The 144,179-nt window shown below is 37.4% G+C and overlaps 2 protein-coding genes across 2 annotated transcripts; one reads left to right on the top strand and one right to left on the bottom strand.

Moving 5' to 3' along the window:
- Positions 1-15,281: 15,281 nt before the first annotated feature.
- On the bottom strand, positions 15,282-21,953 carry yipf5 (Yip1 domain family, member 5). Its single transcript, XM_065287257.1, has 6 exons — positions 21,870-21,953; positions 20,683-20,802; positions 20,213-20,388; positions 16,807-16,952; positions 16,458-16,639; positions 15,282-15,501 (listed from the first exon to the last, which is right to left on the bottom strand). Exons 2-6 carry the CDS (start codon positions 20,790-20,792, stop codon positions 15,339-15,341), a joined length of 777 nt encoding a protein of 258 aa, XP_065143329.1. The 5' UTR covers positions 20,793-20,802; positions 21,870-21,953; the 3' UTR covers positions 15,282-15,338.
- Positions 21,954-43,475: 21,522 nt separating this feature from the next.
- Positions 43,476-127,727, top strand: kctd16b (potassium channel tetramerization domain containing 16b). The gene is made up of 2 exons (XM_065287258.1): positions 43,476-45,097; positions 121,690-127,727. The coding sequence occupies exons 1-2, from the start codon at positions 44,257-44,259 to the stop codon at positions 122,148-122,150; spliced, it is 1,302 nt and encodes a 433-aa protein (XP_065143330.1). The 5' UTR covers positions 43,476-44,256; the 3' UTR covers positions 122,151-127,727.
- The last annotated feature ends 16,452 nt before the right edge of the window (positions 127,728-144,179 follow it).

Genomic DNA, 144,179 nt, shown 5'->3' with positions numbered 1-144,179 from the left:
AACTTGTGGGGTGATATCAAAAATGCTGTTTCTGAAGCAAAAGCAAGAAATGTGAATGAATTGTTAAAGAATCATGGAGTGGAATAACAGCTGAGAGGTGCCACAAGTTGGTTGACTCCATGCCACACAGATGTCAAGCAGTTTAAAAAAAAACTGTGGTCATACAACTAAATATTAGTTTAGTGATTCACAGGATTGCTAAATCCCAGAAAAAAATTTTTTTGTACAAAATAGTTTTGAGTTTGTACAGTCAAAGGTAGACACTGCTATTTTTTTGAACACACCCCTTTCAACTAACTGCCCAATTGCACAGCCTTAAGAGCTTGCATATCATGAATGCTGGGTCTTGTTTGTTTTCTGAGAATCTACTGAACCTACTGGTAACTTGTTTGCCACGTAGCAATAAAAAATATACTAAAAACCTTGATTATTCTGGTTAGTCACATTGTACTGCTATTATTTTGAACAAGACTGTATATCGTGCAACTGTTGATGTGATGATCAAATATGCTTGGAAGCATGCTTAACTCTTTCCCCATCAGCAGTTTTTTTTTTGTTGCCACCCAGTTTTAGTTTAATGCCTTACGAAAAATGATATTATTTAAATAAACATAAAATATCAAATGAAAGAACAGACCATCCGCTTTCAAACAACAACAACAAAAAGCGGAGATAATTCAATTTTTGTGAATAACTTTTGTAAGAGATCAGATTCAGATCCTGATCAAAACACTGTGTTTTAGTGTTGAGTGAATGCATCAGTGTTTAATCTGGGTAAGATCCCCACCCAGTGGATAGCGGAAATATGAATTTGAGGTAGAAACTCCTTAGGGAACATTTTCTATTTATTGACGAGATGACTCAACAATATTTATTGATATTTATCTGGATTTCGCCATTAATTGTGCAATTGTAGACAAATTAAAAATATGATTAAAGATCGTGTTTATTTTTATAAATCAGTACACAGCAACAGTGGCGCAGTGATACTTCTGTAATGCGGTCTGAACTGTGGGTTTACCGGGGTATTTTATCACGGCTTAGAACGCGTTTTAACCAGAACCAGAACTGCCCGTTTTTAAATTGCTATTTCATGTCAGAGGTCGCACACCTCTGGAGCAACTAGGGGTTAAGTGTCTTGCTCAGGGACACAATGGTGTCACAGTGATTTCGAACCCCGGTCTCTCACACCAAAGGCGAGTGTCTTATCCACTGCACCATCACATGATTTCTGAAAAAGGCCGAAAATCAAAAAACACACTTGTAGCCAATCAGCAGTAAGGTGCATGTTTACTAAACGACATCGTTGCCTGTGTTGCGTTTGAGGGGGCGGGTCTATCAAAAGAAGGTCCAGATTCTTTTGGGGTAGGGCCATGTTTGTTTAGGTGATTTTTAATGTTAACATTGGCTTTCAGAGATCATGGACCCTGCCTTTAAACTACATAGGTTTTATAGAATTAAGTTATTTTGATATTTGGACACAAAAATATGCATGTCATGTCATTGACCCACATGCAAAAAGACTGAACTGTAGTGTATTAACGTTCATGTTGCATGAATGCATTTTAACATGTGCCAAGGGTCCCCCTGCATTCCTGTGCATTTTTTCATCCCTCCATCTGTCTCATCGGGGATCATGTTGGCACCGTGTTAAGTTCTCGCCTGGGCGGTCAGGGCAGCCATGTGTGACGGTGGGCCACTCATTAAATAATGTAGAGCTTTGAGTTCATGTGAGGTGCTGTCACAGCTTGTTACACAGCTGAGCGCTTCGTATGTTATACTGCGTCCCACAATGCCAACAGAGCACCAATTACTTCCAGCCATGTTAAGGAGGATAAAGACGTCAGAAAAACTTTGCATATGCTACTGTTAATAGATATATGAAATATATAAGAGACTTTATTTTGCCTAAAGACATGAAGTTTATTTTAGGACCTCATCTGTTTAGTTTTTAGCCTACCATACTGTATGCTGTTAATTTTTTGGAATATTGTGGTCTTTCTTACAAATGACTTATCCGTGAGCTTCATTGTTTTTTTTTAATGTATGTGCCCTCACAATATTTTATCAAAAACGCAACTCTCTTCCTCTCCTCGAAACAATCTCTCTTTACATCTGGTCAGTTGGTAATACAGGTGGGTGGGGTCGCAGCAAATAGCAATGTGACCCAATTTCCAGCGATCAAATAAATTCTCGATTGACAAATTCCAGCCCTACCTTTTATAATTTCAGAAGTTGTTTTACTTGGATATACGTCACCACGGGGAAACTTTAAATTAAGTACAGTGTTGTTACAATGTTAAAAACATAGTTTTAACTGCTCAGTTAGCGCTATATGCTAGTTTTGCAGGTACATACTGAAAAAACACAAACTTACCACTCAGAAACATCCATTTCTAATCTCTAAACAATTGGGTGTTCCTCAAAATCTGTATTTTAATCTAATCCAGGCTTAAATAAGGTCATCTAATAAGGTCTGTTTACTTAATGTGAGCTACTGACATGAGCCTTATGAGCCTCGCTGTGAAACATCCAATCAGACCAGAGCTGAACATTATTATTCATGACCCTTGCAAATAAGGTAATAAAAGCCAATTTCATTCAAGAGGGAAATCCTGGGGTTGTAAAAGTACATCGTCGCTGTCCGATGAAAACCACGTATGTCCATTTTGCAGATAATGAGTTTTTTCGACGGATTGAATGTCCAGGTTCATTTCCGTATACAGTATGCTTCACATATCTAAATGGCCAATGAAAAGTTGTGAAATCATGTCATCTGATTTTCACGTATATCCATTTGGTGTCAAAGCTGTCAATCACGCCACGTATCTCCCGCCCTGTGGAAGCATCTCGCCGGTCTAGTGAAGTTTCACTGAAGCTCAGCACTGGATAGCCGAATAAACATAGCCTGGTGAGACAAAGACTTTCCTTCTTCGAGGTAAACGTTTCCCCCCTGACGCCAGACGTACATCTAGGAGTGACAAAATTACGGTAGGACTGTGCAAACAAAGTATCTGTCTAGCATTACCATGTCAGTGTATCGATTCATTGTCCCTTCATAGTTTGCAAGATACATTTAATAAATGTATAATTAATATTAAATAAACTAAACGTATTTAATAAACTAAGACGTAGGCTATTTAATAAACTGATCGTATTCATCTGTCAATATGAAACGCGACTTGGCCATTCGAATTAATGATCGGAAGAATGCGTATCGACCACCGTTACTGTAAAATATGCACGTATGTCCATTTAAACTCAATTTTGGTCAAATGTGGATTATATAATTAAACTGGCAAGAATATGGTTACATGTAAAGATGCCGTACCAAGTATGACAACGCTACATTCAACTACTTTAACTCTTTCCCCGCCATTGACGAGATATCTCGTCAATTAAGAGAAAACGCTTCCCCGCCAATGACGAGATTTTCCGTCTTTCCGCAATACCGCTATTATCCACCAGGTGGCGCCCTTCCGCAACTTTTTAAAACCGGAAGTATTGCCCTATGGCAAGCTGCTGCATGTCCGTGTCTGTTTTAAAGATCGCTCTGAATGGGATCTCTATGAAAAGTCCGTCACAAATATGGAATTATTTTTGCTTTTTGCTCAAAATATGGTGTTTTTGCAAAAACCTACCCATATTCAAAAGCTGATTGCAAAAGAACCACTAAAGGTAGGATGAAACGGTTTTTTTTGTTTGAAAGCAGAGGGTCTGTTCTTTCATTTGGTATATTGTATGTTTATTTATTTAAAGAAGAACATTTTCTGGAAGGCATTAAACTTTGGTGAAAATCATGAAAAACGCTGGCGCTGGCTGGCAACTTTTTTTAAAAACGCTGGCGGTGAAAGAGTTAATAATACAATGTTTTTTACCTCCTGAAAAGTAACCGTTTTGGACATACGCGAGTTTCATCGGGCAGCGACGACATGTAAAATCGTTTCTGGGAATGTTTTGCACTTAATAAACTCCTAATACCTTCTATGTCAGAGAACAATTTAACATGTTGTATTAATGTATTCTTTAGTACAGGTTTGTCCTACCGACATAATATGGATGGCATCAAAATACGTAGAAAGCAATTCGAAAACATACGGAGCAGACTCCTGAATCGCTCTCGCGGGATGTCATGTGCTTGCCGGTTCTAGTGACACCTCTTCTGTCTTGTCCTACAATCAAACAAACAGCACCATATTTAAAGAATGATCATGTGAATTTTACGCATGTCAGGTGACCTGTTTTCTTTGCAGTTTTGTGATATATCCCTTTTTCGAATTGCCTGAAAAAACACCTTACCCGAGTGCAAAAATTATATATATGGGAGTTCATGCGAAATTGCTGTGTTTCCATAGGTCGCATTTTCGCTATTTAAATGCACAATTTGATTAGGTCAAATATGGCCAAACCCAACTGCTGGTTTAAATGAACCTTAGCTTGGTTGTTTTACCCAATGGTTGGATACAGTATGAACCCAATATTTGAAACAACCCAGCACATGTTAATTTAAACCAGCGGTTGAGCGGTTAACTAATTTGGACTGAAGATTTTTTTAAGTAGCTTTGTACTAACCAGCAAATTACTTGTAATGTTTCTTATCAAATATGTGTGTAAAATTTTGACTATGTTAAGATTCAGTGTGAATGAGATGAGAAATGAGAAGATGGCTTTCTTGTCATGGTTTTCATGTTTCTAGTGAAATCCCTCGTTGGTGTTGTTTTAATAATGTTAAACGCTCAGCATTTAATGATAATGATCCTGTGATTAATGTGGGGGTTGGTTGCTCTATATCTTACTCATTATAGGCTGAAAAGAGATCATTATCTATCCGCTCTGTTCTGTTACAGGGTTAAAAGTGACTTTACACAAGTTCTCACATGTCTTTGTAACGGCAGATTTGATCTCATCGCTAATGAGATATTCTCGTTACTGAGGAAGAAACTCACAGATTAAACCAATGCATATAAAACGGACCTTTTAGTTTTACATGTTGATAAAAAAAAATTAGAAAGTTAACTTGGTTACACTTTATTCTAAAGTCCCAATGTGGGGAAAATCTATTTTTTATTGGTGTTTATATGTCTATGTGGCATCTATGTTTTAAGACAAGCCATGGGCAAATTCATCATTCAACACCATTGCTGAGTATTTTCTCCATAAAATTGTTTAAAATGGTCTTGGTTTCCAATGTCACAAACATGTAACCATTCACATCAGCACAGTTCCCTTACGAAAAGTAATGTTTTTTTTTGTCGTAAAAGTGTAGTAGCCATGTTTTTTTGGTGTAAAACTATGGTTTTACTTAGGGCTGCACGATTTGGGTAATTTTTTCCATTGCGGTTATTGATGCTAACATTGCGATGTGCGATTGCGATTATAATAAATGGTATCATGAGTCAGCTTGATGGGTTTTAAGGAAAATCCACACACAGTTTAGGGATAATGCTAAAATGTGTATTTGTAAAACTAGAAATGTTTTCGTATTGCCACGTGATGTAGCAACTGCTCAGTGTCAGTAATCCTAAATCCAAAATACCGCCATACAACAGACGTAGGTTTTTTTTCAGCTACCAGATCATTGTCAATCTCCTCTGCATCCATCTTCGCTTTGGTATTTCTGCGCTGCGCACACACAAGTGACAACGCACGCCACACACGTTCATGCCACATGTGCACTGCCTTTTTTGTTTGTTTTTCTTTCTTTTTTTAAACAACAAGAAAAATCATCAAACTGTTATCAGAAGGTTTGTGTTAACAAGTCCACACATTTATTTATTTAATATAATTGCAACATTTTGCTGTCATATAATCGCACAGGCTGACATCGCGATTGCGATGCGATTAATTGTGCAGCACTAGTTTTACTACAGTAACCATGGTTTAACTACTTTTGAAAACCATGATTTTCAAAAATATGGTCATTTTGTGGTAACCATGGTTTTACTACAGTAACCCTGGTTTTTTGGTTTTAACTTTTGTAAAACCATGGTTAATTTGTTTAAGGGTTGAACATGTGGATCAGTAGTTCGAGTCATTTTGTATAGATGCTGCACTCTTTGTGCTGAAACGAATACATCACTGCTGCTTTTGTGCTGCTCACACGTGCAGGGTCAGTGCTGTAACCTGTAAATATCAGCACTTAAAGGGACACTCCACTTTTTTTGCTCATTATCCAGGTCCCCTAGAGTTAAACATTTCGTTCTTACCGTTTTGGAACCCATTCAGCTGATCTCCGGGTCTGGCACTAGCACTTTTAGCATAGCTTAGCATAATCCATTGAATCTGATTAGACCATTAGCATTGGGCAAAAAAATAACCAAAAAGATTCAATATTTTCCTTATTTAAAACTTGACTCTTCTGTAGTTACATCGTGTACTAAGACCGACGGTAAATAAAAAGTTGCGATTTTCTAGGCAGATATGCTAGGAACTATACTCTCATTTTGGCGTAATAATCAAGGACTTTGCTGATGTAACATGGCTGCAGCAGGCGTAGTGATATTACACACTGCCCGAAAATAGTCCCCTGACATTGAAAGTAACCAAGGGGACTATTGCTTTCGATGTAAAACGTAGAGCTCAACGTTATTGAAAGTAATAGTTGATACAAAAATAAAAATCTGTCACATTTACACACACTCATGTTGTTCAAACCTGTATGAGTTTCTTAATTCTGTTATTTTTTGAAGAATGACAGTAACCATTTTGTGTTTAACAGAATAAAGAAACTCATACTGTATAAGAGTAAATAAATAATTACATAATTTTTTTATTTTTGTATGGACTGAATGATGCTGAAAATCACAGGATTGAGTAAATGAACATGGCAGAAGTTGCACATAAACATCACATACATTTCATTAAAAGTATAATGTTTCTTATTTACAAGCTTAATTTTTTATTTACAGCCTTTTAAAGTCCAGATTAACAACACGTTGCCAATTAGAAATGGATTTTGTGAGTTACTTTTCTAAACTATTTAATTGGTGACTTACTTAAAACAATAATTCAATTCTCTACCAGAATTTTTTTTAAGAAACCTGTCCCAATATTTCAGTTGTGTTTCATTTTTATTGTTAAAATGTTATTATATTAGGGGGTACAGTTTAAATAGATCGGTTTATGTTAATGAATAAAGTTTGTGTGCTACAGCCAAATGTACTGTAAGATGATTAAAAATAATAATAATAATAACCTGTAATCGACTTTGTCTTAGAGGACTGTAAAATTATTCTGGTTTGAAAGCTGTGAAAGAAGAAACTTCAATGTATTAGGAATTCCTAAGAAGGACACTACGAAAAGGTAATTTATGCTATTTATAGAGCTATTTAAGTTTAGACCATCATGTGCAGCCTTGTGTTAATAAGTCTCATTATCAAAACGCAGATTAACAGAAACTGAACGGTGCATTTTGTCTCAATCAGTATTCAGGTTAATCAATTAAAGAGAACGCAGAGATCTGACACACGCAAGAGCTGGTGAAAACAATAAATAAACACGATCAGGATAAATCACTACGAGTTAAACTCAATTACAAACAAATGCTCATCATACTGTTTAAACAATTCGTTTTCCTTAAGTTTGGCAAATAGGATGCTTTGATGTTAAAGTGTAAACTGCTTTAGCTTCTCACCTTCCAACACACCTTTGTTGTTGATGATTGATTTCACATTAAAATGTATTTACTGTTGTTACGCAAGGCTACGGGTTTAGTGCATCACTGTAAAAAATATTTTTCCACTTAAATGTTTAAGTTTAATCAACTTGCTATAACTTATAAAATAAAGTTGACACAACCAAAGCAAATTCAACTTGATTTATTGAGTTACAGCAAATCATCACTGGTCAAGATTTTTGAAATGACTTCCTAGTTGATTAAACTTAAAAATGAAAATGCAAAAATATGTTTTGGCAGTAGTAGCATAAAAATAGCAAAAGGATTCAAACAAGGATGTTTCAGTACTCAGCTTGCATTGATCAAATCTGCCATAAAAATCCATTATATATAAAGCTTGCACAAATAAAAATAATTCATACAATAAAATTAAAATTAAAATGTGCAATTTTTTTCCCACACAAGCAATCAATTTTTCTGTAGCTCGATTGGTGTTAGCAGTGGTTTGATTTTCAGGAAAGTCATATAAACAAACATACTATAGTCTGAACATACTCTAAGTCACTTTCCATAAAAGCCTCTGCCAAATGCTTAAATGCAATTGTTTTATTCTCTCAACACTTTAGCTGGCAAAGCGGTAGCTCATTGATTTCCGAATCGACTTAAGAATTGAGGCAACAAGTGCGGCAATTAGCTTAATGAAGATTGGATGCATTAGGAAGTCACACTCAGTGCTCAAGTAACAGTGGCGACTTGAATATTCATGACTCGCAGATTCATAATGCATCGCTCTGCTGAATACCAATGCCCACATTTCCCACCAAACGCGATCTCACCCTGTGCACGCACACACTCTGATCGCGCTTATTGAGTTCATTACTTTCGGACTACTGTGCTTAAAGACAGACAGAAGCGAACCTGTTTCTAAAACTACTCACACACAGCAACATTTATCTTTACTGACATACACACTATGTCTTATTGGCGTTTCACACGGTATGTGGCAAGCGCGCTTCTACAGCTTTTCTAGTGTAGAGGAAGTGTTTTGCGCAGCATTTAGGGCAAATATGTTTTTCTTTGATGGCGCCTGCAAAAGGAACAGGATTTGGGGGCACGAGCAAGGCGTGTGGACAAACTCCGCTTCACCTCTGTAACCAACCCCGTTTTCTCGCTTTCCGCACAGATTATATCTTAAGACACTTGCTTACCTAGTAAGTGTATTTATATGGGGAGTCAATATTACTAGCTGAATTAAACGTTGGGTCGGGCACGTTTGAGGTGAATTGTGAGTGTTCGCTGCAACAGCACCGCCCAATTCACAATTCACGACTACTCGTGCGAATTTGCGTTTGGTGTGTACACCCCATAAGTCTTGTTTACAGAAATAAATTATGAAAATCAAGAGGTTTCTATTTAAAACAAGTAAAAATATCTGCCAATGGGGTAAGAAAAATAAACTTATAATTTGAAACTGGACTTAAGTTTATTTTTCTTACCTCATTGACAAATATTTTTACTTTTTTTAAGCACAAAAAAACTCTAAAATTTTATAATTTATTTCAGTAAATAAAATACTTAAAACTTAAAATCGTAAACCACTTTGCAAATTAAGTAAATGTTTCTCAATTTAAGAATTATTAGATATTTATACTGGAAAACTAGACAAAAATACTAAGACATTGATTTTTTTGCAGTGCAGAAGAACATTTCATTGCTACTTTCTACCTTCTTCTTATGTATCAACATTGTCTCAGTGGCTTTTCCAGAAATTCTTATCGGAGATTATAAATAGAAACAAATTTAAGAGTACTGACCTATATAAAATGTGAAAAACATATCTCAGATAATTAATTTGACCTTGTTTTTTTTTTTGAGATCACAGATCTGTACTGCCCTACAAAGGCAAAAGGCAGTAACTTCGTTTTTGGTCGAAAATTAGTTATTGATATTTTTGGGACATTCAAGACCTCCTTTACCATGTGGATAAGTATCTTGAATCAATTTTGTTGTTTTTTCGAGAAAATAAAAATCAAGAAAATAACTGACATCTAAAGTCACTGAAAAGTCTAAACTTTAAAGTCATTTTTCTCAGTTGTACACTCTAGCGAGTTAAGGTGTTTTGCCTTTGTAGGGCAGTGTACCTAATGGGCAGTTGTGGTCTCTCGCTGTGCAACCATCATTTATAAATGTCTCTAAAGTTTATATAATGCCAGGCAAACTGTTAATCGCATGCAAAATAAAATTGAGTTTTTGCATAATACACTCACCTAAAGGATTATTAGGAACACCTGTTTAATTTCTCATTAATGCAATTATCTAATCAACCAATCACATGGTAGTTGCTTCAATGCATTTAGGGGTTTGGTCCTGGTCAAGACAATCTCCTGAACTCCAAACTGAATGTCCAAACTGGAAAGAAAGGTGATTTAAGCAATTTTGAGTTTGGCATGGGTGTTGGTGCCAGACGGGCCGGTCTGAGTATTTCACAATCTGCTCAGTTACTGGGATTTTCAGCACAGCCATCTCGTTACAACCAAAGTATGCAGCAAAGCATTTGTGAAGCCACAACACGCACAACCTAGAGGGGGATGGGCTACAACAGAAGAGAACCCTACCGGTACCACTCATCTCCACTACAAATAAGAAAAAGAGGCTAGAATTTGCACAAGCTCACCAAAATTGGACAGTTGAAGACTGGAAAAATGTTGCCTGGTCTGATGAGTCTCGATCTGTTGAGACATTCAGATGGTAGATTCAGAATTTGGCATAAAAAGAATGAGAACATGGATCCATCATGCCTTGTTTCCACTGTGCAGGCGGCTGGTAATGCTGGTAATGGTGTGGGGGATGTTTTCTTGGCACACTTTAGGCCCCTCAGTGCCAATTGGGCATTGTTTAAATGCCACGGCCTACCTGAGCATTGTTTCTGACCATGTCCATCCCTTTATGACCACCATGTACCCACTTCCAGCAGGATAATGCACTATGTCACGGAGCTCGAATCATTTTAAATTGGTTTCTTGAACATGACAATGAGTTCACTGTACTAAAACGGCCCCCACAGTCACCAGATCTCAACCCAATAGAGCATCTTTTGGATGTGGTGGAACGGGAGCTTCGTGCCCTGGATGTGCATCCCACAAATCTCCATCAACTGCAAGATGCTATCCTATCAATATGGGCCAACATTTCTAAAGAATGCTTTCAGCACCTTGTTGAATTAATGCCAAGTAGAATTAAGGCAGTTCTGAAGGCGAAAGGAGGTCAAACACAGTATAAGTATGGTGTTCCTATCAATCCTTTATGTGAGTGTATATGCATATCTATATACTTTAAAAAATGCAACATTTATTTGATCTTAATTAAGCATATTGTCACCGATGTACAGTTTTCTTCTTTGGTCAGATGACTTTGTGTTTCCAGGCAGACCGTTAAAGATGGTGATATGCACATCTCCCAGAAATCCTGTGTAATTCAACCAATCAGAGTGTTTCCAGAAAAGTGTTTCCAGAAAAGCGTGCCATCAGACGTTCAGCCAGCGGTCCGTTGGCGTGATGTCCGAGGCAGCGACTAAGGAGACTTGTATAAATCTAATACGATGATAAATACGTGCAAACGCCACGTATAATGTAGGTGATTATATAATACTGGACATCTTGCTTCAGAGATTGTATTCAGATCTGTTTACATCAATGCTGAATGACTAAGAGCTGTGAAGTTGTTCAGCATATCACTTAATGTGGTTATTCAAAACAGTAAAAAGCACAGTGGGTGGTGAGACCTAACGGTTAAACTGTGGGCTGCTAACTGAAAGGTTTTAGGTTCAAACCTCACAAGGGTTAAGTTATTAACTGTCACCAATGAGTCAGCTCCAAATCTGAAATTACTCATTTTAATAAGTAATGTGTTTGAAGTAAATTGCTTTATGTTCATTCAAAATGAAACAGAAACTATGTACAATGCTACAGCAATACTCTGGGAAACCTCCTGAAGAGATTTGTATGGCACCAGCTGGGTTCACCTTATCTAACCTCTGCTGGAGACGCAAGCGACTGGAACCACCTAGATCTTGCCAATAAACAGATGACTTACTCAACACTACCATCTGCTGTCATAAAAATGAACTAGACTGGTTTTATAAGAGGAAATGGTTGACATCAGCTGGAATTTCCTTCAGTGAGATCACATCTGAATGCTTGCAACTGGTGGTGACCCAACAGCCATTCGATCTATCATAGACTAAATTATGAGTCTTTCTTTGGATGAATAAAATATAGTGATATTTTTGTTTAGACTCATCCCGGCTGTGATTTCTTACTGTGCTTATAGCAGTCAGGTCATATTTCTTCCTCAGATCAGATCAACTTTATGTCGTGCTATGAGGAACCAAGGTGAGAATGTGTTTAGATTTAGACCAGATGCTTTGTACTTTTGGCATTTGCACGCTGGACGTATCTTGCGAATCACATGATAAGCTGTGTCTCATGAAAGGATGCAATGTGACTGTGGTTTGCAAAAAAGCTGGCATGATCGGACTTGTGGTTATGATGGTAAATCCCAACTTTGCAAACCGTCTTTTTTGTCAAAGCTTGTTTATGCTGGAAGAAGCAAGTAATCTGTGTTAAACACATGTAGCCTTGGACTACTTTGGTGGAGTCTGTTCTGGTACGAGAAGATCCACCATCAGTCTTCATGTCTGAAAGATGTTGCATTCTGGGATGCCTCATGCACACATTTTATTGTAAGGAAACAAGGGATTGTACATTTTAACAATAACTGCGGGTTGGTTCTTGATTTTATCACTCCGTTTTGTTAGGCCAGGCCTGAGCGTGCAATGGATTATGTATAACATCTGATCTGGTTAATGATGACCATTATAAAGCAGTTAGTTCCAGGTCTTGAATGTGATTGGTCAATAGCTATATTTTATTAATGATAAAACACAGCTATGGCCGCTGCACCTGACGATTCTGTGTATCAGTATCTGTATTAGTAGTCCTGTGCTTGAAGTGGGCCGATACGCAGTACCAGAATTGTGCCTCTCTAAGTAAAACGTCAGTGAATGGGTGATTAATAGTAATGACATCACACAGGAAGGGGCACTATCTGATTGATCCATCCTCTCGACAAATTATGCGAATAAAAGCATGTCAGAGATTTTCTTTTTTTATTGAATTGAATTTGAATACTCAGTGATTATAACTATTAGCCTAGCGTGAGGAGGGGACCTAAAGATTATTTGAGTTTTCACCCGTAAAATGAAACCGGTCTGTGAGCAAACCTGCACTGCACCTGCGGTTATACAGGCAGTAGTGCAGCACAAGCACCTGCGTCAGAAGTTACCGCTGATCTCGTCAGCAGCTGTTTCATGAGGTAAACATGTTTTGATTTAATAAAATTAGAATAAGAACTTAGATTTTTTTTCATCCTCTGTCTTTTGGTAATGTGTATGTTTCAGTGTAATAGATTTACCATTAAATGTGATAAATTGTATCCAGCACGTGCGTGGGCACCAGCAAAATCTGAGGTGCATAAGAAAGTACCCCCACACCTACTTCAAGCACTGCCTAGTTTTATCTAGTAACTACTTTGTTGCCTTAGTTCGCGAAAACCAGGTAAAAAAAAGGTAACGTGATATAAAATGTAATGATTAATCCCGCGTTTAAGTGAGGTTACCTGTAATGAAGTGGTCACTGTAAACACGAGCGTATATTGATGGCTGCCACTGTTTGCCCTTACTAGGGACAGAGGCATACGTTTAACTCACAAATTGTTTTTCTTCTCTGGCGGCATTTTGTAGAAGAATGGCCTAGGCTTGTATCCTCGTCGGTTAATGCATTTTATTGCACAACAACTATTCAGTTTTCAGGCTAAACGAAATTACTCACTTCTTAAACTGCCAGGTTAAACCTGCAGACAACGGCACATTGTGCTCGCGTGCCCTCCAGCGGGGCGTTCCCCTAAGTACGTGACGTCACATGAAAACAATCTTTCTTGGTTGCGTTACTTTAGTGTACTTATACTGACACCTAGTGGCGTAAATGTTGCATTTACTACTTTTAGTTATCCGTATTATTGTAGAAAGAGTGCATTAGCAGCTATCAAAGTCCCTATTAATATCTGTAGTGCCTTATCACCAGGTATTAATTTTGTAAGAATTCAATGAATAGGAATTAGCAACGTATCACGTGATCACAACATCTCTGCACTCACGAGGCGCACTGCTCTATATTAAATAAAAATATGCTTTTATTAGGCTACCGAATATTTAAAAAAATTCTAATATTTAATTACTAATATAAAACTGCTTTGTAACAATGAAAATTGCGAGAAAAACGAATAAAACGATATTTTAATTATTAATGGTAGCTTTATCTCACTACACTATATATTTTTAAAGGTCCCTCGTGTACTTCTGTGAAAAATATTTTTAATGAAGAGAAAGTACAGAACACCTCTAAATAATTGTTTTGGTTATTGGTAAACATTGAATAAACAGCGTGTCCTATGTTGACGTAAACCAAAAGGAAAGTTTATCCAGAGGGAAATTATTTTCATAAAAGCTAATGTAAAACTTTTAATAATGAACTGATGAATCATGCATTTAATAATACCAGTGATGAGTATTAAATAAACAGGGCTAATTAAATTTCATGTCAACTTGAACCGTTACAGACATTGCATTCTTATATTCAAACAAAATGCATTTTTATTTCATTAAGATGGCCCGTGAAACAGCACGACTGTAACACCCCACCAGTTGGTCATGGATTTTCCTCAAGACAGAGTTGATATAAACATTTGTTCTCTTATGGATATACAAAACCAGTTTTATGCTATATAAATATTGTATAGTGGACTGTCTGTGACTGGCTCTTGGACATTTTTAAAGAGAGACAATGCATAAGATTGGTCAAAGATTTGCAAAGAGATTTAAATTTTACCTCTAACATGCCAAAGATAAACAATTGCATGTGAAGAAACTAAACACTGAGGAACATTCAGCCAGGATAGGTAAAGAAGAAGAACCTGTTGGTATGAGATGATACTCATGGTGGTAATGTTGGTGTATTTTAAAACAAATCTGTCATTCAGTACTACAGTTTAACAGCATTGTTATCATCACAATGCACATAAGGAAAGAAAAACAATTTCCTTTCCTCTATATTTTAATTACACATAAGAATTGGAATCATGCGACAAGACGCAAAATCTTCACCACGTAGGCACTCTTTAGTGACCCAAGACAGGCCAAATAATAAACAACTATTCAGGAATGTGAAGAATAAAACCATTGCTAGTTTATCTAGCAAAATATGTACTGGAGTGAGACATCTGCATTGATCTTGTTGTGTAGGAGGAAAGCTGTGCCCTTCACATCGATTACACATACTTTTCTTTTGACACATGCAGGCTTCATTTAACGTTTTCTGACTTTGTCAAAGCTGAGAACAACAGAATACAGAAAACACATAAACCCACATCAAAAGCTGAGTGCTAACCTGAATTACACAACAATAATTCTCAGAGTAGGTGAGAGAGAAAAAAACTAAAAGGAAATAATAATGAAAGCCACACACTCTCAGATCTTAAAGAGCGCACTTATTCAGAGTTGTGTGGTGGGTGTTTAACAAAAGCAGTTCTTGAATAAGCGGTTGGTTGTTTGTGTGTGTGTGTGTGTTGTATATAGGTGGTCAATTTGTCCCTTAATAGAGTTCAAAGTTCAAAACACAGAGATGAGAGCGAAGACCCCGTAAAGCAGGGCGCAGGGGTACGCAACCAAAAGCTGCTGTCCGTCCATGGCCAAGGCCGAGATGAAAATCTTAGAGGCAGAGAAACTGCACCAGCCAATGATGGCAGCCGTTAAAATAATACCCATCATACCCCTGAGAAGAAGAAAGAGAGACTGTTAGAGTCTGTTAGAAATGCTTATACATTAACTTAACAGCCCATAGTTCATACATTTTGTTACAATTAATTAATAATTTATAAACCATTTTATATAATTATATAAACCATAAAAGGGGCCATGGCAGTGCACAATACTTTAAGATGTCAAATAACTCTTTGGTGTCCCCAGAGCACATATGTGAAGTTTTAGCTCAAAATACCATATAAATAATTTATTATAGCATGTTAAAATTGCCACTTTGTAGGTGTGTGCAAAAATGTGCCCTTTTGTGTGTGACCCTTAAAATGCAAATGATCGAATGAAGCACTAAATGGCAGTGCTGTGGTTGGACAGTGCAGATTAAGGGGTGGTATTATTATAATAAGAGCTCCTTATGACATCATAAGGAGAGCCAAATTTCAACTACCTATTTTTTCATGTGCTTGTAGAGAATGGTTTACCAAAACTAAGTTACTGGGTTGATCTTTTTCACATTTTCTAGGTTGATAGAAGCACTGGGGACCCAGTTATAGCACTTAAACATGGAAAAAGTCAGATTTTCATGCCATGGCCCCTTTAATAAAATAAAAAAAATAAAACATTACATTAAAGGTGCAATGTGTAACTTTTAGGAGGATCTCTTGACAGAAATGCATAGCCAACCAGAGCACAAGGAAAAAGCGGAAATGCACAAGAACGCTCATCTCTTGAATATTTAAAAAAGATATAGCTCATAAGACATTACAAATATATCACACATCCACTTGTGGTGAGTGAGATTTATGTAAAACTGGTCAGCGATAGCTCTTCCAGTTTCCCTATTTTGAGAAATGAATACCAACTACAGCCACATGCTGGTACAGAAAGTCATCCGATCACATGCTGGGTGCAAAACTGACGTTCCACCTTAGATTTAGTGTGTCCCTACCCTTATTGTGATGGCTGACTTACTGTAAAGACAAGATGACCCCAAAACTGGACAGGATGATCATTGGCAGCAGGCAGTAACCGAGAACACTCGCCACACACCCGAATGAGACACCCGTCATACTCATGAGGTTAAGCAGGCAGTACATGGCAAGACACCCGATGGCACTGATGCCGTACACATACCCAAACTGGATCTTACCCGTCTGTAATTATATTCAGGAGAAAGACCACTTTTAGCATTTAAATGTTCATGTTAACAATTTTAAGATGACAAGAATATAAATTAATAAAGAGAGGAGTTCAACAAAACAAAAGTTTGAGACATTTCTAACAAGATCTTATTTAAAAGTGAAACAGACACATCTTTTACCAAAAGCAGCGTTGCTCCAAAAGCCAGACAGAAGACCATGGGACCAGCCAGGTCTGTTTCATTCATTATACTGCCATCTGCTGCTTTCAATGGGTGCAGAACGGTCAGTGTCTTCTGCCAGATGTGATCGAAGTTGATTCCCAGCTCTAGAATGAGAAACGCAGAGTTCGCTTATGTAAAACGAACTGTGGTGATGATGGGTGATCAATTATCAGTATATTCTGGGCACTTGCTTTCTGGCCAAAAGTGGTCACCTCTAGATATGAGCATGTTTACCCTGAAACCAGATCTAGTATGATTTCAAATCCAATCTTTGGCACTGCCTGCACTCATATTGTAAAATCAAATTGGGTATTTGCTTAGATAATGTAAAATCTGATGTCAAACAAATATTACAATGGCTGCGTTTCGATTACCCTTTGAATTGTACAAACGGAAACTGCAAATTAAAAATAAGCCCAATGGAAAAACGTTAATTTTGCAAGAACTCCCATATATAACAAAAATGCTATTTTTTTAGGCAGTTTTTACAGGTTTTACGATTTACCACGATACAATGTCCTGACGATTAGTATTATCGTTTAAATGTAAATAATCATTACAACTGTGTTTGATTACCGTGATTTTGAAAACTCACAGTAAATCCTATCCAGCCAGAATCAGTTGACGCAGGCGCGCACATGCAACATTTTTTTTTGCACAAGAAGGCATTTAAGAGATAATGTATTGTATTCATTCACGGTAAACTTATTAGACAGATTTATTGTTTTTTTTTACCACAGAAATAATTTCCTTGGACATGAAATATTAAATTGTTATTTTCAAAAATAAAACTTTTTTATGTTTTCAGTGTGTGTATCAGCTCTTTTTGAACATTTCCATCTCATTTTAACAAAACCTTGATAATATTGATAAACGTGATAACTTTGGTCACTATAATCATGATATGAAATTTTCATACCGTCCCATCCCTAGACACATGATGTGCGTAAGTCACATGATCATTTTTTTAAACTATGGCGTCGCAAGAACCTACAAGCGCATCCGCATGAAATCAAAATAAATTTAAATCTTTAAATCGCCCACATGTTGGTCTGCGAGGTGCCGTATGAAGCCGAAAACATTTTTCGTAATTGTTTTTGATGTGACTTATATCAAAATTATGTAAGGCCTTATAAATTCCGTTTTATTTATCATCAAATTCCGTTTTTTTTTTTTTTTTCGAGAGTTCGAGCGACCATCTTGGTATCCCCAACCGGCAGAGGGCGTGATTGACTTCCATTCAAAATCATGATCAAAATTTACCCCCTTTACAGCGTATCAGTTACACAATGTTAATTTTTAGGATATGTGTACGTAAATTATTTGTTAATTCTGGTGTTATTTGCAATGTTTATGTTTTAATCAGGCAGGATAATGGATTTATAAAAAAACGTTAAGGTGAGTGTGTCTGCCGCATTTGTTAATGACACGGGTATAAATAAAGTTTTTTTTGACATTCAGCTACACAGTAACGGTCAGCGTTATTTCTCTAAATAAGTTTGGGTAACTTGTAAGTTTAGATAACAATTACAAAACTAGCAAATTATTGCATGCACATACGGTACAAAGCATGATTATTTATTTAGATTCCAGAATGAGCACGTTTATTGTCATTAATACTAAATATGCTGCGGTATGACTGCTGATCTGATACTGTAATAAAGATGAATATATAATAACTGATTAAAACACAAAATGTACAACTTTCAGTAAATAACTATTTACATGCTTTGGACGTTTGTGTTGTAATAATGTACAGGGTAACTTCACATATAAAAACGAAGACGAGTAAAGTGATGTTTTATCATTAAAATCTGATAACGTCCATTGATTTAATAGAACGTTTGGGTATACCAACATGGCGGCGCGGTAGCTTCACAAGTGTGACGTCATGCGCAATCCAGTCATTTATATAGATCAGTGACTACAACCATGCTATTGAAAGCAACTACCTTTCTTTACATCCAAAATTACATAAAAGAAAAATGTTTCCATGCATTTCTGTCATTTTATTTGCAGACTTACGAAACCATGTAAAAAACCCAGCATTTGAAAATGAGTTATAATAGGTTTTAAAAATGACCAAATCCTAAATTTGCCAAATTCCGTGACATTCCGAGTTGTACAGTAAATTCCACTATTATTCTTGGATTCCGTCCGTGTTTTCCACATCGCGGAAATCATAGGGCCTTAATTATTATTGAGTCGCATAACATTGCTTAATAGAAACGCTGTCATTTCCCATATCCTTTTCATTGACATTTAAAAAATACTGCTAGTTTTGCGCAAATCTTTAATGGAAAGGCAGCTAGTGTCTACGTAACTTTACATTTATGCATAGGGCAAATACTTTAATGCAAAGCGACAAACAGTACACTCAAGTAGGGTTGCACGATTATTACAGAAATCATAATTGAAGATTATTCACCTTGATATTGTAATTGCGATTATTCTTGCTAATAAAATGTGAATAACAAACAATTATTGGAGTTATGTTGGCTAAAGGGCACTGTATTCGGGCCCAAACATACTACCGAAATGCACAAAAATGAGCACAAATGGACAGCTGTAATTGAGGCTTTTGGCGATTATGTAATTGTTTTACCGGTAATGGCCATTCCGATTCAATTTTTTAGATTAATTGTGCAGCACTACACTTTACCAGTATGCATGTTCGGTGAAAATCATATTCATGGCCTGTATCAGTATGTTTGTGATTCATCCATTTAATACAATCCTTAACCCTGACTACCAGCAATAGCAAAAGTGGTGTTTTCCTTAGCAATGTACAATATTATAAAAACAGGAGAGAACTGAACTTTTTTTGCACTGCTTGATAAATGAACTGCTGATTCTGGATGACAACGACTGGTGTTAGTAATGATTTAAGCAACTTTCTTCAACATCTCTTTGACTGATGACTCCTCGTCCATTTTAAGCACAGCTCTGTATAACTGGGGCAAGCTACCTTCACAAAGACTATACTTAACTTCAGCACGCAAGGACATGGGCACGGTTTATACTGAACATTAAAATTGAAAGTGCTGCCTGTGGGTAAAGCAATTACTTTTATTATGAAAGTTTTAGGATATCAAATATAATGCATTATTTATTTCTCAAAAAAAATGGGGTTACTGCGAATACCAAATTTAAAAGGCACATATTATGCCCATTTTTACAAGATGTTATACAAGTCCCAGGTGTGCCTAAATGTGTCTGTGTTTAAGCTCAAAATACCCCACATATCATTTGTTAAAGCATTTTCAAGAAGAATACATTTGAAATAAAACTCATCCTGGACGTGTAAGGACAACCTATACAGCGATGTCTTCCCAACCTAAATCAATACAAGTCTCTCTCTTACCCTCCAGTAAAGGGGGCTCATCCTCAAAACCGCTGCTGTACATGGACTGTGAGGAGGTGGGTGTGAATGCTGGGGTGGGCTGGTAGATCTGACCCATGTAAGGCTGCTGGGGTTGCATCATTCCTGGAGCCGGCGAGTAGCCCATCGGCTGCGAGTAATCAGACTGACCATACGGCCTGCAGGACATGATACAGACTTCAATGAATAAAGGTGCTTTGTGTATTCCCTGTCAACTTGTAGGGCATATAAAAGCATGAACTGACATGAGTCTTTATCTCATGTGAGACTACATTATTCTTAATGTACATATTGCACAAGCAAACCAAGGTTGTAGGATCGACTCCACAAAAAATAGCAAACATTTTTGTGCCCTAACTGTGCTAATTAACACAGTTTGTATGATTTAAAGTAGATTGATATCAGAACTTTGTACAGGCTTTAAAATTCCAGAAGTTAGGAAGAATACACACCTGCCGTATGGGTCATCTGGGTTAGGATAGCCATAACCTCCTTGACTTTGGTCATCTACACTGTAGCTAGACTTGTAAAAGTCTGCGTTGAAACTGTCAAACCCTGACATGGCAAGCAGCCTGAAAAACAGAAGCACTAGTGGTAAACATTACAAAACACTATATTATAAATATCACGGATGCATCGATACAATATTTGTGTTCGGATACGATTTGACTGACATCTACCAATACTGATAGATACAGATAGTTTCGCTTTTTACTTCTTGTTTCAAATAATGATGATCTCATAAAAAGTCAAGAAGTACAAAGTGCAATTCTGTTGTCATTGTCACCCAATTCAAAATGATCACACACACCATGAGTTCTGATGCTTTCTGTGTACTATGGATAGATACTATAGATCCACTCCTTTTGATTGACAAGATAATCTGCCATGATCATATGCTGTTTTTAAACAATCGGCTGATGTGGGAACAATTATTTTATCTGTCGATACCAATTAAAGGCTGATATATTTAGCATTTCTATAATTGTTCATAAATGCATGCACTCAGAAGAAAAAAAATCCCCGCTTCCTGTTCATTGGGCTTTATCTAATAGTCTGAAGTACATTTCATAACATGTTTTCTGGATGTTTACATAAACTATGGTATTACTACAGTACAGTGAGCCCAAGGCCAAAACATAACATTGCAATGGTACATGCTCAAACATCATGATATTACCATTACAGTAAAAAAACAGGACTGTCCCAGTACATACAGGCACAAAGTCTTACCATGGTTCATTCCCACTCCCAAAACGACATGCTAAAATTCAACAAACATGATTTACCATAGAAAAGATCGTAAAACACTGTATTACAAAATCATGCTATGGTTAAAAAGAGCATATTAGCTACATGGAACATTCCTAAAAAATAAAATGACACTTTTTATCAGTGAAACGAGATAACTGATATTTATGTTTTCATCATCGGAGACGTGCTAAAGAGACACAATCAATGTGTAAGTAAACGTTGCATTTCTTGGGTTATAGTTCGCTTAGCCCAGATTCATCAGAAATTAAGTAACACATTCGTTCACTATCAGCAAAAGTGTAACACGATCATATAGAGCTGACGTATAGTTTAATATAACGTGAACATGAAGATGAAGTAGTATAAATATTGCAGTTTTACTCACGCTGGTAAACACCCGAGACTCAGCCAACACCGCTCACTACGTGTCAAGAAATAACAGCAGCACTTCCGGGTCAGGCCGAGGATGGCGGTTCTGGTTAGAGAGGATAAAGTTACGGCTAGCTCTCGCGAGATGATGGTTTTAGAGTTAGTTTGGGGTAGATTAGGATTATGATGAAAAACATCGGCTTTGGGTAGATAGGATACAACAATTCAGTGAAATGTTGGGTTTAGGGTTAGGTTTGGTAGGGTGTTTTGTAGGATGTTTGATTAGGATGTAAACAGTTCTTTTCCGGTGAGATTTTGGCCGTAGCTGTATCCCTTCTAGCCACAACCTAGGATGACGTCACGTTCGGCTGCACTCGGGCTGACTCGTACCTTCTAAAGGGCGATGCACTTTTACATCAACAAACATTTCTATTTATGTTTATTTTTCATTCTTGAGGATATAAAAAAAACACACACAGCTTGTCATCCATTAATTTCAAATAATACAACTTAAACCAATTAATTAAACCAATAATTCAATTAAAATCAATAATTAAAATAAACAATTATTGCTGTAACGATTTCCTAATAATAAAAACGCTAATTGGGTAATTTAGATGAAGTAGCCTATATTGTAATATCTTTTTCATATCTTTTGTTATTTATCAAACAAAGTAGTTTTTAAAAATAATTAAAAATGTACATGAATACACTTAACATTCAGGGGCAGTTTACCGGACAGGGTTTAGATTAAGTCAGGACAAGGCCTTAGTAATATTAGTACATTTATTTAGTTTTTACAAACAAACCTTAAAAAATAAATAAAAAAAAAACATTACAGGTGTGCGTCTTGAAACAAAACAATAGCACGGATATAGGCTATTAGATATAAGACAACTCACATGCATTTTAGTACGGGACTAGACCTAAACCTTATGTTTGCTACATTAAACATGTAAGAACAACAAGTCTACATATTTCATACTGTAAAAACACATGGTAAGTATCACTAATAATATAATACTTATTCATACAATCCAAATTTTAACTTGTATGTGTTGTGGTTTGTTGTCATGTCTTTTATTTGGAGTTATTATTATCTTGTAATCTTGTCCATGTTCTTTTGTAGTTTCCGCAATGTGGCCCTGTCCTAATTGTTTCCAGTAAACTTGTTGGTATCATGTTTCTACATTCATGTGTTTTCTTCTTCCTCGTTCACTCAATGCACTTTTCATGTTATTAATATAATATAATATAATATAATATAATATAATATAATATAATATAATATAATATAATATAATATAATATAATATAATACCTTTTATTATCATTGCACATGAAATTTAAGCTCTTAGAAGTATACTCATATGCACATATAAAAATATAATATCAACAATTTGTAAACAAAATAAATGCGTGCAATGTATCATATATGTACATATAGGGCAAGTGCCTATGTATGCCAGCACAATACAAAGTATTTAGAAAGAAAAATATAGAAAGATTACAGAATTTGAATATTAAACACGCATAGAGGTCAACCTTGTTTATTTGTTTTTGGACCAAATGTAACACCGAAATTATTTAATGCTTTATAAAAAATTAAGTACTGCAAAGTGTCACGATTTCCACAATGGCTCCATCTGTTCAGATTCTTTTCTCCCAGAGTCTCAGGAATACATTTCCCACAATTCCTTGCACTAAGGCTCATTATTGTTTAATTGCCCTCACCTGTCTCTCCTTATCTGTGTCACCCATGCCTATTTAATTTCATTCAGTCATTCTTTGCTAAGTCTTATGTAACACTGCTATTTTGAGCATGCTCCTGGATTATCGTTTACCTGAGCTTTTTGCCTGTTTTCTGTGCTGCTACACAGAGATTGTCATGAAACTTTGATTTATATATTTTCATATTTAACTACATAGTGGTCTGCATGAGCCATATGTTTGTTAATGACTTTTTAATGAAAATGTACCAGTAAAAGAATATCAAGTGCTCTAATACCTCTGTTCCCTGCTTCCTTTTTTGTCTGTAAAACAGTAATGCATGCATGTTCTAATGCGCGTTGCGAGTATGAATCATTAATCATCTTCTCCAGCATATGATGGCAGGAACCCAAACTAGACACTGATGTTTTGGTGTCAAGAGGCACTAAAAATAAATCTCAGTTGGGAAATCATTCTTATTATTCAGCGAAGATATTTAATGGAGGTTGTATGTATGTGAGGGGTGCCAGTTTTGGTTCACTGAGAGAGATTGAAAAAGGCTTCATTTATTTGAATGTTCAACAGCAAACACATCATAATGGTGCGGGTGGAGCAGTAAACTGAATGGAGAGATAATGTGGTTGTTCACAGGTCCCATCATGGCTATGTGCGAGTCATTACTGTTGCATTGTGCCCTCAGTCCCAAGTTACTCCAGGGAGACAAAGCACATGCTAAAACGTCAAGTAAGCATAAAACAGATAGGAATAGAAAGCAGCAAATTCAGCACATTCCTATTTGGATATTTATATGTTTTCTGACTGAAATATTAAAACAGTATACCAGCATGATGCAGGTCCATGACCCAAAATAAAACTACTGTCATCATTTACTAACCTTATGTTATTTCAAACCTGTATAAATTTCTTTGTTTTGATGAAAACAAAAGAAGATATTTTAAGCAACATTTGTAGCCAAATCATTTTTGAGGACCTTAGAGTTTTATAGTATTTTTATTTCCTGATGGCAGAATATTTATTTTTGCATGAACTATCCCTTTAATAACAATCGTTTTTTTTACATGTCCAGTTCCACAACATGACTCTTTCCTTTATGTTACCTTACACAATGCTAAATAGCATCAAAACCCATACGGAAATGTAATATATGACATATATGTCCCTATATCAAAACCGATCTTGGCATATATGTTACATATATATGCAATATATTAATATCACATATATAGATCCTCTGGATATATGAATATATAGGTTTAAAACATATATGAAATACTCATATTAAAATGTATATAAATACATATATTAATATCACATATATAGATACTCTTGATATATGAAGATATATGTTTTAAACCTATATGAAATACTCATATTAAAATGTATATAAATACATATATGAATATCACATATATAAATAATCTTGATATATGAGATATATTTTTTAAACCTATATGAAATACTCATATTAAAATGTATATAAATACATATATTAATATCACATATATAGATACTCTTGATATATGAAGATATATGTTTTAAACCTATATGATATTAAAATGTATATAAATACATATATTAATATCACATATATAGATACTCTTGATATATGAAGATATATGTTTTAAACCTATATGGAATACTCAAATTAAAATGTATTTAAATACATATATTTAAAATATGTATATGTATGAATTCTTATATGGGTTTGTATTTTACAACCATATAAGATGGATTTTTACATGATACTGTATGCTTCAACCATATGATATCAATATGTTTTATGTCTAGATTTCTAAAACAACATAGCCTATATAGGTCTGTAAATATATTGTTTAAAAATTATTAGGGTCATAACATTATAACCCTGCCTAGTTTCAAACTGCATGCATTTGGCACAATACTATACTTTTATTATGGAGTTATACTCCATGGGGGCGGTTTCCCGGACAGGGATTAGACTAGTCCTAGACTAAAACATTTTTAAGAGCTGTCCAAACTGAAAACAACTTGCACTGACATATCTTAAAATACATCAGGGCCCTTTGTTTTGCCTCAAAATGCATACAGGTAATGTTTTTAGTAAGGCATGTTTGTTAAAACTAATTATATTTCCTAATTAAACTAAGGCCTAGTCCTGGATTAAGATAATCCCTGTCCGGGAAACCGCCCCCATATTACTCAATGTACAAGCTAGAAATTAAGCTCTGCACAGCACAGGTCTACTAAAGGGTTAATGGTGCCACATGGTGATCAACAGTAAAAATGACAAATTTGACCTTTTTGCAAAAGGAAAAACCACCAACATTCAAAAATGCATGATAACAAGGTGTCATTGCTCTGCAATCAAAAAATGTGGTTATAATGGAAGTCAATGGGGCAAAAACAGCCACTAACAATAAATGAGGAAGAAAACAATAATCAAAAGCCAATGTTTTTACTTTATATTTGACATGCCCAAGACTGCGAAAAAGGTTAAAAAAATCCATTCTACAATCACTTTTTGTATTGAAAATTTGTCATTTAGATTTTCCCCAAATCCACTTATGAACTTGGCAATTAAAGAGTTAAAATCATGGAATTTTTGTAAAAATTTGGTAGTTTTGATCAGAACTGACTAACAAATTTATGCAAAAAAAGTGAAATAATAATCCGATACATTTTTACAGATGTTTAATTTAGTGGATGTATTAAATTTGAACAATGCACAAGGGTTAAATTTGCACTGTGTACCCCTGCATAAAATAAAAACAGGAGGAATAATAAAACGAACACTGTAAAATACAAGCTAAACAGCGCCTACTTCAGTAACACACAAATAGCTTAAGTTGTTAGCCCCTCCCATCCAACTGCTGGATGGATCAGTGGATAGCGCGGACGACTTTCAACGTGAGGACCCGGGTTCGAGGCCCGACTGGATTCATCAGGTACATTACAAATAATAAATTGTGTTTGTGTGTAAAGTTGTGTGAATGGGTTGTACGTCCTACCTGTGGTCTGAAACATGCGAAAAATAGATAAAAACCACGGTTCAAATTTAAGTATATGTATGCAACATATATTAGACATATACAGATGTGGCCTTTAAAAACGCGCGTTTTCTCCCGCGGCATTCGCCAAATCGTCTCGCGGAGTCACGCAGAATTCTGCAAGTGTTTTCGGGGGGGCTACTTTCCCTTTTCCCTTAATGTGTTTCGCTTCACAGAAAATCCACCAGGTGGCGCATAAAAAACTACATTTTTATATGCGTTGTCATTGCGGTTGTTTCCAGAAGTTAATAAGGGCATTGCTGAATATTTAATATTTCTATTAAAACAGCAAAGTCAACCCCTTCTTGCCAGCATAACAGCGCATACATATATTAAGATGACTGTACGTGCAATGGGCATTTATACAAAGTGCAACAAAGAATTTAGTGTGAGCCTAATACCCTTAACTCTATTTACAATGAATATCTTAATTATTTGTGTTGTCGAATTTTGACACCGTTTCATTGTTTGTTTATAATATTAATAATTATGTCCGTTTTTCTAAAAGTATTAATATTTTAAAGAGATTCATGTGGTATAAAAATACATGTTTTAAAGTTAAAAATGTTGTAAAAATATATTAGTATTATTGTTCTTAATATATTAAGAACAATACATGTATATTGCGCTAAAATGCTATACATATGGAAAGAGGAATTCTTCTCAACCACCACCAATAAAGTTAAAAAAATATTCTTTAGAAAAATAGCGTTTAAACCCACGCAGAGCGAACAAGAAAACATGGGCATATGATATCTTTATTTAGTTTTACATATTTAAAACTTTAATAATACCTTTCTTGCGCATATAGGCAGTCAGTGTTATGATTTTTTTTAATCCTTTCAGCCGTTATTCATAACAATAAACAGATTTCCTTATTGAAAGAAAAACGTAGAAAATGTTATTATGGGTATAGTTGATGCAAATAAAGTGTGCAGTATACAAAAAATGCAAACAAATTATTTCTAAAAGTGGCAAGATTTTAAAAAGATAAAGGTGGTATAAAGAAAGACATGAGAAAAGTAGAGGTATGCAAAAGAGCACAGTTTAGTTATTGTTAATTAAAGCGGTTTTATACACCTTTGTTTGAATTGACAAGCATTTTATTCGCCACTTTCAACACATTTTGTGATTCATTTACTGATTTATTACAGAAAATTGTTGTCAGAAGCAAAGCTATTGTACAAAGCATCTTTATATGTATGTTTTAAAGTTAAAAATGTTGTAAAAAATATATTAGTATTCTTTAATTTAAGAATAACAATATGATACATTTATATTGCGCTAAAATGCAATATACATTATTCTGCAAGCAATATAAATTATTCTCAACCACCACCAATAAAGTGTAAACATTATTCTTTAGAAAAAAACGGCGTTTAAACCCGTGTTGCGTGGAGCGAACAAGAAAACATATGCTTACATGCTTATTCGGCATATGATATCTTTTTTATTTAGTTTTACAGTTTTAAAAGTGGCAAAAAAGTTCTTAAAATCTAATGAATACTGGTTTTGTAAAACTGCAGATGCGTGCGTGGGATCCGGGCAGGTATCATTTTCCTCCAGACCTTGACGCATGGTCGCGGGAAGGCGAGAAATATATTTTTTTTAGGTTAAAATATTTTGCACAATTGATATATTACTTATGAATATTTTAGGAAATTATTTTTGACACACGTAGGTTATTACGTGTATTTTGGATTTTAATTTCATTACTGTGCCTATCCGTGGCCTCATCCGAGCGCACTTTCTCCGCCTTGCATCTTTTGAAGACATTGGTATGCAGCACCATGACCCAGAAAAGACTCACACACCTTTCCCTGATGCATGCCCACACAGAAATACTGAACTTCCTGGATATTAGTCCTCTAGCTCATGAGAGACATTGGAATCTCTATTATACAACCGGCGCAATTCGCAAGGCGAGTTTTTTCTGTTCGAGTAAAGAGCGCGTTGATAATATGCGTATCAACGGAATGACAACGCGGGTTTGTTTATTACATGGATGCGCAGCAGCACAAAAACGCTTTTTAATATGAAAAATTAAAGGATTAAAATGTAACAGATTATTATTGAGTCTCTTGGACATAAATGATGACCAATTATGAGACGTTAGAAGGCGCAAAGAGCTGCTTCATCTGTAGCTAAGTAAATAAATGCTTTGCTTTAAACAAATGCATCTACTTTTAAATGTTTTTTTTTTAAATGCTACCCAACGGATTTATTGTATATAATGACTCTGCACCTGTAGATATGGTGAGATGAGAAAACATTTTAAGTAATGCTTTTAAAAAAAACATTTCGCTGTCCAAGTGCTGAAATGGCTCTCCACACGTTTGTAAATTCTTTATCTTTTGTTTGTAACAAATAAAGTATTTTTACAGTACAAACCTTATATAAAGCCTATTCTAAAAATGTAATTATACACCATGTTTTTCTTTATAAAAGTATACAATATCAGAACTAAACCCATTATTATTTTTGTTCAAATTATGAATTATTTATATGTTTAAAAAAGACAGTAATAGTACTATTTAGTAAAAAAAGATCTATATAAAAATATACTAGGTATGTTAATGTGAGAATATTTTACATCTGTTAATCGACGTGTGATCTTAACTTAAAAACGAAAGTAAAATATGTTCGTCCGCATGGACATTGAAAACTGTGAAGTTTAATTAATATTATATGTTGTTATAATATTATATGTTGTATGTAAATTGTAACGAAAGTAATTCCCCCTGGGATAAGTATTTTTGCTTCTGATTAATAGCGCATATTCATCTGAGAACTGATGATGTCTGTGTTTCAGACCCTGGCTGTGTGCCCTGAAGTGTATATGACAATAAAGTAGTACATCTCAATGTATTTATTTTTAAAATGTATTTTAAATAGGCCTATAGGCTCATAGGTTTTTTGGTTAAAAAAATTCACAGCACCCCCTGTTCAAAATGACTTCCAGCGGCCCTGCCTTGACGCTTTGTGTGTTCGACTTTAAATGGTGCGGCGCTGACTGGTCGGCGTATGACATCAGAGTACCGCGAGAGCAAAGGTAAAGTCGGACCATTTGTAACATTTCGACTTGCTCTCGCGGTACTTTGATGTCTTAGTTGCCGAACTGTCTGCGCAGCGCCACATAGAAACGCCCTTTGACTCTTTAAGGCAAAGTACCAGCAACATGAGAAGTGGTGGCACGCAAAAGAAAGTGAAGGTACGCAGTACGCTAAAATATAAGTGTCTGTACTGCGAGCACTGGTTTAGTTATTTACATCGTGTGTTGCTCTTTCACCATTGTACACCCGCGCACTCGCTCTGTAGTTTGTAGCTCGCGCTCCGGCTTCGATAAACAATGCCCGTTTCTCAATACCAAGTAGGGGAGAGTGGGGCAAAGTGAGCCAGTGGGTAAGTTGACCCACCCCCTTTATCTAGGCAACCATACAGATTTGTAGCCGTGTGACCACAAATACAGGTAGCAACCATAATTAATATTTGGCTATGTTAAAGAGAAGGACAAATTAAAGAGTTATGATTAAAGTATGATTTAAAAAAAAAAAAACAGTTTTTATCCTATCAAAGTAAAATGTATACATACCAGGTATAATGGCTGTTATGTCAAAGTAGATTTATCCAGGTCTAAATATTTATACCATACATATTGGTGATAGGCTAATGTATAAAACCATGTGAATGATTTAGCTAAAGATTAGCCTGAATTACTAAGCTAGGCAGTTTTCCAAAACGGTGGCTGTGGGGCTAAGTGAAGATGGGGTAAACTGAACCAGGGGTTCAACCCCACCATGAGGCACTGTAACCATTGAACATGTTTCATAACAAAAAGAGCCTAGGTTATATCAACATATGTCAAATTAAGTTACCTGATATCCACTTAATTTTATAAGTTATAAACATTCATTTAAAATAACATACAGCGTATGTATTAGGCCTATTTGCTTAAATTGCATTTTAACAAAGAAACTGCAAGGGTTGAAATTAAAACCCAACGCGCTGGTGAAAACTGGATAAACCGGTTTTCTTTTGATTCCCTGATGATGAGGTGATCGATTAGCATTGGGGGTTGGCAAAGAATTGGCAGACCTAGGGGTGGGTGGTTTTTAATTTCTTGACTCTGTGTCACTGGTAGCTGCTAAAACAAGCAGCTAAACCATGTACAATTAATTACATTTTGGAATTAACTTCCTTCATGTCTTTTTATTTATACACTGTAAAAAATATTTTCTGAATTTTTAAGTAGTTAGCATTAAATATGTTTACAAACAATTGGTTTACAAACTCTGGGATGTTTGTGATTATCATCATTCAGAAAAGTGGTGCTTGTGTTTAGACTTGTGTTTTACGTGATTAAATCATGAAGATTACATTAGTTTCTTTTCAGTGTAGAACAGTTTGTAATCAAAATGCAAAAATATAGTATATTTATAAACATCGCTGAAACAAAGAGTGAATTAAAATTAAAAAAGTAATAAAGTTAAAGCTGCTGATAATTTTGTTTATATTTACTAGCCTTTTCTGAGTGAAAAATGTTTAGATTTTGTTAAGTAGCCTAAATCCTACTCCAATTTATTTCAGTGTGGGTTTCTCATTTTTATCAGCTTTCTTTTGCTTTTCAAAGGGCCGTCTACCTTTGCTACCGCCAGTGCTTTAATGTGGGCCGGTATGCGCCAGTACTCAGTACCGCCACTTCCAAATATAGCTCTTGCGTACCACCACCTCTCCCTGCGCCCAGAACGTACTTCTAGCGTACCAGAACGCTCATTTGCACATCTGTTTAAATCAGAGGCTTAATTTAATCCTTTGGCTGAGCTGCCGCTTTTCAAAGCGCCCTTCACAATGCAAGCTACCTAATTCGTCCCACCGAGAGCAGAGACTACATTACCCATACACCTTTGAGTTTTACAAGTTAAAAGCGCATGCGTAGCTTTTGCTGCTGTCAATAGGCTTGTTCGACTTCATGCGGCGCCCCGAGAATCGACAGCCGGAAGACGTCACAGTATCGCGAGAGCGAGGCGAAATATGATTTCTTGAATCATTCTCGCGGTACTCTGACGTCATCCGGCTGTCGGTTCTTGTGGCGCCGCATGAAGTCGAACAAGCATAGTGTTAACAACGTGGTTTGGAGAGGTGTGGGAAACGCGCAACCTAGCTGCTCTGTTAAAATGAAAATACAATGAATACTTAATATGCCCTCCTGGTTTTAGACTCTGAGGAGTAAAAGAACAAGGCCAGAATCAGAGGACTCTCGCTGGCAGGTACCCTTTTGTAGGTACTACGTGACAATCTCTGCTGTCGCGGCTGTCAGCTTGGTTCCCCTCGACGCAACTTCGGATTTCCTCAGACGATGTGCAGTGTAAAAACATTATTGAAATTGTATTATACATACTTGCTAAACTACAAGTGAACAAAATTTCAATGAATTTGAACGACGTGCACAGGAGTTTTATCACCCGCAAAATGGAAAACAATGGGACAAGACTTTCGAGTTTCAAATGGCCAATATTTTGTTATTCTTGAACCCATAGACATGGTCTTGGTGTCCAGAGAGTATCTTTGCCCGACAGCGACAATATGTTATTAAAAAATAAATTACATCATTATGGATAAATGAGTGCTTGCAGAATATACATATTTGAGAATGCTTATCAGTACTTTTTTGTTTCTTTAACTTTAAAGATGAATATTCTTCTTTAGAGATGGGCAATTTTCAGCAATAGCACATTATATTCAACATTTTGAGCTCATAAAAAAGATTTTTCGCTTATTTAAATGATTTTTTTAATGTTTTTATGCACGTTTAGTTTTGGTGCAATTTCATCAAAAGCTTATAATTAGGAAATACACACAACACGCTTAACGTATATTTTCTATATGTTAAAAATGTTGTAAAAATTGCGTATTCTTATATAATAAGAATAACAATATGATACATTTATATTGCGCTCAAAATGATTTAGAAATGGAAAAAGGAATTCTTCTCAACTGAGTGCTTGCAGAATATATAGGCTATATTTGAGAATGCTTGTCAGTACTTTTTTGTTTCTTCAACTTTAAAGATGAATATTCTCCTTTAGAGATGGGCAATTTTCAGCAATAGCACATTATATTCAACATTTTGAGCTCATAAAAAAAGATTTTTCGCTTATTTAAATTACTTTTTTATGTTTTTATGCACGTTTAGTTTTGGTGCAATTTCATCAAAAGCTTGTAATTAGGAAATTCACACAACATGCTTAACGTATATTTTCCATATGTTAAAAATGTTGTAAAAATTGCGTATTCTTATATAATAAGAATAAAAATATGATATATTTATATTGCGCTCAAAATGATTTAGAAATGGAAAAAGGAATTCTTCTCAACTACCACCAATAAAGTTTTAAAATTCTTCTTTAGAAAAACGGCATTTAAACCCACGTGCACCGAACAAGAAAACGTATGCTTACATACAGTCCGTGTATGATATATTTTTATTTAGTTTTACATATTTTTATTTATATGCATTTAATAATAGTCTACCGTAAGGTCATAATGTACACACTGTTAAAAATGATTCAGTGGCTTTGTAAATATCTCTAAAATAAATGATTAAAGTAACTTAATAAAATCTCTTAATGCAGTTATGCGATTTTTTTAGTTGGAAAATAAATTACTTAAAATAGAACAGATATTTTGTGTAAAATGTACATATATTATTTGATGTATACGCCTTAATAATATAAGTATTACATTTACAGATTATTTTAGTCAATATATTTAAAAAGGTCAGAGTAATATATTTAAGTTTTTTAAACTGTAATAATTGCATATTTCAAATAATTATTATTTCTATTTGACATCAAAAATGTGTAAGTTTTACGCCTAACTTGAAGTATGAATTACTTATATTTTCACATTGATATTATTTGAGTAAATGTAGGCAAAAAATAAATTAATAATAAGTAGAAAAAATGTCAATTTTAAACAATCACATAGCCAACGGTTTTTAATCAGCAACAAAGAAACTGCACATTTTGCCGATGACAAACACCTCAGAAACTCCTCCAATTTATGAATATTTACACTCACAATATGATTTTATTTCCTTAGTACAAAAGTATAACATATTATACAAATTCTCAGTGAAATGTATTAAACACCATTGCATACTTTTTATCGTGTTTCATACCATGTAAAGGGAAACATGATAATATAAAAAGTAGCCTACTGTTCAGTAATGCAGAAAAGTGCAACACAACCATGTTAAAGCTATTAAAACGTTCAGATGCAAAAATGAACTAAATGTAAAATTAGATAAACTAGTTAATGATATTGCGTAAATGCGCTCGGTCTCTTCAAAGGTCTTCGCGAATTATTTTGTTATAAGACTCGATTATCATACATCACGTCTCTTCTACTGTAAGTACACGGAAAAAATAAGACAAATGATGCGCGTTTGAGTCCGATTTTTATGAAGAATATGTGACTGTTTATGTAACTGGCAAAAGAAAACTTCGCCAACAAAATGTTTGCCAAAAAGCATGCATTTGTATGACATCAAAGTCTATCGCCTAAACATCGATAATCCGTGTCATGTTACTTCAATATCATACAGTATACGCTAAGCATGAAGTCGAGCACACACATTGTCGTCAGTATGGCCTACATGAAACACGCCTGCCCTCTACAGGTTTTTATATTTCCTGCGTCCCCCACCGAACTCCCCTTCTGCGGGATCTCGCAGAATTTCGGAAGTCTCCGCGGCATTCTGCTCTCAGAAACGCGCATTTTTAAAGGCCACATCTGTATGTGAAGTCATGTATGTCACATATATAAATAATTATATAGATGACATATATGTCTATGTATGTTTTTTGCACACATAGACATATATTTTTATGGGATAGACATATATGTCAATATATGAAATTGTTCCATTTTCGAATAGGTGTCATATATGGTTGTACATATATGTACATATATGTTTCTACTTTATATTACCATATATTTCATATAGGGATATTTCATATATTCACATATATTACATTTCCGTATGGGAAGCTTAGCCTGTTGTCATACTCATTCTGGGCGGGGCTAAATTCGGCTGGCACCCAGGCTACCAAAAGCTCGTAATCCGGGGAACAATTTTATGTGCTATATTGCACCTATAAAGCACCTATGAAGAACCATACAGGGGTGATATAGCACCACTATAGTACCACATATGGTTCTACATAGCACAATATGGTTCTACACAGGTGCTATATTGCACTTAAAATGGTTCCCCTTATGATTACGAGCCAGTGAACCACTTTTAGTGCTATTTAGCACCGTTTGTTTTTAGATCATATAGTAACATGTTAGACACACAATGTAAAATATTTGAAGTTATCCCTCACCCTAATTTTGAGTAATTACTAAATAATAGCAAAAGTATTATCCCAGATCAGCGCCAGTCAGCTCTCCACAAAATAATATTATGGTGTTGTTACCGAAAACCAGTTATTATAGTTTATAAAATGTAAAATATGAATATTATTCTTGCAAAATCACATCCATATTATACCTTGGAGCTGTGTGGATTACATCTGATGGATGAATGCACTTTTTTAAGGTACTAATATGCACTCTTAGGTACAAAGGTTGTAGTTTTTTTTTTTTTTTTTTGAAAGGGTGCCGTCCTAATTGAAAGCTTGTGTCCATTTTTGGATGTTTTTTCTGACGGAGAGTAATAAATTAGTTATTGAATTTGATGCAGTAAAATCAGAGCACCAATTTAACTCATATAAGGTTACAGTTTATATGATTAATGGTGATAACATGTGAAATCAGTGTGATCTACATTTTTCATTTTGAAAAGGTCATTTTTTTAATTCTTCATGGGATCCACTAGTTTTTTTTTCTTCAAGTCATTCAGATGGTGATGAGAGTAGCAGTCAAGCCCTTAAATGCATCACGGTCAGTGGGTTGTAAATACTGTAGGTAACTGTGCTGTAAGCTACAGATAGCACAAACATACACCAAGTGGTTCACTGCGTCAATGGTGCCAGATGTATGTCAACAAATCAGGAATGATGATCTATATGTATTGAGCTGTTTTAACATTTACATGTGAAATAAAACCCAAATAACTATCAGAAATAATCACTGATCTATATAAATGACTGGATTGCAATTGTGTAGCCACCGCGCCGCCATGTTGGTATGCCCAAACGTTCTATTAAGTTGCAATGAAATTGAAATGAAAAACTATATATTTTTTTATATTGTGGTATTAACGAATGACTTATCTGTGAGCTTCATTATTTTTAAAAAATTTGTGTGTGCTCATAATCTTTAATCAAAAATGCAAATCTCCTCCCCTCCTCAAAATGATCTCTTTTCACTTCCGGTCATAAGTATGGCAGGTGGGGTGGGGGGGTTCGGGAGAAGATCGCAACGATTAGCAATTAGCAACACGACCCCAACTTCAAACGATCCAATCAGATCTCGATGGACAAATTCAAATCCGGCCCTGCCTTACTTTCATCTCAAAAGCTGTTTCATTCGCATGTACGTCACCACGGGGAAAATTAGGCAATCGCTAATTCCGTTTCATGGCGACTTTAAATCAATGGACGTTATCAGATTTTTATGATAAAACATCACTTTACTAGTCTTCGTTTTTATATCAGAAGTCTCCCTGCACATTCTTACAACGCAAACGTCCTAATGATGTACATAGTTATTTAATGAATATTGTACATTTTGCTTTATAAACAGTAAATTACCATATATATTAATCTTCATTACAGTATCAGATCAGCAGACAGACCGCAGCATATTTATTATTAATGACAAACGTGCTCATTCTGAAATCTAAATAAATATTTATGCTTTGTACCGTTGGTATGTGCATGCAAAAATTAGCTGGTTTTGTAATTATGTTATCTTTACAAGTTACCTGAACTTATTTGGAGAAATAACGCTGACCGCTTAATGTCAAAAAAACTTTATTTATAACCGTGTCATTAACAGAATGCAGCAGGACACACTCACCTTAACGTTTTTTTTTTTTATAAATCCCTTATCCTGCTTCATTAAAACATAAACATTGCATATAACCCCAGAATTAACTATTAATTTATGTACACATATCCTATAAATTGATCTTATGTGACACTCTAAACCAGGTGAATTTAGATCATGATTCTGAATGCAAGTCAATGACACCTTTGGGCTTACCAAGATGGCCGCTCGAACTCTAAGCATTCTATGCGTAATCCAGTCATTTATAGATAAGTGAAAACATTATATTATTAAAACCTGACAACATGTATGAAAAATTGTGTCTGTTTTGTTCAGATATAAAAATTAACATTATGCAAAATTACACAGGAGGACCGCCTACTTGCACTGTGTCAGAAAATATACGTCCCAAGCTGTCACCAGGACAGTACCCTTTATAATATGTATTTTATATGTATCCATAGGTACATATGTGTAAACATTTGAACAGAATAAAATCTGTATTGTTATTGTACACATTTAGGCCGTAGGCTACGTGTCGGTTTTCATATATACTGTTCTGCGTCATCGTTTGCGCCGCTGGCAATTACACATGCAGACTGCTAATAGGCAGCATCCATGTTTGAAAGATTCACTCACAATGCAAAGCTAACAAAAGTTAACTTACAGGCTGTGAGTCCAAGCAGGAGGAAAGGTATAATGTCGGACTTTACTACATCACCAATCCCAGGAAGTAAACTGTTTCCTATAATTTGTGTGTTTGTTGTAGTCCATGAAAAGAGATTTACGTGAGAGATGATAACTTGGCCCATCTTTGTTCTCACCGTCGCAAGCAAAAATGCTTGAAATGAAGAAACGTGACGGTTTTCCAGAGGACCAATCACAGTGCCTGCGGTCTGCGTAGAATACAGTACGGTTAAAAAAATACAACGCATTGACACAAAGTCATTACACACAAAGGACCTTAATCCTTCTTATGATTAAATTTGATTATATAAGTTCCATAACATGACTCTTCCCTTTATACTCCTTAATGAAAGAAACTTGAAAACCTTCAGTTGGTGCGAACACAAATCTAGGTCAGTGAATCACCATTCTAGCATAATTACCTTCTGTTAATGTGTTTTCTTTAGTCCTGTGCTATTGCCTGCTGTATGTGCAGAGTACAACAACTTGTTTGTTAGACACACACACACACACGCACGCGCGTGCGCACACACACACACACACACACACATTCCATCTCTTTACCTTCGCTCTGATCCGACATTCTGACTAAATGCATTAGAGACCTGTGCAAATAGGCCATGTTTGTTTCCAAACACCTACTTTTCCTTCAGGTCTGTTAGCGGGAACATAATACAAAAACAATCATGAACAGAAAACTCGTAGAAATGAACAGAGAGGAAACCCTTGCACACTCTCATTCATTTATATTTAAACCTTTCTTGATGTGTGGGTTAAATCCAATAAATAAGTCAAAAGACTTATTTTTAAAACCGCTGTGCTTTTGGGTTCTACTCACCCTGGCACCACAGTTGAAAAACTGGTTGCTGGTTTATTGCTGCTGGTCCTGAATGCCAACCAGTTTAGATCAGCTCAACAGCGCTATCAGATTAAACAGGATTTACCAGCAGTGGTCTGTTTGTTAACGCATGAATCCCGACACACTCCCTTGCTACCCTAAACAATTATCTCTCACATAATGCCAGATGCCAGTATCCAAGTAATCCAATAGCCAAGGGCATAAAACATCAACACCCCATCAAGTCAGTCAATGCAAAGTACGTGCCAGCCGTGCTTTAAAGGACTGATAGGGATCCAATAGGAAAACCATCGAAACACATGGCAGCGTCTAATGAAATCTCAGCTGGCAATGGCTGGATCCCTCCGCAGCTGCAACTCTATCTCAATTATAGAGTCGCCCCATGCGGCAAGCGGGCCTCCTTAAAACCTCCTCGAACAAATAATTCATCATCAGCCACTCCGCGCTGGAAACCTGCAGTCTGACAAAAGTTAGTTTTGGATCCAGAGGGTGAATCATGCATTTCGCTGTAAGGCTTTAAAAAATAGAGAAAGCAAGGAATGGCAAACTCTGCCTGGGCGTAATGAGATACTGAGTATATAAAAGCACAAGGACCATAAGCTGTATTTAAACAACCCTTTATGCAGATCAATTGCATTATTTATGTATATCATTTTTGGTTAAACTTGTGTCTCTGACTACAGGATATGTGAATAATGCATGGCAGCTTTAGGTCTTCTTTGCTTTGTCATATTTGGCATTAAACAGTGTTTCCCATAGGAAGGAAATTGGATTGGTAGAGCAAATCGAGACCTTTTCTGCTTCAGACATTTCTTTTGAGGAAAAAATCACGAGTGTTCTCACAAGAGTTTAGACCAGAATTTCTAACACTATGCTAACAAAGTATAGATTCAAATAATTCAAATGATCTGCTTAGACATTATAAAAACATTGAGCAATTACATTTTCCTTTGGGGTTGAAAGTAAATTAAAAAGTCAACTTCAAAGGTTACATTAATCTTGACTGCTACAAAATAATGTAATGCACATGGAGGAAAATAAAAAGAATACTCGCACCTGATTACTTGAAATCCCTCTGGTGTCTGGAAGGAAAGTGGTACCACCCCTCCCAATCTAAGTCTGTGCTTAGCAATGTCTCAACTGAGAGAACCGCCCACAACCAGAGCTTAACATAATTTGTGTCAAACACAACTGGCACCTGCAAAGCCCCTTTATCAAATTTGGAGGATGTTTATAGAGTTGCTGAGAGAAACTCAAACGAAATCAGCGTTTCCCAGTCTGACAGTTTATATGTGTAATGCACAAACTATTGCCTTTATGGTATTGCAGGCGTGTCCCTCTGATTGTTATGGTACTCTCTGATCCCATTAAATAGAACCTCATTTTGTGTGGCTCTTTAAAATTTAATTATTTAATTTACATGAAAGATTAAACAAGGCCTTGTTTTAAGCTCCTTTCTTTAGATCTCATGGTCGAGTATTCTGCAATACCAAGGAAACATTTTCACCCTTGTACTTCAAATAAGCCCTGATTTAATATGTGTTTTTGCATTTTCTGCACTGATTTTGAAAAAATACAATTTTTATATAAATAGCTGAGAGTCACCCTCACGTACGTGTAAAAAACGGACCATACTTTATCCTTTAGTTTATACTGTTTAAGCTTTATGGTGATTTAAAAAAAGGAGCGGTAGGTTAGACATAATAAGCCTGACCAAATGGTGTACACTTATGTTCAAACATCTTGTAAAGTGCATATAGATCTCCTTAAATAGTCCACACAAAATATACATATTCTTATACAGCTTCATGTCATTGTTATATTTTACCTACATTATGTGCTTTATGGTATTTTATCTTTGCTGTTGTCGTTGTATTGTTTTATCTATGTATTACAATAAGTCAATTCATCAAATGGCCAGCTCATTTCCATACAATACAGTATGTATCTATAAACGTTATATTACTTTAAGAAAGAAAGGGAGAGGGATGAAATATGAAACCAAGACCCAAGCAAAATGTTTTACCCTCTCATCATCCAGTGGCTTTTCTTTCAGCTGGGACAAACAAGCTACTGGCCTTAATGTTCAGTGAGACAGTCTGTCTCTGGAGCATTTCGCAGACCTACTTTACCTTTGTGTGTGTGTGTGTGTGTGTGTGTGTGTGTTTGTGTGTGTGTGTGTGCATGCATGTGTGCATGCATTTGTTTGCAACAGTTGTAAGTATAGGGCCAGAAACCTGAAACCAGTGCTGATGCTATATCAGCACTACGCTACAAAATTTCCTACATATTTTATTTTTTTATTTGCTCTGCTGTCTTCTATATGTGATGTCATTAAATATTCATCAAGCTTTATTGCATAAAACAACAAAAACTCACTTCTAGCTAAATTCTCTTTAAGATATATACAGTTAATTGGTTAAATGTTATGTGCATGTAGAGGCTTAAAAGTGAAAAAAACTTCATTATCGTATTATTCATCTTTAACAAAACAAATAGAGATATATTTACTCTAAACATATTTAGATTTTTCTGTAAAATGGCACAATTAAGAAGAAGAAAGGACTATGACCCTGCAAAACTATACATGGCCGTAGTCAGGGCAAAGGCTCAATCCAAGGCTCTATAGTGTACAGCCAATTATTGGTCCCTGAAGGGAACAGCCCTGTGAAATCTAGTGATGGATTAATGTGCAGCCAGGCATGACCACCAACAAAAACATTCAAATATGCACACTTTGTTTTTTAATACTGAAATATATTATGACATACATTAATTAATTAGGTAATTTATTATAATTAGCATATTTAAAATGATTATGGATATATCCCAAAAATCATCAGTGCACTTAAAAAAATGCTGTTTTTTCATCCCACCATTGGGTCGCTGCAACTCCATCTCTCGAGAATTCGTACATATTTTACGAGTTGGGTAATTCGTATAAATAATTGAGTTTACGATTTGCCTTGACCCCCGTGATGTTGGGGTTAGGGACGAGGTTAGGGGTTCGGCTTCGTTGTTGTTTTTTCATGAGAATCGTACAATTTTGTACAATTAACTTCGTATGAATGATACGAATTAGCCAACTTGTAACAATTTCTTGTGAGATCAGGCTGGTCAAAAAGGGACCAACCCAGTGGGCTGGGTTTGTCCCTTTTTGACCTAACACTGGAAAATGGAAAAATAACCCAGCATTTATTAGAATGTAGTGAAAAACAAAAAGAGGATACAAGATGATACAGTTTGTAAATATGGCCAAAGCCATTTTCAGATACTGACATCTCTCCATAACAAGATGAACGATTTGAGGTATCGTTCATTCAAGCTGCTTTAAAAAGGTCTCACATTCTCACAGAGTTTGTCTGATATAACAACAAATGTCTCTTCAGTTTTTGCTGTGCAGCATTTTTGCAAATCGCAATTATAGAGCATTAAAGGTCAACTGACAAACAAAAAAGTTAAGTAGGAAAATTCAGCTACTTGATACCAGAGGTATTTCTGGATATTGTTTAATGCTTCACTTTAATGCACTGCCGATAGTGTTTCTCTCCCCATGACCCTACATAAGAATTACAGAGAGTTTATGGATAATATATAGATTAATACATGTCTATAACATGCCTCATTCTGCAGATTTTATCATTCATGCAAATAATAGATCATCTATCTTAAATGAGGTATAGTCAAACAAGCTGTCTAAATATCTTCCATAAGAAAGGAAGATAAGTGTAGTAATTAAGTCATTTGTACAGCAACATTTAGTTCATTAAATGAGCTTTGTACTGATTGCAATGAGAGAAAGTCTGTTGTAATCCATATCAGTTAAATCTTACACAGCGTGAGTCTGGTCTGGTTCTTATGTTTCACTGGAAGGAAAGCATGCATAACGCACTGATAAAAAGCATTCAAATAGGACTTTTCCAGAAAGATGATCAGAGGCCAATGTGTTCATCCTCCTATCCAATATTATATACACTCTATGCATTTTTTCAAACCATAACTTCTTTCTGCCTTGGTTTATCCTTGTTTGCTTCAAACATAAAGCTTTTTTCTGAGAATTCTTCTGAGGACACATTTGAGAGAATAGAAAGAGGAAGCAGCGGTTCTGATAAACCAATCTACCTGCTGGGAGTCCGCGGAGACTCTTCAAATGAAAGGGAAGCTTTTCAAAAATTAAAAAATGCCAGTGCTTTCAAATACATAGTGTACTGTTATGAAATAACAACAGGAACACTGCCAACCATGAGTTGAGTTTGAGCTATTTAAAGTACGTCAGTCGACTGCTACACTGCAATATCTTTGAAAAACAGCCGACAAGAGGTGAAGGCATGCATGCATTTATGAATACAGCTATGGCCTACTTACAAATGAATGCACTGTCGCTCATCCTCTATCTCATTTTATCTATCTATCTATCTATCTATCTATCTATCTATCTATCTATCTATCTATCTATCTATCTATCTATCTATCTATCTATTGCCATTTTATCTTTCTATCCATCATAATCATGGTCTTTCTGCATATGATTTATCTGCTGTATCATGATTATCATCACAATCATCTATTATTAGCATAACTATTCTTCTATCTATTACAATAATCGTGTACTGGCATTTGATGTATCTACTGTGTAATGGTCATCTTCTTTTGACATTGATCTATTGATTTTGTTGGCATATGATTTATCATGATCATATATTATTGGCATATGATCTACCTATCATGATCATCATATGTCGTGATATGATATATCTTTCATGATTATTTACTATTGGAATATGATTTACTGTATCCTGGTCATCTTTTGTTGGCATATGATATCTACTGTATCATAATCATCTGTTATCACATGATCTATCGTGATCATCATCTATTGGTTTTCGATTTTACTGCACCCATACTTTACAGCTATATGTGTAAGCTAAAGTTTAATAAAAAAAAATAATTGTGCAATTTAATGAAAAAACTAACTTAAAAACTCAAAAAGAACTAAAAATGAGCAAAAGTTATGAATTGTCGCTGTCTGTGGTGCTGAAATAGACTCCACTGAGGACAGCGCTCCATCGCTGCCAATCTGAGAATATAAAATACAAATAAACGCTGCCAGCAACTTAAGTCATTAGCACAAAGAATACAACACACAAAAAATGTGTTGCGTAAATTTAAGTAGGTTATTACACAGCTGCTTGATAAAATTACAGACCGGCGGGAATAGAGCAACGCCACAGCAGCGCGCGCGCATACTCCTTTAAGATGATGTAATTCTTTATAACCCATTATGTTTTTCTTTTTTTCCCGCCCGCACCACTGAGGCAACAGCAGCTGAGGCAGTTTCCTCGCGACACAGCCCTGATCGCGCCGGTACAGAGACGAGATTTCTGGATCTTCTTTACTTTAAAACCCCACCGGCGCAAAACGGGGTTGATATTTTACCGGAGAACACCGACAGATTGGATTTGTCTGTAAACAGCTGGATTTTATCGATCAACCCAATCCCAGTATTCTGTGCCATTTTGAGCTGCTTTTAACTCGCACCTGGGGCAAAAGGAAAGCGGCTATCTCTAAATGTCTCCAACTGTGTCTGGAACATCAAAAAGTTAAGATTCAAACAGCAGCTTAACTTGTTGGGAACTTTGGAACTGATTTACAGTATAAATGTTTCGTTTTCACTACTAGTGCGTGGATAAATCAACATTTTGACTGAATACTGACATTGGATAGTTGATATTGCAACTCTAGTTGTTTATTTGTATGAAAACGTATTGGTTTTTAGATGCTTGAGCCATGCCTTTCTCCATCCGACGCTTGATCTGGGTGGCAAAGGATGCTGAGCAACCGATGCTCTTACGCAAGGTGCGAGTCTCTGGTGAGCGCGTGAAGCTCGTTCACGGATGATGCGCCCATTGGTTGTTTGGTCTTCCTATTCTCTGGACGTTTTTATTTGACAGAAAGTAGCTATCCGACTTGTTAATTTCGTTGAAATGCTATAACTATTGGCAGTTACTGTTTATAGTGATTTGTTTAATCACCTCTCTAAGCAATAGAGCGAAGTTTCCGTCGTTTATTTTGGTGGTAATTTCGAGGATTTCTCGGCACCCATGACCGAAACAATGGCGTTAAGTGGAAACTCTCGAGCCCAGCCTACAGCCAAAGACCAAAGCTCCGTTCAAAACAGTTTCCCCGACGTTATTGAGCTTAACGTCGGTGGCCAAGTGTATTATACCCGCCACTGCACGTTAATAAGCAACCCGGGCTCCCTTCTGGGAAAAATATTCTCTCCTAAAAATAACGCGTCTAACGATCTCGCCAGAGATCCCAAAGGTCGTTACTTCATCGACCGGGATGGGTTTTTGTTCAGATATGTTTTGGACTTCCTCCGTGACAGGCAAGTCGTCCTCCCTGATCATTTCCCCGAGAAGGGACGGCTGAGGAAAGAAGCTGAGTACTTTCAGTTGCCCGACTTGGTTAAACTGTTAACCCCGGACGATTTGAAACCGAGCCCCGACGAATTCATCCACAGCGATTACGAGGATTCTCAAGGAAGCGACCAGCGCGTGTGCCCACCGCCGTCGGTCGTTCCCGCCGACCGAAAGAGCGGGTTCATAACCGTCGGATACCGCGGATCGTGCACTACTGGCAGAGAGGGTCAAACCGACACCAAATTCCGAAGGGTGCCGAGGATTATGATATGCGGGAGGATCGCGTTGGCCAAAGAAGTTTTTGGAGAGACGTTGAATGAGAGCAGGGACCCGGATAGGACACCGGACAGATACACGTCCCGCTTTTACCTCAAGTTCAAACACCTGGAGCGCGCGTTTGACATGCTCTCGGAATGCGGATTCCAGATGGTCGCGTGCAACTCGTCGGTGACGGCCTCGTTCGTCAACCAGCTCACTGACGACAAGATATGGTCAAGTTACACTGAGTACGTCTTTTACCGTAAGTTTCTCCTCTAATGTCAAGTCAGCTTTGATGATATTTGCATGCTCTGCCACTTTTGCTGTCAGATTTGTTTTCTGTCAAATCCCTAAATCACCACTAGACGGCGTACTCGGTTTGAAGTTTTTTCTATCCACTCCACTCGAGGTCTCATGGGAACAAACAATTAAGAAGGGTGTAACTCCAGCCTGGAGAGCTCCAAATGGGAGCAGGAAACTCCAAACGGGGCGGGAGCTCCAAAAAGGGCGTGGCTTCCTTGCATTAAGAGATTGGCAGGGCATAACCCCCACCCATACCTAACCCAGGTACCAAGACCCAATTATAGAGTTCAATCCATTATTTTGAGAGCCCTGCTCTGGAGTTATATCTACTTGCATTGACAGATACACAGGACACGCCCACACGTCCACTTTTGGATGTACCGCCCACATTTGGAGTTCTCTGGTTCTCTGGTTACTATTTGATGTTTTAGGAAACATACGTACGCTTATTGTATAATCTGCTTTGCCCCATTGACGGTTGTGTGTAGGGTGGGCCTTCATTTGTGTTTTTCCCCAATGATGGTGTATTTTGTACTATTCATATCGTACAATATCATAAGAAATGGCACCCTTGTAAAATAGATACATCTTCCTGTGACTCCCGGTCGCAAATATCTACGACTTACATCAGGGAATAGTGAACTCCTCCTTATATTACTTTACTGAATTGTACCTGTGCTAATGTACATTTTGATATCCATTATGTAAGACTCTTACCTGGTAAGTGATGCTTTCTCTTTCAAAGAGCCCCCCTCCTTTCTGACCATCTCTATAAGCATCTCAGTGGAGTGGCAGAGGATGATGGCTTTCTGTAATGGCTCTCATAATATTTTATGATGTAACAAAACACCACCCACTTCAGGCTGCTGGTGGCTAATGTGCTGTCGGGCCAGTAACGGCCCTGCCACAACACAAAATGGAGGAAGAACATAATGGACTTTATACTGAGCCAATTAAAGAGATTACAGCCACCATATTCTAGAGGTTTGCAGATTTTCATAGGACAGTCATTAAATTGGACATTTTCAGCATTTTATTGCCTTGCCGTCTCACATAATCTAACAGCAATTTTGCTGGTGGATGTATCAGCCATAAAACCACAAAACTGAATAGATTTGGTTTAGTGCACATGCAAAATATTTTATTTTGAATTGAAACTACCAAAATAAATGCGTTAGTTTGACGTGTAGACTACTGTTTAAAGGTTCAATCTAAAGGTATCTGCTTAATGTTTGATTAGTTTCATAGACAAAAAATAGTGCAAACTAAATTTTTTTTAAAATAACCAGAGGCGGACAGAGTACACAGCTTCATTACTTGAGTAAGAGTAAAGTTACCCTTTGCTAAATTTTACTCAAGTACAAGTAAAAGTACTGCAGTCAGATGTCAACTCAAGTAAAAGTAAAAAGTACTTGTTTTTAAAAGTACTTGAGTATCAAGAGTACAAGAGTACATTTTTAAATTTTGCATTACTACTGCCACAGTGCACATTGAACCACGTGAGATGATTGACAGCTGTACAGCAAATGATAGAGCTCTGAGGTCAAATCTGACACGAATCAGGAAAAGGAGACACACATCTTACTCCGTTCGCTCTTTGAGCTCTTCAGATCGCATAATTCAGTGGAAAATGAATAGAAATCTTATTCTGTAAGACTAAATATTTTACTAACATCTGATAATGAATCATTTTCTCCAAATATGCGCACCATTGTACTAATAGCCCTGGCGGATTCTGTATATTTTATCTATTTGAATACAATTAAACCGGAGAAGACGAGAATGAATGTTTTATCAGTGATGATTTCTATTCAAAATAACGAACGTTACAGATTAATTATTTTGCACTCCTGGCATAAATTAAAGCTGACTAGAATGAATAGAATGGTTGAACGGAGTATTTATCCTTGTTCTGTGATGTGACATGTAGACAAAAAAAATTTGTTTGGGTCTGTAATGCCTTAGAAGCTTCCTAAAAACCTCTCTCAGATAGCTCTATTAGGGTTGGGGATTTTAAACAAGTGGTTTTGCACCTATTTGGCTCCCCCTACTGGCTTAACTTGCAATCTCATTACTGATTGGCTGACTTTGCTGCCACTCAAAAAATTTAGCCAATTATTTTAAAGTGGAGGGGCAGTGAGATGCCTGTGATGTCATAAGCATCAGTTTTTCAGATTGGGCCGTTTTCTGGCTGACATTTCTAAAAGAGGAATTTCTATGAGACTGAGATGTTTAGCATGTTTAGCACTTTTTGTATGTTTGTGAATGTGGGTAGACTACCATTATTCAACAAAGACAAGGTAAAAATGGTTTTTCATTCTCTGTCCCCTTTAAGAAATTAATGTTACTGCAAACCAGTTTAATCACAAACAGTGATCAAATGTCGAAGCTGGAGACTTAAACCTGTCTTGTGATGCTGAGTTTGTCCAGATCAAGTAAGAGTGTGATGTTTTGAAGAGTAATGAATTTTGAACAACAATAATCCGGGATCACCAGTGATCCCTGCCGCTCTCAAGGGGTTGAATTTTTGTAAGTGGTGATGAAGCTATGTTTTGGTAAACACAGCAAACACTCAAAGCGAAAACTATCATTAACTTGTTTAGAAAATTAAAATAGTCTGGCGAGGTGGAGCCACGGGTTGTCATATTCCCAGGATGGACCTGCTGTGTCTTCATCCATTGTTTCGTCCATGGTTTCTTCTCTTATCTAAATCTGACTATTGGGACTTTGGCGGAAAGCTGAAGGTGATAGCTGATAGGCTGTCCCAATCAGTGGTGCCTGCACAATCCAATCACGTTTAAGAGAGGGAAACAACAAATCGAGGGTTTCTGAGATTTTTATTTTTTCCTTTTTTTTTAGAAGAAGTAACAGGTACTCATGGTTATGGATAGAAATGTAGTGTAGTAAAGAGTAAAATATTTGCCTCTCAAATGTATTTGAGTAAAGTCATGAGTACTCCCCAAAAATAATACTCGAGTAAAGTACAGATCCCTCAAAATTGTACTTAAGTACTGTACTCAAGTAAATGTACTCCGTTACTGTCTGGCTCTGAAAATAACATATATGAAATGAACAATTGACTAAATAATAAGAAATGCAGCCAGTTCAATTCTAAAATCATCTCAGGGTGAAACCTTAAGAAACATAAAATGGCAAAGGGTAGATTTTAAAGGGTGACTTTAAGTCACAAAATAATTAGTACAGTTATAATTGTGTCATTCTGATGCGTGTACTTCCTAAAAATGTGGAAAAAATATTGATAAAGAATAAATAGCGACCCTAAAATTTTGAACAGTATTTCCCATGAGATTTTACGACACAATCCAACTGGGAACGTCTAATGTTCCAATAAGGAACAGCGGAATAGGCTGCCACTTCCTATCAGACTTCCAATTCCACCTCATTCATAGCTATTACAGTAAGCATCCAACTTCCATACTATTGAATTCCAACCTGATCTCACAGGAATTTGTACGTATTTTACAAGGTGGCAAATGTGTATGAAAACATTCATATGTTTTGTATAATTCACTTGGGAGGAATGCATAAGAATTAACCAACTCATAAAATACGTTTGAATTCCAGTGAGATCAGGTTGGAATTCAATAGTATGGAAGTTGGATGCATACTGTCATAACTACAGTATGAATGATGTGGGAAGTAAGAAGTCTTCTCTTTTGCTGTTCCTTATTGGAACATTTTGACTTTCCTAGTTGGAATTGAGCATGTTTGACAGCTAGTATTAGGGATTTTCTATTTGAATGTTACATGACTACACTGTAAATGCAGCATTTTTGTCAAATCAACGTATATTTTTATGCTACTTTAACTTAAAAAAATTAGTTTTTTATAAGTTATGTCAACTTATCAAAGGTCAAAATTTAAAATAGTGTTGTATGTGTTTTAACTTCATGATGCATTTTCTTTAAGTAAGCAATAGGGTACAAAAATGTGTTCCAATGTGTAATATGTATGAAAGCTTGGATAAAAACAACAACCCAATATGTGTGGTTGCTAAGGGTGTTGCTAAGGGCACAGTGATAAACAGAACTGTTGTGAATAAAGCACACCTATTGACCAATCAGAATCAAGGATTGGAACTAACCGTTTTATAAGTGTATTTACATTATTCCATTCTGTCAATCCGCCGTATAAGGCCAAGCTTTTAAAAGCAGCATAGAGTAAAAAGTTTAGTAAAGTTTCCAAGGAGCGTTTTTAGAGTTTGCCTCCTACACACCCCACCAAGCCTGTTGAGTTTGCTTTGCCTCTGGCAGAGCGCACCAGTTGCTTTTTTTAGGCATCAATGCTCTGACACAAACTCTACCCAGAGTGCAATGGCTTACAGGCAAATTTATTTACCCATTTGTTGCGTGTTATAGTGACTGACAATCAATCATTGACTGTGACAGGCCGAGGACTATCTGGAGTCTGCCTACAGTGCTGTGAATCCTGTCATCAGCTCGTGTGGTGACAATGTCACCTTTCCCCACCCTCCAAACATTATCGGTCTAGCCTGACATAAGCAGCGAAATTATAACGGGAATCATATAGAGACGGATCATTCTTAGATCAATAGCTCCTACAAAACCTGTCCAAGATAATATTTCATACTTCCAAGCTTCCACTGCTTAATGTAAGATAATTCTTCTGGTATATAGTTTAAAACACATATGAATTGCCATGAGATTGTGTTTAGATAGAGGTGAAATAGTGAATCATAATTAATTCTTTAAGTTTAAAGAAGAGGACAAATAAAAAATATGTTGTTTTTGTTTTCCAAGATACCACGGTGAACATTAGAGGCCTGCCTTACAGCACACGTGGGACCACATGTCTGCATTGCAGTCAGGGTGAACTAAGAGTAGCAATATGAAAATGGGCAGTTTTGGGGGGGGGAAATCCTCGAAGTAAGATTGCAGTGAAAAAATGTCAACGGGTGAGCTCATCTCTGCATGTGAAAAATATGATGTCCTTTTGATGTCATGTTTTAGGCCTACTATCATCATTTTCACCATTTCCTCTACTACAGTAGTTAAGATTATTATTATTATAACTTCTTTATAACAGTAGTAATTTTTCAGTATCATTTATATCAGTGTGACCGGGATTGTTTCATGGATATTGCACGTGGTAGAAAAAACACATTTGCTCATACAGTAGCTTGAGGGAACAACACAGATAACAGCAGTCAGTGTGTCATGCTGTACAAACTAGGGCTGGGACAACGCGTCGACGTAATCGACGACGTCGACGCAAAAAATACGTCGACGCAAAATATGCGCGTCGATTCGTCAGACCCAAAAAGACGGCGCCGTTGAGTAGTAGCAACGCGAGTGGCTCCAGTCCACGCCGGCTTCACAGCAAGTGTGAGCAGTGCGTAAGCGGCGCATGTTTTTTCAGCGCCCATGTTAACAAGCATGCACCTTGCTGCATGAGGAGCGCGAGCTCGCGGCTCTGTAGCAACAGTGCTGCAATCGTTTCTGCGTGGGTTCTGCTGCGCTGCTCAAGCTCATTTTAAAGTGAAAGTGCTTTGTTTATGGTTTAAATGCTCGTGGATTGACGCGAAAGAGTGTCATTTTACCATAAAATCATGAATGTGATGCCAAGTGTGTTTTAAACAGAGCAATTTAACAAAAAGCAATGAAATATGTAAAAACACACTGTTGCCAGAAGACTGCGTTTTCATTCACTCTCTGTACAGCAGTAAATGAGTCCTCATCTATCTTAATAAACTTAAGAGAAAGATATTTAATAATGTATGTGCTTCTTAAGTTTAATTGTGTTTATATCTGTCATTACATGGGCTAGAACAGCACGAAAACAATGTGGATTAAACAAATCAAGTTATAAAAATTACACTGTGTGACCATCAAAAGGCACATTGAAGGGGTTTTGCTCATAAATGCATGCAAAATAAAGTCATTTGAACTTGAGATTTTTATACTGTTGCTAAACAGCACAGAATGAGCTGCAAACGCTTTATGAAATGCTTCCTCTGACTAAGAATGCATTATTTTGCACTTGTATCTTTTTTTTTATTTTGAAATTTCAAGAGCAATCAACATATATTGAAATGTTTACATTCAGATATGTAAATCAACATGTATAAATTGCTATTAGTTAATTAATGGGGAGATAATCGATAATCGAATCGAATCGAAGTCGAATCGGACTGATAAAATGAATCGTTAGATTAATCGATGCATCGAAAAAAGAATCGCTAGATTAATCGTTTAAAAAATAATCGTTTATCCCAGCCCTAGTACAAACCATAGATGAGATCATCTAGAGACTGAAGAGACATAAGGGGGTTGGTTAAAAAAAGCACAGGTGGGTGGAGTGATGTTGTCCTGCTTAAACTAATTTGTCTTGCTAGGGGATGAGCCATGACAGCTTTGATGCTCCACTTGTTAGGTGCAGCTGCTCCCCTGCTCAGACCATCAGGGGACCTTACTCTGAATCCAGCATCTGCATTATTCACTACCAGACAGAGAGAGAGAGAGAGAGAGAGAGAGAGAGAGAGAGAGAGAGAGAGAGAGAGAGAGAGAGAGAGAGAGAGAGAGAGAGAGAGAGAGAGAGAGAGAGAGAGAGAGAGATTGGTTACTGCAGGGTAACTATAAACACTGATAGAACAAATCTCTTCTGCTTCTGCTCATTAATTTACCTGCCAAACCTTATACTTTATCTCAAAGAGAGCATCATTAGGAATGAAAGTTACTGGTATCAAATCAGAAGAATTTCTTGGTTCTTCTCTTTGGAAAAATAGCATAGTTATGGCTTTACCACTGACCAGTCCAATGGGTCTTATTGAGCTTATTCCAAGTCAAATGTTTTATATTCGATCATGTTTCTTTCTGTTGTTTGATGCTCACAAGATGATAAAAAACCTGCAGATGTTTAGTACTATTTTGCATGTGTACATTTGAATACTGGAAGGTTAGGAAGTCTGATAGTGAGTTTTTGTATTGTGGTGTTCTTGCATATTGAATGGAACGCAGCATAATTGACAGTGTTAGAGTCCAGAACAATAATATGTAAATTAGGCACATCCTTACATGGGATTAAATGTAACACAGACCTTTTACATAGTTACAGAGGGTTGAGTAGTTTGGGGCTTTCTGTCTTGTCTCGTGAATTTTTGGAAAGTTTTGATGTTTTTGTTAAGATACTGGAGAAAGAGCGTTTTGAAGGCATAAAAGTAAATTTTTTCATCATATTTTTTTATTTTTGACTCTGATTTCTGAAGACACCAAATCCAACCATTTTGAAACATGTCAACCACTTCTAGTAACTGATAGCTGGGATTAAAAAAATATTTACACAGTGAGGTTTATTACAGTAGCAAAGTGTTACAACCATATCGTGATTTATAGTTTTGCGTTGGACCTACGCTGCAGCGTCTGCGATGTAGGCTACGCATCAGTTTTTATGTATACTTTTGCGTCGTTGTTTCAACGATACCCCTGCACTTTCTGTACGTAATCATCAGACGATCGCTGCAAAGATGTGTGACAGAACAATAGATAGCAGTAATGAACAATTTGAGTTTGTGATCTTAGAAAAGAAGAAGATGCTGCTGTGCTCAGTAAGTCATACACTAGGGGGTGTTTTCCCAGACAGGGATTAGCTTAAGCCAGGTCTAGGCCTTAGTTTAATTAGGAAATATAACCAGTTTTAACAAACATGCCTTATTACTGGTGTGCATTTTGAGGTGAAACATAGGGCACTGATAAGTGCTATATTTCCATGTTTGAGTGCTATAATTGTGCCCCCAGTGCTTTTATCAACCTAGAAAATGTAAATAAGATCAACCCAGTAACTTAGTTTTGGTAAACCATTCAACAAAAGCATGTGAAAAAAATATGTCATTGAAATTCCCTGGTTATGTCAGAAGGGGATAATACTGCCCCTTAATCTGAACTATCCAACCAAGCCACTCCCATTTAGTGCAGAGATCAGCAGCTCATTTGCATTTTAAAGGACACACCCAAAACAGCACATACAAAGTGACAATTTTAACTTGCTATAATAAATGATCTATATGATATTGAGATAATGCTTCACATATAAAATCCTTTAATGCATGGCTAGCTGTGGATTATCCCTTACTTAACTACTCCCCAACACTGCATACTAATGTACTGAGATCTGCTGTGAAGTAGGCCTTGTGAGTCTAAGAGTGTTTTCACATGTTGGTGCGCACCGTGGTGCGGCCTCGGAGTGCACCAAAATACATACATTGTATCATTTTTCAGTTAGTGCGGTCCGTGTTCACATATTTTTTTTTACTGTACTTGAAATGCCGCACTGTACGCCATGTGACAACAGTCAGCGCTGTCATTGGTCTCTTCCAGCTCTTACCGTCTCATGACCACCCCCACGTTTCCACGACAACCAGCCTAAAAGGGAGATAAACGATGCTCGTCTTTGCGAAGTTTCTTTGCTTTAACGCGAAATTGCGTAGCTGTTCTATTAAAGCCTTTCTCACGGAGCCGTTTGCTAAAAAGCCCGTAATGTCACTAATTGTGTGTGGAGGACAGCTATGCATTTATAAAATCATCAGCTCAAACGTAAAGGAGACAGCGAATCTCTGCAACGGACCAGGATTGGCTTATTTGTTGTTAACCCACAGTATATCACCCGGCTCACGTCACGAAGGAAGCCCAGTGGCTCAAACATGTGGAGAACTTCCTGTATTTGGTTCGGCAGTGTTCAAACCACAGGTGGGTCGCCCCAGAGTTCGGCGACAGCCGCTCCGAGACCACCTGTTTAGAGCGCTCTCGGAACGGCCGTTTAGTGCGCACCCGAGTGCGGCTGTTGTGTTCACACTGACCCAAACGAACCGTACTCGGAGCGACACGTCATTTGGGCTGACCTTAACAGTGTATATGTCAAAACACCCTAATTCAAAACAACATTACACCTGCCATCAATTCTTTACTTACTCATACTGATGTTAATAACTTGTAATGCTCATTGAACGAGAGACTAAAGTAGAATCTCGTTAGGTTGAGAAAAACATCTGATCTACTAATCTCTCCTTGATAAGGAGTTGGAGGTTGGACTCAATGTTATTGCTATTGATTTCTACATCCGCATCCAAAATAGACTTTTTAAAATGCAAGCCATGCTTTTCTTTCAAGACTGAATTCCCAAAGCTTTCCCTCTAAATATTTTCATAACAATCCTATCTGAGATAAATCATGCATGCAAAAATATGTAAATAAACAGCATAAGCAACAGAGATGCAATACAATGCATACTGTTCGTTGGGGAATTCTCTCAAACTTTTCATCAATGTAGAGGAATTTGTGCTTTTGAAGCCATTTTGCACAAAAGCTATTTTTGAAAACCGGCCTTTTCCCCTTTTGCTTTTCTAATTGCTTTGAAACTTTTGAACTCTTTAATTTTTATTTGTAAACCAAATATTGCTTACATATGTGTCATACTGAATGTCAACCTCTCCGGCTTCACTCCAGTTTTTATAATACTTACCCATTCTTATAACATGAAGGTCAATCTCAAAAAGCTTATTATAGGAATGTCCACAAGCCTCTCTGAGGTCTTGGAGACTTTGAACTCTTTCCTGTCAAAGTCCTGTCATGTCTCTTATTAGTCCTCTGGAAACAGTTCCTAATTTGATAAACTTCCGAATTGATTAACATGCCTTCGAGGTAAGGGAAATAATTGAGAAGTTTGTCTCCATCTCACATTAAGTGGAGGTCTGCAGCTTAATATGCAAGGCAGGACACTAGGACCCTGGTGAGGTGACTAACAAGCACCAACAATAATCAAAATCCATCACCTCTGAATCTCATTTCATCCAATTAGGTGAAGTTCTGGTCTGAGCTGCTTGTGCCAAGCTTCCGCTTAATCAGGCGGTTGTTCTTTTGATGTGTCTGGACTCATCCAAACTCATTAATATGGAAAACGATGGAAACATGTGCTTTACCGCTCTAGCAAAACTAAAAAGGAGTTTACATGATACTTTTCATTTACATATTTTTCAGCTCACACTTATTTTCAGCTCACATCAGAGTCCCTTTATAGAAGAGTCAGTCAATGTACAGTGATGGAAAATTCCTATTCCTATATGTGTGAGTGGTCCTACATGCTTACATGCAGTTTTAGACATATGATTTTAGATCAAGGAATTGACACACATTACTCCCATAAGCCCCACTTTGGAATACATACATATATAATACATTAGGGCACCATGGCTTCCTTGTTTTTGATAAAACCTTAGCGTGAAACCTTAGCATTCCGGTCTCTATCGTGAATCCAACAAGGAAGTGACTTAAACGACTAGCCAATGGATACAAGCTCAAAAAGGGAGTCAATCCCATAGACCCCCTCCATGTTAAAATGCCCAACTTTACAGCAGAATGTTTCTGTTAAAATTATATTAAGCCTTAAAGTTCTGCATAATTAGGGGCGTGGCCACTAAAGTGATTTCGCTGTTGTCAAAACCTTTAATCTATACTGGTATGGTTTCAGCAACCAGGCACCTCAGCTCCACCCATGTCCTGCCTCTTTGGCCATTTGGGTTATCCACGAGTGATGCGTGGTGACAAGCTGCCAAGATGGCGACTAATAGCTTCAAAATGTTCTTCACAAACCTATACGTCACGTCTATATTTTTTACAGCCTCTGATTAAAGCCCAAACTACACTGTCAGAAAATATATCATACTGTACCTTTTCTGTCGCTGGGGTGGTATCCCCAAATGTAAATTTTTGTAGCTTTATGGGTACACATATTATACCCTAAGCAGTGTTGGGTGTATCTAGTTACTAAGTAATTCAATTAAAATGAAATAAATGATTTATGTTCTTTGAAGAGCCAACCCTTCTCGATTTGATGTGTATTATTGTTTCTGGTTTGTGCATTTTTATTCACAAATTGTAAAAAAATGCAGCTTGTAAGTTTTTCAAGTTAAATTCAACCTACTATTTTAAGTTGACATGGCTTATAAAATCAAGTTGAAAGAAATTGTTTAACAAAAAGTCAAAGTAACATAAAAATGTATGTTGATTTGACATTGATGTTTTGGTGAAATAATTGAGATATTAAATAGATCTTGTCTGTGATTTTTCTTTCTTATGAGATTATATGATGGAATCATATGATTTCCTGTCTGTGATTTTTGTTTCCACAAACTACTACAAGTCGAACACTGCATGTTTTAAAAGATGACAGATAAATTGTGTAGGACTGTTTCATGCAGCTCATTTTTGAGCCCTAGCTAGTTTTCTCAGAGCTGTGGTGTTTCTTGATTTCCACCCCCGTGTCTATCCAGGCATGTGGCTGCTTCTTATTGAACTGCTTCAGAGTGCCAACTCTCTTGTAGGCTTGTAAATTCAGAGGAAGGGCTCTTCTGCAGAAGCTGTGTTTGCTCTTCAGACAACACTTCTATGTTCAGTTTGATTGCATTTTGTGAATAAGTGAATAGTAGCTAAAATCTGGTCAGGAGCATGAAAGCCATGCACATATACTGTACCTCAATTGATTTAGCATGCCAAAAGCAACAGCAAGGTTGTAAGCTCGACACCCAGGGAATGCATGTACTGATGAAATGTATAGCTTGAACATGACAGTGTTCATTTTGACAGCAGATTTTGAATTAGTTTTAGACGTAGATTTACTAAACAGGGCAAATTAATGCGAGACCGCAATTCAAAATAAGCGCTGATGGGAATTGTAATATCTGCGGGTTATTTACTTAAAGGGACAGTAAGTAGGATTAACCCCACCTAGTGGTGAAATTGTATTTTGCATTCAAACGAATAGTGCTCTCTAGCGCCTTGCTTCTCCAAATGCGTGTTGCAACTACGGTAGACATTATATAATCACTGATCTGCTTGTCCGTTTCAGCTGGTTCACGTGTTCTGAATGAAAATGCGTTGTGGAAACCCTAAGCTTACAAAGAAAAGTCAGATCATTGGCAGAGGTCATTTGACACCAATGAGGACATATTTATGAATTAAGACATTGATTTTGACTAATAAATGAGCAAATTAAATAACGCAGGCGCAACAGCTGATTTTTGTAATGATCAATGCAATCTGAACACCGCAGATTAGTTCAGGGTCCCAAATAAGCAGAACTGATGCTCCTGCAGGTGCGTGTGATCTACTAATGCCTCATGCGCTTGAGTTCAGCACCACGGACATCACAGATGAAATTTCGGGGTGTGAAATGCCAGCTAATGAAGCCATAGTACACTGAAAATAACTGGGGGACAATAAATGAAGTAAAAAATAAAAACTGGTATTGTATGTCTTCTACTGACTCCTCTTTTATTTCCTCCAGCAAATAAAAATAACATGGCTGGCAAACAATATGTTCCTTTGGCATTTCAATACGTGTTAAAAAATCCTCTGCCTTGTACCACGCACTCTATGATCTATTCCAAGCCTCCTCCTATAAGCTACAATTTCAGCAATTTCCAGCATAAAATAAGCAGCCCAGTCTCACGAAATTTCGTTATATAGTCACGTATTTTTTTGATTCTTTTTTTTTTTGATTTCTGTTTTTTCGTGATCGTATAACGAATTCCTGTTTTCGTTTGTGATTATCACGTATTGGTTACTCAACTGTTTTGTCCTATTTTCTTACCATTGTCGCTTCGGTTTAGGGTTAGATTTACATAAAATGACATCCCTAACCAAACCCAACTCTAACCCCAACGCCAGGCGACATATAAAAAAATAAATCAGAAAAAATAGTATAAACCAATATATAAAGTGACATTCTAATGCAAGCACCAAATCTAACCCTAAACCGAAGCGACAATGGTTTAAAAATAGGAAAAAGCAGTTGAGTAACCAATACGTGATAATCACACGAAAACAGGAATTCGTTATACGATCACGAAAAAACACAAAATTTCGTGATAATAGCATGAAAAAAGAATAAAAAAAATACGTGACTATATAACGAAACTTTGTGAGACTGGGTAGAAAATAAGACATGCTTTTTTGGAATTAAACAATAAGGGTGTAACTATTTCGATTTTAAATCGAAATTGATCAAAATTAAGTCACAACCTCGAACTTTGAATAAAAAAATTGAATCGTCGATGCTGCCACGCCCCCATGTCATGTCCAGTTGGCTTGCCAAGCGGAAAAAACACACGTGTTGAGTGCTGCGAGTCAACCTCCTCTAACGTCGCTAGCTACAGCCAGTTAAAGATGGCAGATGGGAAACAAAAAAACAGCAAGAGCCTCCCGCCTTCAGCTGAACTCAATCAGAACAGAGCACGCACACGGTCACAGCAGAGCGGCGTCTGTGCCAGGACCGGTCGTTTCTCTGAACTAAAATCCGAACTAAGTTTTACAACATCTTATTGCTTAAGAGTTATGAAAACAGCATTTAAACATGACTTATTGGGGTATAGTCGCACAATCTCGTCTGACGGTAATAAAAGTGCGTTTTTAAGGTGCAAAATACTGACAGATGTTCATCTGACATGAAGTTTAGTTTTATCAGGTATGTGCGTGTACCATATTTTTTCACTGGCAAGCACGACTAACATTGCAGGGCATCTCTGGGTTCAAGGTCAGATATTATATTTTATAAAAGTCTAGTGTAAAAATGGCATAGCAACCTGTTCTTTAAAAAAAAGTAAAAATCAAGAATCGAATCGAACCGTGACCTTAGAATCGAAAATGTAATCGAATCAAGGATTTGGAGAATAGTGACACCCCTATTAAATAATGGTAAAAATACCAGCAATATCACACGCGCAAACATTAGTAAATCGCGTTGCGTGAATCAATTAAATAATCTCCCCCAAGACATAAAAACTAAGACATAACCTTAAAGGAATATTCAATTTTCTTAAAAGAAAAATCCAGATAATTTACTGACCACCATGTCATCCAAAATGTTGATGTCTTTCTTTGTTCAATCGAGAAGAAATTAAGTTTTTTGAGGAAAACACTGCAGGATTTTTTTCAACGGAGTTTCAAAGGACTATAAACGATCCCAAACGAGGCATAAGGGTCTTATCTAGGGAAACGATTGTCTTTTTTTACAAGAAAAATAAAAAATATGCTCTTTTAAACCCCAACTTTTCGTATAGGTCCAATCCAGCGTGACCTCACGTTATTGCGTAGTGACGTAGGGAGGTCACGTGTTAGATATATAAAACGCACATTTGCGGACCATTGTAAACAATAAACGGACACAAAGACATTAATTAGTATCAGTTGACATACAACAATGTCGGAACGGTCCTCTTTCTCCACACTTGTAAACACTGGGGCGGAGTTTCGCGTTCATCCTCTGTGACCTCTTGACGTAATGACGTATTGCGTGGGGTCACGCTGGAACATCACGACCGGATCTAGACGAAAAGTTGTGGTTTAAAAGTGCATATTTTTTATTTTTCTTGTCAAAAATGACAATCGTTTCACTAGATAAGACCCTTATGCCTCGTTTGGGATCATTTATAGTCCTTTGAAACTCTGTTGAAAACTGTTAAGTGTTGAGTTAAGTATTAAATGTTGGGCTCTAAAGTCCATTAAAATGAGAAAAATCCTGCAATGTTTCCTCAAAAAACATAATTTCTTCTCGACTGGACAAAGAAAGACATCAACATTTTGGATGACATGGTGGTGAAATTATCTGGATTTTTCTTTTAAGAAAATTGACTATTCCTTTAATATTTCAGACAAGTCCAGTAATAACAGTCAGGTTGATTGGGACACTTCGGACATTCATCTCAATTGTATTAACACTAAGACAGGGGACACTGGACTCAACAAGATCAGTTTATTCAAATCATTAAAGCTCTCATTCTGATTCAGTTGTTTAGTGAAGGGTGTGTTTGTTCAGTACATTCAACCAATGATCCTTCAAGGCTCGCAATTGAATGCAATCGGTTTTGTGTGGAAAAGATTAAAAAAAGTCACATGTAATACATAACACTACTGCTCTACATTTCTTCAGTCATGCAAGTTTTATGGTACATGGCAGTGTAAGGACGGTGAAATTTTATCTTAATGTAAATCTATGATCGAACTCAGGCAATCAGTACAGGACATCACTGGTTTATTCTGGCTTGCATAGTATAAATGAATTATATTTGATATGAAATACATATTATATTTAAAATGAGTCATGAGATGACTCTCCTGCGATCGTGATTCACGTTTGTTTTGACTGTTGCATCACAAGTTTAACAAAAATCATATGTGATATGCAGCCATATGTCTGCTCTTCATCTCTTCTCTCAGACCAGACGTTAAGTTTTCTGTACAGTTTATGACATATGCAGCAAGCTGATGTCCTGCCGAGTAGACATTACGTTACCTCTGCATATGTGTTATATTTTGTGCTATGGTGGCTCTACGCAAGCGGTTCAGCTTTGACATCAAAGTACATCAAGGCCACACTTCTCCATATGCTTTTGATTCTCTCTTGCAGTACTTTGATTTCATACGATTGCCCTGCGTAGCGCCACATGAAGTCCCTCAGTTGTGTGTGGGTCTAACCTCCCGACCACACAGAGGCTCTATCCCTCACTCGTTTCTATTTGTCAACGAAAATGTCAATAGATTTTCGTCATAGTTGTCTTCATCATGGATTCGTTTTTATTTAGTTATCATCTCATTTTGGTTAGGGAAAAAACATGTTCGTTAATGAAAACTAAGACTATGAAAATTATTTGTCAATGAAATTAACACTGGAATATGATATAAATTTTGTTTATCAGCTTCGGTCCAATGAGTAAAATGTAGGAGGCCGCGTTTGTTTCTCACCTTCTAGCTGTCAAAAGTATTACGGTATGAGACATTTTTTATTGATTTCTGAAGTTCACATCAGCTCTGCTGGGCTGGAGAGGAGGCTTTCAGTGTACTTCATCATATTCAAGTCGCAGTCAGAGGCTGCTGCTCTGCTGTACTCCAGTGGTCACAAGCCATAACGGTATTACTAAATATCATCCTGTAAAACAACCGTTTGACTTGCGTAACTGAATGCACAATGAGAAAAAAGCAGGATTTAATTTTGTAATAGAGCCTAGTGGTTGGAAAAGAAGGGTCACACCAGCCTTTGCAATCCAGTAACTTCCATTCATTTATGTTTGAATGCGTCCAACTGGAAATAAATATACACAGTATCACGTAAAGACCTTTAGGTCACAGTGTGAATTTTCTGGTGTACATTAATAACAAATCGCAACAATAGCGATTATTCACATGATGAGTGAATGAAAACAATTTAGGTATCTGCATAAACATTTGTATGCTAAAAGCATGGTGTGACCACGTCTTAAGAGTTATTACATTTTAATTAAAATAGCTTTGCTTTCTCCCTCAGGTGGTATAAACAAACAAATGACATTAATGCATTTACTTACAGAGAGTCTAGTCAATTTCTTTTTAATTGGTTGGCTTTTACTTTACCCCTCTGTGGTATGGCTCTGAAACGAGAGTCAACACATCACAGATGCTTTTAATAAAGCTTAGTGTAGTTTGAACCTATACTAATGGCGCTTTTTCATTGCATAGTACTCCACGGTTTGGTTTGGTTTAGTTTGGGTCAGGTCAGCTTACTTTTGAGAGCATTTCCATTGGGTGCAGTACGTAGTACCCAATACTTTTTTTTAGTACCACCTCGGTCGGGGTTCCAAGTGATCCGAGCCGATACCAAACGTGACGTGAAAACACTGTTGATCACTGATTGGTCTGAGAGAATCGTCACTACCAGCATCATCGCTAAAATGTGAAGATTAGCTTTACCTTAGTGCTAGCTAGTCTCGAGCAAACATGTTGTCATCTGTGCTTTGCTATAAGTTTCCAAACGATGAAAAACATCCACAGGTTGAGAACCAGGAACACCATAACAGTTTTTTTCCAGACTTGCAGTTTGTATCGGCACATTCGCAACGCACGTGCGCATTATAAGTGTGTATATACAACTTAAATGCGGCTCAGTAGAGCGCATCGACTGACGACGCCATAGGTGTTTGTACAGAAACTGTCATGTGATACAGAGGTAGTGATAAACATGATGTGCAAACATCTTTGTGGTGGTCAATTTTGATTTTGTGGTGGACTGAGGAAAAAATGAATGTATGGCGATGTTTAGCATACCAACAACATGCTTTCTTGTATGATACACCAGCAGGCAGTGCAAATATAACGACACGCCTATAATCCCTCCCACTGCGAAGTGATACTAAACACGATGGAAAAGCTAACCAAGTGAGGTGAGCTGACCCGACCTGACCCAAACCAAAACGTGGGCTACTATGCAATGGAAAAGCGCCTTAAGTGTCATGTCATAAAGGGGCTCCCAGAAAGGCCTTCATACTTTACACCTTATAATATATGTCCAAATAATATATTTACAAAAAATCCCTTACACATATCTTGACATTGTACGTAATAAGGTGCTTATTTTTGAGGACAGTCGCCAAGATTCATGGGATGTTCTTTACATTATGTGGGATGATTGTAGAAACAGTAACTAAATAACCTTTAGCTGGGTTTTCACAGGCTGCGTCACGTTTTACCTTATTTTCCTGTGCCTCCAGTGGTTTTACTGTGAACAGGATTTGTAGCATTCTCTCCTGTTATTTATCACAGTTCGAAAAAAGCTATGAGGCTTGGTTTGAAATGTGGTGCTTGAAAACAGTATCTATTGCATTTTGATCAGAGCCAGTCTGAAGTGAAAAAGTTTTGCATTCAGAGTCAGAAAGTGCACAGTTCTTTTTAAATCAATATATGAAGGTCATTGAAGGATCAGGTGTACTGGATAAACCTTGCTGTGCCAAAAAAGCAGGTCCCCCATGTGAATAAGGTCACCTTCTGTGGTTGTATTTACTAGTATTACACAGCACAGAATAGATAATTCCTTCAAATATGAAAGATCTTTCACCTTCACATTATTCCAAAACATTATTTTTTTTTAGAGAAACTGTGATACTTCAATAGTCTATTTATTTATTAAAGCAGACTCAAACATGACCATGAGAAGTATTGCCTGAATAAATTTTTTTAGGTGAAATAAACATTTAAACTGCACCTCTTTCACTGCTTAAAATCAATGTTATTTTGTGTATTTGGTATAATACAATGTGTTTGCGTGGTTTATGGTTAAAAACACATTATTTTTTACATACCGTAAATTTTTTTAGCTCCAGATTTCACTCTCTTCCTGAAACGCACAGATTTGAAAAGCTCTGTGTCCCTGATTGGCCAGCTAATCTGTACATTGTGATTGGTCTGAATACCTTTGACGTGCGTCGGAAATGTGACGCTCCTTACCATGTTTGAAAGATTAGGTTGCTAACAGGAGTCAACTTACAGGCAGTGAGTCCAAAAGTGTGAGGAATTATGATAATGTCGGTCTTGTCTTCATCACCAATCCCAGGAAGTAAACTGTTGCCTACAATCCGTGTGTTTGTTGTAGTCCAAGAAAAGAGATTTATATTGGAGATGATAACTCGTTTCATGGTTTACTTTGGGGTTTATACCTTTTGCATATCGTTAACATACTAACACACATTTACACACCAGAGGAAATGTAAAAACGTGAATCGGACAATTGGTGCTCTTTAAGCAATCAACACAATTCTTCAGGGTTGTCCCATGTGACCTCTTCATCATGAGGTTCAACTTCAATCAGATCTAGAACCAAGCAGATGAATGTTCTCACTTATGTTGGTGTTGATTGCTTCTCTTAGATTGCCGTGCCCATGCACCACTTCTAAAGAGCTTACTGTGTGGAGTCCAAGAATACATCCCACCCTGATTGGTGGGTCAGAAAGGTTTCGGGTGCTTCACTGTGTCGACTGGCTCTCGTTGCGGTTGAATTGCTGAATGGCTAAAACGATTCAAGAAGAAACTCTCGAGGGAAGCTGTCCCAGTCGCCCTCTGCCTTATCTCTCCTTATGGTCAATGTTGAAAAGGGAGAGAGTGCCACTTTATCCAAGCTGAAAGGCTACTCTTTGTAGGGGTCGATTTTTGCACCTTCCATACACATTTTTAGTGTGTGCTCGTGGTGTGAAGAAAGAGATGGAGGGTGGACAGTCAATTAAATTTAAAGAACAATGCTTGTTAAAAAATATCATTGGGATCACTTCAGAGTGATTTTTTTCCATCTGATAAGTAATAGAACAGCGCCAAATCTTCTCTGGCACTAATCAGATTCCTGAATGTTATTTGACTCTTGATGATGTTCTTTTCATGATATGCAGGATGCTTTGAAACCGTTTCATGTGAAAGTATGAATAAAATTTGTCTTCAAAAGAAAACTTCCTCAACATAGTGATGGCTTCTCCAATCTCATCATTGAAGATTTTCACATTGCCAAAAGCTTCTGCTTTCCCTTTTCTTTGCAAAAAGGTTGATCATGCAAGCTTGAATGAACATGCATTGTAAAAAATATCCAAACAACTTGGTTAAAGTCAATTCAACCTACTATTTTAAGTTTTGACTTGTTATAAGTTGATGTAGCTTATAAAAACAAGTTGAAATTGTTTAACTTCATTTGTTAGGCACAAATGATCAGATTCATGTTTTTACATTTCCTTTGGTGTGTAAGTGTGTATTAGTACATGTTAACCATATGCAAAAGGTACAAACCCCAAAGTAAATGATGATGGTAGTGTGTGTTGTAGTTTTCTTTGGTTCATTATGTTTTCTCGCTTGTTTTGTCAGCACTCTCATTTATATAACGTAGCAGCAGTACATTATAAATACATTAATCATTTAGCTTTTTACACATTTTCAACTATAACGTCACTTACTGCAGATTTTGCTTATTGCTTTGCAATTACAATGTGGTCCAGTGACCTGATTCAGTTGACTTGTCCCTGCGGGTGATGACATCATTAACCACATTCATTAGTGAGAAACACTTAAAGGGATAGTTCACCCAAAAATGAAATTTCTTACCGATCAATGAAAAAAATCAATGAGCACCGTTTATGTGCTTACCATAATTTATTAAAATATCTTCTTTTGTGTTCAACAGAATAAAAAAAAACTCATGATGAGAGGATTTTCATTTATGGATAACCTATACTGTAACACCACTTAAGCCCTGCAAAAAATGTCCTTTGGCTCCTTATTTTGACCCTACTTATTGCTACCCTGACCTCCAGCTGCAGAGGGAAAATCTGTGGTCGTCAACATACCAGTGTTACAGTACCATATTTTTATGCTACTCTCGTGGGTAATAGTGATGCATTTTCGGAGAATGGAGACATACATATGTTTGAATATTACAAAATATGTTACTGAGAATTTGATTATCGACCATGTGATTTCAGTTAAATATAAAAAGTTATTAAATGATGTTACAGTGTGGTATTTACAAAAGTTTTGGATTGTCTAGTAGTCAAAGATCTATAGAAGGTGTTTATTATAAATAATAAAATAGTAATGAATTAACCAGTTCACATAATCCAAAACTTTCCTTATAAGTACATAGTAAATTAATAATTATAAGGTAACGTTAAATAAATTGACATATTTGTTAGCCTGTATTTCACATCTGTGTTTCACATTAATGTATTACACATTTGACATGGCTTTCAATCTCACATTCTTTGACCAAAATACCAAATAATAGCCAAGGCACATTAAATACATCATAGCAAAATAATTGCATGTGATCGTCTTCTTGTCAGTAGCTACTGCGATACATTGTTTTGTTTAATCTTAAAACTGTTACTGGACATTTTTTAGTGATCTGGATTAATCGCAATACTGACGGGCCATGGACAATTCATATGTGCACTTATTACTATCATTACGGTAAAATGTCACTGAAAGAGTGTGCGTATACCCCGCTAATACGACCCACAGCAAACAGAAAAACAAAAAAATACAAAAGAAAATCACCTAGTTTTCATTTCTTTACAATTTTTATTTACAATTAACTTTTAGTTTCATTTCTGAAAATTGTATTGCGAAGCATTACACTTACCATTTCTGTAATCATTTAAACATTTTGTAATATTTAGTTTGTTTGCCATGACACACAAAAAGGGATTTTCTCATATGCTGTCTTCTCTTATGCAACATTAGTTACACCAAAACAAAACATAAATTCACAAAAGATGTCAATTTTATTCATTCGCTATAATCCACATCTTTAAAGAGATTCACGATATTTAATTTCCTTTGGTGTGTAAGTGTGTATTAGTACATGTTAATGATAAGCAAAAGGTACAAACCCCAAAGTAAACAATGATGTGAGTTTTCGTCTCCAACATAAATCTCTTCTCTTGGACTACAACAAACACACGTTTGTAGGCAACAGTTTACTTCCTGAGATTGGTGATGTAGACAAGACCGACATTAACAGTACGTTTACTTATTACGCAACAAAACGTAAAATGTTGGGTTATATACTTTAATAGTAATAGTACAGCCTTTCTTACAATGGCTGCTTTTATCTTTTTTGGCTGCTAGAGTATATCCGAATCGCTCCCCTACTTCTACTTTCAAAATCATAACCTTTCTGTTGTAATCAACATTGTATTTGTAGTAAAGTCATATGATGCCTAAACAGTCAACCATCTGCTATTATCAAACCACATTTTTATGGCTTGTCGCCTTTACAGTTGAACTGATCGCATCAAAGCTCCAACACTGACAGTTTACGAGGATACATGGCAAATTGCCTCAGTCAGCCCAGCGGGGACTCGGATACACGAAAACCAATACGAAGGATATCCAGTAAACACCAAGAACCACAAGGGACATATAAAATCCTTCCCTTAAGTTGTTGTCATAGATTTATTAAACGTGTGAAGCTTTCCTGGTTCATCTTTTGATTTCACTAAAGGATGTTTGCTTGGACTGCTAAGCGGTATAAAACCCTCACCCACACCATGAGCTTTGAGGAGATGTGGACCTTTGCTTTCACAAGCAAATGCATATCAGGATGAGAAAGCCCTCGAGTGGATCACACACTGAGGAGACATTTCCTGAAGCACATCCTCTGAATATATGAGTGCCTCGCCCCTGCTTTTTTAAAAGAAACAGTTGTGCTGCTTTTTATCACAAAATCTTTCATTTTGTGTATTATTGATTAGTTATTAATGTAAAGTATTGTCATTATTTTCGTTGGCATGGTTTTAACTAAAAGCTTTTTATTATTTTTTCCTGTTCAACAGCATTGTGAGGGCCTGAAAATGCAAACTTTAAAAACGTGTTTCATGCATTGAAAAAAGATATGTATTTATTTGAAGTTGAGGTAAGAACGTAGTAAAATATTGAAAAACGGTGATGTTTTCCTTTAAAGGAATATTTCACTTTCATAAAAAATGTTATTGCACGACCTTGCGTTTCCGGTCTGACGTATTCGTATGCATACCAATAAATAACAAAAAGTGTAGTTTGACCGCCCCAATATACCTGGGCATGTATTTAGACAAGCATTACTAAACTATTGTATTTAAAAACTCAAGTATCTTTAAACTCTAGCAAATGTCATGCTGTGTTAGTCTGCTGTACCCTTCACGATGTACAGTAGTGCTTGAACTTGATCTGTAGTTTGATGGGTGTTTGTGCTGGCAATTGATTTGTATCACAGCTTTGGTTAATCGGGCTAAAACAGCCCTGACAGCAGCATTAGTGGCTATTCATTGTAAGTGGCTGCAGTCACATTTTATTTGCTTGCCTATAAAAATATATTTGCATAATTGACTAAAACGTGTTACATAATGCTGCTTTGCAAAAATGCACGTTGGAAAAGTGCTATATAAAAATGAAATAAAATTGAATTGAGTAAGTTTACCCCTAGGAGTAAGAAAAGGCTCATTGCCAACAGTCATGTAAATATTCATGTTTTTTGTTAATTCTCATCTAAGTGGGCGGTTTTTAAGCTTACTACAAAATAAAACATTAAGCGTATGAATCCACTGAGGCTTTTCCTTGCAACACAGAGGTTTGTTCATAAGTGGTATTAAAGCCTGGTAGATTTTAGGTGAATGCCGCTCCCAGCACGTCAACTCCCGGAGAGGGCATCTGCAGTGATTGACATTCAATTTTCTTGTTTTGTATAGCTGTCACTTTAGCTTTATTCCCCTAGTAAGGCGCCGTATACAAGCCAGCGCTCGCCACACATGAATCATGGAAGATATCAGCAGTCCTGAAATATACCAGGAGGAAATAGACTTCAGTTTTATCCTATCATTAACAGCTGCTTGGTTTTAAAATGACAAGCATCAAAAGGCTTTAGCTCAAAAAGTGTCTAATTTTACAGTTGCAGAGTTCATTAAAGAAATTGTAAAGTTTCACAGTGCTGTTAAACCTTGTTAATGTGTCACTCTGTTATATAAAAGCTGCTAAATGATGTCTGCCTCACTAAGTGTAGAAAAAAAGAGTGATAGATGCTCAGACTGGGTTTTCAGACAGTGTGTTGCCATGGTTTTTGTTTCTTTCCGTGCACCTAAATCAAACTGCTTAAATGACATAAAAACATGCCTAATTGCACAAAGTGGAACATTTTCTTCTTGCAAAATGTATTTCTTTTGATTTTCGAGGGCAAAATTTGACCGACTCATAAGAAAAATCACAGATGAGAGCTCTAATATACTGTATCCATGTAATCTAGACATCAATGAGATTAAATGGAGAGCAAATGGAAAATTTTGCTTGAGATATTCATAGTCTCAGATATTTCTGCTAAAAAGGATTGATCTAATGTCTCCATTAAAGTTTTAGAAGAGAAAACAAATCTAAATATTGAGACATATTGAGTCAATTTCCTACCATAAATATATATAAAAATATATATTTATCATTAATATGTGTTGCTAAAGACTTCTTTAATGGAATGTAAATGATCTTTACTTAATATCTTAATGATTTTTAGCATTTAAATGTGGCAAAGAATGGTAAATGAATCTCTTAATTTGTATGTGGGTTTATTTAGTGGCGGAACTTGACGTTTTTTTAATGGGGTGGCCAGGGGGTGGCTACTTAAGGGGGTCCTAGTCCATTAGAAATAACAATGTATAACCATGTAACAAAAAAGCATGAATGAATCCCATGATGGCTGATTAGGCCTACTTCACATTACCATACATTAGATAAATATTCCTAACTGCATGCATTACCACACTCTAAAATAAATTGGCGCTAAATAGCACTGAAAGCTCGTAATTATAGGGGAATCGTTTTTAGTGGTATATTGCACTTATGAAGAACCATTACATTGTCACACTGGTAGATACGTGCCTATAGGTACATAATTTCATGATACTGGGTTGGTGAATTAGAATTAGACCAGTGGCAGACTAAGACTATGAATCAGGCCAGGAATTTGATCCATGCCAGGCCACCTTCGCTGCTGCCGCCACCCTGTTCATGTAATCCAACGGATTTGCTGATCTTGTAGGCTAATATTATTAGTTGCTATAGTTAAAAAGACACACATGGCTTACAGGATCATGACACAAACCTTTCATTTAAATACTCTCCTCCCATAAATTTTGTGTCTGAAAGTCCCAAAAATAACTAGGCCACACCTTTTCAGTGCTAATTATCAACTGCGCATCTTCAGTAAATCCTGTCGTTATTTAACTGCAAAATGATGGTTTGCACGGGCGCAAGTTGTTAGTGAATCTGGCCTCAATTCTTTTGAGCCAAGAAAGAGCAAAGACCAAGCAATAACAATTTCCTATGGGTAGACATGATGCACCAATTCCTATGAACACAGAGATCACTATCCAGCATACATAAGGAAACTCAAGAAGATTATGTTTATAGTGTATAGTGTATGTAATGTAGTGTTATAGTGTTGACCCTGTACCTGTCATTTAAAAAAGAACAGCATTAAAACCTTGGACAAGCATTATGCAAATGTAATGGCAGAAGTCATTGCTCAATCAACATCATTAACATTACCAATCCTCAGCAGTCAATTATGCTAATATCACAAAGCACATTTTGCATTTAAAGTAATTTTTTCATTTAATCGCATTTCCATCGGTAACACTTGAGTGTATATTCAAAACAACTAAAGCTGATCATACTGATAATTAAAATGGATATAAGCCAAACTTATATAACTGAAGCGATTCAGCGAACCATCAACTTCATTTCATTTTCTTCACACGATTTCCTCTCCTATAGGATTAAAGTGAGCCGTGGAGCACATGGTGTCACAGCTGACCTTCAGCTCACGACACAGTTGTAAAGAGACTATTACAAGAGCTGAGCACCTGCTGCTACTCTCTGAACCTCCATTTAAACAGAAGAAATGAATCAGTCACTGAATTTCTTTATTTTACAGTCAGTGAAATCTGACTGGGGGAGACAGAGATACACGCCTGAATGCACAGCATTTGAATTATATATTAATTTACCTACCGTTGGAATAATGAAATAAATGGCTTGGCAGATTTGCTCATTAGCAGTGCCTGTGTTGCGGTCATAAACGAAACCTCATTGTGCGGCACGACAAAGCTCATTTAGTTGAGGTGTGTTATTGCTTTTCTGAGCCATCTGATCTGTGTTTTTTGGCTGGTGGACCAAAAAAGGTCACCAGAAGACAAATCAAGGTTCCTTTCTGTTTAATATCCCTTGGTTGTTTAGTGAGCAACCACTCGGTAGACCTAAGCAACCACGTTGCAACATGCTAAAAATCCTAAGTATTCGATTGCCTAAGATGGCAACGTTACCGGAAGCTAGTCATTTTCATTTGTAAAGTCATTTTTCGTTTTAAACATGGATATAGATGGATATTTCTCTTACAACATCCCATTGTTACCCTCAGAAGGCCTTCATTTATCCCCCTAGAGCCATGTGGATTACTTTTGTGAAGGATGGACTTGAAGGAGGCAGACCCCATATTTTTCCGTTATAAAAATTGGATGAAAATATCTGAATATGTGTTTGTATGATGGACATATATCAACCTGATCTCATGAAAATCTGTTCAAATTTGATCACTTTATCCGTGACAGGACCATGGATATCTTTTCCATGTCACTCCCACGGATTTCTTGTGTCTTTTTATTTATTGTTTTCTCATTGTTTTGTTCCTATTTTTGTACCATTGTCGCTTGGGTTTAGGGTTAGAATAACCCTATTTAATTCTATTAATTTTTTAGATATCCTTACACAAACCCCAACTCTAACCCCAACTCCAGGCGAGAATAGTTTTAAAAGCGCAACAAAAACATGTAGAAACCAATACATAAAAGTACATCCTACACTCTAAAAACAAATGGTGCTTAATAGCACTAAAAGTGTTTTTTGGCTCGTAATCATAGAGGAACCATTTTAGGTGCCATATAGCACAGATGAAGTACCTGTGTATCACCAGTGTTGAACCATATAGTCCTATGTACAACCATATGTGGTGCTACAGTGGTGGTATATGACCCCCGTATGGTTCTTATAGGCACTTCATAGGTGCTTTGTAGCACTAAAAATGGTTCCTCTATGATTACAAGCCAAGAACCACTTTTAGTGCCATTTAGTACCGTTTGTTAGCCTAGAAATCTAGACGCACCCTAGCGGCCGCAAAATATATTTGCTGCCAGGGTTTAGTTCAGGCACTCACAATACACTTAACAGCTCCAAAAACCAAAATTTGGTCAGGCCAATCACATCGTGTGTAGCGTCTGTGGGGCAGGCTTAACATGATGACGACAGAGCTGCGACGGTGCTACTTGAAAACAAAGAATGGCTGCTGCTGCTGGCGAACAGCTTTCTTTTGAAGCGGCTTTGGCCGCGACTCTGGAGGACTTAGACTTATGTTTTTCTTTGAGAGAAGAGCAAATAACCCTACTGAAGTCCTTTTTAAGCAAGAAAGATGTGTTTGGAGTTTTGCCGACTGGTTACGGTAAAAGTTTGATAACGTCACCTTCTTCGTTGCTCTGATTGGTCATAGCGCTATCCTATTGCGTGCAGAGGCATTTTGAGGGACAACCTTATATCCCGCCCCTTGCATTGAGCCGTTTGTGTGAAGAGTTGCCAGACCTTACATCTTGATGTAGGTCTAGCTAACCAGGCTAACCGTTTGTTTGATTTTGATTGACAATGATTTGGAAATAGGAAAAACAATGAGAAAACAGTACATAATATTACACAAAAAATCTGTGGGAATGACATGGAAAAGATCTCTGACGTGGTTCCGTCACAAAAAAGCTACATTCCGTGACATGGTCAAGGATAAAGTTCTAAAATTTTCCATGAATATAACACGGATTTCCATGAGATCATGTTGCAACTATATATAACTGGTTTGAGGGTGAGTAAATCAACGGTTTTATCAATGAAAGGCTAAAAATAGTGCTATTCACTGTGTTTGTTCGCGCCAGAAGTCAGAAAAGATGTAAAACATTGTGTTTAGTACCTCAGATTGGATAAATGGGCGGGGAGAAGGCGTGTGGCTGTCCGAACACATTCAACCACATGTGCGTTTACACTACAAAAGCAATCCGATCGAAAGGGTTTGAACACCGTTTACACCTGGCATTAACGTCGTCCACTTGTGATCTGATCGACGAAAATGCATGTTAATGCCAAGTGTAAACAGCCTTTTATACACCCAACACAATGCTGTTTTTTGCTAGTTTCAGTCCGACGCGTTTATAATTTTCACGTTCATCGCCAAGTTGTTTAAATAGGAAATGCATTTGCCCCGATTTGTGAGCCCATGGGCGTGCTGGCTTGAAAACGAGGTGTGTTCAGCCGCGTTGTTGGCACGTTGCTCTTTTGAGGCAACTAAAATAGACTACGCCATTGACCAACTAAACCTTGGTCTAAAGTCTAAAGCCAATGGTGCAATTTTTTTTCTTATTTAAAGAGCATGTTAGTAATATATGCGGGATGACAACATGTGTTTGCTTATTACAGTAAACACATGGATGCGCAGCAGCACGCAAACATTTTTTAAATATGAAGAATTAAAGGGTTAAATTGTAAAATATTATTATTGAGTCACAGATAAAAAATGAGGACAGTTAACAGGACTTTAGAAAGCTGAGATCAGCTTCACCTGTAGCCTGTTTTTTTGTTTTGATTATAAAAAGTGCTAATATTACATTTAAATGCTATCCCACGGATTTATTGTATATAATGACTATATACTTTTGCATATGTTGAGATGAGAACCATTTTAAGTAATATTTTTCAAAACACTCAGGGCGCTTTCCCAGTGCTGAAATTTTTGACTCTCCACGTTTATACATTCTTTTTCTCCTGTCAGTTACAAATAAAGTATTTTTACTTAGGCAAACCTTTTTTTTTTGCATATTTGTAAATTATTAAAAACTTTTTGCTCATTACAACAATACGACCAACCTTTTTAGACTGGCAGGCGTATAGGCACATATTTTTCCTGTCGTTAAACGAGCAAAAGTGGATTCGGACACGCCTTAAGTCCACTTGCTTTAAACCTTGCGCTTCAATTGTTAAAATAGGGCCCTTTATCTTTATGATTGGTTCTTTCAACTGGAAGGAGATTTGTTTATAGTTAGCATTCTTGGTTTAAGCAGGTCTTTATATTCTATATCCGCAATCTGTTCAACCAATCAAATTTGAGAATCAAAACCCAGAGTTGTACAAATAAAGCAATAAATATGAAGATATTGTAATACTCTAATACATCATAATTATTTACATTTGTAAATGTAATTTATTTAATTTGGCCTTAAAACTTTAATAAACAGACAGTATGGTTATTTAATATTGTTTTTTTTTGAAAATTGAACTGGATACTGTACATTAAGAATCAATACATCAAGCAAAAATGTTAGAACTAAAAATATTTTAGATCTATGTATGGATTTGCTTTTCACAAAGAATTTTACAGTCAAGCTTGCGAGACCAACAGTATTCGTTTAGCGAGCGACAGCACAGATTGTCTTGTTGAGCAGGGACAGAGAGAACTGTGAGAATAATTCCCATCACTGTGAAGAGAATAGCACACAATTGTCTGTACTCCACACAGGTGAGATCGGCACACTTATACCATCTTCAGACCATATCATCACTCAAAACAGCTTAAGGCAACATCTAAAAACATAAAAATGCATTTAAGGACGCGCACCCTAAATAAGTTTCCTCACTTCAACTACAAAACAGTGAAGTTCCATCTTTTCTTTCCCAGTGAGTTCACTCGTACGTCATTAGGAAGGTTTGCATCTCAGCATCAAACAGCTTCCTCTGTTTAATCTTGTTTGAAGTTTTGAGGGACAGCTGAAGTTTTCCATGGCAATTCGCTACATCAAAGCTCAGTGAGGTTTCAGAGCATCAGAGGTAGAGAGGACATATTGCAGTAACGCCACATCTCATCAGCCGGTCAAGGGTTCGAGGGCATGAAGTCACACAGCTGACCAAATTAGCTTCAGTAGCTGGATAGTCTGGTTCTCCTGATCTCTGAAACACACCTAACATTAGAGAATCTCTCAAAACTTGTTTGAGGTAGTGTTTATTTATTTAATGATATCAGTTTTATGTGTAGAGGAATAAGTCACCTATAAAATAAAATGTAAAAAGTTCTTATTTTGAATTCTGTATTAAACTTCTTGTAAAATGCAGTTAAAAGCGATTACACAACATTTCAATTTGTTAAAAAACATGCGTGGAGGTGAACATTATGCAAGATGTTATATAAACACCCACACACAACATGCAGTTAGTTTTTATTAATGAAACATTAACAAATACGAAATACAATAACAGACAAGACCAGACTTCTCGATCAATTAAATGATAGAGATGCCTCCAAGGATTACAAGACGTTTGCAGTGTCTTTGCATTTCTTTCCCCTTGTGATCCTAAAATTAGCATGGATGAAGTTTTAGATCATGTCAGTTAGACATTTGTTTTCTTCATTTAACCCTGCGGGTTCATATTTAAATTATTTAAAACACATTTGGATGCAGACTTTTTAGAGAGACTGAAAATGAAAAGATGATACAGTGCTTTAACCACATTGCTTCGTCCGTTACAGATCGTTTGATATCTACCGAGAAGTTTTTCATGAAAATGACCCATATTGTTTTAAGAGTTCATTACAGCAGCATTTTAAAATGCAGGACTTTTAGCCTGTCACAATATAAAGGCTTATTACACGACTCTCTGGAATGCTTGATTCTGATTGGTCAGTTGAGACATTTGCAGGTTCGTTCTTTTCAAATAATAACCGCTCCAAAGTAATAACGCATAGCCGGTACTACTTGTACGTTTAAAATCCCTCCGCGCCAACCAAGATTACTGTTTGGCGCCATCTTGTGATAAACACTGGACAACCACAATTAACAATGCTGGTACTATATTGTTTCGCGGAAAGATAAGAATGTTTATTTAAAACAAATATGCCAATAAAATGTTTCAAATTCATATTCATGTCCATTTTTTCCTTATGTGGCAAGTAGCCATGTAATAATCAGGATAATGTACAGGCAGCCTATAGTTATCGCAAAATAAGCATCTTCATTGTGATACAAGACCTTCTGCTTGGCGTCGGGTTCTGATTTCACTGTCGGGGTTTATTTTGCGATAACTACCGGCTGCCTCTACATTATCCCTTACATAGAGGATGCTGAATTTGAAGGCATTGCAAACAGGGTTCCCACGGGTCCTTGAAATCCTTGAAAGCTTGTGAATCTGGGGGGAAAATTCAAGGCCCTGGGAAGTTTTTGAAAATATACGTACATAGATACAGGTCATTGAAAGTGCTTGAATCTATTTTATGCAAGAAGTTTTCTGGAAAAAAATCCATATTATTCTCTGTGTAGTATATGATAGAATCATAAAAATTCTAGATGTTTTAAACACATGTGCTAAACTGTTCCCTTTAAATGCTTATATCTTCTGTATGCGAGTGTTGATTCAAACCACAATGCTTTTTGCATAGTTGTGTTTGACACATAAGAACGTCTTGGGTTACGCATGTAACTGTTGTTCCCTGAGAAGGGAACGAGATGCTGCGTCTCCCTTGCAATACTTCCTGCATCCCTGTTACACCATCTTTGGCGTCACCCTGTCATTGTTGCTAAGCCTCACCATTTGTTGAATTTGGTATACACATTCAGAAGCACTTACCCCTGGAGGTGTCCTCAAAGTGTCACCGCAGTGACGCAGCACGAGTTCCCTCAAAAGGGAACTGTAACAATGTATCTTAAAGGTAACACAATGTAACCTTGCCCTCACTTGAAATGTGTCCCCACATTTAGTCCTTTAATTTGAGGGTATTGGACCTGGAAAGTCCTTTAATTTGAAGTTAACTAAGGTGTGGGAACCCTGTGCTGACATTATAATTGCACATTAAAAAATTTGAGACAAATGCTGTTAATGAAACCTTTAAAGGATTACTCCACTTTCTTAAAAAAAATCTGATAATTTACCCCCCCATGCTTCCAAGATGTTTATGTCTTTCTTTGTTCAGTTGAGAAGAAATTACGTTTTGTAAAGAAATCTTCACACTTTAAACACTGGAGCGGTAGTTTAGCATATATTCAAATGTAATGACCTTTTGACATAATCACATAATATGTAAGGTCGCGTTGGCGCATCACACGGCTAGTGCAAGACAAGAAGTTGTGGTTTAAAAGTACATATTTTTATTTTTTTTTGTTAAAATGACGATTGTTTAGCTATATAATACCCTCATGCCTCGGTGGAATCATTTAGAGGCCTTTGAAGCCGCATTGAAACTGTAAACAAAAATAATCGTGGAATGTTTACATCAGATTTTTTTATGAAAGTGGAGTAATCCTTTAAGACTGCTTATGAGGAACTAACATTAATGTATTGCTTAAAGTCATGCCATCCAGTGTAGGCCCTAAAAAGTCATATTTGCTCAATGGTAGCACTGTTTGAACAGGATATGATTGTAGGCCTCGTAGTTGGAAGCCACAGACATCTAGACAGGAAATACACAGAATGCATTGAAGCAATCAGAAGCATTTACCAGAAAGCCCCAAGGCCCAAGCAATGCATTTATAGTACACAGTGCTAAAAATGTGTTGGTGGCAGAAAGACGTGTGCCCAGATTACTCCATTAGCACTGATCACTGTCTTATGCTTTACTGATTTGTGCTGTGGGCTCCAGCAGCCCATTTTCTCCAAGTTTAGGGCATGAATAATGAAACAGTCCAGTTGGCTACAGCTGAATCGATGCGTTCAACATGCCAACCGGCAAAGTTGAAATAAATAAATAAACTGCCTTGTCTGATTGGCTCACAGCAGGTGTTTAGTCCCCTGCTTCAGCCACATTCAATGGCAATATGATTAGAGGACCTGGAATAGCCTCTCCACCAGAGGTTGCCTTCATTATGTGCCTGTTAAGGTGGCTGAGTGGAGGAAAGAGATGCTGTTGGATTTTGTACTTCCCAGAGTTTGTGCATTAGCACGATAAAAGCCTGTCAGACTCACATTATTTGCCAGAGATGGGAATCTTTTCTGATTTCAATTCCACTCAACACTTTCCCGTTCCTTAACTATTTCATTAGTGATTCATACTGATTTAAATAAATGTTGTTCACTGATGTCACACGATTTATTTATGTTATAAATAATGTTACCTTTAAAGTATATTTACTCATCTATATGTCTAAACCTGTATGGCTCAAGAAAACATACAGGTAAAGATATTTAGAAGAACGTTAGCAAACAATATTCGCCCTCATTGACTTGCACTGTATAGACACAAAACCTTACTCAAAAATATCTTACCAGAAAGTTTTGTCAGTCATATACAGCTTTTGAATGAAACAGCTGTGAATAATTGTTGTTCCCTTTCAATACGGTTCACTTCGCATTGCGTCAGTTAGCTGACGCTATGGGGGAAACTCCTGTTTACTCCGTAACTGAAGCCTATTGGTTAACGTCTGTACAAAGTACAGACCAATGACGTTTGAACCCGCGCGCGGGAGGAACGCGTCCCTATATAAGCGCGGTTCAATCGTCAGGAGCTCATTTAATTTCTCCTTCAGCGCGAACCTCTCGCTGCTCCGAAGAAAAAGAAGAAGCCTTACCTCGCCGTTGACAAAAGCCCTGCAGCGGAGTCCAGGCCTAGCGTCTTCCCCTGCCGTTTTCCGGCTGAGAACCGAAGATAGCAGAGTCCAGGTCTAGCGTCTTCCCCTGCCGCTTTCCGGCCGAGAACCGAAGATAGCCTTCGCTTGCCGTGGTACGAGCCCTGTGCAGCGGACACACGCCTGACGAGGTCTCCCCTGCGGCCGCCCGGTAAGATCAATATTTTTAATATAAAGCTATAAGCTAAAAGAGCAGGCGCTGTTGTAATAGCGTCCAGCACAGCGGCTCGGTGAGCCTCTATGCTATGAATTTCCTCCGAGCGCGTTACCGGTCTGGCACCTCCCACGCCGGGACCGCGCTTATGCTTTGGTTGTCTTATCCATGTTTCGTGCTCCCCCTGCTGTTCCTCTCTCGCCGGGATGAACACACGGCGAGCCATGAGACTAGATGGATGCATAGACAAGCACACACGGACTAACCCCCCCTGTGTTCTGTCACACCGCAACCGTTCATGCTTACAGAGTCCCTTCGCTCCTCTCACATTCAGTGGCGAGATCTCTGGCACATATATTAATCCCCCGAGTGCATCGGGTGATACCGTCACGACGCATGGCTGTTCTGTCTGTGTTGCTGCTCCCCTCTGCCGTTCCTCTCTTGTTGAGATGAACAAGCGGGGAACCGTAGACCTGGATAGATGCATACGACAAGCAAACACGGGCGGTCTGCCCCTGTCTCTGTCATAGCACAGCCACTCGTGCTCCACGCTCGCGGAGTCCCTCGCTCCTTTCCCCACAGTGGTGAGGTCTCTTAACGGCTTAGCTAGCACGCGGTATTACGGCTCGCTGCCTCTAAATGCAGCTGTCCAGTGTTCAACGATTACAGAGCTTCATGCCCCTCCCCTCCTGGAGCGGCGCGATCTCATTCGTCTGCTCGATAGGGCCGATTCGCCGCTATTGGAGCACCAAGAACACTCATTATAAGAGAGCTTCATGCCCCTCCCCTCCTGGAGCAGCACGATCTCATTCGTCTGCTCGATAAGGCGGACACGCCTCTATTGGAGCGCTAAAACACTTATTATAGAGCTTTACTGGCCTGAGCCGATCTCACTTCAGATAGCTCATTCTTCGTCTGCCTGGTAATTTCTCTCTGGTTTAGACGGAATCAGAGGCAGAACGAATTTGTTTATAATATACTGAGGCCCGAATACCTCCCTTTATTCAGTCCCGTCCTATATCAGTGCGCTGAATATTGGTACATTCTTATATATATACCCGGTTTTTCTGCCCTTTTAATAAACGGCAAAACCGCGGGCCTCACGGCAGACTTCCTCTCTGCGATGGGTTCAGTCTGACATTAAACCACCTAGACATACTACCCTGCTCCGTGAGCCGTTCGGTCACCGTCACTACTGAGGCTTGTGCACCTGAACGGCTGAGCTCTGGTCTCCGCAGCACAGCTGCATCAACAGAGAACGAAACTGTCTGGGAGAAAAGGGGTTATGTCGCGCCTCGGCTGGACTGCCCTGAAATGTTTTCTGTGTGCTGTTTATCCAAACATACTGTGTAATACTGTCGGCTATGCGACCTCACTATAGTGGCGAACGGTATTTAATTCCTCTAAAAAGAGTAATTTCCGTGCTTACTATACTGTGTTTTGACACCCACGGTTGTACGGTGTCTCTAAACACTTTATCGCCTTACTGACAAGCAATCAGTAATACGCACACACGGCCCGCTGTCCATAATTCTATCGACGCTAGCCGAAAAAAAAAAAAAAAAAACAAAACAACCCGGTTTGGCCATATACTGTGTATTGACACCCCACGACTGTACGGTGTCTCTAACACCTTTCTGCCAAATTCGCTCGCAGCCCACCTCAGTTTCTCCGCTACGATGCTGATGGCGCAAACGAGCACGGTCTTACGGCTGTTATTCTCTCTTCCTAGAGGAAGGACAGCCTCAGACTTTTGCATGGCTCCAAGCGTTTGAATCGCGCCCTCTCCGGACGGCCACTCAAAGGCTTACAGCCAAGCGGTTTATGACGTTTTTCGGCCATATAGCTGATTTATATTAGCGGATCCGAAGACGCTCACACCTCCGCTCCAATACTCGGAGATATTAAGGGTAATATCAACCTCAAGTGAGCTTGCTACCCGCCACAATAAGTTTCAAAGCTTAAAGCGCGCGCACAGTCAGACGCGCGCGGCATCTTGTTTAAGACGGGCACACGTACCCCTCTAACGAGCCTCAGAAAGCTGAATATCGTGGCATTCTGTTCATAAGTCCACTTCAGTTTGACTAAGCAAAGGTCCCGCCCCGAGCTGACGGCCGGGAAGCTTGCTTAAGTTACACACGGCTGCATGAAGTGCTGTCATTACGAGCTAGCCCAGCATTTGCTGTGGGTTGAACACGCTTTACGACGGCAATCAGCCTTCGGCGCGTGGAACGCCGTTTGTCTCATATAAATCACCTTGTACTGTGAATACGGTACATTAAGAGGATGATTTAGCACTGCAGCACTCTCGACCATGTTATTGTGATAATGCGGTCGGGCAATCTACGGTGGTTTCATTATTTACCGAACCAGACTGAGATCTCGCCCCCTGAACAAGCTGACGAGTCATCTCCTTTATAAACTCATTGCATCGCTTTATAAGCTATGTTCAATCAGAGTGATACGCATCTCATGCTTAACTACCAATATTAACCCATTACGATGGGCGTGCGGAGATGGCATCCGTGGGACACGACCTACATTACGTGCCTTATGACACATTGACACAAGCTGCTAGGACCCCTTTCACGAGGCGTCCTTATGCAAAGTCTGATCCATTCTGTCTAGTGACATTTGAAAGTCAAAACCCCCCGCGAATCGCCGGTGGAACACTTTTCTCCTCACTACAGAGGCACGGCGGCTCTCTCCCCTACCTATATCTATGTGGCCGTGATAACAGCGAACCACGCTTTTACGACCGACCATTCATTTAATTCACAAGCCTGTCATCTCTCAGATGCGGACGGCGGCGGTAACAGCGAACCATGCTTTTACGGCTGGCCATTCACTTTATTCATAAGCCTGTCATTTCTCAGATGCGGACGGTGCCCGAGGCACAGCGCTCTGGAACTGTCCAAGGTCCTGTATGACACATACGTCTGACGTACATCAGACGATCAGCTGTTCATCTGCGTCACAGATCACTCACTAGAGCACCTGTCAATACAGGCTATTTATGGATCGTTGACGTTATCACCTCCCGTGACAATTATGCTCACTTGTCTTAGAGCATGGGCATGGTCTTAGAGGTTTCTCATTTGACAATTGTGACACGGCCGGCTGGTCCCCGCCGTCCACGTTGTCAGTTTACAGCTTCGACATCCCTGCTTCGCGCACTACTGAGGTTTGTTGCATTAAATGTGCGCCCATTAGCTCACCTGTATGCACGATATGGTTTTTAATTATATGCGTCCACCGTGCGCTTAGAGAAGCTCACATGTACACGCTATAACATTTTGGTATACAATAAGATGCGCTTGGGAAAGCTCACCTGTATACACAGCTGTGTTATGCTTTGTGACACATACATTGTTGTTCATCTGTGTACGTTCACGGTGCGTTGGGTGCCCACCGTTACGTTCATCAATCATATCTGTACACATTCACGGCGCGTTCTGTGCACTGATTTATCTATACGCATTCACGGTGCACTGAAGAGTTCACCCGTGTGCGCACAATTTATTATCAGAACACATGACGGCGCGCTCGAGAATCTTGCCGGCCTGTGCATTATAACACTCTGATTCATCTATATGCATTCACGATGTATTCAAGTGTTCACCTGTGCCCGTGCAATTTATAGTCAATACACATTTACGGCGCGCTTGGAAAGCTCACCGATCTGTGCACTATAATACTACCTATATGCATCCCGATGCGCTCGAGGGTGCACCTGGGTTCACACTATTGTGGTATCTGTATAATCCCACGCTACGAACCGTTCTGCCGCATATTATAGTCAGATCGGCCGTTCGTGAGCTGCGCAGATCACTCACTACGTATGTCTGTTGCTTACAGTGGTTATTTAGATGGATCGTTGAAACCATCGCACTGGCGCACGCCCCTCTATGAGCTATGTCCTATATAGAGCCCACTCTGTGCGAGTTTGGCTTCTTCATGAACTTGGTCTACAGGGGTATCTATATCTATATTTGATATCTGCTACGCGGCCAGCTGGTCTTCGCCGTCTACGTTGTCAGATTGTACAGCTTAGACGTCCCTGCCCTACGAGCGCAGGTTCTCTCGGCTCAATCATGCACGCTCATGCGTTTTATGTGTACACCAAGGTGCGCTCAGCGAGCTCACCAACGTGACTCTGAATTTACTTATCTCGCACAGCCGCGGCGCGCTCGGTACCTCGCCGTCTTGTGCTATGTTATGTGCCCCCGGTGCGTTTAAAACCCCACCGTGTGCGCGTCAACAATTTATATGGTGCTTACACATTTGCTTTTAAAGCTGTGAATATGCCGGGTATAGGGCCACACGCAGTGTCTCTCCGGTAAGGCACTTCAGTACGTTGTGTATGCACGGCGTGATGGGATTACGTTCCCCCATAGCGTCAGCTAACTGACGCAATGCGAAGTGAACCGTATTGAAAGGGAACGCTTAGGTTACTCACGTAACCCCGGTTCCCTGAAATAACGGGAACGAAGCATTGCGTCTCTTGCCGTGCTACAAACGTCTACGCAGCGAGTGTTATTCGGCTGCGCGCTTCAGTCGAATAATAATGAGCTCCTGACGATTGAACCGCGCTTATATAGGGACGCGTTCCTCCCGCGCGCGGGTTCAAACGTCATTGGTCTGTACTTTGTACAGACGTTAACCAATAGGCTTCAGTTACGGAGTAAACAGGAGTTTCCCCCATAGCGTCAGCTAACTGACGCAATGCTTCGTTCACGTTATTTCAGGGAACAGGGGTTACGTGAGTAACCTAAGCGATTTTTTGGGATGAAATATCACTTAAATTTGCGTCTATCAAAAACAAAAGGATTTTAGTCATACTAAGCTTCAGATTTTAAGTCATTTTGACTGTTTTTGTAAAAGTCACAGGTGCAAGGGGTTTCCCAAACACTCATCTTTCATTGGTTGGACCAAGCGTGCCGCACAAGCCCTGAAAAGTGAAGCCAAAACGTCTCGATCGCCCCCCAGTGACTGGTCCCAGTATAGGTCATAAACCCCGCCTCCCCATGTTATTCAATGGGACTTGAGACCAACTAAAAAAATTAATTACACTTCAATTATCTTTTTTCCGAAGCTGGTTTCTGTCATTTACTGTAGTTTTTATCACGCTGATGTAAATTCAAATGTTTGTTTTTAAAATAGGTTTGTGTTTAGTTAGTTATTTAATGATATAAAAACGGTGGTGTCAAGTCATGATTGACAGCTGTGATATCGTGTGATTTGCGCATTCTACGAGAGCGAGGGCGGGGTTTTGACTTCGCGCCTTCCCTTCCTGCTCACTACTGCGCATGACTGGTCCCGAAATCGCTATTGCGCAGACTCAACACCCAACATGTCAGCGCCATATCGGGACACTGGCGGCTTCACTTTTCACCAATGGAAGAGAGCGAACAGGCGTCGTCCATCTTTTTTACAGTCTATGGGTTGCACAAATAGTAAGTCCCGCCCCAAGCTCGTGGCATTAAAGTTTGATTAAGTGGTGGTTTGGGCAGTGTTTCAGCAAAATTATACTGTTTACACTTTAGGAGGAACCTGGCGATCTTTCTGGCAGAACTTGTGCACAGTTGATTCAGAGAACCATGTTTATTGTGTTTATTAGCTGTGTGTAGCATAAAGCTAATGGACTGACCCTTTATGTATACTTGGCCAAATGACTAAAATAGCATCTGTTCAGACTCATAAAGTGTACTTGGACAGTGATGTCCAAGAGCTTGTTTCATTTATGTTACTGAGCCTGACATACACACTGAAGGTTTATTTAAACTTATTAGAAAGTAGCTGTTTTGGCTTTTTGGCTAAAGCCTGGCTAGTTAGAAACAAATTAGTTTTTACACATTTTTAAAAGCCTAGAAATGCAGCGATTGCTTTTTTTGCCGATTCTGTTTGTTACAGTGACCTGTCTATACAGATTTTTGCAGATTCCGATTTCTTTCTAAAAACTATAATTGACAGCATATAGGCTACAAACAAAAATCCACTTTTCTTTAGGGTGACCATATGTGCCATTCTTCCTGGACGCATCCCGTCCAGGATTTTGTGGTCGTCTTCCGGAAGTCGTATTTGTCGACCGCATACGTCATAGAGGATTATTATTATTATTATTACAGAAAAGCAACCGTTACATTTTAAGGTAAGAATGAAACTACGATTGTATATCTTATGTTTTTAACTGAATGGCGTATGCGGTCAACAAATACGACTTCCGGAAGACGCACTGAAATCCTGGACGGGATGCGTCCAGGAAGAATGGCACGTATGGTCACCCTACTTTTCTTTTCATCGTAAATTTTTTTTAATAAGGCTCACTGACATTATGTTAGATGTCCAAATATCAGTTTAAAAAAATATCAGTATGATTGCTGCTTCAGGATCAGCTTGTAACTTTGAGGGGGGCGAATTTAAAATATGTTTTCAGAGTGTCATGTTTGTTGCTCGTCATTTCAAAATATGTTTTTTTTTAGTGTCGTGTGTGGCCTGTCATGCAAAATATGTGTTCGTTGCGCAGAGGTGGAAAGTAAGAGAAAGAGAGAGTGAAAGAAGAATAAAGGTCTTAGACATCAGGTACCCAGGTCAGGGAAGCTGGAAGACAATAAACGTGTCAAGGATAAAAGTATATAGCCATGGCACTCATCTCATTATATGCTCATTAAAACTATAGTTTAATAAAATAATGTATTTTACATCAATTACAACCTTACTTTAGTAAGTGTATTTACTAGCTGCTGACCTCATATTATTTTTGCTTCAAAAGTGCATAACTCACCTGTAAAAATCATTAAACAATTCCATGTTTTTTTACTTTAATAACTTTTTTTGGTATTGCCCTTTAATTGTAAAGCTGTTCCTAAAATTAAAAACCACTAGTTTGAGATTTATATTCCTTTGTCGTTTTTGAACTATACTAGAATCCTCCACCTCTCCCCGCTGTAAAGTAAAGTAAAAATGACTTGCTTTTTACTTGAGTAGATTTTTAGACTAGTAACTTTACTTTTACTTAAGTAAAATATTATTAAGGTAACTTTACGTTTACTTAAGTACAATATTTTATTACTCTTTCCACCTCTGTCGTTGCGTCATGTGAACCATGTGCATTATGCGTCTTGTCAAAATACGAGCCTGCTACATACGCGTCAAAATAATTTATGATTAAAGAGAACTACATTCACAAAATACTCGCCAGACACACATTTAACACTAAACTCTGATTACACATGGGATTAAGCGAGTGTCAAAGTGAGCGTCTCTTTTATCAGATACCCTTTAGACGCGTGTGCAGCAGGCACTTATTTTGACAAGACGGATGATGCACATGGTTCACATGACGCACCAAACACATATTTTGACATGATAAGAAACACGCGACAGGCTAAATACATGTTGTGACGAGCTTCGCATCGTGCGCCCTCGAAAAAGAAGTCACTGGCCGGCACGAGATTAAACAACACTGTGGGAAACGCGACATCCAAGTTGAGCTGAGGAAGTTTATCGATTTCTGAAGCATCGGCCTGGAGAACGTCTGGTCATTTGCTGTGCAGATGCGGTGTAGGAATCAATAGCAGAATGGGGTCTAAAACCCAAGACAAAGTGTCTTATTTGTGTTCACAGTCTGAAGGTTTCTAATTATAGCACAATTTTTGGTGGCGGTACGTTTCCGGGTACGGAATTAAATAAATGTTGCTGTTCAATAACAGTCAGGGTGCTTCCACTCCGAGTGTGCGTGTGACGTTATTGCTTGCGCCACTGGCAACAAACAGACCGGCTCGGAATCTGAATGTTGTGAGACTGAATGAATGAACTGACTGGTCCGGCCATGAGTAAAATTGTTCAATTCGAGTCTCTGGCTGATAAATCGGTGCATCTCTATTAAAAACATTCGGGATGTGCAAGGATTATAAGTTTGACCCTTATGTAAAATTCACCATGTTTGTTTAGAAATAAAAGTATAGTAACCACATTTTTGTCATTTTGATTACCATTTGCTTTAAAAAAACATTTCTTTACTATAGCTTTACTGATTAAAATAATGAAATAAGCCAGATCATGATTAAGATAATTTATAAGCAAATACGTTCAGGTGGGGCAGCAATTGTGATCAACCCCTTAATGCAAGTAAACGCTGCCAGGACTTTAAGGAGTGATGTGCATTTACAATGAGTTTTTGATCTAATTTCAGGCCTTGCGATAACTGGGACTGAACCACAAAATAAGAGAAAAATCAATTGTCATTGTGTGTATTTGCTGTTTATAAAGCTGGTCCCTTAGAAAGAAATGCTTATTTCTTATGTCGATTTAACCATTTCATTTCCACACTGCTGTAACAATTTTCGTTGTGTTAAGGATTGTGCTGATTCAATGCTTTTGTTCAGTGTACCTTGCTGATTCAAGCTATATTGGCTTTACCCAAAGGCCCAGTATCATAGTGCTGTGACATGCAACAGTACGGCTTTTCATAGCTAGCAGTCAATATGACAAACTTTAAGGCATGCTGGAGTGGCTGCCGGCTCTTGTATTCCTCACAGTTATAAACCATGAGCACAGCAGTCTAGATGTGTATCTGTCAAGTGCAGATACACATGCCTGCTCTCCAAATAAATCTTTGCACAGGTTAAGTGGCTAGTAAAGCAAGTGAATATATGAGGATACAGTATTTTGAAAATGTATTATACATTTTGTGTTTTGTTATAGAAGTCTGAAAATTTAACTTCACATCGCACATATCTTTGAATGTTTTAGATGATTAATAGTATATTGATGGTTGCAGTCCTGGATGCTAATTGGTCAGTACAGAGTTCCAGATGTGTTAGTCTTTTCATTTTACCAGAGTAATCATCATCAGACAGAATAATTGTAATTTATCTCACAATAATTCCTGTTTCAATAGAATCAAAGGAAACAGTGCCAGCTTTCTGCGCCGTCAAAAAAAAAAAAAAAAAAAATCCAATACCTTTCACAATGTTAGACATAGGAAAAATACGTACCCCAGCTGACACTGGGACGGTACTCTTTAAAAAAAGTATAGCTTTGCACCTAAAGAGTTAATATTATTACCTCAATATTCATATCGGTAGATAATGGTACATATACGGACCTTTTTTGTGTCAGCTGGGGTACATATTTTGACAATTTTTTCTATTACACTGTGAATGTTTTGAACATAAGTGTGGTTTGTATTTTTTATTTTTGTAGTGTTCTCTGTTAATAATTCTTATCATTTTTGTTCCAAGATATAATGTAAGAAATACTGCTTACTAGTTCATCTGTAACACTTTCAACATTACATTGGGACCTGACAAAGCAACACCAAACCAAACAATGACGAGAGGTTGTTTGGGACTATGTGTTTGTCTGATCAATGATTATGTGTTACCCATTTGTATATGTTAATTTTAATTTTATTTGGTGCCCTTGAAATTTCAAACATCCACTCCAAATGATATTGAATCAAAATTCCTTTACAATTAATTTAACTTCATGATGAGGTTTATTTACCCATAAAATTATTCACATTTTCTATTCAACATACACTACATCATAAATGTCGTAATTGAAATTTACATTCATATTACAGCTTAATGAAAAAATAAAGGAGACTCATCAGAAGTCATTCCGGCTTAAGTGTTTCATGGTAATTGCCCTCCCAGACAGGAAATTAACAGGTCGAGTGATATTTCCCTGCACGTTTTTTTTTTTTTTTGCCAGAGGCTATGTGACACGGGACCCATAGCTGTCACTCAGTTCATTTTCTCACCCTGCCAAGCGGAAACATTTGCAACATACCCCACTTTCCTTCAATATTCCCTCATTCCTGAGAGATTCCAACCTAGCAGGTGCGCATCTGAACGCTTCTTTCAGGGTCCTTCTGTGTCTCGATCTTTGAAGATCACAGTCTTTCAGTTAAGGTCTTTGGCAGGCTCTAGGGCCACTGGGTAACAGGATCACATTTTCGAGAAGATTTTTCTAGAGACTAGAAGTCGATAACTTCATTCAGACAACCTCCACTGCTGTCCCTCCAAAGCAAGACGTCACTGAGGGCTAGACAAGTCATTTCACTCACTAATGTTAATGTGCCAAGAGACAAGTCTTCTTCATTACACTTTAAATGCTGCCTGTATTGATCAAACCGCATTGATGCATTGTTATTTCACTATAGTGGAAGACGAAAACAACAACAAGTGCGTTTTTGTTTTTATTAAATTTTGTTGGCCGCAGCCCATCACTTACTGGGAAACTGCAGAGATACTTTACAAAGTAATACTTCACATATTCCATTCAAAAATAAACCAAAGTCTTCATGATATGTAAGGGATAATCCACGGCTAGCCATGCATTAAGTAAGGGATAATGTAGAGGCAGCCGGTAGTTATCGGGAAATAAGCCCCGACAGTGTGATCAGGACCCGACGCGAAGCGGAGGGTCTTGTATCACACTGAAGGGGCTTATTTCCCGATAACTACCGGCTGCCTCTACATTATCCCACCTATTACACGGCTACTTGCCACATAAGAAAAAACTGGACATGAATATGAATTTGAAACATTTTATTGGCATATTTGTTTTAAATTAACATTTTTATCCTTCCGCGAAACTTTGCACAGATGCATAAAATTATCGTAATACCTTATTAAGATCCTCTGCTTCATACTTGTCCGTCTCCATTTTTTTCTCTTTTAGTCAGTCTTTGAGAAGTTTTAATGCCCATTCTGTATTTTTGTGTGTTGGCTTCATAGCTGTCATGCTTTATTGCTCTATGTTCCATTCTTAATTGTGGTTGTCCAGTGTTTGTCACAAGATGGCGCCAAACAGTAATCTTTATTGGCGCGGAGCGATTTAAATCGTACAAGTAGTACCGGCTATGCGTTATTACTTTGGAGCGGTTATTATTTGAAAAGAACGAACCTGCAAATGTCTCAACTGACCAATCAGAATCAAGCATTCCAGAGAGCCGTGTAATAAAGGGTTTTAATGCACGACATCGAGGCGAAGAACCACTCGACGCGTAGCGCACCTCTGCGAAGTGCATTAAAACCCTTTAATGCATGGCTAGCCGTGGATTATTTTCATTTAAAACGTGCAAAAAATACCTAATTATAAATCCGTAAATGAAAATAATAATCAAATGGCTTTATAAATTGACCCCTTCAACACAAAACAGATAAATGCAAGAAAACTTTAACAGTAACGGTTCTGCCGCAGTGCCAATGACATGGAAAATGGTGACTCCGAGCTCCCCGCCTGGATGTTGACAAATGTGTACTTTGAGGTGCCAAAGCTAATATTTTGGGTTATATTTTACTTTTTTTAGTGTTGCAGTTATTCCTGTAAAAAAATAAATAGTGTAGGTAGAATGTACTCTTTATTTTATATTTTACTTGCTAGCTGATATACTTCAGTAAACTATAACTCATATTTTGTATTTAACACCTGTAGCTCAACAAATCGCGGTTCTACCTCTGCGCCAATTACATGGAAAATGTTGATGCATGCGCACTTTGCAGGGCCAAAGCTTCAAAAAATAAGCTATAGCTTTACTGAATGGTTGATAGGTGGTTACTTATGGCCTTATAACTGTACATTTACACCGCCGCCGACTTGAGCTTCAAAAGAAGCTCAGGCTGCACGGTCAAGTACGCTTGCCAAAAAATACGGGAAAACTTGTTGACGCTTTGGTTGCCCTGAAGTCTGTTTTTACAGAACTAAAGTTTTGGTAGGAACGAAAATACGAAATCGTATGTTTCTCTGAAATCAGCCAGCTAACGTCTAAGCTATATTCCGAATGGTTGCTGGCGTTTTGCCGCTGCATGCCGCTGAATTGCGTCATATCTCATTACCATAAAGTAGAGCTTCTTTCAACTTTCTGATTGACGCTCTGGCCGCTCAAAATGCAACGCCGATGGATTTGACGCTCCTTGCAGCTGAGAGAAGCCAGCTTCCATTGTAAATGAATGACTTCCGGTAACTTTGGAAGCTCAAGTTGGCGGCGATGTGAACGTACAGTAGATCAAATAGGGTCACCCCATTCCTATCTTTATGTCTCCTGTATGTACTGGTCCCCAGTTATGGCTCGGATCTCTCCTATAACCATTAAGAACCTATGGGAAAATTAGGTTGTTTGCACACATTTTTTATTTGACTGCCAACTTTTAACACGTGCAAGGTATCTTTTTTCTTTCAGAACACAACTGGCTTACAATAAATTACAATCATCCATCATTACTGTATGTTGTGATTTTCTAAATAGACTAAATAGCCACAATAATAATAATAAATTTGAACGTTTTTGTTTAGAAATAATAAACAAGTGATCGAAAGAATCTAACACTTTAGACATGAAAAATATACTATAATACATACATACATACAGTAATTTTAGTGTTACTGATGTGCACAGTTTTCATTTCATTTTACCCTAGTTCTCCAGGCGTTTTTACTTCAGAAAACAGCAGCAATTGGCGGAGGGAAAGCAAGAAATTATTGCAATAAATCATATATTGAAAAAAACCTGCAATCTTTCTACTTTTAGGACAAATGTTTTTCATAGCACAATTGGTTGATGAGTTACGGTCAAATGAAAAGAGCTTGGTAAAATGTGTCAACGACAACAAATCTGATCTTATAGGGTTAATGTATGTTTAAACATTTTACACCTGCTGTTATTGTCCGCCAAAAGAAAATCATAAGTCTCATCACTTAAAAAGCAACCCCACCCCTCTCTTCAACAAGGCAGTCGATAACATTATGGGGGGTAACTGCACATGCTGAAGTTTCGAACTTCATAACCTAAATATGAGCTATAGTAATAGTATTGTTTACCTTAACACACATTACTAACAACTTTACTGCTAGTCATCAAATATGAATAGTTTTAAGTGAACAGCCCTTGTCTGTGAACCTTCATAAAATGCTTTATTTAGGAGATTAATGGCTACACTCAAAGGTCCAGAGGAAATGAAGACAGGCTCACAGTTTGCCCTCTGGCATTTTCCGCTGACACGTTGAAAAGCTTTGTGCAGATGAGCAGATGATTATCACTGATATTTGTGAATATTGGTAGCAAGTATTCAGTGTCTCTAACCGCTGTTAAATTGGGTTTGTGATGATGGTACGAAGGAGGTCAGCTCAAAAATGTCCACGGTGGGTGGATTCTGGCTATTAGTGATCTAGCACTTCATTTCCTTCTTCATTAGAGGGATGATATATCTCACAATATACTTGAAATAAGCAAATTACCACACATACTGTGCTTGACATTATAGGATTGTTCAAAGTGAATCGTACAAAACAAAAATATCATAAAAACACATTAGCGAAACCTTATCCTAACCCTGCACCTAAAATCACAGGGGCAAACGCAAATCATACAAATCTTTACAAATGTGGACCTATGAATTAATACGAATTAACTACCTCATAAAACACATATGAAAAGCCATGAGATTATTGTGATTTCTCTGTAGGTTCAAACACTTTGTGCACTATTTTCAAAAGGAAGATCTGGGCTACTTTTGGATAGTTGCCATGGTTTATTTTATTCTGTGCGTTAAAGCAACACTATGTAGTTTTTTTTACCTTGAAATAATGTCTCTAAAATGATTTCAGTGATAGAACAACTTTTAACTGGACAAATTGTACTGTTGCTCTAACCTGAACAGTCTCCTAGCTGCTACAAGCACACTCTGAAAGTGGCGGTGGAGGGTAGGAAACACAGCCCCGCCCCTCCCCCTGCCTGCAGAAGAGTGTCTGATACCAGGGACTGTTGCGCTTTTCAACCACATGGGGGAGCTGTAAGTCATTTTTACATGGAAACTACATAGTGTTGCTTTAAACGTGAAAAGGTTTTGTTTATCAGCTGTCAGTCTTAAAGGATAATTCTGGTATTTAACACTTTGAGTCTCATTTCTGGTTTGTTTTGGATGAACTACAGTGATGGACACAGAAATTTTGACAATGGGTCGTGTCTTGAGTTTTTGACTCGTTTAGAAGTGTCTCTTGACTGCTTTAGAATGGAAGTCAATGGCCATGCACAAACATGTCATTAAAACAACACTTAACATTCATTTTCAAAACTGTGCTACTCACCGAGTGGTTCGTGGTGTTCGTTGATGATTAAAAACAAGTTGTGTAGCGAAATACAGTTTCTGTCGTGTTTTATTTGGCATTTTGTAAAATTCCATTGACTTCTCTTGGAAGACTCATTGCTCGCTGATATATCACTCTGCCGCCGGGAAACAGAAAAGGGTCTGTTTACATGTGGTTGTAGTTTTTACGCTCGGTTTCTCTCAGAAGAAATTTTTCCCATATTTGATGGCTCAGTAAGGTAAAACTTAGGTAAGAGGTGAATAATAGTGGAAATACGGATTGCCGAATAAACGCGCCATTTGTAGGAATGCGTTTTCTCTTAATTGACAAGTTAACTCGTCAATGGCAGTGAAAGAGTTAAATCCAGAGCTTATTTTTTTGTGATAATCTAAAAACAGTGAGTTTGCCTACAAAAATACATCATCCCTGAGCCGCTCTATTTGAGATGAGGCTAATTTTGATCAGCCACTGGCTTTGTTATGCAGATCTGGCAACCTTGCGTAAAGCATTACAGTAGTGGTCCGGATGTCACGTGACCCATTCTGTGTATGCCACCATACTGGCAGGCAGGGACAGAATATGAAATGAATAGCGCCAGCAGGAGTTTCATGGCAACAGAGTTCACTGCGCACTTTAATTCAAAAGATATAGAAATGTACATCCAAAACTTCATAGATGAAACATAATGCCTTTTAACATGTATCAGCCCAGTTATTCTCCACATTTTAAACTCTTCCATGTCATTTCAGGTTTACTATTAAACATAAAACTCTTATACGATTGCCTGCCAAAAGGGCGGCGTATAGGCTGCGTGACGTCAACTGCAGGATCTCTATATTACCAACAGGTCTGCAACTAGCAGTGTTCCCTTACTGCTTAATTTGCAAAGTAATACTACTTAAAAAAAGAATAAATGTTGCTATTCCAAACAACAAATTAATTTAAAAAATGAATTTCATTAATCACAATTTATTTTCCATCTAGCTATTTCTTTTGAGGTTTTCCATACGTGGTAGACCACGTCTCACGCACCTGTTTCCCTAACCCGTGCGAGATGCACAACATAAACATGTTTCCCATCTCAAAAGCCCAGATGTTTTCATCACTCTTGCCATCCTCCACGGTAATGGCATTTCCCTGCCTCTTGCAGGCAAATCCATTGCACGTAAATTAACAATTTCAGTGCACGGTTACGGTCTGCCTGTTAAGGCCCCAGGATCAGGGTCTTTCAGCCTTACACATAAAAAGTGAAATGGGGAAGTAAAGTAGGCACTAACTTACGGCAAGGGCCATTCTGCCTCCAACAACAACAAAAGAGCATTTGCATCGATAATAAAAGAGCGCTTGGAGAGGCACTTCAGTGTAATTGAAGAGACGGATGCAGAAATTGCGTAAACAAAAACAAGAATGGCTTGTTCTCATTGGAGTCATTTGTGCTGTCAAGATGTCCGCCATCCCTTTTAGCCGAATCCAAGTAGATGAAGAAGCATTTGCAGTAAGAAAAAATATGAAAATGAGACAGACGACTATGAGGCTGAACCCCATTTCCATTTTCTTCATCAAATCTGTCATTTTTAATGCAGAGCTTTTTTCCGAACGGCTGAGAAAGTGTCACATTTGAATACAAGACTAATGACGTTAAAAGAAGCAATTCCACACCGCAATGCGTGAACTCTGGGTATCTGCACATTTGCAAATGAAGATGTTTTAAGACCAAGAATTGAGTAATAACAGTAATATCAAGTAACATGGGTTTAAAAAAATAGTCAGAAAACAATTTCAGCATTTCTTCTGTTTTTGGATTCATTTATGTCCTTATATTTTGAAAGAATTTAATGTAAGACATTGACCCTGTTGATTTGTCTCCTTTTCTTTTATCATTAATGTGCATTTTGTTTTCCAGTGATATTTTTAAATTCTTCTTCCTCTGCATACTTCCATTTCTAGGCATCACAAACACCCACTGATTTCCATCTCATCTGTTATTAACACAGCATACACAAAGAAGAAAGATTCACTGATTCTAGGCTATATTTCAAAAGACGTTGGGTTGCTTTTTTACTCAATCGCTGTGTTGAGGCAGTTGGATCATTTCAATGTGTTATTTTTTATGTTGGGTAGTTTATCTGTAACCATGCAATGAAAAAATGCAATGAAACTATGAAACCCTACATTGTAGTTATCTGACACAGGATTCTTTTTACCTGAGATCGGTTTTCACCAAGGATTTATTGTTGGATTTGTTTGATTGTTTATTTTTAACGCCATTCTAGCATCTATGGCTATATTAATATGGAGAACTGGTTAATTCATACACAAGTTAATCCACATCAATGCACATGTTGTTGGAGGGGCAATTTGCCATCTCCAGTTCACCTAACCTGCATGATTTTGGCCTGTGGGGGGAAACCGGAGTACCCGGATTAAACCCACGCCGACACAGGAAGAACATGCAAACTTCACACAGAAAGGCTACCTGACCAAGCCGGGGAATTGTTAGATTTATTTGGGAAAGCTTGTGTTCCTGGATAGCTCAGTGGTTGCGTTTACATTGCAAAAGGTCACGGCTTTGAACCCAGGGAACACAAATACTGATAAAAAAAATTTAAAGCTTGAGATGCACTGTAAGTCACTCTGGATAAAAGCATCTGCAAAAGCATAAATATATATTAAATCTATGACCTACATTATTTTCGACCTAACATTTTCTGTGTGTAATACTACAAAAAGGTACAAAAAAGTACAAAGGTTGTCACTGGGGCGGTACCTTTTTTAAAAAGTACACTTTTGTACCTAAGGTGCATATTGGTACCTCAAAGGTACACATTGGTCCCTAAGGGTGGACTCACATTATCCAAACAAAACCATGCCCACGATTGTCCACCCTCCCTACTCCCCCAGAAGCATGAACTCACACTGTACTTTCATCAATCCGAGCCTGGGGGTGCTTTTGTCATTAGGATGCGATTGTTTTGAACAAAGCAGGAAGTAAAGTGGTATCTTAACACGGGAACCCATCGTAATGTTATGTCTGTCTTTTTTATTTAGAGTTGTTTGGTGCGTGATGACACACAGCCCTCTCCCATGCCTATCATATAGTTAGTTGATCTGTCGCATGTGCACTCATTACCCTAACCCTTCTGCGTGCATTATAAGGTTTTAACATACTGATACATATTAACATAACGATACCTCAGAGGTACATATCTGTACCAAAATGGTATATATTAGGACCCTTTTTAAAAGGTACTGTCCAAGTGACAACATTTGTTGTCTTTATTTCTGAGATTGTAGAGATCATCAGCTGAGAAAGTTTGATGACTTAGCAAATCTGTTTATGGCATTCAGTTTACGCTAGAAAAGCGTAAGGAGTTCTGTGGTCTCATTAGTACATGTGGTTTGAATCCATTAGCTGACATTGTCACGGATAACTAACTAGGCCCTTAAGAGATTGTAAATAGTTATGAATGCATCACAGTCTTGTGTTTACAACATCAGCATCTTTGAGAGCGAGTGGAGATGATGAGTCAAACTGCTGCAAGCCTCTCAGATAAATCCTATCAACTCAACTATGAAATTTGAATCTGTTTAATTGTTCTTCCGTCTTTGTTGTCTTAGTGTTGTATTGAAATGCCAACAACATTTTCGGTTAATGCACTGTTTAAATAGCATAGGCAGTATGTGTGCTTAACAGCAACCCATTAAGGCTACTCTTTTATGGGCAAAATCATAATCAAAATTATTTTGGTAATATCATAATCAAGGTTATTTAACACGATTACTCCATGACATGCATTTTTTAAAACCTTTTTACTAAAGGCGAAGTGCACGATTTCTGAAAAACGCTTTGGAAAACGGAGTCGGGCCGACTACCAAAACACTTGTAGCCAATTAACAGTAAGCAGTTATCACACAATAATTGTTTTACCTTGATTTTCTTGTTTTTGTAATTGTTTAAATCCAAAAATTTAAATCGAAAAATGATTAATTGCACAGCCCTATAACCCATCAACATCTTAAAATGCATGCCCTGATTGGATACTGGACGTCACATACAACAATAAAAGAAAGAAGGGCTGGAAAAATAAGTGCTTGGCGAATCAGAAGTTTTTTTTACAGGCAGAAGTTTGAGCACCATTATTTTAAGCAGTTTGTAAACTTCAGCACTAAGTTGTGCTTCTTTTCCCATTCTGGCATTCAAATCCATGATTTATGACTCTCCACGTGTATAAGTAATTCTCAACTGAGATCTGTGAATGTGTTAGCTAAGCTGAGGCTGTGGGGTCCACGCCTCATTACTTCCTCTAGGAATTTCCTCTAGGAGAGCAGACTGTTGCATCTGGAGCGACTCAAAACGCTGCCCATCATAAAATATGAAAACACACTCACCTTTCACGCAGAAGGTACAGAGAGAAACCCATCCTTTAACCCTCCTATGATGAGGGTACAACATGCTCAAGCTTCAACAACAACTTTCGGGAATGACACAATTTGTTTCGTGATTTGGAGATTTTGGCTTTGGGTTGAACTTGAAGTATTTGGTGTTCTTTTGTCTCACTGCAAATACATGGGTTTGATTTCCAGGGATCACACATACTCATAAAATATACATTGTATGTTGCTTTGGATGAAAGTGTCTCTCAGAAAGAAAGATACAAAAGCTGTCATGGGTGGTCAAAAAATACACCTATAAGTATCTATTTACTATATATATGGGTATATTTTTGTACCAAATCTATACACATTAGGACCTTTAGTGACAGCTTTTGTAACAATTTTTTGAGAGTGTACTTAAACATTTTCAGACATTACGTGTGTTCATCTGTTTTTCTTATGAGCTAGTTTTTGTATATATAAAGGCTGTGTGGGTTGAAACAAATCCACTATCTTCCAAAGTGTTAGCCTAGATAGAAGTACAGGAAAAATTTCTTGGGGCGTCTAATTTGGGCAGAATGTCTATTTGTCTCCTGCTAGTAAATGCCACAATTGTGGTTGCCAGTGATGGGAATAACGACGTTATAAGTAATTGGCGTTAGTAACTGCGTTATTTTTTTCAGTAACAAGTAATCAAATAAATTACTGTTTCCTCCGTTATAACGCCGTTATCGTTACTGACATTAAAATGCGGCGCGTTACTAAAATTGATCTTACTGTAGTGATTTTCAGCCGCGTATGCTCACTCTCTCAGCCAAACACTGTTTTTCTCTTGTGTGTGTTGTGAGAAACATAACGAATGATGATTGGCTTAATTTCCATCTGTAGCCAACCAGAGGCAGAGTTCACAAAAAGGCCCGCCCACACGCGCAGTCCAAGTCAGAGGAGCGAGCAGCAGTGTTAAAAAGTCTGAGCGAACTTGGTCACTTTGTCGCTAGATTTAGCAACTTTCTATCACTTTAGCGACTTTATAGGACAAATCTAGCTATCTTTTCTGGCGTGGTTGGAGACTTTTGTAGACTGACATGAAAATACGCGTCGTTTTCTCTTCTCAACGAGCAGCGGTGCTGCTGCTGACTGTGCCCCATCTCAAAGCACTGACATGCAGCCCGGTCATCGCGCATCAATCACTCCGAAAACACCGGCGACAGGGCGATGGCAAGTACAACAAGCTCAAAGGTAGCAGTCGCAAACACGAAGTATAAAGCACTACTTTTCCATTGTTGAGGTGAAAGGCAAGAATGTTTGTGTAATGTGCAACTTATGCCCATGAAGAAAAAGTCTCTCCACGTCTGTGGCAAGTAATTCTGATCTAATAAAGCACCTCACATCGTCACATGCTGCCACAAAATTAGTGATTTCTCTTTAGTATCCATTTTAGTCATTTAATATATTTAATTTTGTAAGGGACATTCAAGTTATTTGAAATATTAATTTTTTTAAAGTAACGCAGTAATTACTTTTCCTGGTAATTAATTACTTTTATAATAATGTAACGGAGTTACTAACTCAGTTACTATTTGTGAGAAGTAATTAGTAACTATAACTAATTACTTTTTTAAAGTAACGTTCTCAACACTGGTGGTTGCAAAAAGCATTTTTTCACTGACTCCTATTGTCATGGTTTTAAAGAACACGGACTTCAATCCAACAGTGTTTATTGTAAAATAACTAAAAAGAGCAGGAAACTCCAGCCGTAGACAATAACAGGCCGACTAACACTGCACTGGCCAGGGGAAAGACAGAGTCACAAGCGCAGCCAGCACGTAAACAGGTTGGCTCCAGTAGGAGCGAGGTGGTTGCTGCGCGCTGCGGGCAGGATACTTCCAGAAAGGGAAAAGGGTAATACAGGGGCGAAAAACCTGGCAGCTAACGGAAAATGAAGAGTCAGAGGTGAACAGCAAAAATAGTGAGAGCCACCCAGGAGCTAGGCAAACTGTAGACTTGATCTTGACTAAATTATTTTGATGAATAAACGACTATGAGGATTAAACTTAAAACTTTAAGTGCAACAAGACATTTTTACACCGTAGGTTATAATCTGCTTGAATTTGTTGTGGCACATGATACTTGGTGTAAATAAATATTGCTAGCTCAAAATTGTACAGTATTACATTTTAAAGTATCAAATTTCCCAAATCACCTTTGAGTTGTCTAAAAAGCTGATCTGTTGCAATATCACAATCACTTATGCCTTACGCCGAGGTCTATTTCTTGGCAAACCAGACAAATGAACAAAGTTTAGAGACATACAGTACTTACTCAGTCAATGACATTAAAACTCTCCGAAGACGACATCAGAACCATCTTTTTTTTCTGCTGTTCTTGCCATAGGCCAGATAAATCCAGTGTTGGGAAGATAACCAATATAACAATGTCTGCACTCATTAAATTATTTAACAGCTCTGACGTCCCCGTTTCTATTTCAAGATTCCTCACCAAATGGATTCTGTCTAGACTTTTGCTTAGTTAGATTCACCATTCATTCACTTCTCACCGCAAATGGCCATTAGAGGAATAGTTCAGCCAAAAATAAAACTCATAATGTCATTATGTACTTACAGCCATATTGTTTTTTTCGTAATGGATACTGTTATACGTCATGTTTTTAGGAATGTTTATAAGTACTGATATAGGGATGCTAAACAATTAATCGCGATTAATCGTTAGCAGAATAAAAGTTTTTGTTTACATCACATATGTGTGTAAACTGTGTATAATAAATATGTATATATATAAATATGAACACATTCATGTATAATTTTAAGGAAAAAAATGTATATATTAAGTATTTATATTTATATATAATATAAATTATACATAAATATACAAATGTATATACACATGTAAACATTTCTAAAACATACATGCATGTGTGTACATTTATTTATACAAAGTTATTATACACAGTTCACACACATATATGATGTAAACAAAAACTTTTATTCTTCTAACGATTAATCGCGATTAATCGTTAAGCATCCCTATACTGATATAATGTTGTTGTTTGTTCCATTTAATGCAATAGTGGAATGTTTTAAAGAATGTTTCATGCAGCTCTTACACTTCATTGTGACCACACCTGTAAGCATTTGTATTATTTTTGGTCTGTTGGCTTTTTTTGAATATATATATCAAACAAAATGGGGACAAAAGTTTCATCCTATCTTCATTTGTTCTCTTTTATCACATCTTAAATATGGGTGGGTACATTTCTTTAAAAATACACAATTTTGAGCTGAAAAAATTCATTTTTGTAAAGGAATTTTGTTAGAGATCAGATTCAGAATGAAGATCAAAACATACACAGAGTTTAAACTGTTGAATTGGTTTTTTTAATTAAGTTTTTTATAAATTGGGTAAGTGGACAATAGCGGAATTACAGATTACCGTAAAAACTTGTCTGGAAAGCGTCATTAGCAGGTAAATTAGCAGGTTTTCTTTTAATTGACGAGATAACTCATCAATGGCGGGGAAAGAGTTAATGACCACCCAAATGTATTTTTTACTTTTTTGGTGCGAGTTAGGCTATAGTTACAGAACAACAATGTAGTGAAAACTGAAAATTTCATATACAATCAACAACGCTATCAAAAAGAGTTTTGTTTACATAGTTCCACGTACACGACCAAATCCACTATATTACATATGCCAGGCCGGTAGATGGCGCTGTTACTTTGTAAAGAAACACTTCACACCTGCACACATACACATGCTTGTACAGAGCAATACAAACAAAGATGGCAAAAGCATGCAGCAGTTTCAATTTATTCCTTGTCACCCTAAACAATAAAGCTGCAACATTTTGTAAACTTTGTTGTTCGACAGAATTTCTATTTCTGGGTGAACTTTTCTTTAAAACTTCTGTAACTCATAGACATACTGTAGCCCTACCTCATGAAACAAAAATAAATTGTATGTCAATACTTGCAATTTTTTGCAAATAGTTGTGGCTGAGAAGGCTGGAAAATAAGGTACTTGAGAAAAAGTTGAATAGATGTTACAAATTATTTTAAATGATGTCGACAACTTGATTTTGCCCTCAACAGGGGATAAATGCATCAATGGTTGCTTCACATAAAATGGACAGCGTGGTGCACAATTTAGCAGTGCTTCATTATTGATTCTCTGTCTCATCAGTCTGGTAATGGCCGTTTGCCAATTACGAGATTAAAGATCTTCAGTTTGTAGGCACCTTTTAGCAGCCTAAATCCTTAAGGGAGTCGTGTGGACAACGTGCCAGAATGACAGCCTATGGTGAGCTGTAATCTCTACTTGAGTCCTATATGGACCGTAACTGTTCTTATAAGGATGTCTGTAAAAAAACTTGCATGCCTCATTCATGATAAAACTCATGCATTCGAATTGCCAGTCAGCACCAGCATTTTTGTATTATTATTTTGGGCCATTTTTGCCTTTATTGATAGACAGTAGTTTTTGAGAGACAACAAAAAAAGTAGAGGGTGGAGAGAGGGGTATGGGATCGGCAAAGGACCTCAAGCCGGGATTCAAACTCGGGTCGCCGGAAGTGCGTTTGCACCATATCTCAGAGCGCTGCCCACTACACCATCGGCTCTGACAGCGACAGCATTTTTTATGATTTTCACAAAAAATGTATGCCTTTCAGAAAAACTTATCAAAAATATATCAAATAAAAGAACAGACCCTCTGCTTAAAAAAAAACACTTCATTCTTTTTTAATTTGTTCTCTTTTTATCACCTCTCAAATATAGGTTTCTTCAGCAAAACGCTGAGATAATTGCATGTTTGGAAAGACTTTTGTTATGCTGCGTTTACACCAACCGCGCTTCAGGCGTCAAAATCGCATCTACCGCGCCTAGTTTGCCGCTTGAACAGTTTGAATGCATTCGCGCGTGTAGAGCGAAGTAGACGCGCGGAAAAAGCAAGCATTTGACGCGCGTCAGAGGCAAACTCCGCTTCTTGTGGGAGGGGCAAGTGCTATGTGGTTGTCTGTTTGCAAGATGACTGATGTTGATTGTGCATTTATCGAGAGAGTTACCAGTTTGTATTTGGTAACCTTACTATAGGGGGAAAATAAACGGTGCGGGTTGATAACGTCACGTGACTCAAAAGTGAAGTGTGTATTACAACTTACCAGGTTGCCCAATGTCCTCACTGACACTCTTCCAAGCGAGGTCCTTTTTATTCCTGTCTCCTCTATAGAAATAAGAACATGTGTCGTATAACTCCGGGTGACTGCTTATGGACAATATCAAGCGTTGGTTGAATGAGTGACTCCGGGCGGGGCTGCCACCACAGAAGCAAGCAGGCTCCTGATTGGTTAACGCGGGGCGAAATTTCCGCAAAGTTAATATTTTTCAACTGGGGCGTCAGCCGCAAATTCAGGTGAACCGCAAAATGCACAAAAAGCACCATTCGGGCGTACCGCTCACAACACTCAATTCGCGCTTTTTGCATGAACTAGACGCGTGATTGAGCCGGAAACGCATCTTCCGCGCCGCTGGACCTACAGACGCACGTCAACGAGTCTTCACATTGACTTTCACATTGGGTGACCGCGGTTGGTGTAAACAGAGCATTAGAGATCAGATTCAGAGTGATGATCAAAACATCGTGGAGTTTTTACTGCTTTTGGAAACAGTGGATTCTTTAGTGTTGTATAAGTTGGGTATGAGTGACACTTAGTGGATAATAGTGGAAATATGGATTGCCGTAAAAACTCGTCATTGGCAGGGAACGTTTTTCTCTTAAAAAGAAGTGCATAATGACATAATGATTTGGATAACTATGGCAATTAAATTACCACACTACCTTAGTGCTCGTCCATAAAACAGTTGGTAATTCGGTCGGGGAATTGTATGCTGGTGGTTGGAGATAAACACTGACATTCTGGATTTGAATGGCAATATTATCATATCCCCATGAAAAACAATTACCATCCGAATAGGGCTTTTGACTTGTTTTTTTTTTTATAAATTCATCCTGACTAAAAGTTAAATTACTGTAAGAGAGTTAAGCATTCCTGGTCCATTCATGACTGCAAATGGAGGTACAGAATAAATAGAGGCAGAAATATGGTCGTAAATCAAGCACATTTGTATAACCTATTTAAAAATAGCTTGCATTGCACAGTAGAGTTTTTGACAAGCAATGTCTGCTTTAAACCAAAAATCTTTAAAGTAAACATAAGGTAGACTTTAAATAATGTGTTTAATTTCTGCTAATAGTATCACCAAATGAAACTGAACTTTCTGCCATTTGTCATTGGTTAGCTAAAAGGATAGTCCCACCCCGAACTCACCAATCAACCCAATAATGCTGCATCCGGGTAAGGTGGTTTGGAATCGCCACATATGCTCAAGTTTTACACACCTTTTTGTTAATACTTGACATCATTCACTAATCTGCTGCCTCAGGAGTTTTAAACGCATTGCATTATAGATGTGCTAAGGACATAATATGTATATAGTGGAGCAAAGGGACCAGTAAAAGATGCAGCAAATACCACATCTAAGTACTTCTTCTGAGAAAGCACTTTTGGCTTATGCCCTTGCCAGATGATAGGCGGAGATGTATAATGAGATGAATACTGGAATTGCAGATTTTACAATATGCTTATAAGCAGCACTTGATCCTTGACAGTGCCTTTGTCAATTTTTATTGTCCATCTAAATGGCTGCACAATTTGAGGTCATTCATGTCTATAACATGGTGGAATTTTCTACATAAAGTTTGTTTAATCCTGCAAGATCTGTATTTGTAAGGATATTATCATAAAATTTCTCATTATGTTTCATCACAGCAATCTGGCTATGTTGGCTTAATTAAAATGAAACAATAAAACAGATTTTTCAGCAAATGGAAAGCTTGTCCAGGCAAAACTGAGCATGTTGTGACTACATGAAGATCTCAGCTGCCAAGCCATGGAGAGAGCAATGCAGCATGGCAGGAGTCAGCAGCCCTGAAGCCTGACAAAAGAGCAGATGTGTGAAAAGCTGTCACATTGTGAGGAAGTCTGTGTTCATCTCTGAGAGAAGAAGTCAAGGAAAGAGAGAATATGTCAGACCTAATGACCTTCCACATGCTGGGTTTACTGGAGTCCAACAGCTAAAGATATGGAGTAGCAGATGATGTGTATCAAAGTGGAAATAGCAGTTCTTTCTCTGTAGTCGAAGATTTTAGAGGAAATGTACATAGTCAGCAGATTAACCACAAGTCACGTTTATCACCAGAGCTACGAATGTGCTAAATTATGGTTAAAATATCTGTCAACAAGGTTTGACCAGGACGGCAACCTTTTTATATTTCTGATGAAGCCAACACGGAAATGACTTAAACTGCAATTCATTGACGGGCCATTAGAGGCTGGCTCCAAAAGGGAGTCAATTCACATAGACCTCCGTGTTAAGTTCCCAACTTTACAGCAAAAAATAATATTTCCATTTCAATTATTTTAAGCTTTAAAGCTCTGCATAATTAAGGGCGTGGCCACTTGAGTGACGGGTGAACTGCCATTGCTCTCACTAGAGTTGAGCAAGATGGGCGTGGTTTCAAAAACCAGCCACCTCAGGTTCACCCACGTCCTGCCTTTACCCATTTTCGGCTATCCGCAAGTGATGCACGTTGACGCGTGGCCAAAATGGCGATGGCAGGCTCAGCCAACTATTGGCTTCAAACAAGCTCTTTAAAAAACTACTGGTGATGTCACAGACACTATGTCCATATTTTTTACAGTCTATAGTGTGAACCTGTGAACTTTCACACCAACAGGAGAAAATACAGAGCACCTGACACAACTATAATAAAATAATGTACATTATGATGGCTTTGGACTTTTGTACCTACTAGTAAGGAAATTAGAGACTGGAGCTCTGGAAAATCCGAATTTCCCTGAAATAAGACAAATGTTAAAAGGTACAGCCTCTGTTGAAACAGCACAGAAGTTCACCATTCTTTTGGAATTAACCTCCCATAAGGCCATTTGGGAAGGATTGTGTCTGAGAAGTGCGTTAAGACTACAAAAACAAAGTCATAAAGCTTTGCGGGCACGAGAAAATATGGCCGCAAAAGTGTAGCTTATGTGCTTTAGCTAGCAAAAACGTAATTGCCTTTTTGTAAATGGGGCCAGTTATCTTTCTTAAAGTCGGTGTTTTGCCTTAAATACCCTCCCTTTGAGTATTAAGTGACTCTATGTGATTCATGTACATATCCCTCATGAAATATGAAATGTATTTTCAAATTTAAGAAAGCCTTTCGTTTCAGTGGGACCGTTTATTTATTCAGAAAAGCACATCGCTCTTAACATTAATTTCCCACTTGCATATTTTAAGAATTTCAGCAGTGCTTCTGTCAGTCTCCATTGATTTCCCCACAGTTTCCCAATCCAGGTTTTGAAAGTATTACTAGGACTTTTTATAAATAAGCTCTAGGAACTCTGCAAGCTTTTCCAACAAATATAGAGAGCAGAAATTGGAAATAAACCTTCATTTACTGCACTCATTACTAGCTAATAGTCTTAAAGGATTGGATAAAGTATCTTTAATTAATTTATAATGAGACTACTGACACAAAAAATGTAGATGCCTGACAGCTGTTTTGGGGAAAATTCTGACAGAAAATTCAGAAAATGAAATGATGCAAATAAAATCAGTGATGTCGTAAAAATCTCTTTAGCATTTCTTTCGAATCCAAATAAACAAGTAAATTCACTGCAGGATGCCAGAAGGTCTCTGGTCGAGCTTCCCGATTTTACTGTATCAAGAAACCAAGTCAGATTTTTTTCTGTAGATGTGATGGATGCAGTAATCTCACTTAAACGCTTTAACAAACACGCCCTTAAAGATAAGAGTCCTGGTTTGGTTGTGGTGAGGTTGGAGCCATGACAAGAGTGTTCATTTCTAATGCACCATATTGATCCAGCATTGATCAGCTCTCTACCAACCTCCACATCCAAGCCCTTCACTTCAGTTATCAAGCGAGCAAACAAGCGTGTCTTCTTCCACACTTTTAAGTCAGTTAAGTGAAGTGGGAATGAGATATCTGGGCTGCTATACTTTTCCCTAGCATCACGTTGTTTATCCGTGGACTCAATCTGTCTCCAGGTGCAGCAATAAATGCAGCACCAACAGTTTCTGCCAGTGGTTAGTGGTTAGTGGTTAGTAATATGTTTGTTCTTTGTATAGTAAGTGGTATGTGTGCACACGACTGAAGAGTCAGAGAGACGGCGGTGTGTTGTACAGTATCCAACCAGATGAAAACTGTTAAACAATCTATCCAGGGACAATGGGGATAAAGCAGTCATTTCAAGTGTAAATAAAATATTACTGTTTCTCTGTATGTTTGCTGCCCTCTAAAATACTTTTATGGTTTTAAACGGGTAATTATTTAGTATTTAAAATATTCTGGGAGGCATTGACATAGAGAGGGACATTGACATTTTCACGCCCTTAAGCATGACGCTGTGATTGGTTGCATTACATTTCAGTCTGATGGCCTCTTGGATGGTTGTCTGGCAGACAAAGCTGCTATGGAGTCCAGACCTTCTGCCATCAGTCTGAAGGTCTGGCTACATGAGACTACACATCAGGCTGACGGCAGAAGGTCTGGGAACCATGGCTGCTTTGAATGGCCAAGGACCACCCAAGATCTAGGCCATATGACTGACAGGTATAGAACCAATCATGTTTCATTATAAGGACTCTTCTTGATGATTTATTGTGATACCTTGATGTCATAGACCGTGGTCAGTGCAAAGCTACATGAAGTCAAACATGTGCTGTGTCTACAATTCATAAAAATGTCTCACACTGTATACTTGCCAGTGCTGATTTTTACTTGCATTTGGCACTTGGGGAGTGTACATTTTATGCCCTGCGTCACAGCCTATTCTCAAAATTACAAATATGTGAATGTGGCTGTGAGCGGAAGTTTTTCCCATTAAAGAGCACATATTTCATTGTTAAAAAACAATGTTATTTTTGGTATTATACAACGTGTTTGTGTGGTTTATGGTTAAAAAAACACATTATGTTCCTCATACCTTACATTTTTGTAGCAAGGTATGTAAGCAGTTAGAAGATTTGGTTTTGATGCAATGCTAGGCTCCCATTGCATGATTGGTTGCAAACCTTGCTGATTATTGAACTGCGTTAAAAAAATATAATTTTTACCAAATCTTGCTCTGGCCCCACTTCTTAAAACAGCGAAAATTGTGGCAAATTCCTAAATCAATAAACTATGGTCAGTCGCAATAATAATTCTATTTTACATTGATTCTTCTGTTTGTTTATTCATGACAAATATTTTTGGGGAAAATAATTCCTTTTGGCATTTTATTAATGGGAAATTCAAAGCAAATAGAGATACGAGCTGAATCTTGATGATTACACACATGTCTAAACCCTTAGTGATGATTTGATTTAAATAAATCCTTCTGAAACAAAAGAAGGTCTTGGTGCATGGGATAATATGAAACTATTTGACATACTTATTAAACAGAATGTGAAAACATTCATGATGCAAACTTATGAAATTGCCGCTTTAAAAGAAGTCTCTTTATCTTTAAGACAACATGGCTTTAGAATAAAGTAAAGGTATTTAAAGACCTTTCTTTATAGGACCATGTGAAACATGTGTATAACCAGTCTTTCTTCTATAATCTAGTGTATTACAGAGTCATTTGAAGTAAACAGGACATTTATTAAAACAGTGGGCTTGGTTTTATTCTTTGATAATTTATTGTTTCAAGAAAAGTGCTGTTATCAAGAAAGAATAGCAAAGGGTAAAATTAGAATGGTATGAAAAAGTCATTTCACAGGCAGAACAATGATTTACAATTTGAAGAATTAAAATTTTTTTACAATGAAGAATTGAAAAAGTCCTCAATGACCTCCTCACCTCTGCTGACGCTGGTTCCCTCAACATTCTTATCCTTCTCGACCTGAGTGCAGCCTTCCCAGTTTAAAAACTTCGGTATCGAAGGTACAGCACTCAGCTGGCTACGTTCCTACCTCTGCAGCAGATCCCACTTCATCTCCCTCCATAACCACACCTCTGCCACAGTCACAGTCATCCAAGGTGTTCCTCAAGGCTCCGTACCCGGCCCCCTCCTCTTTATCATTTACATCCTTCCCATTGGTCAGATATTTCACCATTTCAACCTGAACTACCACTGCTATGCCGATGACACACACATTTACCTCAGCACAAAGTCCCCCCACAATCCTCCCCTCTCTCACATCAACTCCTGTCTGTCAACTACTAAAATCTGGATGCAACAGAACTTCCACAAACTCAACAGCAATAAAACAGAATTCCTCATCATCCACTCCAAATTCACACTCAGCAAAACCAATAACCCCACTCTCACCATTGACGGCACCATTGTCTCCCCATCTCTCCAGGAACGCAACCTTGGCGTGATCTTTGATTCAACCCTCTCCCTTGAGCCCCACATCCATCAGGTCATTGAAACATCCTTCTTTCACCTCCGCAACGTTTCAAAAATCAGAAACTCACTTTCACCTCCTGCTGCTGAAAGACTCATTCACGCCTTCATCTCCTCATGACTGGACTATTGCAACTCACTACTCCTCAAGCTCAAGCTCAACTTACATTAAAAGACTACAACTGGTCCAAACACAGCCACCCGACTCATCACCCGCTCCAAATCCTGGCACCACATCACTCCAGTTTTAAAACAACTGCACTGGCTTCCCATTTCCCACCGGATCAAATACAAAATTCTTTTTCTTACCTACAAAGCCATCCACCACCTGGCCCCAACCTCACAGACCTCCTCTCCCCCTACCAACCCTCACGGTCCCTAAGATCCACCTCAGCCGGTCTCCTCTCCATCCCCAAGTCCAAGCTCTGCAGTTTTGGGGACAGAGTTTTCTCGAGGGCAGCTCCAAGGCTCTGGAACTCCCTTCACATTGAGATCCGCACCTTTGAGTCCCTTACCATCTTTCAGTCTCGCCTCAAGACCCATCTCCTCGCCCCTGCCTATCCATAGCTCCCCCCCTCTTTTTTTGATCTGCCTTGTAAACAATCTTTGAGTTCAAGAAAAGCGGTGTAGAAATTCAATTTATTATTATTATTATTATTATTATTGGTGACACTTTACAATTAGGTTGTGTTTGCTGATGCATTAAACTGTGAAGCGTGAAATTTAAATAACTTAAAAAAATACAATTCAACTTAAAATTTAAGTAGAAAAAGATTAAATGTTTTAGGTGTTACCAATAAAACTATTTTTTTTTACTTAAAGTGAGAAAATTAAAGTTGAGCTTAATTTTTTATGTGTTACCAATTAAAGCAATTTGATTAGATCCACTTTTTACAATGTAGCTAATATGTAAAATAACAATGTGCAATATAGGTTTTGTAGCATTTATTAAGCTTTTTCAATTTAATGCCAATACAATTGTTCATGTTACTGTAGTTCATTGTGCATTAACTGATGTTAACAGTTACAATTTTAGATTTTATAAATGTATAAAATTAATGCTGAAATGAACATAGTTTAATAAATGCTGTAGAATAATTTCATTCATAAATCATGCCTAATAGGAGCAGAAGCTCATATTAAGAAAGTCAATTTCAAAATGACTTCAAGTACAATCAGTCCAGGTTTTAATGACACAAAAAACAATAATTCAAAACTATAAAACCATGAAAGAAAGTATGGTAAGTGAAAAATATGTGGTTGATTTCATAGCCAGAAATAGATGAGCCTAATTAAGAGAACTCCATCACTACAGCAGGAACACAGCAGGTCTGGCAGACAGCTGGCATATTGCTCAGCAGTTGAACGCAGTCTTGCTTAAACTGGGCATGAAGAGAGTCTTGATGCTCAGTACGGATAAAATAAGACACATGAATGAGCACACTGACACACGAACACATTCTGGCACATCAAGACTAGCTAACTTGGGATTATCAGAGACGCCTGATGCAAGAATGCTCAAAACGTTATTCATGAATATCAGATAGCAAATCATAATAGACATTTTTTTCATGCTCTGACAACATCGGAAATACTCATGATATACAGCACACGCTTATTTAAATGGGTAATTGAGATCTTATGTACTATGCAAAGTGTAATCTATATCATAGCATGATAAAGCAGATTTTACATTTACATGTATGCATTTGGCAGATGCTTTAATCCAAAGCAAGTTACAGTGCATTACAGATATACATTTAGCCAATATGTGTTCCCTGGGTTCGAACCCATTACCTTTTGCATTGCTAACACAAAGCCACAACAATGAGCTATAGAGGAGCTCTACCCAAGTATATATGGTTTACTTGTAAGCAAAATGAATGTTTTAATGTGTTACATTGTGGATATTACTTAAATAGCAGGGAGACCTACAGGAGCTCTATGTAGGATTTTAAATGTACTAAATTAAAAAATACTAGAATATATTCATACGTATTTAGGAAACATGCTTAGTTCACATATCTGTTTCTCTTAAAATCAATGCTATTCCCAATGCTATTCAATGCTATTGAAATGCACCTTCCGTGTCGTAATGTCAATGTGATTCTGCCCGCTGCCAATTTACCCAATAGTGTATTTCGACAGCTCGGTTGACAGCTATCACGGTTGCTTAAGGGGTTGTGTACACCAAAACTTTTACGCCCGCGGCCGGCGCATGTTTTCAATTGTTTCCAATATAAGCTCGGCGTTTTTCAAATAAGCCAGCAGCTAGCGGGTTTTTTCCGCGCTGAAAACCGGCGCTCGGCGGTTTTTCCGCGCTCGGCGCTGAGCGTCGAGAGTTAAAAGAGATTCAACTTTGGGAGAAAATCTCCGCTCGTCAATGTCAGTTCTCACACGGCCACCCAATCACAGTGGAGGAGGGGCGGGACATTACCACAGCAACCAACCGGCTCACAGCTGAAGTATCACAGCTATCAAAGCGCTCAGCTGAAGAAAGCTGGCACTCAGCTGAAAAACAGCTGGCATTCGGCGTCCTCAAGGCGTTTTCAGCCGCGTTTAAAAGTTTTGGTGTGTCCAGCCCCTAAATGAGATCGCAATGGACTATAAATGCGACTTCTGGCGGACGCCACCTCTGAAATGAGCCGCAGAAGTCTCCACCGATGTCCAATGCAGACTGTTCAAAAGACCGTTTTTTTGAGGGTTTTCAAAGTGAAAAATTGAGTGATATCACAGACATATATACAGTAGACAGCTTTGGTCTGTTGTATTGCCACGATGGATTGCCTTATAAACACATACTGTAAGTGAATGGGGCAGCTGCGTCTTTTCTGGATAAAAAGTACTGAAACATCTTCATGTCTTAAACAATTTCAGTGGTTTACAATATACAAAAAATGTACAGAAATGTTCTGTGCATTTTATTATAAAAACTGCATCCCCCCAATTACTTGGTGGCATGCTTAAAGGTACACTCCACTTTTAAAAAAATGCTCATTTTACAGCTACTCTAGAGTTAAACAGTTGATTTTTACTGTTTTGGAATCCATTTGGCTGATCTCTGGCAGTATCACTGTTAGCATAGCTTAGCATTATCCATTGAATCTGATAAGACCATTAGCATTGCGCTAAAAATAACCACAGAGTTTCGATATTTTTCCTATTTAAAACTTGACTCTTCTGTAGTTACATCGTGTACTAAGACAGACGGAAAATTAAAAGTTGTGATTTTCTAGGTCGATATGGCTAGGAACTATATTCTCATTCTGGCGTAATAATCAAAGACTTTGCTGCTGTAACATGGCCGCAGCAGGTGCAATGATATTATGCGGCACCTAAAATAGTCCCCTCGGTAACTTTAAATAACAGGGGACGTTATTCATGCACTGCGTAATATCATTCCTGCAATGCTACCAGCTATTTAGCATTGCTACACAGTACAAAACTGTACCTTTTCTGTCACTGAGGCTGTACCCTAAGTTTCCGTTTGGTACCTTTACAGGAATACAAAACAGAATATAATTTTGGGTAGATTACCGTACCTTTAGGACCTAGATTATTAGAAAAAAGTCAAAATATGTACCCTAGCGGTCAGTGGGGCAGCACCCTTTAAAAAGGTAATTGTATGGACCATTAGGTACAGATGTGTAAACATTTAGTACCAATATGTACCTTTGAGATACTAATATGTATTTTTCAGGTACTAATAAGCTCTCTTTGTTCCCAGTATGTACCTCTGAGGTATTAAAATGAAATCCTTAGGTGCAAAGCTGTACTTTTTGAAAGGGTACAGCCCCAGTGACAGAAAAGTTACAGTTTTGTACCTTTATTTCTGAGAGTGTAACATGTCATGGCATCATTTTCCATAGTGATTAGTCAAATGAAGTGGCTCAGCTGATTGCATTTCTTCTTTAGGCGGCGAGGTTCAGCACCAGCCAAGCAACTGCCATTGAGATAAATGGGAATCAAATAGAGTAGCTCTCTCCAAGTATTATAGACCTCTTTGGATGCGACAGGTCCTCAATCTCTGGCCAGAATAAACTCCTCTGTGAGGCAGATCAGAAGCCGAAGTCTGTCTTAACACATTTATTGCTAACAGCTCCTCCTAAAACCCCAAACTCACAGAATGGGATCTGTTCCAGGAGATCAGGCGCCTGATTCATTAAAAATACGTGAATCAGTAATGTGACACCACCAAGCAAAACAAATGCCAGTGAGAGCAAGTTTTGGCTCGCATGGCAGCGCTAACGTTTATCTTTCCGTGGCATTTTGTCTGCTTGGCCATGGTATATGACAAGAATCGATAGGGGGCCAATAGCTCAGGCACCTCCACCAGCTGTGTGATGTATTGATACGAGGAAAGACGAATGAGCATGCCGCTGTGCGGACAGATCGGGTCGGTCTGTGTTGAAACAGCGGATTGATCGGGTCTTGGCGGTGGGCTCACGTAGGGCGGCAGGCTGCGACAGGGGTTACGCCCCTGTCAGCTGTTGTTGAGAGGGCTTCTGCCATCACAGACAGGCTATAAATGTTGAGGTAATTGCGGAAGCTCAGTAGTCAATAGCGTCCAGACAGACTTGCTATTTAGATGTGGCATGCATTGTCTGATTCACTCGACGGTTGCTTGATCGGACTGCTGCCACAAATTAACTTAGAAAATGTTGTGGTTTCTTTTTTAAAGAACATCCCAAAACCACGACTTAAAAGCACAGTGGTAGAGCAGTGAGTTAGCACAAAGGTCATGGGTTTGAACCCAAAGAACACACATGCTTGTATAGCTTGTATTAAATGTATACCTTGTAATGCACTTTGGATAAATTTGGCCAAATACATAAATGTAAATATTCATTTTAAGATTTAAAATGTATTACTAAATTAACGATCTGCATTTAGATAGCATGCACATTATATGCATGTATATGCACTTTATTAAATACACCTTTCCAATATTAGGTTGGACCACCCCAAACTGGCTTTATTCTGTGTGTCATCGATTTAATAAGGTGTTGGAAATATGCTTCAGAGATTTTCATCCATATTGACATGACAGCATGATGCCGTTTCTGCAGATTTGCCAGCTGCATTCTCAGCGACACCTGGTTTGTTCTTCTGCTGGAGAGATAAGGCTTGACATGTTGTGTGTTGCGTTCAGATATCAGCTGTATAATGAGTTGTTTTTTTTAGTAGACTTTCTTTCAGTTTCTTCCCCATTCTGATATTTGGCGTAAACTTCAGCAGGTCTATTTGCTATCATGCGATTTGCTGATTTGCATTACTGAACAGGTGCACTAATAAAGTGGCTGGTGATTGTGTATTTTATTTTGTAGTATGGATGTTTTTTATCAAGTTGACGGCATATAAAACAAATTAATGTATTGTAAGAGGATGCACAGGCATGGCTTTGATTAGCCGCGGACACTTCAAATGCGCCGAAGCAGGCGGTAGAGGCTAAGTGCACAGAATGCGGGGATAGCAGAGCACTCTTAAAGAATACAATTATCACTTAAGTGCTTTTCACACGAGTGCAGCTATCAAGGGCTCGTCTTGCGATTCCTGATTATGCAAGTCTGGGGATGGAAAGACGACAAGATTGTCAATGGGAGCCGCAGATGACACGGTCGCTGTTCATCTGTTTGTTTTATGAGCTTTGAGGTGAAGAAGCAGCAATGGAATATAAAAAACCCTGCAGAAAGTGAAAAAGAAAACTAAGGCTGCATCCAAATTAATTTACTTATACTATGCACTACTTAAACATATTTGGACACTAATAACCGAAAAAAAAAGAATGTAGGCATTTTACTAAAATATTTATTTAGTCGAGCTGAAAAGGTGATGGATGGATAAATAGACCTACAAATCGCAATAGCATTGAAAGGCTGAACATGAGGAGATACAGTATTAGTAAAAGTGGTCTTAAGAAAAAACATGCACATGTTTATTTTAACAGCGCTAATATTACAGTGGGCCTTACAAACCCTCTGGGATCTGAGTGTGTTTTGGAGCACTGGAGAAGTTTTGACATGCTCGTACATTTGGTCTTTGTTCGGTTGTTTAAAACATATTAATGGCTAGTATCATAGACTCACTTAAGTGCCTTGAAATACGCAGCTTTGTTTAATGTGTTGATATTATACATTTTCACTGAAACAGGAATTTAGGGTGGGACCTATTGAATGGCCCCTCCCCCTTTTGACTCAATCCCCACCAGCCATTTTTTTTACTTGCCCGCCAGCATTTTTTGTGATTTTCACAAAAGTTTCACAAAATGCCTTCCAGGAAAATTTTCTTTTAAAAATATATAAACATACAAATATTTCAAATGAAAGAACAGACCCAAACAAACAAACAAACAAAACAGGAAAAAAACTTTCAGCCTAAATTTTTTTTCTATATTTCTATATTTTTTTCTCTGTTTATAAACTCTTTAATTTGTGTAATTTTCTTTAATATATATATATATATATATATATATATATATATATATATATATATATATATATATATATATATATATATATATATACAATATTATTGCATTTTCGTGAAGGAATTTTGTTAGAGATCAGATTCAAAACGATTATCAAAACATACACAGAGTTTAAAATTAGTAAATAACATTTTGGCTTCTGTTTTTTATAAATTGGGTAATAGATAGCACCAATTTTTCAATAGATATCTTGTGGATAATCGCGGTATTGCAGATTAACATAAAAATTCCTCAGGAACAAGTTTTTTATGCAAATGTTCTTAATTGAAGAGATAACTCATCAATGGCGGGGAAAGAGTTAAAATAGCATTTATGAATGAAATGCTGAAAAGGCAGAATGGGTTCATAAAAATCATTGATTTATACCGAGACTGAGACTATAAGTGTCAGTATCCTGCCCGAATCTTGTTTTGTATTATATCTAGTCTTGTTAGCAGGGTTCTGACAGTACAATGTTTTGTGTGAGATATGTGTTCTCAGTATTAGTTACTGTATATTAGACCACGCATTTCCAGTGTCTCGTCACTTTTTACCCACTCCCTTGCTTGTTATTACTTTCACCTGTTCCCCTCATTAGTTCTCCCTATTTATAGTCCTTGTGTTTGGTGTTTCTTCGCTGGTTTGTTTTGTCCTGTTAACTGTGAGTACCTGTGAGAATATTTAGTATAGTCAAAGTCTAGTTTCTTATATGTTATTTGTAGTCAAGTTTAGTTGTTATTTAGTCTAGCTGTCTCCGGTTTATTGTTTGCCCCATCATGGGTTTTTGTTTTCCTTTTTGTTTCATTGTTTCATCTATGTCTGCGTTTGGTTTCATCTCCGTCAAATTCCTGACAATAAGTTTTGAATGGTAATAAATATCCACTCCCAATGGCACTTTTTTGTAATTGCACACGGTCATTAATTTGTCATGTTTTTAATCTGGCCCCAAGTGTATTAAATAATATAAAATAAATGAATAGTATTATGTTGTAAATATAGCACTTGTTATTTTGTAAGCATGTAATTCATTCCAGGTTTAAGGGCTTGTAAGGTTTAGTTCACCCCACTTCAAAAACAAAATTACAGCCGACCCTGATTTTAAATGCATTTGTCAACACTGCTTTGGTGCATCCTGTTAATTCCATGTGGACAGAAAATTGGCCACCAACTGGTTTAGCTATGTTGCCAAGTCAGGGCCCATTTTTCAAAACACCAATTATGAGGGCTCGACTCATCGATCAAATGGCCCTTTTATACCAAGTGACAAATGAATTCCATTTTTGTCACATAAGCAAGTTCCAGTCATTTCTGCCAGTCCTCTTCTGTCCCTGCAGTATAGACATATTGACTATAAGATGTGAGATGTGGTAAGATTTGATGATGTACAAGAAGTCTTTTTCTCTGAAAACATTTAATATTTAGTTGACAGGTTGCCATATGTTTAATATGATGATCTTACTAGCTATGATTTATTAATGATCAGATGTGCTTCTAAACATGTCAAGCAATATGATACATATGTTTTATTTTCATCACAAGTTACTTACCCCCTGATTTTTCTTTATGATACACACAAATAGTAACACTTTAAAAACATATTATATACATTTATAAAATACATTTGTTACACTGTCTTTAAAATCCAGGCTAAAATCATCATCAAAGTTTGATTTCACATTGATTTCAGTCATTGACATGATTTAACTCGGTTAATATTCAAGGTTATATATTTACAGAACGTTCTTTACATTATATAGGTTGCTTTTATGTAGAAAACAATAAAAATGAAATTTTACTAGTATGTGCATTCCCTGGGAATACACAGTTTAGGTAGAAACATAAACAATAACAATTTCACTCTTTTTAATACAGAATTAATTTTTATTTATAACACATACTTTGTTATGATGGTTACAAAGATAATAGTAATAACATAGTAATTAAAATAATAGTTTTTGGCATAGGTCTACTACATTAATATTTTGGCAATATATTTTATGGTTGGCATTTCACACTCAATTTAGAAATTTGAATTATTGACTCATTAATGCATTTTTGTTTGTGGCAAAATTTCATAAAAAAAATCATTTTGGTGGACCTCCAATAATACCATCACCGTCAACCCATGCGACTTCCAGAGGACACACCTGAAATCCTGGCCAGAACGCGTCTGGCGAAAATGCCACGTATGGTCACCCTAGAACTAAAGTGGGCCGGTCTAAGGCATAAAACTCTGAGGTTAAAAATTTGTCCCACTCCAGCCCTGCCCCAGATGGTCCCTAAACCCCTGTTGAAGACATGCCCATTAGGATTTTATGCCTGCACAACTAAAAATGGTTCCTTAATGGAATAACTATGAAAAATACTTGTAACAGCAGTGTGTTTTATTAAAAATCACAAGAAATATAGCTTATATTAGCATGGATAATTCATATCAGTAGCACAAACAGTACAGTTATGAAACCTTACATTACATAACTTTAATATCTAGGTTTAGGGCTTTTTTAAATAAGAAACCTTATTTTTAAGGAATGCTAGCACTGCTTGTTAAATCAGCATCAATAGGCAACACATCCTGAACATCACTTACATGTACAGGACAGTAACTGTGATATATGTATCATTATCGAACCCATGGGCGTCGGAAGCAAATGAAAAGTGGGTGGGTCCCCACATATCCCCCCCACCCCCGAAAAATACATTTACTGCAATATTTGACATTTTCATGTTTCCTTTTAATTAGCCTGAAAATTTGCGTTTATTAAATTAAAGACAGTAGCCTATTGCGGTCGAAATTCTGGTAATAGCCCTTTAAATATTTTGCAAATAATGACAGATGTCATGTTTCATTTATCTTTCTCTGTGTCATTTTTTTCTCTACTCTGCTGACAGTAGGCTACAATGTTTATTTTTTATTTTGAGGAAATAAAAGGAAAAACGAATGAAGGTAAACTGATACAACTTTTGTATACCTTTTTTATTTGTTATACACAATCTCTCTTTCTCTCTCTTAGAGAAATATAAATGTGAGATTCTGGAAATGAGATCACTTTATTTTATGGTATCCGTCGGGAAACAATGCTGTCATAAGAGTTTGAGCATGTGTACTTCTAAAACACAATCGATTAAACAGAGGTATGACTTTATGAATTATCTGCAAATGTACCTCGCAAATAATAAAAATATGTGAAGACGTTCATATCGCAAATGAAAAGTAATTGGCTTCTGTAAAAAAAACTTGAAAATTATCCAGCGATCGTGCCATAATCAAAATAAACTATTTTACAGCAGTAATAATATTTTAACGATTAGCCTACACTTTTAACGTTTGAAAGGAACCCCATTTAGTGCTGTGTTAATTATCATTAAAAGCAAAACGGGAGTCTCTGTGCCTCCGCGACAGACGCAATTCTTCTGGCATCTCTCCTCATCATCTCCTCTTTCTTTCTTCTGTGTCTTGAACTTGGGGCTCGAGTCCGAAGGTTCGAGCTGCCTTTAAGAACACCAAGCTAAGTTTGTTTACCGTTAATTATTAAGACTAAATGGGCAGGCAAACTCGTGAAACAATGAAAGTAAAATAATCCGCTTTAATATGGTTTTACACGTCTATAGAAAATATACTATAAATAAAGCAGTTATTAATTTTCCTAATGCATGGTTTTTTGACATTTACTTCTGTTTAAAACGTTATACATTTGGAAAATGAGGTTTTCAGCACTATGTTCGAACAGCAACTCAGCGTCCACTCACCTCCTGCGAATTATGTTTAAAAGCTGAAACGGGTCCGCGGTGTAAAAAAAGCAAAGGTTAGGGATCCCTGCTCTAGTGGAATGGATTTGGACTAACAGCGCTTTGATAAGTGAACAGACAAATGCGCTAAATTAGAAAAAAAGTGGGTGGGTCCATTATCATTGGTCTTAAAAAGTGGGTGGGTCCTGTCCCACCCACGTATAATGGTTCCGACGCCCATGATCGAACCAGAGGCAGATGTCTTTTGTGTACGTAATTTTGTTGTATTTCAGAGTATTTCAAACGGTTTAATTTGTTGACTTTGTTATACTTGAGTTACAGTAACAACACTGTAAAAAAATTCAGTAGAAATTACAATGTTATTGCAGCTGGGTTGCCGGTAATTAAATGCATGTTATTTACTGGCAAGAGTTTGTTCAAGTTAAATAAATTTTTAATATTAACAAGTCTTTATCTTTACCGAATAAAACTATAAAATAACAGCCTCATGCAAAGCATTCTGGGAACCAGAAATCATCATCAACCTTTTTCTGTGTTTTGCTTCAGATTTTGTTTCCCAGAATGTCTTGCTTGATGCTGTTTTTTTAGTTTTACGCTGTAAAGACAAAGACTTGTAAATGTTTAATGTTCATTTAACTTTGAACAAAATGTTGCCAGTAAAAAACATAAATTTAAATGTACGGTAAGTGACCGGCAACCCAGCTGCAATTTCTACTGATTTTTTTTACAGTGTATGCAAGGTGGTTTCAACCCAAAATGCTGGGTTGTTTTAACCCATTGTTGGTTCAAATATAATCCTTTTTCTAGCTTAATTTAACCTAATGGTTGGGTTCATCCCTTTTTTAACCAATGCTAGGATGAAAATAACCCACCATTGTTTAAAATACATGCTACTTAAAGGAATATTCCATTTTCTTAAAAGAAAAATCCAGATAATTTACTCACCACCATATCATCCAAAATGTTGATGTCTTTCTTTGTTCAGTCAAGAAGAAATTATGTTTTTTGAGGAAAACATTGCAGGATTTTTCTCATTTTAATGGACTTAAATAAACACCAACAATTAACACTTAACTCAACACGTAACAGTTTTTTTCAACGGAGTTTCAAGAGACTATAAACGATCCCAAACGAGGCATAAGGGTCTTATCTAGCAAAACGATTGTCATTTTTGACAATAAAAATAACAAATATACACTTTTAAAGCACAACTTCTCATCTAAATCTGGTCCAGTGCGACCTAACGTAAATGCGTAGTGACGTAGGGAGGTCACGTGTTACATATATAAAACGCACATTTGCGGACCCTTGTAAACAATAAACTGACACAAAGACATTAATTAGTATCAGTTGACATACAACAACGTTGGAACGGTCCTCTTTCTCAACACTTGTAAACACTGGGGCGGAGTTTCGCGTTCGTCCTCTGTGACCTCTTGACGTCATGACGTATTGCGTGGGGTCAGCTGGTGCATCACGACCGGATTTAAACGAGAAGTTGTGCTTTAAAAGTGTATACTTGTTATTTTTATTGTCAAAAATGACAATCGTTTTGCTAGATAAGACCCTTATGCCTCGTTTGGGATCATTTAGAGTCCTTTGAAACTCCGTAGAAAAAAACTGTTACGTGTTGAGTTAAGTATTAAATGTTGGTGTCTATTAAAGTCCATTAAAATGAGAAAAATCCTGGAATGTTTTCCTCAAAAAACATAATTTCTTCTCGACTGAACAAAGAAAGACATCAGCATTTTTGGTGGCATGGTGGTGAGTAAATTATCTGGATTTTTCTTTTAAGAAAATGGAATATTTCTTTAACTATTATAATTATAACCATGTGTCATTCAGCTTCTTATTAATTTAAAATTCATTTTTAAATACATTTATTTATGGATCTTTCTCACACTACTCGAGTAATCAAATGCCATAAAAGTGTCTTGTTATGATTGGGTGCTTTTTGCACAACTGCACTTTTGCAACAAAGCACAGTTGTTTTATTGCATAGTTTGGCAATTTCTTACACGGGCTGTTTTGCTGATGTAGGATCAATACTGCTGTTGCCAAGTTATTCAAATGAACATCTCATACTGGCTCCTATAATGCACCTTGTGTAATTGACTCTAATTAATTCTTAATGCACTCTGAATAACTTTTCATAATATATACTTAAAAAAACTATTGTTAATTTATGCTTTGTGGTGCTATACTAAAAGAAACAAAAGGTAAAGTTGGCAGGGCTGTGTAAAGGTGGTAATTAAATGTGATTAAGAGTTGATTGCAGATACAAAGTTAACTCTTTAACTTGAATTAAATTTGAATGGAAGTCATTAATTCTAGAGATTGCAAAAAGCCCAGTGATTTTTTGCTAGTTTATGCACTACCAGATACATTTTTGAAACACTTGGTCGAATTTCATTCTTAAAGGCAGGGTGCATGATTTAAAAAACACTTTGGAAAAGGGAGTCGGGCCGGATACTAAAACACCCTTGTAGCCAATCAGCAGTAAGGGGCGTGTCTACTGACCGATATTGTTGCCTGGGTTGCGTATGTGTGGGACAGTGTGTTTAGGTGATTTCAAATGTCAACACTGGCTTTCAGAGATCATGCACCCCGCCTTTAACTTTTTGATATGGGGTTATATGTGCCATCCTATCCTTTTTTTTACACTGGAAGATTATCTTCTGCAGTGCAATTGTATATTTTTTGGATAATATATCTTTACCATGGGCACAACTGCACAATTACCTTCTGTTTAATTATTGCAATGTGGCCCTAACTTTGTGCATAAACATCCATATAGATGGCTAATGGGTTTGATCAAGTGCAGTCTCTCTCGCCGTGAATCATTTTTGACACTCCGGCTCTCATTTGCATAATTAAATGCAAATGGATTGAGGTTGCATAATTAAAAATCTGACATGGATCAGTGTTGTGAAATACAGCGAATCGGTGTGGTGGAGAATAACAGACGCAGTTTATCAGTGACAACGGAAAACACAGGCCTGTGCAAAGGGGTTAGGTTTTGTTGTTGTTGTTCTTTTCATGGGAATCGTACGTTTCTTCATGAGAATTCATACGAATTAGCCAACTCGTCAAATATGTACAAATTCTGTTGAGATCAGGCTAGACTTACCTACAGGCCCAAAGATCTGATGTGTTCTTCAGTCTCAGGTGATTTCCTCTCTTCTGTGTTTCAGGTGGCCCTTCTCGTTGGACTTCTCCGCCTTGCGACTGTTGCTGTAAAGGACACAAAGGCGATGGCGAAGGTGAGAGTGGGACGTCCTTCAACGAGCTGTCCACCTCCAGTTCTGAAAGCCACTCTGAGGCCAGCTCCCCGCAAGGTACCGTCATCCGCGGCCCGGTCAGCCGGCAGACGCACGTGCAGACGTTGGACCGGCCTCCTAAGAAAGGCCCCGTTCAGCATCTTCTCCAACAGCAGCAGTCCGAGCACCGCCGCAAGAGCGATCTTCTGCGAACACTCACCGCCAGCTCCCGGGACACAAGCACCAGCAAGAAGCGGCAAGCGAAGGAAAAGCTGACCGTGGAGGAGGAGCTGGAGAAGTGCATCCAGGACTTCCGCAAGATCAAGATTCCGGAGCACTTTCCCGAACGCAAGTACATGTGGCAGGCCGATCTCCTGCGCAAATATCGCCTTTGAAGGATGGAGAGCGTTTTTAAGACTAAATCTGAAGCTACAATGATGAACGTGTTGTAACTATCACTACCACTATTGCAACTATCACAATACTACTGCCTCTGACTTTACTTTGATATCAATCTTGGTCAGTTACAATGGTTAACAGTTTAGTTCTGGCTTAAACCAGCATGAACTGTTTCAGACTGGTTTATGCTGGCGATACTGGTTCAAACCAACACAGCCATGTTGTCCACAAATAAAATCTGGCCTTTTTAGTCAAGCAGGTTCAGAGCTGGTTAAACTAGTTAAGAAACTGGCGACCTGTTGAACATCTTTTCAGCAGGGTGGACCGCAGATTCGCTGATAGTTTACTTGTAAGCACATGCAATTTTGTAGATTTCCAGAGCAATGTAAGCATTTTTTTTGGGGGGGGGGGCACAGCTACATGCGCCTGTCTTTCGGGTCTCCCTTGTTGAGTTCAAATTTGTGTGCGATTGTGCGTTTGTTACAAGTGATCTTTCGACATCGCTATGTTAGTGACACTGAGATTGAGTTGAGGTGGCCGAGAGGTTGAACGATGAACGTGTATCCAACTCATAAATAATGCATGCACTCCCAACTGTGCCCTTTCTAAGAATAGCCACTGCCCTGGCGGATGGGAGAGAGGGTTTCCATTTCAACACTTACAGAAGCACTGGAGACCACAAAGCCAAATCCGTTTCCCCTTTTTGGATTTTGCATGCTCCATTAATGTATCTTACTGTAGCTAAGCTACAATCAGTGACCCTTTCAGATCCCTCAAGATCCAGTCATGGCTTACAAAAGGGGTTGCGGGTGGAAACTCAATAGCATCACATTAAGCTTTTGAGACTTGACTTCCTGAAACATATTGATTAAAACACATGATATTCCACGGGGGAGTGAGTGATGGCTTACGTTTGGGAAGAGGTTAAAGGTTGAGTACGGAATGTTTGGGAAAATAAATATAATACTGTATATTTCAGATATAGTCAACACAAACTGAAATACACAAACATATAGAGTTTATAAGGTTGTGCAATGTCTTCTGATAGTATAAGGACAGTAGAGTTAATATTTATTTCATTTTGATGAGGTACATAAATGATGCTAATTCAGATGGTAATAATTATAATAAGTGGTGTATGGGTGTTGTGATTAATCGTGGATACATGGAAAGCATGTTGGGTCATTTTTAGACACATCAATACGAAGCAGCTTACGGTATACTCTTAAAAAAAATCCTTTTTGATTTAACCCAGTGTTGGGCCAAACATTTTTTGTTAAAACAACCCAGCACATATATAATTACAATCAAACGTGTTGTGTTTGTCCCTTTTTGACCCAGTGTTGGGTAACCCAGCATTTTTCAGAGTAAGACATATATTTTTGTTTTGTTTTGCAGAACTTGCTGCTCGAGCTGTATTTATTATGATATTAAACAAGTAATGCCAAACTCTGATATTGCAAAAATATTATAATAATATGCTTTGAATACTATTTGTATGCTACTGATATGAGGTTTAATTTAAATGTAATAATGGTGGAAGTGGGAAAATTATGATCTGCATCTATTAATTTTCTGATCTTTTATTATGTTTCCTAAAAGTTATAACTTCAGGTATAACAAAAAGGGACGAACCCAGATGTTGGGTTAATGTTTATATTTGAACCAACAATGGGCTAAAACAACCTATCATACAGTAAGTTAAATTACATCAGTTTTTTGACCCAACGCTGGGTTGAAAATACCCAAGCATATTTTAGGCCTTGTCCACACTGACACGGGTATTTTTTATAACCGTGACTTTTTTACGCGATTCGGCCATTCGTCCATATGGAAACGCAATATCAGCTCACTGAAACCAAACATTTTTGAAAACCCCTACCAGGGTGAAGATTTTCAGAAACCGGTTGCAGTGGTAAAACCAGGGTTTTTGCTTCTGATTAAGGCTTCTGATTGGCCAGAGTGCGGCATACTCTTGACAGCGCGTGTTATCGTGTTTTTCCATTTTCATGTAGGCGGAAATTTTTTTTAAACCGAACATGTGTGGACGGGATTTTTTTTTTAAACGCAGGAGGTTATAAAAATACCCTTGGCCGTGTGGAATAATCTTTAGAGTGCGTCTTTAACGTGAGTTTTTTTTTAAATATTAGATTAATTCATTATCAAAAATATGGCTAGACATTCAAAGAAATATTCATGCAGGCTTTGTTTCATGTCATCTATTAGCATTGCATTCGTTAAATCAAAAGCCGCTTGCTGCTCTGTCAAGCAAAAAAAGAAAAAAACATACAAATGTTTTAAAAAGCAATATACACGGTCAGAAAATTTTTACAAAACTACCTTTTTGATAGCTGGGGTGGAACTTTCAAAGGCTCATTTTTCTAACTTTATAGGTATACATTAAAATGTTCTAGGTTTTAGGGTACAATATTATACCTGACATGGGGTGCGTTTCCCGAACAATGACGTAACTCGCTGCTGAACCATCATATGATGCATAGTTGGAGAAACAAACTACCTTGTCAAGATGGTTTCCCGAAAACATAGTAACTTAGTCACACATTCGTTGTTTGAACCATGTTGATTCAACAACATAGTTGATGATTTCACATGGGAGGTGGAGTACTAACTAATCTGTTAATGTCAGATTATTGCTGTAAATAACATATATTGCATCGGAAGACTGATTTTGTTATCGTGATTTAGTTTTCTGATGTTTATTTTTAAGATATTTAATTCATGTGCAAGTTCCCTCTTACATCACTCCTCCCAGGGATTCCCCAGGGTCTTAAAGCTCGTTTGACTGTGCACATGCGCAGTTTTCAAATGCAGCACTTTAATTTTGTTTACAAATTTATAAACATGAAAATTACATTTGATATATTTAGAATTATGTATAAAGAATGCACTTCATGTTTTTTGCTTATTTCTTTCAAAAGCATGATCAATGTAAGTCTAAATATTATTATAACAAGAACCTATGATTCTAGTGACAGGTGAAGAGCTGTCATTCAAACCACACAAGTTTGCAATGCAGCTTGCGAATGTCCGTTTGAACTATGTTTTCAGGAAACACCAAATAGTTAAACTTTTAAGTAACGACGAAACTTATGACAGTAGTTGGTTAACAATACTTTTGGGAAACGCACTCCTGTTTGTGTACCTTAATAACCATTTTTGTAGCAGTAAAATTTTAGGGGTACAAAATAGTCAACTGTACCTTTAAAGGTATACAATGGGTACTTAAACACGGGGTGCATGATCTCTGAAAGCCAATGATAATATTTGAAATCACCTAAATAAACACGCCCCTACCCCAATAGAACCTGGCCTTCTTTTGATAGACCCGCCCCACACATACGCGACCCAGGCAACAATGTCGGTTAGTAGACACGCCCCTTACTGCTGAGTGTGATTTGGTAGTCAATCATGCACCCCGCCTTTAATGTACAGTAGGCACAGTAATGTACCCAAAAGGTACAACCTTGTATTATGTTAGTATACCTGTACAAAACAAAATGGAACACTGAGGTACCACCCCAAAGACAGAAAAGGTGCCAATTATTAAGATAGCGGAGAACATCTATAAACGTAGAAAAAAAACTTTATCTTCTTTTCAAATACACACTAGAAAATACATGGTCACATTTTCAGACAATTACAGTAGAATTGCAGTGATGTCTAACACGTGTCTTTATTCAATCATTAGATTTATTTTAATGTGAATGTGCTAATGAAAAGAAGATATTATTGTAAGATAGACTGATGTAGTGTTACTGGGAATGTACACTAGTGATATGTTTGAAAAGGAATGTCATGATAAAACCAAAGGTCAGGTACTGTACAGTTAGGGGGGTAATGATGCGCATGGCCTTGTACAAAGGATCTTTTTATTTTAGAATATGAATGAATATTCTAATCAAAATCTGCCCTCCAGTCTCTCATTCCCCCATCACAAGGTCTGCTTACTGGATAAATTATATTACAGGAGTGAAGACAGAAAGAATAGCATGTATAATAAAATATATTCTTCATCATCTGAGCACTTTAAGGAAACAGTAAAGTCATTATTTTAGCCCAAATGCCTGCACATTTCCAAACACTGGCTATAGTATAAATAGCATTACAAATCACGGTAACACTTTATATTACAATGTCTTTGTTACACATATATTTACTATAGTAATAACAGTGAATTATACATAAGTACATGCAGCTAAAGCTTATCCAAACCCTAACCCTGTACTAAGAACATGTTGTTAGTACTCTGTACTTAAATATACAGTGTAACAAGGCCAGCTTAAAATAAAGAGTAACAAAGATATTTTATATTTAATAATAACAGAAATAAATAACATATAAGTGTCGACAATTTCAGTTTTTAATTACAGAGAGATTACTATTTGAATAAATAAATCACTATTATTATAAAAAAGTAGCACACAGGCTAAAGTAACAATAGATAAATAGCTTTATAACAGTATGAACTGAAGTCTGTTGACTGATAGCAAGCAGGCATCACACACTGACAGTCATGATCATGTGATCTGGGTATTTTCCCCTTATATTCAATAGGCCTACGGCTATATCCTAAATCTTGCTTCCAGCCAAGCGATAAGCACATTATCATGTGTTTGCACAATGTTCACTAGCATTGTTATCTTCTATTTCAAGTTCTGCACCCAAAGTTTTACATTTTAAAGATTCAGCAAACGAATATTCAACTCTCAGCAGTTTCACATCTGCACATTTTTCAATATCCTGCACAATTCTCTTCAATGTTCTGTCAGAAAATAATGAGGAAATGGCCAAAACGTTTTGTCTCACTCTCGGCTGTGATTGTCTCATTGCACATCCTATTTCAAGAGAGTTATCAGCAGGCCTGTAAACAGCACAAGTTTTGGTATTTATTATAGCCTACGTCGAGATTTAGCTTGAGATCACAGTGTTACACGTCTAAATTTGTTTAAAAATCACCATCATTTTCATTAAATAAATAAATAGTGAGTGTTCTTGGTAAAACTTTACAAGGTTTTGTTTGTTTAAGGGCATCTATTATGCAAAATCCATTTTTACAAGGTACAAGGTTTGGACATAAATGTGTGTGAACACAACCACCGTACAATGAAAAAAATCCACCCACTTTGTATTTATTTTATTTATTTATTTAGTATTATTTATTAGAGGATCAACCCCATGAGATGCATCTCGTTTTCATGGGGGTCCTCAGAATCATGACCAAACAACAAGTACAAGCGAAGTATACTTGACAGTAAATGCAATTATAATAGATTCAAAGAAAAAAAATAGAATACAAAAATCCTCATTTAACCAAAACCGTTTTATTAGACACACAGCCGTTTTGATTCTCTGGTTAATGTGACCTCACATTGATAAAGCCCCGCCCACTGCCACTGACTAACATTCCTATATTACCATAGTTTCCCCCCTAAACGATTTGTGTACACTATCCCCCATATCTCAATAGTCTCAGACTGTATTCACAGGAATCAGATTGATTTTGTTAAAGTTATAGTTTTGCCAAAAATGATATTAAACCCATGATTTACTCATCCAGAAGCTGTCGGAGATGCATATGTCCATCGTTTTTCAGAGGAACACATTTTCAGTTATTTTAGAAAATGTTTTAGATCTTTCAGTTTATCAAATGTGAAGATTTGGGCTCCACGACCTTCATGTCCAAAAAATGTGCATCCATCTTTAACACAGTCTCACCCCATTTCGTCAATATTTGACGACACTTGACCATTCGTCATATGTTGACGTGAAGGGTATACCTTTCGCGTCATTTTTTGACGAACTGGGGACTTCAATACTATTACGTCCGTTGCATTCTCTTTCCTATTTTATTACCATTTGCGCGTCGGTTTAGGGTTAGATTACGCAAAATTAAACTGTGTACGCGAAATTAAACAGTGTACGCGAAATTAAACAGTTGTCACCTGGCGTTGGGGTTAGAGTTAGGTTTGGGTAGGGATGTCATTATGTAAATCTAACCCTAAACCGACGCGCAAATGGTAATAAAATAGGAAAGAGAATGCAACGGACGTAATAGTATTGAAGTCCCCAGTTCGTCAAAAAATGACGCGAAAGGTATACCCTTCACGTCAACATATGACGAATGGTCAAGTGTCATCAAATATTGACGAAATGGGGTGAGACTGGGTTGCCATCTTTCACAAAATAAATCCAAACGGCTCCACAATGATAAACAAAGGCCTTCTGAGGGTAAGAAGGATCCATATTTAGAAATATCCATATTTCAAACTTTATAAATGAAAATAACTCGCTTCCAGTAATGCCGGCAACTTAGTCGCGTCCGCATTCAGGATGAGAGCTTACGCAGCCTATGGAGGCTACTCTGCTGCTGCTCTGTGCCCCCGCCCTCCGAATTTGTCATACGTCACTAAGAAAAGTGCGTACACTACGCTAATACTCTCTCCTGAATACAGAAGAGTCTAAGATGGCGGCGCTACCGGAAGATAGTTATTTTCGTTTATAAAGTTTTAAATATGGATATTTCTACAACAACACTGCGCAGATTACCCTCAGAAAGCCTTTGTTTATCAGCCTGGAGCCGTTTGGATTTATTTTGTGAAGGATGAAGGCACATTTTTTTGGACTTGAAGGTCGTGGACCCCGTAACTTCACATTTAATTAACTGAAAGATCTAAAACATTTTCTAAAATATCCGAAAATGTGTTTGTCTGAAAAACGATGGACATATGCAACTCAGACAGCTTGGGGGTGAGTAAATCATGGGTTTAATATCATTTTTGGCCGAACTATCCCTTTAAGAAAGTGGCTCATTTGCATTTAAAGGTACAAACATGAAAACAGCACAGAAATTTCACAGACACATTCTAGGCATGCCTGAGACTTATAATACATCTTGTAAAAATGGGCATAATAGGTGGCCTTTAACATTACTTACTTCAGCATTTACTAAAACATTTTTAAAATACAAAATTAATTAACAAAACACCAAATAATTATATTGGTTGCACTGATTCATAAATGCTGTAAAAAATATGTTTTTCATTGTTGGTTCATACATTTTCAAAAATAAGGTAGAAGGTACAAAAGTTGTCACTGGGGCGGTACTTTTTGTGTACTTTTGTGGTACTTTAACATAAAAGGTACACATTGGTACATTAGAGGTACCTCCAGGTACATATGGTTCCTCTTTTTAAAAGGTACTGTCCTAATGACAACTTTTGTATCTTTTGTCTGAGAGTGTGTTAATGGATTAAGTAATGTTACCGAATGAGACCTTATTGTAAAGTGTCATCATATTCTACATGTTATATTTCAACAGGTGGTAAAAATAATATTAAAAATGATTTCCTTAAAGGAAAACACCATGTTTTTCAATATTTCATTATGTCCTTACCTCAACCCAAGTAAATATGTTTTTTCAATGCTTGCTTTTACTGTTACGTAAGTCATTACACAGATTTTTTATTTTTTTATTTTGTGTCACCATACCTACTCATGTAACAGTCTTTAAATAGGGAACACATTGAAGTGTTTGGTAGCTTCTATCTAAATTCATCCCTGTTTGGATCCTAAGGAATGAATGGGGCTAGGCTAAATGCTAACACATTCACAATGTGCTATACAAAGATTAAGTGCACACTTTGAAAAAATACAGGTATGTATTAATTTGTCTATGTTAAGGTAAGAACATGGTAAAATATTGAAACACTGTGGTGTTTTCCTTTAAATTCAGCTTCCAATGCAGCAAAACATGCATTGTGTCAAATTTGAGGGCAGATTTTACCCCTCAGTTAAAATAGACAGTCCTTTTTTATTTACAGTTTGATTTTGTTTTTCTGTACACATTAAACAAAAAGTTAAAACAATAACATTACATTCAAATATGTCATACACAAAAACCTCAGAAGTGTGTATGTAAATGTTTTTGAGAACTTGTTTTTTATATTGTTATAGTTAACTATATTATAAAGAAAGTTTGCATTAAAAATACACTGTAAATATTCTTCAAATGAAATGAAATAGAAGATCATTTATCATCACATCAATTAAAGAATGTTTGGCGTATGTAAAAGTCTTATTTAATGAACAGCTGTATTTTATCATGGTGAAGTTTTACGTTTATTTGTATTTCAAAGCACACTGAGGTATGAACTAAATCTACAGTACAAGGCTTTGAATGTTAGATTGTCTGTGTCTCTCATGAAAACAATGAAAAATCTAACAGGATCTGTTGGATCTCTTGGTCTATTGGTTTCATTTGTTTATGAAATTACAATGAATACCGTAAGCATGTAAATTGTTATTTTACTGCATAAACACCAATGCAGATCATACAGAGCAACATAAAGAGGCGTTTGACAGTAGAGTTTTCTCAAATATGCACATGCTTGTTGCCTGGTGTATTAACAGCGACACCCCCTATTGTTTACTCTCTTTTATCTTTTTTTTTAACCTGCATAAAAGTCACAGATGATGAACAGTATCGTACATGTGAAAAACTAATTATAAAATAACTTGCAAAACACCACAAATAAACAAACATGATGTTGTTTGATGTCGTTTCAAAAAAAGGTCCAGATCATTGTACGCATGCTGGTGTAAGAAATATTGCAAAATCTTTGTCTGTTTTGTGACTACAGTATGTTAAAACTATAAGAAGTACCAAAAATACAGGGAAAAAAGGTAAAGCACAAAGTATGGGTTGTGTTTGCTAATGTTTTGCCACAGATGTATATTGTTATGCATAAAAGACTGAACAACTCCATCTGTCTTTAGATACAAGCTTAGGAGATTTAAAAATGTATGAGTACTTGAAATAAACTTCTATATAAACTGTGTTTCTTGCCTGAATGATGATCTAACTAAAGCCTTACGTGTACAGACATCATTTCACATCTATACCATGGGGCTGTTGAATGCTTTATTTGGATTGGTTGAGAATTGTTCAATGGATATGCTTTATTTTTTAGTTAACGCATACCTAACTTGTCTTAAAAAATGTCTTAAAAATAGGCACCAGAGCAATATTTTTGGTAACCATGGTATAAGCGGAATAATTGACTCTGAATAATTGGAATTATTCACGTCGTGCCGCATAACCACCTTGGGTGTGCTTTATTTTCTTATAATTCAACAGTCCGTCATCAGTTATTACTTAAATATTTAGCTTTGTTTGAATGAATGTGTATCATGTTTGGTTTGATATTACAAGCTGGAAATTGCACACAATTTCTTTTAAAGTTTAATTCTGCACCATTAAGTGACATTAAAAATGATTGGTTTGACTGGTGCCAAGAATTACATTGCACATTCTTAAAATTTATTTATACTGTATGTATCACCTTATACATATAATGGTATCTGAGCAGGACCAGTGATCAAACTGGCATGGTAATCTAATAATAAGGTTAAAGGCCAAGGTCTATAGTGTCTCTTGAAACTAGTTTACAAACTCAGCTTTACTTTTCACTTTTTTTCTTCTTACACTGTCAGAAAAACGATCAATAAATGGTCCCAAGCTTTTTCTACACAAATTAACATCCATGCACCACACGTATACAACATGCATATACTAACCACATCTTATACCTCATTGCTAGGAATAAAAAATCTCAAAGAAGAACGGAGACCACACACCCCATATGAGGCGTTTGTGATGTTGCTATTACCTGTCTTTCCAAGCAACATTTAGCCCATGAGAGCCGAGCAATCTGCCTGATCCTTTCTCTCTCTCTCTCTCTCTCTGCTTTCCTTCATCTGGCTGGCAGAGGCGGCAGTGTTGTCAGAATTACGCAGATAAGGGAGCAGGATTCATCTATTTTTCAGTGTAATGGATAAGCGTGCTTCAGCTGGAGATGGGATCAGATGATTGGTGGAACTCGGCTCATAAACCAAACAGAGATGCAAAGATATATATATATATATATATATTATTCATCTGTTTTATCCACATTTACATATATATCCATAAAACGATGCATCCATTTAAAAGAATAGTTCACCCCAAAATTAATATTAGCCCATATTTCAAGCCTTTATGTAACGGTGTAGAGGTCAGCCTTACACCTCAATTCTGAGGTGTTTATAAAGTCAGAAATATAGATGTTTCCTTACAAAACCCCACTGCTTCACTTCAAGAAATCATTTAATACCGTATGGATTAGTTTTTAGATGTATGAATGTGCTATTTGTTTTAAAAATGCCATTATACATATCTGTACCTAAATGGTACATTTAAAAGCTTTATTATAAATGGTACTGCCGCAGTGGTAAAAAATATTCTGACAGTGTATGGTTAAAAATATAATAGTAACACATATATTACACAAATGCTTGTACATATGGTATAAAAAACAGCTACAATACAAAATGTGTATATTTATTATGAACATTGCATTAAAGGCATAATTCACCCAAAAATGATGAACAGACGAATCTGAAACTCTTCTCCTTCACCACAGCACTGCAGTCCCATCAGAATAAAACATGCTACACCCTTGTGTTTTTGGGATGTCATCTGCGTCAAATTCAATTGCTTTTAGCATATAGTTTAAAATGCAAACACTATTCAAAAATGACATCACACAGGTTTAGCCAATGCTATCTTACGAACATATTTTACAAGCTGGCTGCCGGCCCGAGCCTCTTGGGGGCCCTAAGCAGAATTTGTTTGGGGCCTCCCTCCCACCAATTTTTTTTTAAATAAAAAAATAGAGAAATTACAAACATTTATAAAAAGAAAAAGTTACACATTAAGCAAGGTCTAAAATTAGCATTAGGTTCAGAAATCAAATCAAATGAATCGTAACACTGTCTTTATTGTATGGATTAAATATAATTATTATTTTTTAGAACTACAGAAGTGATTTTCTCTTTGCCTTGGATTGTTTGATTAACACAAATGACACAGTAGGTTACTGTCTCTTTAAGAGAAGCACAGACCTGGTTTCTGCCTAATCTATACATAAACCTAAGACATAAACAAATGTTTTATTGAAAAAAGATTACTGTGGAGATCATTTTGTTTGTATGTGCCCTGTCAAGAACAGAAAGATGTTATGTTCGCTTGCTTTCTGAAAAGCGTCTCTCCATGTCTGCACTACTGAGTGCACTTAAATGCGCACACACAGACAGATGACGAATTACAAACGGTGCATTTAAATGCATGGGCGCCCAGAAACCTGCTCACTTTAGCGCCTTTTGCAGGTTAAATTGCAAATTCGGTTCCCAGTATTCGGTTTCATTGTTTTTTTTTCATGAGAATCGTACGGTATTGCACGATTTAACACAGTCTCACCCCATTTCGTCAATATTTGACGACACTTGACCATTCGTCATATGTTGACGTGAAGGGTATACCTTTCGCGTCATTTTTTGACGAACTGGGGACTTCAATACTATTACGTCCGTTGCATTCTCTTTCCTATTTTATTATCATTTGCGCGTCGGTTTAGGGTTAGATTACGCAAAATTAAACAGTGTACGCGAAATTAAACAGTGTACGCGAAATTAAACAGTTGTCACCTGGCGTTGGGGTTAGAAACAGTTGTCACCTGGCGTTGGGGTTAGAGTTAGGTTTGGGTAGGGATGTCATTATGTAAATCTAACCCTAAACCGACGCGCAAATGGTAATAAAATAGGAAAGAGAATGCAACGGACGTAATAGTATTGAAGTCCCCAGTTCGTCAAAAAATGACGCGAAAGGTATACCCTTCACGTCAACATATGACGAATGGTCAAGTGTCGTCAAAAAATGACGCGAAAGGTATACCCTTCACGTCAACATATGACGAATGGTCAAGTGTCGTCAAATATTGACGAAATGGGGTGAGACTGGGTTGCACGATTAACTTCGTATGAATTGATACGAATTAGCCAACTCGTAAAATATGTACGATTTCTTGTGAGATCAGGCTGGCATCACAGACTGTTACATTTCCTCATGCAATGTTTATTTTTTTATTTTTTTCCACTATTAAGAGCATTTGTGGCCTTCACTACTTCAACTGTTCAATTTTCTTAACATTATGGCAGAAAGGCCGTCGATAAGGCATGACTTATAATGAGTCCAAAACATTCTTTTAAAATAGTAATTGATTTCTGTAATTAAAAGGATGTTTGTGTAATGGAATCAATAATGTTCTGTCAAAATAAGCATATACACATAATTCTCCAGGGAAATTCAAGCAGTAGATCAGAAAAACCTGTTTAACCTTAATGGAAACATTCCTTACCTCTTTACTTATTTTTTCAGGTTTGTTTATTTTAACCAAGTGGCACAAAAGTAAACCAAGGGCAACTATCTGATGAAGCAAACACTTAAACTTCAGTTCATCGACTGACTGCTATACTGCCTCCAAAAGGACCCCCCCTCCATGTTTAAATGCCTAACTTTTCAAGCAGGGTAAAAAACGTGTTTTTAGTCTATATAGCTAATGTTACCAACTGTGAGTGGGTGTTTGTGTTTGGGTAACTATATATAGTTGTGTAACTATAAAATATACATTTTGAAGTGCAGTGCAGTGTGACCTGTATTTTTCTGTTTATGGTAAATGTTATCTGGTAAAAGTCAATACATTGTACTGTAGTACTACAATTTATAATGCATAACACTACCAAAAAGAATAAATAAGAAAATAAAAGAAGAAGTTTTGAGTCAGAGTGTCATTTAAATTCCATAGTTACATTTCTCTGTCCGTCCATGTGTGAACACTCATAAAGTCCTCATAAGACTCATGAATGAGACTAAAGATGATTTCTTAGCCTCTGTTATGAGCAGACAGCATGCATTGACCCTTCTGAGACAGAGTAAGACCTTTACCTCCCAGCTCAGATTAAAGAATAAGATTTTATGATACCAGTATATCTGCCATTGCTCTCTCTCTCTCTCTCTCTCTCTCTCTCTCTTTCTCTCTCTCTCTCTCCCTCTCTCTCTCTCTCTCTCTCTTTCTCTCTCTCTCTCTCTCTCTCTCTCTCTCTCTCTCTCTCTCTCTCTGCGCCTGGGCGGAGTGAGTGAGGCCGGCGTGAGAACGTAGGTGAGAGTGTTGACGAAGTAAGTTTAGTTTTTGTTGTTTTTTTATTTTTTTCTTATTTTTCTTTTTATTTTCACGTTCTTTATTGGAAAACGCGTTTTGTCGGGGTTTTTATTTTTTGGACTAAGTTTTGTTGACCGCCAGCGGTTGCTGGTCGGATATGGCGGCCTCGGAGCGTTTGAGCTTCGAACAACTTTCGCGTCGGCATGGGATTAAACTCGCGCCGGTGATGAGATGTTCGGTAGAGGATTGTTGTTCGGCTGTTGGAAAACTTATCGGATATGACAGTATTATGTCAGCGTCCCGGATGAATAGTGCTTTTGTTCTTTTTTTGAACAGCATTGAAAAGGTAAACAATGTCGTGCAAAGTGGAGTTGTTATTCATGACACTTTTACGCCAGTGATGCCTTTGGCTCAACCTGCAAAGAAGATCGTACTGTCAAATGTCCCTCCTTTTATCAATGATGATCTGTTATCTACGGAATTATCGAGGCATGGAAAACTAGTATCACAAATGAAGAGGCTCCCTTTGAACTGTAAGTCCCCCCTGCTCAGACATGTTGTTTGCTTTAGACGGCAGGTCTACATGATTCTAAATAATAATGCTGAGGAATTAAATGTCACTTTTAAATTCAGATTTGACGGTTTTGATTATGTGGTGTTTGTAACTTCTGAGACAATGAAGTGTTTTGAATGCGGGCAAGAAGGCCACATAAGACGCTCGTGTCCTGAGCGCATTGAATCAGACTCTGATGCTGATACTGACATTATTGCACAGGTACAGGTAGGGAATGTTTCCAATGTTAACAGTAAAGAGAGTACTGGAGATAAAGCGAGTACTAGTGCTGTTGGTGGTGACGAAGTTGTTGATGTTGATAAGGCCCTTAATACTGATAATAGCATGGAGAGAGAAATTAACATGAAGCCTGATGAGGTTGCTGCTGTTGCTGGGTCTTTATTGGAAGAGGATGAAATGGATGCTGGTCCTATGAGTGATGAAGTTTCCTTTAAAATGCCTTCTACTAAGAGGAAAAGGCCTAAGTCTACTGTTGAAAAAGAGAGAGTTGAACGGACTTCGGATGTGCATCCTGATAAACCTGCTAATAATGATTGCAGCAGCACTTTTGAAGATTCTGAGAGTGACATTAAGATTGTACGAGATCGGCGCAGCGCCTATACCGTTGAAAAAATCAAGACTTTCCTTCAAAAGACTAAAAACATGAAAAATGTTCGCGTTGCGGATTATTTCCCTGAGAGCAGAATGTTTCTTGAATCAGCTGTTGCTCTTATGAGAGGTGAGGGGAAGGAACATTTCACAGCACAGGAAACTTACAGGCTCAAAAAGTTTGTCTCGAAATTGAGACTTGAGCTACAGTCTGAAGATGGATTTGAGACAGCATAAGACTCTTTTTTTTCTTTCTTGGCTTGTGTTTTCTTCATGTGTGCTGCTTCTTATTTTCTCTTCTATGAGTGTGACAAAAGTGGGCACTCTTAATTTAAACGGAGCCCGGGATATTGAAAAGAGAGCTTTATTTTTTGAATTAATAAAAAATAAGAAAATTGATGTAACTTTTGTTCAAGAAACACACAGTGATGATTTCAATGAAATTGATTGGAGAAAGGAATGGGAAGGAGAGGTTGTGTTTTCACATTTGAGTTCTTCTAGGGGTGGGGTAGCTGTCTTATTTGCAAAAAAATTTTCTCCTGTTTCCTGTGAAGTTAAGCAGGTGATTCCTGGTAGACTTATTGTTGTACGGGCACAGTTTGAACATTTTAAGTTTGTTTTTTTCAATATTTATGCTCCCACTAAAGGTGTTGAAAGAGTGTGTTTTCTAAAGGATGTATGTACGATTTTGCAAAGCTGTTGTCCGGATGAATATCTTTTTTTTGGTGGTGATTTCAATTGCACTGAAAATGATATTTTGGATAGGAACTATATGGAACCACATGCTGCTTCAAATAGGGCTTTACGTGAATTAGTAGAGACTTATAGCCTATGTGATGTTTGGAGAGAATTGAATGCTAATGTTAGACAGTACACATGGACGCATGCCAGAGAAAATTTTATTTCTATGGCTAGACTTGATCGGATTTAATGTTTTAAACATCACTTCAATATTGTCAGGGATTGCGTTGTCACACCAGTTGGTTTTTCTGATCATTGCTTGGTTACCTGTCATGTTTATATAGCAAATCTGAAGGTTAAGAGTGCTTATTGGCATTTTAACATTTCTTTGCTGAATGATGCTAATTTCAGAGATGTTTTTATTTTCTTCTGGGATAATTTTAAATTAAGAAAAGACTGCTTTGTGAACCTGAGACAATGGTGGGATTATGGAAAGATTGAAATAAAGTTACTGTGTCAACAATATGCTTTTAATGTTTCTCGAGACATTACCCGGTCAATGAGAAGGCTTGAACTGGAAATAATAAAGCTACAAGAGTCAACAATTAATATTGATGCACAAACTTGTGCTGAAGCTATTAAATTTAAAAAATCTTGTCTTGCCGATTTGTTGGGAATTAAGGCACAAGGAGCTCTGGTCCGATCACGTTTTCAGAATTTGGCGCAAATGGATGCTCCATCAAAGTTTTTTTTTAGCCTGGAGAGAAAGAGTGGTCAGAGCCGTTATATTCACTCACTGAGATCTGAAAATGGTTTGGAGCTAACAGAGCCCCCTGCCATTAGGCGACGGGCTGTGCAGTTATATGCTGAACTATATAGTAGTGAATATAATGATGACGAGGAGCAGTTTGTCAGTTTCTTTGAAGGCCTTTCCCAAATCTCGGAGCGTGCTAAAGTTGGGCTGGAACAGTCCTTGTCTGAACAGGAGCTTCTTGCTGCTCTACGGAGCATGGAGGGTGGAAAGGCACCCGGTATTGATGGGCTCCCTGTTGAATTTTATCAAGCCTTCTGGGCAGTGATGGGGGAGGACTTTCTGGCCGTTCTCAATGAGAGCTTTGCTGAGGGTTCTTTACCTTTAAGCTGCAGGAGGGCTGTGATCACTCTGCTACCAAAGAAAGGTGATTTGCAGGAGATTAAGAACTGGCGCCCCGTAAGTTTATTATGTTCTGACCTCAAAGTTTTCTCTAAGGCATTAGCTAATAGATTAAGGAAAGTGATGGAGCAGGTCATTTGCATTGACCAGACTTATTGTGTGCCTGGCAGGTCAATAATTGATAACATTTGCTTAATACGGGATGTTTTAGAAGCCTCTAGTTTTTTAGACGTTAATTTTGGTCTCATTTCTATTGATCAGGAGAAGGCATTTGATAGGGTTGAGCATAACTATCTTTGGAAGACTCTTGAAGTTTTTGGTTTTGGTTCAAAATTTATTCTCATGATTAAGGTGTTGTATCAAGATATTGAGAGTGTGTTGAAAATTAATGGTGGTCTAAGTGCCCCTTTTAAAGTTAATAGAGGTATTAGACAAGGTTGTGCTTTATCCGGTATGCTTTATTCTTTAGCTATCGAACCCTTGTTGAACAAATTAAGACAAAAAATTGAAGGTTTATTTTTGAATCATTATAATGCTCGCTACCAAATATCTGCTTATGCTGATGATGTTATGGTTTTTGTTAATAGACAGCAGGATGTGAATATTTTAAAGACTGTTTGTAAAGACTTTGGAGTTATTTCAGCTGCAAAAATAAACTGGGAGAAAAGTGATGCTCTTGCAATTGGACATTGGGACCAAGGTCTTCCAATTCTACCCGGTGGATTGACATGGAAAAGAGGAGGAATTAAGTATCTTGGAATTTATCTTGGAGATGCGAATATGCAAAAGAAAAACTGGGAGGGCTTGATAGAAAAAGTGGAAGGAAGACTGGCTAAATGGAAATGGATTCATTCACAACTTTCCTTTAGAGGAAGAGTCCTTATAATTAACAACCTTGTTGCGTCGACGCTTTGGCATAAGCTTTCTTGTGTGGAACCACCTATTGGATTATTGCCTAGACTACAAGCAATTTTTGTTAATTTTTTCTGGAATAAACTACATTGGGTTCCTCAAAGTGTGCTCTTCCTGCCGAAGGAGGAAGGAGGACAAGGCTTGATACATCTGCCAAGCAGACTAGCGACATTTCGTTTGCAGTTTATACAAAGGTTTTTGACAGGTCCTGCCAGTTTAGTATGGAGGAGTATTGCTAGAATCATATTGCAAAGAGCGGATTACATTGGTCTGGACAGCGCTTTGTTTCTTGTGGATTCTAAGAGACTTCGTTTGAATGGATTACCCTCTTTTTACCAAGGACTTTTTAAATGTTGGGGACATTTTACTATTGTCAGGCCTGAACCATTGGATTCTTTGTTTTGGCTGTTGGAGGAGCCCCTTATAGGGGGAGCACGTTTGGATATAACAGAAGATGTTTTGGGTCTTAAGAAAATGTTGTGTGATACTAAAACATTTAAACTGATGCATCTAGTTAAAGTGGCTGGACATGGACTAAATAATGTAACTGCTATGGCTGCTTTGTTGAGTCAGAGATCAATCCGCCACACAGAGAAAATTTTGGACTTGTGGCGAAGGAAACTGACTCAAGAAGAGCATACTTTGTTATCAGAGTATGGGAATGGTCATATAGTTCCTGATGATAAGGATCCTTTCCCGTTACTTTGGATGACACCAGAGTTAAAGGGCATGTCTGGTGTTTTGCTGGACTTTAATGATGTGCACTCTTCAATCCTAGAGGATGTAGAGGGGAAAGTTCTTTATAAGTATTTTGTTAAATTACTGAATAAAACTTCTTTAAATGGGAGGGTGGATACAGTATGGAGGGGGAAGTTTAGTTTGGCTGACGAAGTAAAACCAGTATGGAGGGTTTTATATAAACCACCTTTGAAAAAACGTTCTGCTGATCTCCAGTGGAGGGTATTACATGGTGCTGTGGCTGTCAACGCTTTTGTATCTGTCATAAATTCAAATGTTGTTGATAAGTGTGTCTTCTGTGGTTTAAGAGAGACTGTTTTTCACTGTTTTATGGAATGTACTAGGCTTAATTCTCTCTTCCAGGTTTTGAATCAGTTGTTTTTGGATTTTGGTGAAAAATGTACATTAGCTGCCTTTATTTTAGGAGCAGGGTATAATCAAAAACACAAGGTTAAATGGCAGTTAATTAATTTTCTGGTGGGTGAAGCAAAGCTTGCTATTTACATCACAAGGAGAAACAGAATGGAAAATCAACATGGTCAGGATTTAATTGTTCTTTTTAAGGCTTATGTCAAGTCAAGAATTTTTGTTGAGTTTAATTACTATAAAGCTATGAAAGATATGGAAACATTTAAGTTACAGTGGTGTCTTAATAATATTCTTTGTGCTGTGGTGGAGGGTGATTTGGTGTTTTCTTTGTGGTTGTGAATTTTCTTATGCTTTTGTTTTTTTTTGTAGGGTGTTGGTCTAGTTAATATTTTGGGGGGATTTGTATTTGATGGTTGCGTAAATAAAGGTTTTTGTTAAAAATCAAAAAATCTCTCTCTCTCTCTCTCTCTCTCTCTCTCTCTCTCTCTCTCTCTCTCTCTCTCTCCCTCTCTCTCTCTCTTTCTCTCACTCCCATATGTGCCTCAGAACAGGAGATGCAAAGAGAAATAAACATGCTCATGTCAGTAAAGTAAATGCTGCAGTGATTTAATTTTTATTTAGCTTTCCTGCCTTTGAAAAACAGCAGCACATCAGCGATGAGATATTTTGTCAAGCACTGTGAACAATATGGGAAAGCACTTCTGTGGTTTAATATAAAGGCTGGTGATAAATACAAATCATAAATCGGTGGACTGACTACAGCAGCGTGCTGAACTGATTTAATGTAAGATGGGTAAACAGTCACTGGTTCAAAATAAGCTTTTTGTTTGCATGCTGCTTTTAATATGAGATTTATAAGCACATTTCTATGTTTTATCTTTAACAATAAACCTACAGGTTTTTGTGTACTACACTGCAGTGTTGGGGAAAGTTACTTTTAAAAGTATTGCATTACAATATTAAGTTACTCCTCAAAACTATTTGCGTTACTTAGTTACTTTTCAAGGAAAGTAATGCTTACGTTACTTTTTAGTTACTTTTGCGTTACTTTTTCTTGGCTGAGGCTCGATCTCTTTCAGGCCTTGCAGGTGTTTTTATAACTGAAAAGTTTTGCATTCAGAAAGTGCATATTTCATCACAAAAATGTCGAGCTTGTCTGACTGAAACTGTTCCCACACAGGCGTGTAGAATACATAATGTGGCTATGTTTAGTTTAATTCAGTACAATATTTTTAACCAAATTAAATAAACTAAAAAAGTAACTTGCATTACTTTTTTTTTTAAAGTAACTCAAATATTTATGTGTACATTTAAAAAGTAATGCGTTACTTTGCTCGTTACTTCAGAAAAGTAATATTATTACATAATGCACGTTACTTGTAATGCGTTACCCCCAACACTGCTACACTGTACAAAACTAAGTAGTTTTATAACTAAGTTATACACCTCAACAGCGGTGTTGACCTGTGTACAGGCCTACTTCTGTTTTTATATAAAAATATAAAAATGTATTTGCGTGGATATCACTATAGGTCAACACTGGCAGATGTGTACAACTCTTAAAAAAAAGTACAAAAGCTGTCACTGGGGCGGTACACTTTCAGAAAGTAAATGTTTGTATCTAAGGAGTGCATAGTAGTACATACTGGTACAAAATGTATACAAATATGTACATATAACAAGGACCCTTTTTAACGGGTTTGGTCTCAATGACATCTTTGTTACCTTTACTTATAAAAATGTGTTAATACTTACAAATCATTAATTGATAATTGATTAATTTGAGAGTACATACATTTGAGCTCATGTTGACAGATAAAATCATATTTCAGAAACAAAACAGGGATCAGGGAACAAATATTTACCAAAATATTATACCAAAATATTTAGAGACGGGCAGGATAAATAAGTCGATCGATCATATTAATTTCAGCATTTTTCATTTTTTAGGCTAATGAACGAACCAAAGCCATTTTAATTATAATTAGCTTTAAATGACAGAGCCTCTCACAAAAATGAAAGAGAATGATGAGGATTTCATTTTAAGATTAAAACGTCTAATGAAAATTGCTTTTAAGCTTCTTGTTAGCACAATCTGCTCTTTGAAAAGCACTTTGTTTGTCTATCTTTCTCTGAATATTTAGCACAGAAATTAGCACATCAACAGCCACTTTCAGATCATCACAAGACTTTTTTTATATATTTTATAAAAATATTCTGATTGGATGATCAATGTTTGTAGTTTCTGTTGTAAAATAACTATAAACCCGTACCTACCGTAGCACATGTGGATCTCTTATGATCAATCTGGATGGATGAATAAGTCTTCTCTGTGGCCGAGGCCAATAATTCTTTGTGTTATGTCTCTGGTGTAATTCACTATGGTATTCTTGTCAGATATGATATGCTTGTATGGTTGAAGAGTGAATGTCCACAGAGGGAGAAATCACTTTAAATCTGAACATACAGTACAGTGCTGCTTGTGCTGGACAGATAATGTTTGCTGATATCAGCCAGACTCTTATTAGTTAATATGGTATGTTGTACCATCAGGATCGGTCATGGTATACAGTGGATTCAAAAAGTCTACACATACCTGTTAAAAGTGCAGGCTTTTGTGATTTAAAAAAAATTAAACCTGTTCCACCTTCATTGTGAAAGTGCAACCTACACATTAAAGTGTAAAGGGGGATTTTTTTTACAATAACCTTGTTGCATAAGTGTGCAACCAATCACATTCAGACTTCAGTTAAGTATGAATTAGTACATACATGCTACCAATTAAAATGAAGTGTGATTGGCCCTAAAGACATCAGTTTGGTACAGTAGAAACTGAAAAATCTGCGGCCGCAGAGAGCTTATTTAGCAGACCAGGAGAATACTGGTTAGGAAGGCTGCCAAGAGGCCTACAGCAATATTAAAATAATTGCAACAATATCTGATAAGTACTGGTTGCTCCTTACATGTGACGACAATATTCTCCTGAATTCTTCATGTTTGGGCTATGAGCTTTTTTTAATAAAAAAGACATCCAACCCTGGATGAAGTTTGCAAAAAAATTCAATCTCCTAAACCCATGTGTAATAATGTATTACAGTCCGATGAGTTGAAAGTTAAACTTTGGCCATAATACCCAACATGTAGGTGGCAGCATCATGCTTTGAACTTATTTTCTTCAGCTGAAACTGGGGCTTTAAGCAGGGTGGACGGAATAATGAACAGCTCCATATGCTACCCAGTCTCACTAAATTATGTACCTATAGTCACATACTTTTTTATTCTTTTTCGTGATACTTTCACGAATTTCCGTGTTTTTTCGTGATCGTATCACAAATTTCTGTTTATGTGTCATTGTCACGTATTGGTTACTCCACTGCTTTTTCCTATTTTCAAACCATTTTTATTTCGGTTTAGTGTAAGATTTGGTGTTTGCTTTAGGATGTCACTTTATACTATTTTTTTTTTATTTATTTTTTTATATTTTCTGATTTTTAAACCATTGTCCCCTGATGGTAGGGTTAGAGTTGGGTTTGGGTAGGGATGTCATTTTATGTTAATCTAACCCTAAACCAAAGCGACAATGGTAAGAAAATAGGACAAAACAGTTGAGTAACAAATACGTGACAATGACACAAACAGAAAATTTAAAAAAAAATTGAATATTCGTGACAGTATCACGAAAAAGAAAAAAAAATAACGTGACTATAGGTACATAATTTTGTGAGACTGCTGCCAAATATCAGTCAATTTTGGCACAAAACTTTAAGACTTCGGCAAAAACACTTAAGATGAAGGGGAATTTCACCTTTCAGCATGAAAATGACCTGAAGCACACCTCCAAATACCACCAAAACAAGATCAAGGTTTTGGAATGGCCCAGCCAGAGTCCAGGGCCTGTATTCATGAAACATTTTAGTTGTGACAAAATGACAAAATTCCATGAATATTCTTAGAA

This window comes from Paramisgurnus dabryanus, chromosome 18, assembly GCF_030506205.2.
Source record: "Paramisgurnus dabryanus chromosome 18, PD_genome_1.1, whole genome shotgun sequence".
In the NCBI taxonomy this organism is placed as follows: Eukaryota; Metazoa; Chordata; class Actinopteri; order Cypriniformes; family Cobitidae; genus Paramisgurnus; species Paramisgurnus dabryanus.
This window is presented reverse-complemented; position numbering and strand designations above follow the sequence as displayed.

Excerpts from the sequence above, each read along its gene's own strand:
- kctd16b (XM_065287258.1), top strand. The coding sequence starts at position 44,257 with ATGACCGAAACAATGGCGTTAAGTGGAAACTCTCGAGCCCAGCCTACA. Across the intron at positions 45,098-121,689 it reads CACTGAGTACGTCTTTTACC|GTGGCCCTTCTCGTTGGACT; the intron begins GTAAGTTTCTCC and ends TCTGTGTTTCAG.
- yipf5 (XM_065287257.1), bottom strand. The coding sequence starts at position 20,792 with ATGTCAGGGTTTGACAGTTTCAACGCAGACTTTTACAAGTCTAGCTAC. Across the intron at positions 20,389-20,682 it reads CCAGATGACCCATACGGCAG|GCCGTATGGTCAGTCTGATT; the intron begins GTGTGTATTCTT and ends CATGTCCTGCAG. Across the intron at positions 15,502-16,457 it reads GGGGTCATCTTGTCTTTACA|GGGTATGATGGGTATTATTT; the intron begins GTAAGTCAGCCA and ends TCTTCTTCTCAG.